Source organism: Mobula birostris, chromosome 29 (genome assembly GCF_030028105.1).
Source record: "Mobula birostris isolate sMobBir1 chromosome 29, sMobBir1.hap1, whole genome shotgun sequence".
Classification (NCBI taxonomy): Eukaryota; Metazoa; Chordata; class Chondrichthyes; order Myliobatiformes; family Myliobatidae; genus Mobula; species Mobula birostris.
The window spans coordinates 36,961,229-37,105,407 of NC_092398.1; the positions used below are offsets into that span (position 1 = coordinate 36,961,229).

The window sequence follows — 144,179 nt, forward strand, 5'->3', positions numbered from 1 at the left end:
TCTGTTCCAGGCCCAGTTCCCGTCCGGCTGGTGAATGGAAACAACATGTGCTCTGGGAGAGTCGAGGTCTATCATAACTCTGCCTGGGGCACCGTCTGTGGCAGGAGCTGGAATACGATTGCGGCGGACGTGGTCTGCAGGGTGTTGAACTGTGGAAGGTCCCAGTTAATAACTAGAAATGCCGCCTACGGAGAGGGCAGTGGGAAGATCTGGCTGGATGGGGTGAAGTGTAACAGGACAGAACCTGCTCTCGACCAGTGCGCTGCCAGCCCATGGGGGGTGAATGACTGCTCCCACGCAGAGGACGCTGGAGTCTCCTGCACAGGTGAGTGTGGGCGGAAAGTGAGGGTGTGCTTGACACTGAACCCTCTGGTGTACAATTTAGTGAACTCTAGTCTTGAGCAGATTGTGCCCCTGACTGCATCCCTGTCCTCAAGTTCCTCATCCACTGTGGTTCCTGGTTGTCAGGTCCCGCTGCAGGTGGTGGGTGATAGTCGGATTGTAGTGCAGGCTGTCCAAATCACTGCACAGTCTGAAATTTTTGATTGACCTTGACCAGGATTGAGGTAGATTGTGAAAACGTGGTGGAATAGAGGGGTCAGACTGGGTGGTGAAGGGAATTACCAAACAGGGCACAACTTCAGAATAGAAGGATGTCTTTTTAGTGATGAGGAAGAATATTTTTTAGGAAGTACGTGGTGAATCTGTGGAATTCATTACCACAGGTGGATGTAGAGGCCAAGTCATTGAGTATATTTGAAGCAGAGTTCCATAGGTTCCTGATTAATCAGGGTATCAAAGATTATGGAGAGAAGGCAGAATGGGTTTGAGAATGATAATTAATCAGCCATGGTAATGGCAGATCCGACTCGATGTGCCAGATGGTCTAATTTAGCCCCGTTGTCCTCTGATGCAGTCCGGGAACAACTCAAGCATTTTCAACCTTTTCAACTATGTTCAACCTTCTCGGCGCTATTGCAGTCAGCAGATCCGTTGGCCTGTGGATGTTAGCGGCAGTTTTGAGAAAGGCAGTGGGGCCAGTCATTTGACAGGCTTCAAGTAATTAGGAACGTGGTAAGGGCCATAAAAAGATTTTAGGATTAAGCAAAGTGGCCATTGTAAGACAGCGATATTGCTTGGGGGAGATCTGAAATAAATTGATACACTGCTTCAAGGCATGGTTAGGGAAATGGTTCAGTGTTTTTCCCCAGGATGGAAACGACCAATACTACTGGACACTGGAGGGGGAATGTGTTAAGGAGATTTATGAGGAAAGTTATTTCATACAGTGGTGGCTGCCAGCAAACCACTGCCAGAGGAGGTCATTTCAGTAATCACAGCATCAGTGTTTAAAAAACATTTTAACATGTATCAAACATTGTAACATTTTACAATCAGGTATCGAGGAAAATGGACAGTGTATGGGCAGCTGGCATTTGTCCCTCTGACCTCCTGGTCAGCAGAATCAGACTGGTCCAAAGAGTCTGTTCCTGTGCTACCCTCTGAGCTCGATGTTCCTTCCCTCAATCATTCATACCCCACCCAGTCGAACCCCATTCTCCCCTCAGTCCAAGCCCCATTTCACATTGCAGAGTCGAACCCTTCTCTCACGTCGCTCTCGACAGCTTACAATATGGGAATCCTCATTTTAAACTTATTCCCTTCTCTGTTCCAGGGCCGGTCCCTGTCCGGCTGGTGAACGGGAACAACATGTGCTCTGGGAGAGTCGAGGTCTATCATAACTCTGCCTGGGGCACCGTCTGTGGCGGGAGCTGGAATACGATTGCGGCGGACGTGGTCTGCAGGGTGTTGAACTGTGGAAGGTCCCAGTTAATAACTAGAAATGCCTCCTACGGAGAGGGTACTGGGAAGATCTGGCTGGATGGGGTGAAGTGTAACGGGACAGAACCTGCTCTCGACCAGTGCCCTGCCAGCCCATGGGGGGTGAATGACTGCTCCCACGCAGAGGACGCTGGAGTCTCCTGCACAGGTGAGTGTGGGCGGAAGGTGAGGGTGTGCTTTACACTGAAACCTCTGGTGTGAAATTTAGTGAACTCCAGTCTTGAGCAGTTTGTTCCCCTGACTGCATCACTGTCCCTCTCAAGTTCCTGATCATCTGTGGTTCCTGGCTGTCAGGTCCAGCTGCAGGTGGTGGGAGATAGTCGGATTGTAGTGCAGGCTGTCCAAATCACTGCAGAGTCAGAAAGTTTCAAGGCAAGTTCCCTCGCTTCTAGCAATTAGAGGCCCTGTCCCATTGCCGGGTTGGGATTTTTTTGGATTGGACCTTGTCCAGGATTGAGGGAGACTCTGAAAACGTGGTGGGATATTGTGGTCAGACTGGGTTGTCAAGGAAATTGCCACCATGAGCACCAGCTGAGAAGAGAATGACGTCTCTTTAGAGATGAGGAGGAATATTTTTTAGCGAGTAAGTAGTGGATCTATTGAAATCATTTCCACAGGTGAATGTTGAGGAAAAGGCATTGGGTATATTTTAAGCACAGTTTGATAGGTTCTTGATTAATCAGGGCGTCGAAGATTATGGGGAGAAGGCAGAATGGGTTTGATAAAGATAATTATATCAGCCTTGGGAATGGCAGATCCGACTTGATGTGCCAAATGGCCTAATTCTGCACATATGTCTTCTGGTGTAAGTCTCCCCTCAGCCTCTGATGCTGTCTGGGAACAACTCAAGCACATGTAACCTTCTCAGCCCTATTACAGTCAGCAGATCCGTTGGCCTGTAGATGGTAGAGCAGTTTTGAGAAAGCCAGTGGGGCCAGTCATTTGACAGGCTTCAGGTAATTAGGAACTTGGTAAGGGCCAATAAAAAGAAGTTCAGCTTAAGCAAAATGGCCATTGTAGGAGTGGGACATTGCTAGAGTGGGCCATGAGGCTCAGTAAGCAGAGGTGGAGGCTGAGGTAAATTTCCTTTCTCTTGGTCTATTTCTGTCGAGTATTACAATGAGAATGGTTCCAGGGTCAGTGGTGTGTTCTTCATGGGAGATGTGGGAACTGTGGGAGACCTGTGGTCTCTCTGATAACTATATGGGCAGTGAGCCTCAGCTCCTCAGAGACATGCGTTAAAGAACTGGAGCTGAAGCTGGAGGAACTTTGGTGCATACGGGAGAATGAGGAGATGATGGACACAACCCCCTGTGTTGCAGGAGACAGGTACCTGAGTGACTGTGGGGAGAGGGAAAGGGAATAGGCAGACATTGAGGTTCCCCTGTGACTGTCCCCTTCATTAATAATCATACCTCTTTGCATACTGGTGTGGGCTGGGATGGGAGGAACGACCCTCCAGGGGCCACAGTCCCAGAGCAGAAATGGCTCGCATGAGGGAATAATTTTAAAGTGATTGGAGGAAAGTATAGGGTGGGTGTCAGGGAGGTGTGGGGTGTAGTCAGAGGTCAGGTTTTACACAGAGAGTGGAGGATGTATAGAATGTGCTGCCAGAGGTGGTGGTAGAGACGAACACATTAGGGATATTAACGATTCACAAGTATGACAGAAAAATGGAGGGTTATGTGGGACCGATCTTGGAAGAGGTTAACATTGGGGGCCGAGTGTCTGTACTGTGCTGTAATATTCTATGTTCTAGGTAACCGGCTGGCCACTCTGAGGAAAAATAGATACATTACCAGGAGTGAACTAACTGTATCTCCCACGTCACCCTCCCTCTCCCTGATCTGTTGCAGGTCCAGTCCCCATCCGGCTGGTGAATGGGAACAACATGTGCTCTGGGAGAGTTGAGGTCTATCATAACTCTGCCTGGGGCACCGTCTGTGGCAGGAGCTGGAATACCATTGCGGCAGACGTGGTCTGCAGGGTGTTGAACTGTGGGACGTCTGAGTCGGTAACAACAGATGCCTCCTACAGAGAGGGCACTGGTAACATCTGGCTGGATGGGGTGAAGTGTAACGGGACAGAGCCTGCTCTCGACCAGTGCCCTGCCAGCCCATGGGGGGTGAATAACTGCTCCCACGCAGAGGACGCTGGAGTCTCCTGCACAGGTGAGTGTGGGTGAGCAGTGAGGGTGTGCTTTACACTGAAACCTCTGGTGTGTAATTATCTGAACCCAAGTGTTGAGCTGATGCTGCCCCTGACTGCTTCACTGTCCTGAAGTTCCTCATCCACCGTGGTTCCTGGTTGTCAGGACCAGCTGCAGGTGCTGGGAAATAGTCGGATTGTGGTGCAGGCTGTCCAAATCACTACAGAGGCAGCAACTTTGAATTGCTGTTGACGAGGATTGAGGTAGACTGTGAAAACGTGGTGGGATAGTGGGGTCAGACTGGGTGGTGAGGGAATTGCCAATGATGGCACAACTTCAGAATAGAAGGACGTCTTTTTAGTGATGAGGAAGAATATTTTTTAGGAAGTACGTGGTGAATCTGTGGAATTCATTACCACACATGGATGTGGAGGCCAAGTCCTTGGGTATATTTGAAGCAGAGTTTAACAGGTTCTTGATTAATCAGGGCGTCAAAGATTACGGGTAGAAGGCAGATTGGGTTTGAGAAGGATAATTAATCAGTCATGGGACTGGCACATCCAACTCGATGTGCCAACTGGTCTAATTTTGCCCCGTTGTCTTCTGGTGAAAGTCTCCCCTCAGCCTCTGATGCTGTTGGGTAACAACTCTAGCAGTTTCAACCTTCTCGGCTCTATTGCAGTCAGCAGCTCCGTTGGCTTGTGGATGTTAGCGGCTGTTTTGAGAAAGTCAGTGGGGCCAGTCATTTGTCAGGCTTCAGGTAATTAGGAACGTGGTAAGGGCCATAAAAAGAAGTTAGGCTTAAGTAAAGTGGCCATTGTAGGAGAGGGATATTGCTTGGGGGAGATGTGAAATAAATTGATACACTGATTGGAGGTATGGTTAGGGTAAATGGTTCAGAGTGTTTTTCCCCAGGATGGAAATGTCCAGTACTATTGGGCATTCTTCCCAGAATCCTGTGGCTCGTCCTCGTCTATGCAGTTCCGATTTCGACAGTCGAAACCTTAGAGAGGAGGGGTAGCAACCACCTCAGGAGATGGCTGGGGCTGCCAAAGAGCCTGAGCAGCATCGCACTCTATGGACACCACAACAAACTGCAACTGCCCTTCAAATCCTTGGAGGAAGAATTCAGGGGAACAAGAGCCAGAGAAGTGCTACAGTATAGGGACCCAAGCGACCCGAAGGTGGCTAGAGCAGGGATCCAAGTAAGTACTGGCAGGAAAGGGAGAGCAGAGGAAGATGTTCAGGAGGCAGGGGCGAGGCTGCGTCACAGGAGGCTGGTGGGAGTGGTCACGAGGCCGAGCTGGGCTAGGATCCTTTCCAACTCCCCAAATGGACACCAGAGGGAAGGAAAGGCATCGTCTAGTTCAGGAGGAGGTGAGAGCAATAGTGGAAGAGACGAGAGCCTGCAAGGCGGTGGGAACGAAGCAACAGGGAGCTTGGACAAGATGGGAGAATGCGGTTGAGAGGAAAGTGACCTGGGCTGATCTTTGGAAAGCCGAACCACACCGCATCCAATTTCTCATCCAGGCAGTGTACGATGTGCTTCCAAGCCCATCAAACCTGCACACATGAGGCAAGGCAGAGTCATCTGCGTGCCCACCGTGCTCCAAGCGAGGAACCCTGGAGCACATCCTCTGCGGCTGTGCAAGGGCACTGGGTGAGGGACGGTACAGGTGGAGGAATGATCAGGTCCTGAAGACCATCGCTGAAGCCGTCAGAGCAGGAATTGTGGGCGAAGCGGTCCCAACCCTCCAGACCATTGCCTTTGTCAGAGCTGGGGAGCTGCCAATACCTGCCAAAAGAACATCTGCAGGCATTCTGACCTCTGCAAGGGACTGGCAGCTGTTGGTGGACCTCGAAGGGCAGCTGAAGTTCCCCAACCATATCGCAGCCACCACCCTGCGACCAGACATTGTCCTAGTATCTGAGTCTACGAAGCAAGTGGTGCTGCTGGACCTGACAGTCCCATGGGAAGATAGCTTGGAGGAGGCCTTTGAAAAGAAGCTCTCCAAGTACGCAGGACTGGTCAGCAACTGTCAGCAGGCTGGATGGAGAGCGAGGTGTCTCCCAGTGGAGGTTGGTTGTTGGGGATTCATAGCCCGTTGTTTAGTTAGAGCCTTCAGCATTTTGGACATCAAGGGAGAGAGGAAGAGGAGAGCCATCTGCAGTACCACCGGTGCAGCAGAGAGGGCCTCAAGATGGCTGTGGCTAAAAGAGGGGAGCCATGGAGTCATAAGTAGCTAGCCATCTGGACACAAGCTGGGGTCTGATCAGCCCCGGCTGGGTCACCTGGAGGAGGATGTATGATGTTGAAAGACCCGAAAACACCCGATGATTCCAGGAACATCACTGAAGATATGTCCAGAAGCATCAATAGATGTATGTACACAGCAGGGCACTGGAGGGGGAATGTGTAAAGGAGATTTATGGGGAAAGTTATTTCATACAGTGGTGGCTGCCAGGAAACCACTGCCAGAGGAGGTTGTTTCAGTAATCGCAGAATCAGTTTTTAAAAAACATTTTAACAGGTATCACACATTGTAACATTTTACAATCAGGTATTGAGGAAAATGGACAGCGTGTGGGCAGCTGGCATTCGTCCCTCTGGCCTCCTGGTCAGCAGAATCAGGCTGGTCCAAAGAGCCTGTTCCTGTGCTATTCTCTGAGCTCGATGTTCCTTCCCTCAATCATTCATATCCCACCCAGTTGAACCCCATTCTCCCCTCAGTCCAAGCTCCATTTCACATTGCAGAGTCGAACCCTTCTCTCCGGTCACTCTCGACAGCTTACAATATGGGAATCCTCATTTTAAACTCATTCCCTTCTTCGTTCCAGGCCCCGTCCCCGTGCGGCTGGTGAACGGGAACAACATGTGCTCTGGGAGAGTCGAGGTCTATCATAACTCTGCCTGGGGCACCGTCTGTGGCAGGAGCTGGAATAGGAGTGAGGCGGACGTGGTCTGCAGGGTGTTGAACTGTGGGACGTCTGAGTCGGTAACAACAGATGCCTCCTACGGAGAGGGCACTGGGAAGATCTGGCTGGATGGGGTGAAGTGTAACGGGACAGAGCCTGCTCTCGACCAGTGCGCTGCCAGCCCATGGGGGGTGAATAACTGCTCCCACGCAGAGGATGCTGGAGTTTCCTGCACAGGTGAGTGTGGGTGAGCAGTGAGGGTGTGCTTTGCACTGAAACCTCTGGTGTGCAATTTAGTGAACTCCAGTCTTGAGCAGTTTGTTCCCCTGACTGCATCACTGTCTCTCTCAAGTTCCTGATCATCTATGGTTCCTGGTTTTCAGGTCCAGCTGCAGGTGGTGGGAGATAGTCGGATTGTAGTGCAGGCTGTCCTAATCACTGCAGAGTCAGAAAGTTTCAAGGCAAGTTCCCTCACTTCTAGCAATTAGAGGCCCTGTCCCATTGCTGGGTTGGGATTTTTTTGGATTGAGGTAGACTCTGAAAACTTGGTGGGATATTGGGGTCAGACTGGGCGGTCAAGGAAATTGCCACCATGAGCACCACCTGAGAAGAGAAGGACGTCTCTTTAGAGATGAGGAGGAATATTTTTTAGCGAGTAAGTAGTGGATCTATTGAAATCATTTCCACGGGTGAATGTTGAGGAAAAGACATTGGGTATATTTTAAGCACAGTTTGATAGGTTCTTGATTAATCAGGGCGTCGAAGATTATGGGGAGAAGGCAGAATGGGTTTGATAAAGATAATTATATCAGCCTTGGGAATGGCAGATCCGACTTGATGTGCCAAATGGCCTAATTCTGCACATATGTCTTCTGGTGTAAGTCTCCCCTCAGCCTCTGATGCTGTCTGGGAACAACTCAAGCACATGTAACCTTCTCAGCCCTATTACAGTCAGCAGATCCGTTGGCCTGTAGATGGTAGAGTCAGTTTTGAGAAAGCCAGTGGGGCCAGTCATTTGACAGGCTTCAGGTAATTAGGAACTTGGTAAGGGCCAATAAAAAGAAGTTCAGCTTAAGCAAAATGGCCATTGTAGGAGTGGGACATTGCTAGAGTGGCCCATGAGGCTCAGTAAGCAAAGGTGGAGGCTGAGGTAAATTTCCTTTCTCTTGGTCTATTTCTGTCGAGTATTACAATGAGAATGGTCCAGGGTCAGTGGTGTGTTCTTCATGGGAGATGTGGGAACTGTGGGAGACCTGTGGTCTCTCTGATAACTATATGGACAGTGAGCCTCAGCTCCTCAGAGACATGCGTTAAAGAACTGGAGCTGAAGCTGATACTTTTGGGGAACAACTCAAGTATCTTCAACCTTCTTATCCCTATTGCAGTCAGCAGATCCGTTGGCCTGTGGATTTTAGCAACTGTTTTGAAAAAACCAGTGGGGCCTGTCATTCAACAGGGTTCAGGTAATTAGGAACGTGGTAAGGGCCAATAAAAGGAAGTTTGACTTAAGCTAAGTGGCCATTGTAGGAGTGGGACATTGCTAGAGTGGCTCATGAGGCTCAGTAAGTCGAGGTGGAGGCTGAGGTAAATTTCCTTTTCTCTTGGTCTATTTCTGTCGAGTATTACAGTGAGAATGGGTCCAGGGTCAGTGGTGTGTTCTTCATGGGAGATGTGGGAACTGTGGGAGACCTGAGGTCTCTCTGATAACTATATGGGCAGTGAGCCTCGGCTCCTCAGAGACATGCGTAAAGAACTGGAGCTGAAGCTGGGTGACCTTTGGTGCATACGGGAGAATGAGGAGATGATGGACACAACCCCCTGCGTTGCAGGAGGCAGGTACCTGAGTGACTGTGGGGAGAGGGGAAGGGAATAGGCAGACATTGGGGGTACCCCTGTGACTGTCCCCTTCAATAATAATCATACCACTTTGGCAGTGGTGCGGGCTGGGATGGGAGGAATGACCATCCGGGTGGGGGGGCCACAGTCCCAGAACAGAAATGGCTCGCATGAGGGAATAATTTTAAGGTGATTGGAGGAAAGTATAGGGTGGGTGTTGGGGTGGTGTGGGGTGTAGTCAGAGGTCAGGTTTTACACAGAGAGTGGAGGATGTATAAAATCTGCTGCCAGAGGTGATCACAGAGACGGACACATAAGGGACATTAAAGAGTCACAAGTATGACAGAAAAATGGAGGGTTATGTGGGACCGATCTTGGAAGAGGTTAACATTGTGGGCCGAGTGTCTGTAGTGTGCTGTAATACTCTACGTTCTAGAAAACCGGCTGGCCACTCTGAAGAAAAATAGGTACATTACCAGGAGTGAACTAACTGGATCCCCCACATCACCCTCCCTCTCTCTGATCGGTTCCAGGTCCGGTCCCCGTCCGGCTGGTGAACGGGAACAACATGTGCTCTGGGAGAGTCGAGGTCTATCATAACTCTGCCTGGGGCACCGTCTGTGGCAGGAGCTGGAATACGATTGCGGCGGACGTGGTCTGCAGGGTGTTGAACTGTGGAACATCCCAGTTAATAACTAGAAATGCCTCCTATGGAAAAGGCACTGGGAAGATCTGGCTGGATGGGGTGAAGTGTAACGGGACAGAGCCTGCTCTCGACCAGTGCGCTGCCAGCCCATGGGGGGTGAATAACTGCTCCCACGCAGAGGACGCTGGAGTCTCCTGTACAGGTGAGTGTGGGTGAGCAGTGATGGTGTGATTTACACTGAAACCTCTGGTGTGCTATTAAGTGAACTCCAGTGTTGATCAGTTTCTGCCCCTGACTGCATCCCTGTCCTCAAGTTCCTCATCCACCGTGGTTCCTGGTTGTCAGGTCCAGCTGCAGGTGGTGGGACATAGTCAGATTGTAGTGCAGGCTGTGGAAATCACTGCAGAGTCTGAAAGTTTCAAGGCTGGAGGAGTAGTTCCCTCACTCCTAGCAATTAGAGGCCCTGTCCCATTGCTGGGTTGGGAATATTGGATTGTCCTTGACCAGGACTGAGGTCAACTGTGAAAATGTGTTGAGATCTGGGGTCAGACTGGGTGGTGAGGGAATTACCACCGAGGGCAGAACTTCAGAATAGAAGGATTTCTTTTTAGTGATGAGGAAGAATATTTTTTGGAAGTACGTGTTGTATCTCTGGAATTCAATTCCACAGGCGGATGTGGAGGCCAAGTCATTGAGTATATTTGAAGCAGAGTTTGATAGCTTCCTGATTAATCAGGGTATCAAAGATTACGGAGAGAAGGCAGAATGGGTTTGAGAATGATAATTAATCAGCCATGGGAATGGCAGATCCAAGTCGATGTGCCAAATGGCCTAATTCTGCTCCTTTACCTGACGGTGTAAGTCTCCCCTCAGCCTCTGATGCTGTCGGGGAACAACTCAAGCATTTTCAACCTTCTCAGCCCTATTGCAGTCAGCAGATCCGTTGGCCTGTGGATGTTAGCGGCAGTTTTGAGAAAGCCAGTGGGGCCAGTCATTCAACAGGCTTCAGGTAATTAACAGCTTGGTAAGGGCTAATAAGAGGAAGTTTGACTTAAGCAAAGTGGCCATTGTAGGAGAGGGATATTGCTTGGGGGAGATCTGAAATAAATTGATACACTGATTCGAGGCATGGTTAGGGCAGATGGTTCCGAGTGTTTTTCCCCAGGATGGAAACGACCAATACTACTGGGCACTGGAGAGGGAATGTGTAAAGGAGATTTATGGGGAAAGTTATTTCATACAGTGGTGGCTGCCAGCAAACCACTGCCAGAGGAGATCGTTTCAGTAATCACAGCATCAGTTTTTAAAAAACATTTTAACAGGTATCATACATTGTAACATTTTACAAGCACGTATTGAGGAAAATGGACAGCGTGTGGGCAGCTGGCATTCGTCCCTCTGGCCTCCTGGTCAGCAGAATCAGGCTGGTCCAAAGAGCCTGTTCCTGTGCTATTCTCTGAGCTCGATGTTCCTCCCCTCAATCATTCATATCCCACCCAGTCGAACCCCATTGTCCCCACAGTCCAAGCCCCATTTCACATTGCAGAGTCGAACCCCTCTCTCACGTCGCTCTCGACTGCTTACAATATGGGAATCCTCATTTTAAACTTATTCCCTTCTCCGTTCCAGGCCCAGTCCCTGTCCAGCTGGTGAATGGGAACAACATGTGCTCTGGGAGAGTCGAGGTCTATCATAACTCTGCCTGGGGTACCGTCTGTGGCGGGAGCTGGAATACGATTGCGGCGGACGTGGTCTGCAGGATGTTGAACTGTGGGACGTCTGAGTCGGTAACTAGAAATGCCTCCTACGGAGAGGGCACTGGGAAGATCTGGCTGGATGGGGTGAAGTGTAACGGGACAGAACCTGCTCTGGACCAGTGCGCTGCCAGCCCATGGGGGGTGAATGACTGCTCCCACGCAGAGGACGCTGGAGTCTCCTGCACAGGTGAGTGTGGGCGGAAGGTGAGGGTGTGCTTTACATTGAAACGTCTGGTGTGCAATTTAGTGAACTCCAGTTTTGAGCAGTTTGTTCCCCTGACTGCATCACTGTCCCTGTCAAGTTCCTGATCATCTATGGTTCCTGGTTGTCAGGTCCAGCTGCAGGTGGTGGGAGATAGTCGGATTGTAGTGCAGGCTGTCCAAATCACTGCAGAGTCTGAAAGTTTCAAGGCAAGTTCCCTCACTTCTAGCAATTAGAGGCCCTGTCCCATTGCCGGGTTGGGATTTTTTTGCATTGGACCTTGTGCAGGATTGAGGTAGACTCTGAAAACTTGGTGGGATATTGGGGTCCGACTGGGTGGTCAAGGAAATTGCCACCATGAGCACCACCTGAGAAGAGAAGGACGTCTCTTTAGAGATGAGGAGGAATATTTTTTAGCGAGTAAGTAGTGGATCTATTGAAATCATTTCCACGGGTGAATGTTGAGGAAAAGGCATTGGGTATATTTTAAGCACAGTTTGATAGGTTCTTGATTAATCAGGGCGTCGAAGATTTTGGGGAGAAGGCAGAATGGGTTTGATAAAGATAATTATATCAGCCTTGGGAATGGCAGATCCGACTTGATGTGCCAAATGGCCTAATTCTGCACATATGTCTTCTGGTGTAAGTCTCCCCTCAGCCTCTGATGCTGTCTGGGAACAACTCAAGCACATGTAACCTTCTCAGCCCTATTACAGTCAGCAGATCCGTTGGCCTGTAGATGGTAGAGCCAGTTTTGAGAAAGCCAGTGGGGCCAGTCATTTGACAGGCTTCAGGTAATTAGGAACTTGGTAAGGGCCAATAAAAAGAAGTTCAGCTTAAGCAAAATGGCCATTGTAGGAGTGGGACATTGCTGGAGTGGCCCATGAGGCTCAGTAAGCAGAGGTGGAGGCTGAGGTAAATTTCCTTTCTCTTGGTCTATTTCTGTCGAGTATTACAATGAGAATGGTCCAGGGTCAGTGGTGTGTTCTTCATGGGAGATGTGGGAACTGTGGGAGACCTGTGGTCTCTCTGATAACTATATGGGCAGTGAGCCTCAGCTCCTCAGAGACATGTGTTAAAGAACTGGAGCTGAAGCTGGAGGAACTTTGGTGCATACGGGAGAATGAAGAGATGATGGACACAACCCCCTGTGTTGCAGGAGGCAGGTTCCTGAGTGACTGTGGGGAGAGGGAAAGGGAATAGGCAGACATTGAGGGTACCCCTGTGACTGTCCCCTTCATTAATAATCATACCTCTTTGCATACTGGTGCGGGCTGGGATGGGAGCAATGACCCTCCGGGGGCCACAGTCCCAGAACAGAAATGGCTCGCATGAGGGAAAAAATTTTAAAGTAATTGGAGGAAAGTATATGGTGGGTGTCAGGGAGGTGTGGGGTGTAGTCAGAGGTCAGGTTTTACACAGAGAGTGGAGGATGTATAGAATGTGCTGCCAGAGGTGGTGGTAGAGACGGACACATTAGGGATATTAACGATTCACAAGTATGACAGAAAAATGGAGGGTTATCTGGGACCGATCTTGGAAGAGGTTAACATCGTGGGCCGAGTGTCTGTACTGTGCTGTAATATTCTATGTTCTAGGTAACCGGCTGGCCACTCTAAGGAAAAATAGATACATTACCAGGAGTGAACTAACTGGATCTCCCACGTCACCCTCCCTCTCCCTGATCTGTTGCAGGTCCAGTCCCGGTCCGGCTGGTGAACGGGAACAACATGTGCTCTGGGAGAGTCGAGGTCTATCATAACTCTGCCTGGGGCACCGTCTGTGGCAGGAGCTGGAATACGATTGCGGCAGACCTGGTCTGCAGGGTGTTGAACTGTGGGACGTCTGACTCGGTAACAGCAGATGCCTCCTACAGAGAGGGCACTGGTAACATCTGGCTGGATGGGGTGAAGTGTAACGGGACAGAGCCTGCTCTCGACCAGTGCCCTGCCAGCCCATGGGGGGTGAATGACTGCTCCCACGCAGAGGACGCTGGAGTCTCCTGCACAGGTGAGTGTGGGTGAGCAGTGAGGGTGTGCTTTACACTGAAACCTCTGGTGTGTAATTATTTGAACCCAAGTGTTGAGCTGATGCTGCCCCTGACTGCTTCACTGTCCTGAAGTTCCTCATCCACCGTGGTTCCTGGTTGTCAGGACCAGCTGCAGGTGCTGGGAAATAGTCGGATTGTGGTGCAGGCTGTCCAAATCACTACAGAGGCAGCAACTTTGGATTGCTGTTGACGAGGATTGAGGTAGACTGTGAAAACGTGGTGGGATTGTGGGGTTAGACTGGGTGGTGAGGGAATTGCCAATGATGGCACAACTTCAGAATAGAAGGACGTCTTTTTAGTGATGAGGAAGAATATTTTTTAGGAAGTACGTGGTGAATCTGTGGAATTCATTACCACACATGGATGTGGAGGCCAAGTCATTGGGTATATTTGAAGCAGAGTTTAACAGGTTCTTGATTAATCAGGGCATCAAAGATTACGGGTAGAAGGCAGATTGGGTTTGAGAAGGATAATTAATCAGCCATGGGACTGGCACATCCAACTCGATGTGCCAAATGGTCTAATTTTGCCCCGTTGTCTTCTGGTGAAAGTCTCCCCTCAGCCTCTGATGCTGTTGGGTAACAACTCTAGCAGTTTCAACCTTCTCGGCTCTATTGCAGTCAGCAGATCCGTTGGCTTGTGGATGTTAGCGGCTGTTTTGAGAAAGTCAGTGGGGCCAGTCATTTGTCAGGCTTCAGGTAATTAGGAACGTGGTAAGGGCCATAAAAAGAAGTTAGGCTTAAGTAAAGTGGCCATTGTAGGAGAGGGATATTGCTTGGGGGAGATCTGAAATAAATTGATACACTGATTGGAGGTATGGTTAGGGTAAATGGTTCAGAGTATTTTTCCCCAGGATGGAAATGTCCAGTATTATTGGGCATTCTTCCCAGAATCCTGTGGCTCCTCCTCGTCTATGCAGTTCTGATTTCGACAGTCGAAACCTTAGAGAGAAGGATTAGCAACCACCTCAGGAGATGGCTGGGGCTGCCAAAGAGCCTGAGCAGCATCGCACTCTATGGACACCACAACAAACTGCAACTGCCCTTCAAGTCCTTGGAGGAAGAATTCTAGGGAACAAGAGCCAGAGAAGTGCTACAGTATAGGGACCCAAGTGACCCGAAGGTGGCTAGAGCAGGGATCCAAGTAAGTACTGGCAGGAAGTGGAGGGCAGAGGAAGCTGTTCAGGAGGCAGGGGCAAAGCTGCATCACAGGAGGCTGGAGGGAGTGGTCACACGAGGCCGAGCTGGGCTAGGATCCTTTCCAACTCCCCAAATGGACACCAGAGGGAAGGAAAGGTGTTGTCTAGTTCAGGAGGAGGTGAGAGCAGTAGTGGAGGAGACGAGAGCCTGCAAGGTGGTGGGAATGAAGCAACAGGGAGCTTGGACAAGATGGGAGAATGCGGTTGGGAGGAAAGTGACCTGGGCTGATCTCTGGAAAGCCGAACCACACCGCATCCAATTTCTCATCCAGGCAGTGTACGATGTGCTTCCAAGCCCATCAAACCTGCACACATGGGGCAAGGCAGAGTCATCTGCATGCCCACCGTGCTCCAAGCGAGGAACCCTGGAGCACATCCTCAGCGGCTGCGCAAGGGCACTTGGTGAGGGACGGTACAGGTGGAGGCATGATCAGGTCCTGAAGACCATCGCTGAAGCCGTCAGCGCAGGAGTTGAGTGGGCGAAGCGGTTCCGACCCTCCAAGCAGACTATTGCCTTTGTCAGAGCTGGGGAGCAGCCAATACCTGCCAAAAGAACATCTGCAGGCATTCTGACCTCTGCAAGGGACTGGCAGCTGTTGGTGGACCTTGAAGGGCAGCTGAAGTTCCCCAACCATATCGCAGCCACCACCCTGCGACCAGACATTGTCCTAGTGTCTGAGTCTACTAAGCAAGTGGTGCTGCTGGTGCTGACAGTCCCATTGGAAGACAGCCTGAAAGAGGCCTTTGAAAGGAAGCTCTCCAAGTACGCAGGACTGGTCAGCAACTGTCAGCAGGCTGGATGGAGAGCGAGGTGTCTCCCAGTGGAAGTTGGTTGTAGGGGATTCATAGCCCGTTGTTTAGTTAGAGTCTTCAGCATTTTGGGCATCGAGGGAGAGAGGAAGAGGAGAGCCATCCGCAGTACCACCGGTGCAGCAGAGAGGGCCTCAAGATGGCTGTGGCTAAAAGAGGGGAGCCATGGAGTCATAAGTAGCTAGCCATCTGGACACAAGCTGGGGTCTGATCAGCCCCGGCTGGGTCACCTGGAGGAGGTTGTATGATGTTGAAAGACCCGAAAACACCCGATGATTCCAGGAACATCACTGAAGATATGTCCAGAAGCATCAATAGATGTATGTACACAGCAGGGCACTGGAGGGGGAATGTGTAAAGGAGATTTATGGGGAAAGTTATTTCATACAGTGGTGGCTGCCAGGAAACCACTGCCAGAGGAGGTCATTTCAGTAATCACAGAATCAGTGTTTAAAAAACATTTTAACAGGTATCACACATTGTAACATTTTACAATCAGGTATTGAGGAAAATGGACAGCGTGTGGGCAGCTGGCATTCGTCCCTCTGGCCTCCTGGTCAGCAGAATCAGGCTGGTCCAAAGAGCCTGTTCCTGTGCTATTCTCTGAGCTCGATGTTCCTTCCCTCAATCATTCATATCCCACCCAGTCGAACCCCATTCTCCCCACAGTCCAAGCCCCATTTCACATTGCAGAGTCGAACAATTCTCTCACATCACTCTCGACTGCTTACAATATGGGAATCCTCATTTTAAACTCATTCCCTTCTCCGTTCCAGGCCCGGTCCCCGTCCGGCTGGTGAACGGGAACAACATGTGCTCTGGGAGAGTCGAGGTCTATCATAACTCTGCCTGGGGCACCATCTGCGGCAGAAGCTGGAATAGGAGTGAGGCGGACGTGGTCTGCAGGGTGTTGAACTGTGGGACGTCTGAGTCGGTAACAACAGATGCCTCCTACGGAGAGGGCACTGGGAAAATCTGGCTGGATGGGGTGAAGTGTAACGGGACAGAACCTGCTCTCGACCAGTGCGCTGCCAGCCCATGGGGGGTGAATGACTGCTCCCACGCAGAGGACGCTGGAGTCTCCTGCACAGGTGAGTGTGGGTGAGCAGTGAGGGAGTGCTTTACACTGAAACCTCTAGTGTGCAATTTAGTGAACCCAAGTGTTGAGCAGATTGTTCCCCTCACTGCATCACTGTCTTCAAGTTCCTCATCCACCGTGGTTCCTGGTTGTCAAGTCCAGCTGCAGGTGGTGGGAGATATTCGGATTGTAGTGCAGACTGTCCAAATCACTGCAGAGTCAGAAAGTTTCAAGGCTGGAGGATTAGTTCCCTCGCTCCTAGCAATTAGAGGCCCTGTCCCATTGCTGGGTTGGATCTTCTGGATTGGATGTTGACCTGGATCGAGGTGGACTATGAAAACGTGGTGGGATAATGGCATCAGATTGGGTGAACAAGGGAATTACCACCCAGGGCACAACTTCAGAATGGAAGGATGTCTTTTTAGTGATGAGGAAGAATATTTTTTAGGATGTACGTGGTAAATCTGTTGGTTTCATTTCCACAGGTGGATGTGGAGGCCCAGTCATTGGGTATATTTGAAGCAGAGTTTAACAGGTTCTTGATTAATCAGGGCGTCGAAGATTACGGGGAGTAGGCAGAATGGATTAGAGAAAGATAATTAATCAGCCATGGGAATGGCAGATCTGACTCAATGTGCCGAATGGCCTAATTCTGCTCGTATGATTTCTGGTGTAAGTCTCCCCTCAGCCTCTGATGCTGTTGGGGAACAACTCAAGCACGTTCAACCTCGGCCCTATTGCAGTCAGCAGATCCGTTGGCCTGTGGATGTTAGCGCCAGTTTTGAAAAAGCAAGTGGGGCCAGTCATTCGACAGGCTTCAGGTAATTAGGAACTTGGTGAGGGCCAATAAAAAGAAGTTCAGCTTAAGCAATGTGGCCACTGTAGGAGTGGGACATTGCTAGAGTGGCTCATGAGGCTCAGTAAGTAGAGGTGGAGGCTACAGTAAATTTCCTTTTCTCTTGGTCTATTTCTGTCGAGTATTACAGTGAGAATGGGTCCAGGGTCGTCATCGTCATCGTTAGGTCACAGCAGGAATTTCCAGTTGGCGGACGGTTTCCTTCCATGCCGCTCTGTCCCGACATTTGTCCACAACATGCCTAGTCTTGTCCAGCTTGGTCCAAGCCTTGATGTTATCCAGCCACGTTGTTCTTTGCCTTCCTCTTCCTTTCTTTCCCTCCACCTTTCCATATAGCAAGTCCAACAAGATGTTATCGCTCCGTGTAAGCTGTCCACAGTAAGCAACTTTTAGCTTCATAATCTTCTCCAGCAATATCTGTGGTCTATCAACTTCGGACAAAGCACTCTCATTTGAAACTTTCTCTACCCAACTGCTCTTCAACATTCGTCAATAGCACCACATTTCAAAAGCATTAATTTGTTTCCTGTCACCCTTCTTCAGGGTCCATGTTTCTGATCCATACCTCAGCACTGACCACACGTAACACTCGAGGAAGCGGATTCTACTTTGGATGTCTACCTCCCGATTGCATGGTAGATCTTTTTGCTTCATGAACTGGGTCTTAGCTATACCTATTCTCTTCTGACCTCAACTTCACATCTCCCGTCATCTGTCAGACAACTGCCAAGATATTCAAACTTTCACACCTGTTCGATGTCTTGTCCATTCACTTGTAACGATACCATCATGAATGAGTCTTTAGTGGTTGTTCTGCTTACCTCCATCAATTTTGTTTGCTTTGGGTTGATTTTTAGTCTGTAGTCGAGGCTTTTCTCATTCACTTTATTCAGCATAATTTGCAGTTTGCATTCGCTGTCAGCTAACAACACGGTGTCGTTCGCTTACCTGATGTTATCCACCTTCCGGCCTCCGATTGGAATACCTGTCTCCTGATGGTCGCATTCCTGAAAAACCTATTCTCCGTAGAGGTTAAACAAATCCGGCAAGCCAACACAGCCTTGCCTTATGCCTCGTTTAATACATGCCCATGCTGATAGCTCATTTTCTACCCTGACCACCGGTTTCTGTTTCCAATACAAGGTCATTATTATCCGCACGTTCGCCCATCCCAGATCGTACTTGTTCAGCACCTCTGTTACTTCCTCGTAGCTTACTCTATCAAAAGCATTTTCATATCAATAAAGCATAAGTAGATGGTCTATTGTGGCTCAATGCATCTCTCTATGATGTTTCTCATCGCAAATATTCCTTCCTTTGTTCCTGAGCCTTTATGAAAATCAAACTGTGTTTCTGCAATTTCATTGCTGATTGGACCTTTCATTCTGCCGAACACTATTTTCAACAGTAGCTTGACGCAGTGAGACATTATGCTTATCGTCCTATGCTCATTACATTTTATTGTCCATGGCTTTTTTGGTAAGGCAATAAATACCGATGTCAGAAAGTCCTCCGGTAGATTTCTTGTCATATAACTGTTGTTTAGTATCGCTAAAAGGTTTGTTTTTCCCTTTGGACCAAGTGATTTCAGAATTTCAGTGGAAATCTTATCTTCACCAGCCGCCTTTCTGACTTTCAGACTCCAAATCACACTTTCCATCTCTGACATCAATAATTTAGGTTGATTAGTCATTTGATTTAATTCCTCAATCCTGCTATCTTCAAATAATTCCGAGATGTACTCAACCCATCTGTCCATGATGGTCTGTTGGTCCCTTGGTCTATTTCTGTCGAGTATTACAGTGAGAATGTATCCTGGGTCATCATCGTCGTCGTTAGGTCACATCAGGAATTTCCAGTTGGCGGACGATTTCCCTCCACGCCGCTCTGTCCCGACGCTTGTCCACATGTTCATAGCATGAATTCCCACTACCGTCTTCAATACACCCAGTTGACGGTCCTCTTTAAGTTCATCATATCCTTTACCTTTTGGTGAAGGCCTTTATAATCCAGACTTCGTTCATACTGCACAATTTCTTCGCACTGTTCATTCATCCAATTCTCTTTTGCTTCCTTACATTTTCTTTGAATCAAGCGGTGTTGGGCTTTGTAGCGTTCATTATCACAATGTTTTCTCTTTCTTCTTTCTTCACCTAACTTTCTCAACTCATCGGTGAACCAAGAGTTATGTCTTTTGCTCTTTTTCCAACAACCCAAAGTCTTTTCCACAACTTCTGTCACTGTTGTTTTAAACTCTTCCCAGATGTTCTCCACTGCCATGTTGCTATCCTCGTCATCTAAGACTGAAAAGCTATTTTCCCTTTCAAACAAATATTCTATCTGTTTTGCTTCACCCGTAATGAATACATCAAAGTCTATCTTATTTGATGGTTTGGACTCTCTCATCTTCTTCAAATGCATACTCTTGTCCAATACCACAGAGTTGTGATCTGTATAACAGTCAGCACCAGGGTACGTTTTCACCTGCTTCACTCCATTCCTGAACCGATTGGGTACTAAAACATAGTCAGTTTGGTTTTTTACTGAACCATCAGGACTGGTCCACATGTACAGTCACCATTTTGGCAGACACTACCAGGTGTTTGCAACCATTACCCTTCCCTTGTAATTCACCCCAGGTCCAGCGGACCGGCTGGTGGCACCTGGTAAGGTTCCCTTTCTCGGGGTTTCGAGCGATGGCCGACGACGGACCCAGCAGGAGACTGGTGGGGAAGGCGGAAGAGCTACGACCTTGGAAGATAATAATCCAGGGTCAGTGGTGTGTTCTTCATGGGAGATGTGGGAACTGTGGGAGACCTGAGGTCTCTCTGATAACGATATGGGCAGTGAGCCTCAGCTCCTCAGAGACATGCGTTAAAGCACTGGAACTGAAACTGGAGGATCTTTGGTGCATACGGGAGAATGAGGAGATGATGGACGCAACCCCCTTTGTTGCAGTAGACAGGTACCTGAGTGACTGTGGGGAGAGGGGAAGGGAATAGGCAGACATTGAGGGTACCCCTGTGACTGTCCCCTTCAATAATAATCATACCTCTTTGGATACTGGTGCGGGCTGGGATGGGTGGAACGACCCTCCGGGGGCCACCGTCCCAGAACAGAAATGGCTCACATGAGGGAATAATTTTAAGGTGATTGGAGGAAAGTATAGGGTGGGTGTTGGGGTGGTGTGGGGTGTAGTCAGAGGTCAGGTTTTACACAGAGAGTGGAGGATGTATAGAATGTGCTGCCAAAGGTGATGGTAGAGACGGACACATTAGGGACATTAAAGTGTCACAAGTATGACAGAAAAATGGAGGTTTATGTGGGACCGATCTTGGAAGAGGTTAACATTGTGGGCCAAGTGGCTGTAGTGTGCTGTAGTATTCTACGTTCTAGAAAACCGGCTGGCCACTCTGAAGAAAAATAGGTACATTACCAGGAGTGAACTAACTGGATCCCCCACATCACCCTCCCTCTCTCTGATCGGTTCCAGGTCCGGTCCCTGTCCGGCTGGTGAATGGGAACAACATGTGCTCTGGGAGAGTCGAGGTCTATCATAATTCTGCCTGGGGCACCGTCTGTGGCAGGAGCTGGAATAGGAGTGAGGCGGACGTGGTCTGCAGGGTGTTGAACTGTGGGACGTCTGAGTCGGTAACAACAGATGCCTCCTACAGAGAGGGCACTGGGAAGATCTGGCTGGATGGGGTGAAGTGTAACGGGACAGAACCTGCTCTCGACCAGTGCGCTGCCAGCCCATGGGGGGTGAATAGCTGCTCCCACGCAGAGGACGCTGGAGTCTCCTGCACAGGTGAGTGTGGGTGAGCAGTGAGGGTGTGCTTTACACTGAAACCTCTGGTGTGCAATTAAGTGAACTCCAGTATCGATCAGTTTCTGCACCTGACTGCATTACTGTCTTCAAGTTCCTCATCCACCGTGGTTCCTGGTTGTCAGGCCCAGCTTCAGGTGGTGGGAGATAGTCGGATTGTAGTGCAGGCTGTCCTAATCACTGCAGAGTCAGAAAGTTTCAAGGCTGGAGGAGTAGTTCCCTCACTCCGAGCAATTAGAGGCCCTGTCCCATTGCCAGGTTGGGACTTTTGCATTCACCTTGACCAGGATTGAGGGAGACTGTGAAAACATGGTGGGATATTGTGGTCAGACTGGGTTGTCAAGGGAATTGCCACCATGAGCACCACCTGAGAAGAGAATGATGTCTCTTTAGAGATTAGGAGCAATATTTTTTAACAAGTAAGTAGTGGATCTGTGGAATTCATTTCCACAGGTGGATGTTGAGGAAAAGTCATTAAGAATATTTGAAGCAGAGTTTGATAGGTTCTTGATTAATCAGGGCGTCGAAGATTACGCAAAGAAGGCAGCATAGTTTTGAGAAAGAAAATTAATCAGCTTTGGGAATGGCAGATCCGACTTGATGTGCCAAATGCTCTAATTCTGCTCCGTTATCTGATGGTGTAAGTCTCCCCTCAGCATCTGATACTTTTGGGGAACAACTCAAGTATCTTCAACCTTCTTATCGCTATTGCAGTCAGCAGATCCGTTGGCCTGTGGATTTTAGCGACTGTTTTGAAAAAACCAGTGGGGCCTGTCATTCAACAAGGTTCAGGTAATTAGGAACGTGGTATGGGCCAATAAAAGGAAGTTTGATTGACTTAAGCTAAGTGGCCATTGTAGGAGTGGGACATTCCTAGAGTGGCCCATGAGGCTCAGCAAGTCGAGGTGGAGGCTGAGGTAAATTTCCTTTTCTCTTGGTCTATTTCTGTCGAGTATTACAGTGAGAATGGGTCCAGGGTCAGTGGTGTGTTCTTCATGGGAGATGTGGGAACTGTGGGAGACCTGAGGTCTCTCTGATAACTATATGGGCAGTGAGCCTCGGCTCCTCAGAGACATGCGTAAAGAACTGGAGCTGAAGCTGGGTGACCTTTGGTGCATACGGGAGAATGAGGAGATGATGGACACAACCCCCTGTGTTGCAGGAGGCAAGTACCTGAGTGACTGTGGGGAGAGGGGAAGGGAATAGGCAGACATTGAGGGTACCCCTGTGACTGTCCCCTTCAATAATAATCATACCACTTTGGCAGTGGTGTGGGCTGGGATGGGAGGAACGACCGTCCGGGTGGGGGGGCCACAGTCCCAGAACAGAAATGGCTCGCATGAGGGAATAATTTTAAGGTGATTGGAGGAAAGTACAGGGTGGGTGTCGGGGTGATGTGGGGTGTAGTCAGAGGTCAGGTTTTACACAGAGAGTGGGGGATGTATAGAATCTGCTGCCAGAGGTGATCATAGAGACGGACACATAAGGGACATTAAAGATTCACAAGTATGACAGAAAAATGGAGATTTATGTGGGACCGATCTTGGAAGAGGTTAACATCGTGGGCCAAGTGTCTGTAGTGTGCTGTAATATTCTATGTTCTAGAAAACCGGCTGGCCACTCTGAAGAAAAATAGGTACATTACCAGGAGTGAACTAACTGGATCCCCCACATCACCCTCCCTCTCTCTGATTGGTTCCAGGCCCGGTCCCCATCCGGCTGGTGAACGGGAACAACATGTGCTCTGGGAGAGTCGAGGTCTATCATAACTCTGCCTGGGGCACCGTCTGTGGCAGAAGCTGGAATACCATTGCGGCAGACGTGGTCTGCAGGGTGTTGAACTGTGGAACATCCCAGTTAATAACTAGAAATGCCTCCTATGGAAAAGGCACTGGAATGATCTGGCTGGATGGGGTGAAGTGTAACGGGACAGAGCCTGCTCTCGACCAGTGTGCTGCCAGCCCATGGGGGGTGAATAACTGCTCCCACGCAGAGGACGCTGGAGTCTCCTGCACAGGTGAGTGTGGGTGAGCAGTGAGGGTGTGATTTACACTGAAACCTCTGGTGTGCTATTAAGTGAACTCCAGTGTTGATCAGTTTCTGCCCCTGACTGCATCCCTGTCCTCAAGTTCCTCATCCACCGTGGTTCCTGGTTGTCAGGTCCAGCTGCAGGTGGTGGGACATAGTCGGATTGTAGTGCAGGCTGTGGAAATCACTGCAGAGTCTGAAAGTTTCAAGGCTGGAGGATTAGTTCCCTCACTCCTAGCAATTAGAGGCCCTGTCCCATTGCTGGGTTGGGAATATTGGATTGTCCTTGACCAGGACTGAGGTCAACTGTGAAAATGTGTTGGGGATATCGAGTCAGACCGGGTGGTCAAGGGAATTACCACCGAGGGCACAACTTCAGAATAGAAGGATTTCTTTTTAGTGATGAGGAAGAATATTTTTTAGGAAGTACGTGTTGTATCTCTGGAATTCAATTCCACAGGCGGATGTGGAGGCCAAGTCATTGAGTATATTTGAAGCAGAGTTTAACAGGTTCCTGATTAATCAGGGTGTCGAAGATTACGGAGAGAAGGCAGAATGGGTTTGGGAAAGATAACTGATCAGCCATGGGAATGGCAGATCCGACTTGATGTGCCAAATGGCCTAATTCTGCTCCTTTACCTGACGGTGTAAGTGTCCTCTCAGCCTCTGATGCTGTGGGGGAACAACTCAAGCATGTTCACCCTTCTCGGCCATATTGCAGTCAGCAGATCTGTTGGCCTGTGGATGTTAGCAGCAGTTTTGAGAAAGCCAGTGGGGCCAGTCAGTCGACAGGCTTCAGATAGTTAGTAACTTGGTAAAGGCATAAAAAGAAGTTCAGCTTAAGCAAAGTGACCATTGTAGGAGAGGGATATTGCTTGGGGGAGATCTGAAATAAATTGATACTCTGATTCGAGGCATGGCTAGGGCAGATGGTTCCGAGTGTTTTTCCCCAGGATGGAAACGACCAATACTACTGGGCACTGGAGAGGGAATGTGTAAAGGAGATTTATGGGGAAAGTCATTTCATACAGTGGTGGCTGCCAGGAAACCACTGCCAGAGGAGGTCGTTTCAGTAATCACAGCATAAGTTTTTAAAAAACATTTTAACAGGTATCACACATTGTAACATTTTACAAGCAGGTATTGAGGAAAATGGACAGCGTGTGGGCAGCTGGCATTCGTCCCTCTGGCCTCCTGGTCAGCAGAATCAGGCTGGTCCAAAGAGCCCGTTCCTGTGCTATTCTCTGAGCTCGATGTTCCTTCCCTCAATCATTCATATCCCACCCAGTCGAACCCCATTCTCCCCACAGTCCAAGCCCCATTTCACATTACAGAGTTGAACCCTTCTCTCACGTCACTCTCGACAGGTTATAATATGGGAATCTTCATTTTAAACTTATTACCTCCTCTGTTCCAGGCCCAGTTCCCGTCCGGCTGGTGAATGGGAACAACATGTGCTCTGGGAGAGTCGAGGTCTATCATAACTCTGCCTGGGGCACCGTCTGTGGCGGGAGCTGGAATACGATTGCGGCGGACCTGGTCTGCAGGGTGTTGAACTGTGGAAGGTCCCAGTTAATAACTAGAAATGCCTCCTACGGAGAGGGCACTGGGAAGATCTGGCTAGATGGGGTGTTGTGTAACGGGACAGAACCTGCTCTCGACCAGTGCGCTGCCAGCCCATGGGGGGTGAATAACTGCTCCCACGCAGAGGACGCTGGAGTCTCCTGCACAGGTGAGTGTGGGCGGAAGGTGAGGGTGTGCTTTACATTGAAACGTCTGGTGTGCAATTTCGTGAACTCCAGTGTTGAGCAGTTTGTTCCCCTGACTGCATCACTGTCCCTCTCAAGTTCCTGATCATCTGTGGTTCCTGGCTGTCAGGTCCAGCTGCAGGTGGTGGGAGATAGTCGGATTGTAGTGCAGGCTGTCCAAATCACTGCAGAGTCAGAATGTTTCAAGGCAAGTTCCCTCATTTCTAGCAATTAGAGGCCCGGTCCCATTGCCGGGTTGGGATTTTTTTGGAATGGACCTTGTCCAGGATTGAGGTAGACTCTGAAAACTTGGTGGGATATTGGGGTCAGACTGGGTGGTCAAGGAAATTGCCACCATGAGCACCACCTGAGAAGAGAAGGAGGAATATTTAGAGATATTCCTCCTCCTCTTTAGAGATGAGGAGGAATATTTTTTAGCGAGTAAGTAGTGGATCTATTGAAATCATTTCCACGGGTGAATGTTGAGGAAAAGACATTGGGTATATTTTAAGCACAGTTTGATAGGTTCTTGATTAATCAGGGCGTCGAAGATTATGGGGAGAAGGCAGAATGGGTTTGATAAAGATAATTATATCAGCCTTGGGAATGGCAGATCCGACTTGATGTGCCAAATGGCCTAATTCTGCACATATGTCTTCTGGTGTAAGTCTCCCCTCAGCCTCTGATGCTGTCTGGGAACAACTCAAGCACACTTAACCTTCTCAGCCCTATTACAGTCAGCAGATCCGTTGGCCTGTAGATGGTAGAGCAGTTTTGAGAAAGCCAGTGGGGCCAGTCATTTGACAGGCTTCAGGTAATTAGGAACTTGGTAAGGGCCAATAAAAAGAAGTTCAGCTTAAGCAAAATGGCCATTGTAGGAGTGGGACATTGCTAGAGTGGGCCATGAGGCTCAGTAAGCAGAGGTGGAGGCTGAGGTAAATTTCCTTTCTCTTGGTCTATTTCTGTTGAGTATTACAATGAGAATGGTCCAGGGTCAGTGGTGTGTTCTTCATGGGAGATGTGGGAACTGTGGGAGACCTGTGGTCTCTCTGATAACTATATGGGCAGTGAGCCTCAGCTCCTCAGAGACATGTGTTAAAGAACTGGAGCTGAAGCTGGAGGAACTTTGGTGCATACGGGAGAATGAAGAGATGATGGACACAACCCCCTGTGTTGCAGGAGGCAGGTTCCTGAGTGACTGTGGGGAGAGGGAAAGGGAATAGGCAGACATTGAGGGTACCCCTGTGACTGTCCCCTTCAATAATAATCATACCTCTTTGGATACTGGTGCGGGCTGGGATGGGTGGAACGACCCTCCGGGGGCCACCGTCCCAGAACAGAAATGGCTCACATGAGGGAATAATTTTAAGGTGATTGGAGGAAAGTATAGGGTGGGTGTTGGGGTGGTGTGGGGTGTAGTCAGAGGTCAGGTTTTACACAGAGAGTGGAGGATGTATAGAATGTGCTGCCAAAGGTGATGGTAGAGACGGACACATTAGGGACATTAAAGTGTCACAAGTATGACAGAAAAATGGAGGTTTATGTGGGACCGATCTTGGAAGAGGTTAACATTGTGGGCCAAGTGGCTGTAGTGTGCTGTAATATTCTACGTTCTAGAAAACCGGCTGGCCACTCTGAAGAAAAATAGGTACATTACCAGGAGTGAACTAACTGGATCCCCCACATCACCCTCCCTCTCTCTGATCGGTTCCAGGTCCGGTCCCTGTCCGGCTGGTGAATGGGAACAACATGTGCTCTGGGAGAGTCGAGGTCTATCATAATTCTGCCTGGGGCACCGTCTGTGGCAGGAGCTGGAATAGGAGTGAGGCGGACGTGGTCTGCAGGGTGTTGAACTGTGGGACGTCTGAGTCGGTAACAACAGATGCCTCCTACAGAGAGGGCACTGGGAAGATCTGGCTGGATGGGGTGAAGTGTAACGGGACAGAACCTGCTCTCGACCAGTGCGCTGCCAGCCCATGGGGGGCGAATGACTGCTCCCACGCAGAGGACGCTGGAGTCTCCTGCACAGGTGAGTGTGGGTGAGCAGTGAGGGTGTGCTTTACACTGAAACCTCTGGTGTGCAATTAAGTGAACTCCAGTATCGATCAGTTTCTGCACCTGACTGCATTACTGTCTTCAAGTTCCTCATCCACCGTGGTTCCTGGTTGTCAGGCCCAGCTTCAGGTGGTGGGAGATAGTCGGATTGTAGTGCAGGCTGTCCTAATCACTGCAGAGTCAGAAAGTTTCAAGGCTGGAGGAGTAGTTCCCTCACTCCGAGCAATTAGAGGCCCTGTCCCATTGCCAGGTTGGGACTTTTGCATTCACCTTGACCAGGATTGAGGGAGACTGTGAAAACATGGTGGGATATTGTGGTCAGACTGGGTTGTCAAGGGAATTGCCACCATGAGCACCACCTGAGAAGAGAATGATGTCTCTTTAGAGATTAGGAGCAATATTTTTTAACAAGTAAGTAGTGGATCTGTGGAATTCATTTCCACAGGTGGATGTTGAGGAAAAGTCATTAAGAATATTTGAAGCAGAGTTTGATAGGTTCTTGATTAATCAGGGCGTCGAAGATTACGCAAAGAAGGCAGCATAGTTTTGAGAAAGAAAATTAATCAGCCTTGGGAATGGCAGATCCGACTTGATGTGCCAAATGCTCTAATTCTGCTCCGTTATCTGATGGTGTAAGTCTCCCCTCAGCCTCTGATACTTTTGGGGAACAACTCAAGTATCTTCAACCTTCTTATCGCTATTGCAGTCAGCAGATCCGTTGGCCTGTGGATTTTAGCGACTGTTTTGAAAAAACCAGTGGGGCCTGTCATTCAACAAGGTTCAGGTAATTAGGAACGTGGTATGGGCCAATAAAAGGAAGTTTGATTGACTTAAGCTAAGTGGCCATTGTAGGAGTGGGACATTCCTAGAGTGGCCCATGAGGCTCAGCAAGTCGAGGTGGAGGCTGAGGTAAATTTCCTTTTCTCTTGGTCTATTTCTGTCGAGTATTACAGTGAGAATGGGTCCAGGGTCAGTGGTGTGTTCTTCATGGGAGATGTGGGAACTGTGGGAGACCTGAGGTCTCTCTGATAACTATATGGGCAGTGAGCCTCGGCTCCTCAGAGACATGCGTAAAGAACTGGAGCTGAAGCTGGGTGACCTTTGGTGCATACGGGAGAATGAGGAGATGATGGACACAACCCCCTGTGTTGCAGGAGGCAAGTACCTGAGTGACTGTGGGGAGAGGGGAAGGGAATAGGCAGACATTGAGGGTACCCCTGTGACTGTCCCCTTCAATAATAATCATACCACTTTGGCAGTGGTGTGGGCTGGGATGGGAGGAACGACCGTCCGGGTGGGGGGGCCACAGTCCCAGAACAGAAATGGCTCGCATGAGGGAATAATTTTAAGGTGATTGGAGGAAAGTACAGGGTGGGTGTCGGGGTGATGTGGGGTGTAGTCAGAGGTCAGGTTTTACACAGAGAGTGGGGGATGTATAGAATCTGCTGCCAGAGGTGATCATAGAGACAGACACATAAGGGACATTAAAGATTCACAAGTATGACAGAAAAATGGAGATTTATGTGGGACCGATCTTGGAAGAGGTTAACATCGTGGGCCAAGTGTCTGTAGTGTGCTGTAATATTCTATGTTCTAGAAAACCGGCTGGCCACTCTGAAGAAAAATAGGTACATTACCAGGAGTGAACTAACTGGATCCCCCACATCACCCTCCCTCTCTCTGATTGGTTCCAGGCCCGGTCCCCATCCGGCTGGTGAACGGGAACAACATGTGCTCTGGGAGAGTCGAGGTCTATCATAACTCTGCCTGGGGCACCGTCTGTGGCAGGAGCTGGAATATGATTGCGGCGGACGTGGTCTGCAGGGTGTTGAACTGTGGAACATCCCAGTTAATAACTAGAAATGCCTCCTACGGAGAGGGCAGTGGGAAGATCTGGCTTGATGGGGTGAAGTGTAACGGGACAGAACCTGCTCTCGACCAGTGCGCTGCCAGCCCATGGGGGGTGAATGACTGCTCCCACGCAGAGGACGCTGGAGTCTCCTGCACAGGTGAGTGTGGGTGAGCAGTGAGGGTGTGCTTTACACTGAAACCTCTGGTGTGTAATTATTTGAACCCAAGTGTTGAGCTGATGCTGCCCCTGACTGCTTCACTGTCCTGAAGTTCCTCATCCACCGTGGTTCCTGGTTGTCAGGACCAGCTGCAGGTGCTGGGAAATAGTCGGATTGTGGTGCAGGCTGTCCAAATCACTACAGAGGCAGCAACTTTGGATTGCTGTTGACGAGGATTGAGGTAGACTGTGAAAACGTGGTGGGATTGTGGGGTTAGACTGGGTGGTGAGGGAATTGCCAATGATGGCACAACTTCAGAATAGAAGGACGTCTTTTTAGTGATGAGGAAGAATATTTTTTAGGAAGTACGTGGTGAATCTGTGGAATTCATTACCACACATGGATGTGGAGGCCAAGTCATTGGGTATATTTGAAGCAGAGTTTAACAGGTTCTTGATTAATCAGGGCATCAAAGATTACGGGTAGAAGGCAGATTGGGTTTGAGAAGGATAATTAATCAGCCATGGGACTGGCACATCCAACTCGATGTGCCAAATGGTCTAATTTTGCCCCGTTGTCTTCTGGTGAAAGTCTCCCCTCAGCCTCTGATGCTGTTGGGTAACAACTCTAGCAGTTTCAACCTTCTCGGCTCTATTGCAGTCAGCAGATCCGTTGGCTTGTGGATGTTAGCGGCTGTTTTGAGAAAGTCAGTGGGGCCAGTCATTTGTCAGGCTTCAGGTAATTAGGAACGTGGTAAGGGCCATAAAAAGAAGTTAGGCTTAAGTAAAGTGGCCATTGTAGGAGAGGGATATTGCTTGGGGGAGATCTGAAATAAATTGATACACTGATTGGAGGTATGGTTAGGGTAAATGGTTCAGAATGTTTTTCCCCAGGATGGAAATGTCCAGTACTATTGGGCATTCTTCCCAGAATCCTGTGGCTCGTCCTCGTCTATGCAGTTCCGATTTCGACAGTCGAAACCTTAGAGAGGAGGGGTAGCAACCACCTCAGGAGATGGCTGGGGCTGCCAAAGAGCCTGAGCAGCATCGCACTCTATGGACACCACAACAAACTGCAACTGCCCTTCAAGTCCTTGGAGGAAGAATTCTAGGGAACAAGAGCCAGAGAAGTGCTACAGTATAGGGACCCAAGCGACCCGAAGGTGGCTAGAGCAGGGATCCAAGTAAGTACTGGCAGGCAGTGGAGGGCAGAGGAAGCTGTTCAGGAGGCAGGGGCAAGGCTGCATCACAGGAGGCTGGAGGGAGTGGTCACACGAGTCCGAGCTGGGCTAGGATCCTTTCCAACTCCCCAAATGGACACCAGAGGGAAGGAAAGATGTCGTCTAGTTCAGGAGGAGGTGAGAGCAGTAGTGGAGGAGATGCGAGCCTGCAAGGTGGTGGGAATGAAGCAACAGGGAGCTTGGACAAGATGGGAGAATGCGGTTGGGAGGAAAGTGACCTGGGCTGATCTTTGGAAAGCCGAACCACACCGCATCCAATTTCTCATCCAGTCAGTGTACGATGTGCTTCCAAGCCCATCAAACCTGCACACATGGGGCAAGGCAGAGTCATCTGCATGCCCACCGTGCTCCAAGCGAGGAACCCTGGAGCACATCCTCAGTGGCTGCGCAAGGACATTTGGTGAGGGACGGTACAGGTGGAGGCATGATCAGGTCCTGAAGACCATCGCTGAAGCCGTCAGCGCAGGAGTTGAGTGGGCGAAGCGGTCCTGACCCTCCAAGCAGACCATTGCCTTTGTCAGAGCTGGGGAGCTGCCAATACCTGCCAAAAGAACATCTGCAGGCATCCTGACCTCTGCAAGGGACTGGCAGCTGTTGGTGGACCTCGAAGGGCAGCTGAAGTTCCCCAACCATATCGCACCCACCACCCTGCAACCAGACATTGTCCTAGTGTCTGAGTCTACTAAGCAAGTGGTGCTGCTGGAGCTGACAGTCCCATTGGAAGACAGCTTGAAAGAGGCCTTTGAAAAGAAGCTCTCCAAGTATGCAGGACTGGTCAGCAACTGTCAGCAGGCTGGATGGAGAGCGAGGTTTCTCCCAGTGGAAGTTGGTTGTAGAGGATTCATAGCCCGTTGTTTAGTTAGAGCCTTCAGCATTTTGGGCATCGAGGGAGAGAGGAAGAGGAGAGCCATCCGCAGTACCACCGGTGCAGCAGAGAGGGCCTCAAGATGGCTGTGGCTAAAAGAGGGGAGCCATGGAGTCATAAGTAGCTAGCCATCTGGACACAAGCTGGGGTCTGATCAGCCCCGGCTGGGTCACCCGGAGGAGGATGTATGATGTTGAAAGACCCGAAAACACCCGATGATTCCAGGAACATCACTGAAGATATGTCCAGAAGCATCAATAGATGTATGTACACAGCAGGGCACTGGAGGGGGAATGTGTAAAGGAGATTTATGGGGAAAGTTATTTCATACAGTGGTGGCTGCCAGGAAACCACTGCCAGAGGAGGTCATTTCAGTAATCACAGAATCAGTGTTTAAAAAACATTTTAACAGGTATCACACATCGTAACATTTTACAAGCAGGTATTGAGGAAAATGGACAGTGTATGGGCAGCTGGCATTCGTCCCTCTGGCCTCCTGGTCAGCAGAATCAGGCTGGTCCAAAGAGCCTGTTCCTGTGCTATTCTCTGAGCTCGATGTTCCTTCCCTCAATCATCATATCCCACCCAGTCGAACCCCATTCTCCCCACAGTCCAAGCCCCATTTCACATTGCAGAGTCGAACCCTCCTCACGTCACTCTCGACTGCTTACAATATGGGAATCCTCATTTTAAACTCATTCCCTTCTCCGTTCCAGGCCCGGTCCCCGTCCGGCTGGTGAACGGGAACAACATGTGCTCTGGGAGAGTCGAGGTCTATCATAACTCTGCCTGGGGCACCATCTGCGGCAGAAGCTGGAATAGGAGTGAGGCGGACGTGGTCTGCAGGGTGTTGAACTGTGGGACGTCTGAGTCGGTAACAACAGATGCCTCCTACGGAGAGGGCACTGGGAAAATCTGGCTGGATGGGGTGAAGTGTAACGGGACAGAACCTGCTCTCGACCAGTGCGCTGCCAGCCCATGGGGGTTGAATGACTGCTCCCACGCAGAGGACGCTGGAGTTTCCTGCACAGGTGAGTGTGGGTGAGCAGTGAGGGAGTGCTTTACACTGAAACCTCTAGTGTGCAATTTAGTGAACCCAAGTGTTGAGCAGATTGTTCCCCTCACTGCATCACTGTCTTCAAGTTCCTCATCCACCGTGGTTCCTGGTTGTCAGGTCCAGCTGCAGGTGGTGGGAGATATTCGGATTGTAGTGCAGGCTGTCCAAATCACTGCAGAGTCAGAAAGTTTCAAGGCTGGAGGATTAGTTCCCTCGCTCCTAGCAATTAGAGGCCCTGTCCCATTGCTGGGTTGGATCTTCTGGATTGGACGTTGACCTGGATCGAGGTAGACTGTGAAAAGGTGGTGGGATAATGGCATCAGATTGGGTGAACAAGGGAATTACCACCGAGGGCACAACTTCAGAATGGAAGGATGTCTTTTTAGTGATGAGGAAGAATATTTTTTAGGAAGTACGTGGTAAATCTGTTGGTTTCATTTCCACAGGTGGATGTGGAGGCCAAGTCATTGGGTATATTTGAAGCAGAGTTTAACAGATTCTTGATTAATCAGGGCGTCGAAGATTACGGGGAGTAGGCAGAATGGATTAGAGAAAGATAATTAATCAGCCATGGGAATGGCAGATCTGACTCAATGTGCCGAATGGCCTAATGCTGCTCGTATGATTTCTGGTGTAAGTCTCCCCTCAGCCTCTGATGCTGTTGGGGAACAACTCAAGCACGTTCAACTTCGGCCCGATTGCAGTCAGCAGATCCGTTGGCCTGTGGATGTTAGCGCCAGTTTTGAGAAAGCAAGTGGGGCCAGTCATTCGACAGGCTTCAGGTAATTAGGAACTTGGTGAGGGCCAATAAAAAGAAGTTCAGCTTAAGCAATGTGGCCACTGTAGGAGTGGGACATTGCTAGAGTGGCTCATGAGGCTCAGTAAGTAGAGGTGGAGGCTACAGTAAATTTCCTTTTCTCTTGGTCTATTTCTGTCGAGTATTACAGTGAGAATGGGTCCAGGGTCGTCGTCGTCATCGTTAGGTCACAGCAGGAATTTCCAGTTGGCGGACAATTTCCTTCCATGCCGCTCTGTCCCGACATTTGTCCACAACATGCCTAGTCTTGTCCAGCTTGGTCCAAGCCTTGATGTTATCCAGCCACGTTGTTCTTTGCCTTCCTCTTCCTTTCTTTCCCTCCACCTTTCCATATAGCAAGTCCAACAAGATGTTATCTCTCCGTGTAAGCTGTCCACAGTAAGCAACTTTTAGCTTCATAATCTTCTCCAGCAATATCTGTGGTCTATCAACTTCGGACAAAGCCCTGTCATTTGAAACTTTCTCTACCCAGCTGCTCTTCAACACTCGTCAATAGCACCATACTTCAAAAGCATTAATTCGTTTCCTGTCACCCTTCTTCAGGGTCCATGTTTCTGATCCATACCTCAGCACTGACCACACGTAACACTCGAGGAAGCGGATTCTACTTTGGATGTCTACCTCCCGATGGCATGGTAGATCTTTTTGCTTCATGAACTGGGTCTTAGCTATACCTATTCTCTTCTGAACTCAACTCCACATCTCCCGTCATCTGTCAGACAACTGCCAAGATATTCAAACTTTCACACCTGTTCGATGTCTTGTCCATTCACTTGTAACGATACCATCATGAATGAGTCTTTAGTGGTTGTTCTGCTTACCTCCATCAATTTTGTTTGCTTAGGGTTGATTTTTAGTCTGTAGTCGAGGCTTTTCTCATTCACTTTATTCAGCATAATTTGCAGTTTGCATTCGCTGTCAGCTAACAACACGGTGTCGTTCGCTTACCTGATGTTATCCACCTTCCGACCTCCGATTGGAATACCTGTCTCCTGATGGTCGCATTCCCGAAAAACCCATTCTCCGTAGAGGTTAAACAAATCCGGCAAGCCAACACAGCCTTGCCTTATGCCTCGTTTAATACATGCCCATGCTGATAGCTCATTTTCTACCCTGACCACCGGTTTCTGTTTCCAATACAAGGTCATTATTATCCGCACGTTCGCCCATCCCAGATCGTACTTGTTCAGCACCTCTGTTACTTCCTCGTAGCTTACTCTATCAAAAGCATTTTCATATCAATAAAGCATAAGCAGATGGTCTATTGTGGCTCAATGCATCTCTCTATGATGTTTCTCATCGCAAACATTCCTTCCTTTGTTCCTGAGCCTTTATGAAAATCAAACTGTGTTTCTCCAATTTCATTGCTGATTGGACCTTTCATTCTGCCGAACACTATTTTCAACAGTAGCTTGACGCAGTGAGACATTATGCTTATCGTCCTATGCTCATTACATTTTATTGTCCATGGCTTTTTTGGTAAGGCAATAAATACCGATTTCAGAAAGTCCTCCGGTAGATTTCTTGTCATATAACTGTTGTTTAGTATCGCTAAAAGGTTTGTTTTTCCCTTTGGACCAAGTGATTTCAGAATTTCAGTGGAAATCTTATCTTCACCGGCGGCCTTTCTGACTTTCAGACTCCAAATCACACTTTCCATCTCTGACATCAATAATTTAGGTTGATTAGTCATTTGATTTAATTCCTCAATCCTGCTATCTTCAAATAATTCCGAGATGTACTCAACCCATCTGTCCATGATGGTCTGTTGGTCTCTTGGTCTATTTCTGTCGAGTATTACAGTGAGAATGTATCCTGGGTCGTCATCGTCGTCGTTAGGTCACATCAGGAATTTCCAGTTGGCGAACGATTTCCCTCCACGCCGCTCTGTCCCGACGCTTGTCCACATGTTCATAGCATGAATTCCCACTACCGTCTTCAATACACCCAGTTGACGGTCCTCTTTAAGTTCATCATATCCTTTACCTTTTGGTGAAGGCCTTTATAATCCAGACTTCGTTCATCCTGCACAATTTCTTCGCACTGTTCATTCATCCAATTCACTTTTGCTTCCTCACATTTTCTTTGAATCAAGCGGTGTTGGGCTTTGTAGCGTTCATTATCACTATGTTTTCTCTTTCTTCTTTCTTCACCTAACTTTCTCAACTTATCGGTGAACCAAGAGTTATGTCTTTTGCTCTTTTTCCAACAACCCAAAGTCTTTTCTGCAACTTCTGTCACTGTTGTTTTAAACTCTTCCCAGATGTTCTCCACTGCCATGTTGCTATCCTCGTCATCTAAGACTGAAAAGCTATTTTCCCTTTCAAACAAATATTCTATCTGTTTTGCTTCACCCGTAATGAGTACATCAAAGTCTATCTTATTTGATGGTTTGGACTCTCTCATCTTCAAACGCATACTCATGTCCAATACCACAGGGTTGTGATCTGTATAACAGTCAGCACCAGGGTACGTTTTCACCTGCTTCACTCCATTCCTGAACCGATTGGGTACTAAAACATAGTCAGTTTGGTTTTTTACTGAACCATCAGGACTGGTCCACGTGTACAGTCACCATTTTGGCAGACACTACCAGGTGTTTGCAACCATTACCCTTTCCTTGCAATTCGCCCCAGGTCCAGCTGGTGGCACCTGGTAAGGGTCTCTTTCTCGGGGTTTCGAGCGGTGGCCGACGACGGACCCAGCAGGAGACTGGTGGGGAAGGCGGAAGAGCTACGACCTTGGAAGATAATGGTCCAGGGTCAGTGGTGTGTTCTTCATGGGAGATGTGGGAACTGTGGGAGACCTGAGGTCTCTCTGAAAACTATATAGGCAGTGAGCCTCAGCTCCTCAGAGACATGTGTTAAAGAACTGGAGCTGAAGCTGGGTGACCTTTGGTGCATACGGGAGAATGAGGAGATGATGGACACAACCCCCTGTGTTGCAGGAGACAGGTACCTGAGTGACTGTGGGGAGAGGGGAAGGGAATAGGCAGACATTGAGGGTACCCCTGTGACTGTCCCCTTCAATAATAATCATACCTCTTTGGATACTGGTGCGGGCTGGGATGGGAGGAACGACCCTCCGGTGGCCACCATCCCAGAACAGAAATGGCTCGCATGAGGGAATAATTTTAAGGTGATTGGAGGAAAGTATAGGGTGGGTGTTGGGGTGGTGTGGGGTGTAGTCAGAGGTCAGGTTTTACACAGAGAGTGGAGGATGTATAGAATGTGCTGCCAAAGGTGATGATAGAGACGGACACATTAGGGACATTAAAGTGTCACAAGTATGACAGAAAAATGGAGGGTTATGTGGGACTGATCTTGGAAGAGGTTAACATCGGGGACCAAGTGTCTGTAGTGTGCTGTAATACTCTATGTTCTAGAAAACCGGCTGGCCACTCTGAAGAAAAATAGGTACATTACCAGGAGTGAACTAACTGGATCCCCCACATCACCCTCCCTCTCCCTGATCTGTTGCAGGTCCAGTCCCCGTCCGGCTGGTGAATGGGAACAACATGTGCTCTGGGAGAGTCGAGGTCTATCATAACTCTGCCTGGGGCACCGTCTGTGGCAGGAGCTGGAATACGATTGCGGCGGACGTGGTCTGCAGGGTGTTGAACTGTGGAACATCCCAGTTAATAACTAGAAATGCCTCCTACGGAGAGGGCAGTGGGAAGATCTGGCTGGATGGGGTGAAGTGTAACGGGACAGAGCCTGCTCTCGACCAGTGCGCTGCCAGCCCATGGGGGGTGAATAACTGCTCCCACGCAGAGGACGCTGGAGTCTCCTGCACAGGTGAGTGTGGGTGAGCAGTGAGGGTGTGCTTTACACTGAAACCTCTGGTGTGCAATTAAGTGAACTCCAGTATCGATCAGTTTCTGCACCTGACTGCATTACTGTCTTCAAGTTCCTCATCCACCATGGTTCCTGGTTGTCAGGCCCAGCTTCAGGTGGTGGGAGATAGTCGGATTGTAGTGCAGGCTGTCCTAATCACTGCAGAGTCAGAAAGTTTCAAGGCTGGAGGAGTAGTTCCCTCACTCCGAGCAGTTAGAGGCCCTGTCCCATTGCTGGGTTGGGACTTTTGCATTCACCTTGACCAGGATTGAGGGAGACTGTGAAAACATGGTGGGATATTGTGGTCAGACTGGGTTGTCAAGGGAATTGCCACCATGAGCACCACCTGAGAAGAGAATGATGTCTCTTTAGAGATTAGGAGCAATATTTTTTAACAAGTAAGTAGTGGATCTGTGGAATTCATTTCCACAGGTGGATGTTGAGGAAAAGTCATTAAGAATATTTGAAGCAGAGTTTGATAGGTTCTTGATTAATCAGGGCGTCGAAGATTACGCAAAGAAGGCAGCATAGTTTTGAGAAAGAAAATTAATCAGCCTTGGGAATGGCAGATCCAACTTGATGTGCCAAATGCTCTAATTCTGCTCCGTTATCTGATGGTGTAAGTCTCCCCTCAGCCTCTGATACTTTTGGGGAACAACTCAAGTATCTTCAACCTTCTTATCCCTATTGCAGTCAGCAGATCCGTTGGCCTGTGGATTTTAGCGACTGTTTTGAAAAAACCAGTGGGGCCTGTCATTCAACAGGGTTCAGGTAATTAGGAACGTGGTAAGGGCCAATAAAAGGAAGTTTGACTTAAGCTAAGTGGCCATTGTAGGAGTGGGACATTGCTAGAGTGGCCCATGAGGCTCAGTAAGCAGAGGTGGAGGCTGAGGTAAATTTCCTTTCTCTTGGTCTATTTCTGTCGAGTATTACAATGAGAATGGTCCAGGGTCAGTGGTGTGTTCTTCATGGGAGATGTGGGAACTGTGGGAGACCTGTGGTCTCTCTGATAACTATATGGGCAGTGAGCCTCAGCTCCTCAGAGACATGTGTTAAAGAACTGGAGCTGAAGCTGGAGGAACTTTGGTGCATAAGGGAGAATGAAGAGATGATGGACACAACCCCCTGTGTTGCAGGAGGCAGGTTCCTGAGTGACTGTGGGGAGAGGGAAAGGGAATAGGCAGACATTGAGGGTACCCCTGTGACTGTCCCCTTCAATAATAATCATACCTCTTTGCATACTGGTGCGGGCTCGGATGGGAGCAATGACCCTCCGGGGGCCACAGTCCCAGAACAGAAATGGCTCGCATGAGGGAAAAAATTTTAAAGTAATTGGAGGAAAGTATATGGTGGGTGTCAGGGAGGTGTGGGGTGTAGTCAGAGGTCAGGTTTTACACAGAGAGTGGAGGATGTATAGAATGTGCTGCCAGAGGTGGTGGTAGAGACGGACACATTAGGGATATTAACGATTCACAAGTATGACAGAAAAATGGAGGGTTATGTGGGACCGATCTTGGAAGAGGTTAACATCGTGGGCCGAGTGTCTGTAGTGTGCTGCAATATTCTATGTTCTAGGTAACCGGCTGGGCACTCTGAGGAAAAATAGATACATTACCAGGAGTGAACTAACTGGATCTCCCACGTCACCCTCCCTCTCCCTGATCTGTTGCAGGTCCAGTCCCGGTCCGGCTGGTGAACGGGAACAACATGTGCTCTGGGAGAGTCGAGGTCTATCATAACTCTACCTGGGGCACCGTCTGTGGCAGGAGCTGGAATACCATTGCGGCAGACCTGGTCTGCAGGGTGTTGAACTGTGGGACGTCTGACTCGGTAACAACAGATGCCTCCTACAGAGAGGGCACTGGTAACATCTGGCTGGATGGGGTGAAGTGTAACGGGACAGAGCCTGCTCTCGACCAGTGCCCTGCCAGCCCATGGGGGGTGAATGACTGCTCCCACGCAGAGGACGCTGGAGTCTCCTGCACAGGTGAGTGTGGGTGAGCAGTGAGGGTGTGCTTTACACTGAAACCTCTGGTGTGTAATTATCTGAACCCAAGTGTTGAGCTGATGCTGCCCCTGACTGCTTCACTGTCCTGAAGTTCCTCATCCACCGTGGTTCCTGGTTGTCAGGACCAGCTGCAGGTGCTGGGAAATAGTCGGATTGTGGTGCAGGCTGTCCAAATCACTACAGAGGCAGCAACTTTGGATTGCTGTTGACGAGGATTGAGGTAGACTGTGAAAACGTGGTGGGATTGTGGGGTTAGACTGGGTGGTGAGGGAATTGCCAATGATGGCACAACTTCAGAATAGAAGGACGTCTTTTTAGTGATGAGGAAGAATATTTTTTAGGAAGTACATGGTGAATCTGTGGAATTCATTACCACACATGGATGTGGAGGCCAAGTCATTGGGTATATTTGAAGCAGAGTTTAACAGGTTCTTGATTAATCATGGCGTCAAAGATTACGGGTAGAAGGCAGATTGGGTTTGAGAAGGATAATTAATCAGCCATGGGACTGGCACATCCAACTCGATGTGCCAAATGGTCTAATTTTGCCCCGTTGTCTTCTGGTGAAAGTCTCCCCTCAGCCTCTGATGCTGTTGGGTAACAACTCTAGCATTTTCAACCTTCTCGGCTCTATTGCAGTCAGCAGATCCGTTGGCTTGTGGATGTTAGTGGCTGTTTTGAGAAAGTCAGTGGGGCCAGTCATTTGTCAGGCTTCAGGCCATTGTAGGAGAGGGATATTGCTTGGGGGAGATCTGAAATAAATTGATACACTGATTGGAGGTATGGTTAGGGTAAATGGTTCAGAGTGTTTTTCCCCAGGATGGAAATGTCCAGTATTATTGGGCATTCTTCCCAGAATCCTGTGGCTCGTCCTCGTCTATGCAGTTCTGATTTCGACAGTCGAAACCTTAGAGAGGAGGATTAGCAACCATCTCAGGAGATGGCTGGGGCTGCCAAAGAGCCTGAGCAGCATCGCACTCTATGGACACCACAACAAACTGCAACTGCCCTTCAAGTCCTTGGAGGAAGAATTCTAGGGAACAAGAGCCAGAGAAGTGCTACAGTATAGGGACTCAAGTGACCCGAAGGTGGCTAGAGCAGGGATCCAAGTAAGTACTGGCAGGAAGTGGAGGGCAGAGGAAGCTGTTCAGGAGGCAGGGGCAAGGCTGCATCACAGGAGGCTGGAGGGAGTGGTCACATGAGGCCGAGCTGGGCTAGGATCCTTCCCAACTTCCCAAATGGACACCAGAGGGAAGGAAAGATGTCGTCTAGTTCAGGAGGAGGTGAGAGCAGTAGTGGAGGAGATGAGAGCCTGCAAGGCGGTGGGAATGAAGCAACAGGGAGCTTGGACAAGATGGGAGAATGCGGTTGGGAGGAAAGTGACCTGGGCTGATCTTTGGAAAGCTGAACCACACCACATCCAATTTCTCATCCAGTCAGTGTACGATGTGCTTCCAAGCCCATCAAACCTGCACACATGGGGCAAGGCAGAGTCATCTGCGTGTCCACCGTGCTCCAAGCGAGGAACCCTGGAGCACATCCTCAGCGGCTGTGCAAGGGCACTTGGTGAGGGACGGTACAGGTGGAGGCATGATCAGGTCCTGAAGACCATCGCTGAAGCCGTCAGAGCAGGAATTGAGTGGGCGAAGCGGTCCCGACCCTCCAGACTATTGCCTTTGTCAGAGCTGGGGAGCAGCCAATACCTGCCAAAAGAACATCTGCAGGCACCCTGACCTCTGCAAGGAACTGGCAGCTGTTGGTGGACCTCGAAGGGCAGCTGAAGTTCCCCAACCATATCGCAGCCACCACCCTGCGACCAGACATTGTCCTCGTGTCTGAGTCTACTAAGCAAGTGGTGCTGCTGGAGCTGACAGTCCCATGGGGAGATAGCTTGGAAGAGGCCTTTGAAAGGAAGCTCTCCAAGTACGCAGGACTGGTCAGCAACTGTCAGCAGGCTGGATGGAGAGCGAGGTGTCTCCCAGTGGAAGTTGGTTGTAGGGGATTCATAGCCTGTTGTTTAGTTAGAGCCTTCAGCATTTTGGGCATCGAGGGAGAGAGGAAGAGGAGAGCCATCCGCAGTACCACCGGTGCAGCAGAGAGGGCCTCAAGATGGCTGTGGCTAAAAGAGGGGAGCCATAGAGTCATAAGTAGCTAGCCATCTGGACACAAGCTGGGGTCTGATCAGCCCCGGCTGGGTCACCTGGAGGAGGTTGTATGATGTTGAAAGACCCGAAAACACCCGATGATTCCAGGAACATCACTGAAGATATGTCCAGAAGCATCAATAGATGTATGTACACAGCAGGGCACTGGAGGGGGAATGTGTAAAGGAGATTTATGGGGAAAGTTATTTCATACAGTGGTGGCTGCCAGGAAACCACTGCCAGAGGAGGTCATTTCAGTAATCACAGAATCAGTGTTTAAAAAACATTTTAACAGGTATCACACATTGTAACATTTTACAATCAGGTATTGAGGAAAATGGACAGCGTGTGGGCAGCTGGCATTCGTCCCTCTGGCCTCCTGGTCAGCAGAATCAGGCTGGTCCAAAGAGCCTGTTCCTGTGCTATTCTCTGAGCTCGATGTTCCTTCCCTCAATCATTCATATCCCACCCAGTCGAACCCCATTCTCCCCACAGTCCAAGCCCCATTTCACATTGCAGAGTCGAACCCTTCTCTCATGTCACTCTCGACTGCTTACAATATGGGAATCCTCATTTTAAACTCATTCCCTTCTCCGTTCCAGGTCCGGTCCCCGTCCGGCTGGTGAACGGGAACAACATGTGCTCTGGGAGAGTCGAGGTCTATCATAACTCTGCCTGGGGCACCGTCTGTGGCAGGAGCTGGAATAGGAGTGAGGCGGACGTGGTCTGCAGGGTGTTGAACTGTGGGACGTCTGAGTCAGTAACAACAGATGCCTCCTACGGAGAGGGCACTGGGAAAATCTGGCTGGATGGGGTGAAGTGTAACGGGACAGAACCTGCTCTCGACCAGTGCGCTGCCAGCCCATGGGAGGTGAATGACTGCTCCCACGCAGAGGACGCTGGAGTCTCCTGCACAGGTGAGTGTGGGTGAGCAGTGAGGGAGTGCTTTACACTGAAACCTCTAGTGTGCAATTTAGTGAACCCAGGTGTTGAGCAGATTGTTCCCCTCACTGCATCACTGTCTTCAAGTTCCTCATCCACCGTGGTTCCTGGTTGTCAAGTCCAGCTGCAGGTGGTGGGAGATATTCGGATTGTAGTGCAGGCTGTCCAAATCACTGCAGAGTCAGAAAGTTTCAAGGCTGGAGGATTAGTTCCCTCGCTCCTAGCAATTAGAGGCCCTGTCCCATTGCTGGGTTGGATCTTCTGGATTGGATGTTGACCTGGATCGAGGTAGACTGTGAAAACGTGGTGGGATAATGGCATCAGATTGGGTGAACAAGGGAATTACCACCGAGGGCACAACTTCAGAATGGAAGGATGTCTTTTTAGTGATGAGGAAGAATATTTTTTAGGATGTACGTGGTAAATCTGTTGGTTTCATTTCCACAGGTGGATGTGGAGGCCCAGTCATTGGGTATATTTGAAGCAGAGTTTAACAGGTTCTTGAATAATCAGGGCGTCGAAGATTACGGGGAGTAGGCAGAATGGATTAGAGAAAGATAATTAATCAGCCATGGGAATGGCAGATCTGACTCAATGTGCCGAATGGCCTAATTCTGCTCGTATGATTTCTGGTGTAAGTCTCCCCTCAGCCTCTGATGCTGTTGCGGAACAACTCAAGCACGTTCAACCTCGGTCCTATTGCAGTCAGCAGATCCGTTGGCCTGTGGATGTTAGCGCCAGTTTTGAGAAAGCCAGTGGGGCCAGTCATTTGACAGGCTTCAGGTAATTAGGAACTTGGTGAGGGCCAATAAAAAGAAGTTCAGCTTAAGCAATGTGGCCACTGTAGGAGTGGGACATTGCTAGAGTGGCTCATGAGGCTCAGTAAGTAGAGGTGGAGGCTACAGTAAATTTCCTTTTCTCTTGGTCTATTTCTGTCGAGTATTACAGTGAGAATGGGTCCAGGGTCGTCGTCGTCATCGTTAGGTCACAGCAGGAATTTCCAGTTGGCGGACGATTTCCTTCCATGCCGCTCTGTCCCGACATTTGTCCACAACATGCCTAGTCTTGTCCAGCTTGGTCCAAGCCTTGATGTTATCCAGCCACGTTGTTCTTTGCCTTCCTCTTCCTTTCTTTCCCTCCACCTTTCCATATAGCAAGTCCAACAAGATGTTATCTCTCCGTGTAAGCTGTCCACAGTAAGCAACTTTTAGCTTCATAATCTTCTCCAGCAATATCTGTGGTCTATCAACTTCGGACAAAGCCCTCTCATTTGAAACTTTCTCTACCCAGCTGCTCTTCAACATTCGTCAATAGCACCACATTTCAAAAGCATTAATTCATTTCCTGTCACCCTTCTTCAGGGTCCATGTTTCTGATCCATACCTCAGCACTGACCACACGTAACACTCGAGGAAGCGGATTCTACTTTGGATGTCTACCTTCCGATTGCATGGTAGATCTTTTTGCTTCATGAACTGGGTCTTAGCTATACCTATTCTTTTCTGACCTCAACCTCACATCTCCCGTCATCTGTCAGACAACTGCCAAGATATTCAAACTTTCACACCTGTTCGATGTCTTGTCCATTCACTTGTAACGATACCATCATGAATGAGTCTTTAGTGGTTGTTCTGCTTACCTCCATCAATTTTGTTTGCTTAGGGTTGGTTTTAAGTCTGTAGTCGAGGCTTTTCTCATTCACTTTATTCAGCATAATTTGCAGTTTGCATTCGCTGTCAGCTAACAACACGGTGTCGTTCACTTACCTGATGTTATCCACCTTCCGGCCTCCGATTGGAATACCTGTCTCCTGATGGTCGCATTCCCGAAAAACCCATTCTCCGTAAAGGTTAAACAAATCCGGCGATCCAACACAGCCTTGCCTTATGCCTCGTTTAATACATGCCCATGCTGATAGCTCATTTTCTACCCTGACCACCGGTTTCTGTTTCCAATACAAGGTCATTATTATCCGCACGTTCGCCCATCCCAGATCGTACTTGTTCAGCACCTCTGTTGCTTCCTCGTAGCTTACTCTATCAAAAGCATTTTCATATCAATAAAGCATAAGTAGATGGTCTATTGTGGCTCAATGCATCTCTCTATGATGTTTCTCATCGCAAATATTCCTTCCTTTGTTCCTGAGCCTTTATGAAAATCAAACTGTGTTTCTGCAATTTCATTGCTGATTGGACCTTTCATTCTGCCGAACACTATTTTCAACAGTAGCTTGACGCAGTGAGACATTATGCTTATCGTCCTATGCTCATTACATTTTATTGTCCATGGCTTTTTTGGTAAGGCAATAAATACCGATTTCAGAAAGTCCTCCGGTAGATTTCTTGTCATATAACTGTTGTTTATTATCGCTAAAAGGTTTGTTTTTCCCTTTGGACCAAGTGATTTCAGAATTTCAGTGGAAATCTTATCTTCACCGGCCGCCTTTCTGACTTTCAGACTCCAAATCACACTTTCCATCTCTGACATCAATAATTTAGGTTGATTAGTCATTTGATTTAATTCCTCAATCCTGCTATCTTCAAATAATTCCGAGATGTACTCAACCCATCTGTCCATGATGGTCTGTTGGTCTCTTGGTCTATTTCTGTCGAGTATTACAGTGAGAATGTATCCTGGGTCATCGTCGTCGTTAGGTCACATCAGGAATTTCCAGTTGGCGGACGATTTCCCTCCACGCCGCTCTGTCCCGACGCTTGTCCACATGTTCATAGCATGAATTCCCACTACCGTCTTCAATACACCCAGTTGACGGTCCTCTTTAAGTTCATCATATCCTTTACCTTTTGGTGAAGGCCTTTATAATCCAGACTTCGTTCATACTGCACAATTTCTTCGCACTGTTCATTCATCCAATTCTCTTTTGCTTCCTCACATTTTCTTTGAATCAAGCGGTGTAGGGCTTTGTAGCGTTCATTATCACAATGTTTTCCCTTTCTTCTTTCTTCACTTAACTATCTCAACTCATCGGTGAACCAAGGGTTATGTCTTTTGCTCTTTTTCCAACAACCCAAAGTCTTTTCCGCAACTTCTGTCACTGTTGTTTTAAACTCTTCCCAGATGTTCTCCACTGCCATGTTGCTATCCTCGTCATCTAAGACTGAAAAGCTATTTTCCCTTTCAAACAAATATTCTATCTGTTTTGCTTCACCCGTAATGAGTACATCAAAGTCTATCTTATTTGATGGTTTGGACTCTCTCATCTTCTTCAAACGCATACTCATGTCCAATACCACAGGGTTGTGATCTGTATAACAGTCAGCACCAGGGTACGTTTTCACCTGCTTCACTCCATTCCTGAACCGATTGGGTACTAAAACATAGTCAGTTTGGTTTTTTACTGAACCATCAGTACTGGTCCACGTGTACAGTCACCATTTTGGCAGACACTACCAAGTGTTTGCAACCATTACCCTTTCCTTGCAATTCGCCCCAGGTCCAGCTGGTGGCACCTGGTAAGGGTCCCTTTCTCGGGGTTTCGAGCGATGGCCGACGACGGACCCAGCAGGAGACTGGTGGGGAAGGCGGAAGAGCTACGACCTTGGAAGATAATGGTCCAGGGTCAGTGGTGTGTTCTTCATGGGAGATGTGGGAACTGTGGGAGACCTGAGGTCTCTCTGATAACTATATGGGCAGTGAGCCTCAGCTCCTCAGAGACATGCGTTAAAGAACTGGTGCTGAAGCTGGGTGACCTTTGGTGCATACGGGAGAATGAGGAGATGATGGACACAACCCCCTGTGTTGCAGGAGACAGGTACCTGAGTGACTGTGGGGAGAGGGGAAGGGAATAGGCAGACATTGAGGGTACCCCTGTGACTGTCCCCTTCAATAATAATCATACCTCTTTGGATACTGGTGCGGGCTGGGATGGGAGGAACGACCCTCCGGTGGCCACCATCCCAGAACAGAAATGGCTCGCATGAGGGAATAATTTTGAGGTGATTGGAGGAAAGTATAGGGTGGGTGTTGGGGTGGTGTGGGGTGTAGTCAGAGGTCAGGTTTTACACAGAGAGTGGAGGATGTATAGAATGTGCTGCCAAAGGTGATGATAGAGACGGACACATTAGGGACATTAAAGTGTCACAAGTATGACAGAAAAATGGAGGGTTATGTGGGACTGATCTTGGAAGAGGTTAACATCGGGGGCCAAGTGTCTGTAGTGTGCTGTAATACTCTATGTTCTAGAAAACCGGCTGGCCACTCTGAAGAAAAATAGGTACATTACCAGGAGTGAACTAACTGGATCCCCCACATCACCCTCCCTCTCCCTGATCTGTTCCAGGTCCGGTCCCCGTCCGGCTGGTGAACGGGAACAACATGTGCTCTGGGAGAGTCGAGGTCTATCATAACTCTGCCTGGGGCACCGTCTGTGGCAGGAGCTGGAATACGATTGCGGCGGACGTGGTCTGCAGGGTGTTGAACTGTGGAACATCCCAGTTAATAACTAGAAATGCCTCCTACGGAGAGGGCACTGGGAAGATCTGGCTGGATGGGGTGAAGTGTAACGGGACAGAACCTGCTCTCGACCAGTGCGCTGCCAGCCCATGGGGGGTGAATAACTGCTCCCACGCAGAGGACGCTGGAGTCTCCTGCACAGGTGAGTGTGGGTGAGCAGTGAGGGTGTGCTTTACACTGAAACCACTGGTGTGCAATTAAGTGAACTCCAGTATCGATCAGTTTCTACCCCTGACTGCATTACTGTCTTCAAGTTCCTCATCCACCGTGGTTCCTGGTTGTCAGGCCCAGCTTCAGGTGGTGGGAGATAGTCGGATTGTAGTGCAGGCTGTCCAAATCACTGCAGAGTCAGAAAGTTTCAAGGCTGGAGGAGTAGTTCCCTCACTCCGAGCAATTAGAGGCCCTGTCCCATTGCCAGGTTGGGACTTTTGCATTCACCTTGCCCAGGATTGAGGGAGACTGTGAAAACATGGTGGGATATTGTGGTCAGACTGGGTTGTCAAGGGAATTGCCACCATGAGCACCACCTGAGAAGAGAAGAACTTCTCTTCAGAGATGAGGAGGAATATTTTTTAACAAGTAAGTAGTGGATCTGTGGAATTCATTTCCACAGGTGGATGTTGAGGAAAAGTCATTAAGAATATTTGAAGCAGAGTTTGATAGGTACTTGATTAATCAGGGCGTCGAAGATTACGCAAAGAAGGCAGCATAGTTTTGAGAAAGAAAATTAATCAGCCTTGGGAAAGGCAGATCCGACTTGATGTGCCAAATGCTCTAATTCTGCTCCGTTATCTGATGGTGTAAGTCTCCGCTCAGCCTCTGATACTTTTGGGGAACAACTCAAGTATCTTCAACCTTCTTATCCCTATTGCAGTCAGCAGATCCGTTGGCCTGTGGATTTTAGCGACTGTTTTGAAAAAACCAGTGGGGCCTGTCATTCAACAGGGTTCAGGTAATTAGGAACGTGGTAAGGGCCAATAAAAGGAAGTTTGACTTAAGCTAAGTGGCCATTGTAGGAGTGGGACATTGCTAGAGTGGCTCATGAGGCTCAGTAAGTCGAGGTGGAGGCTGAGGTAAATTTCCTTTTCTCTTGGTCTATTTCTGTCGAGTATTACAGTGAGAATGGGTCCAGGGTCAGTGGTGTGTTCTTCATGGGAGATGTGGGAACTGTGGGAGACCTGAGGTCTCTCTGATAACTATATGGGCAGTGAGCCTCGGCTCGTCAGAGACATGTGTTAAAGAACTGGAGCTGAAGCTGGGTGATCTTTGTACGGTAGAATGAGGAGATGATGGACACAACCCCCTGTGTTGCAGGAGGCAGGTACCTGAGTGACTGTGGGGAGAGGGGAAGGGAATAGGCAGACATTGAGGGTACCCCTGTGACTGTCCCCTTCAATAATAATCATACCGATTTGGCAGTGGTGTGGGCTGGGATGGGAGGAACGACCGTCCGGGTGGGGGGGCCACAGTCCCAGAACAGAAATGGCTCGCATGAGGGAATAATTTTAAGGTGATTGGAGGAAAGTATAGGGTGGGTGTCAGGGTGGTGTGGGGTGTAGTCAGAGGTCAGGTTTTACACAGAGAGTGGAGGATGTATAGAATGTGCTGCCAGAGGTGATGATAGAGACGGACACATTAGGGATATTAAAGAGTCACAAGTATGACAGAAAAATGGAGGGTTATGTGGGACCGATCTTGGAAGAGGTTAACATTGTGGGCCGAGTGTCTGTAGTGTGCTGTAATATTCTATGTTCTAGAAAACCGGCTGGCCACTCTGAAGAAAAATAGGTACATTACCAGGAGTGAACTAACTGGATCCCCCACATCACCCTCCCTCTCTCTGATCGGTTCCAGGTCCGGTCCCCGTCCGGCTGATGAACGGGAACAACATGTGCTCTGGGAGAGTCGAGGTCTATCATAACTCTGCCTGGGGCACCGTCTGTGGCGGGAGCTGGAATACGATTGCGGCGGACGTGGTCTGCAGGGTGTTGAACTGTGGAAGGTCCCAGTTAATAACTAGAAATGCCTCCTACGGAGAGGGCACTGGGAAGATCTGGCTGGATGGGGTGAAGTGTAACGGGACAGAACCTGCTCTCGACCAGTGCCCTGCCAGACCATGGGGGGTGAATAACTGCTCCCACGCAGAGGACGCTGGAGTCTCCTGTACAGGTGAGTGTGGGCGGAAGGTGAGGTTGTGCTTTGCACTGAAACCTCTGGTGTGAAATTTAGTGAACTCCAGTCTTGAGCAGATTGTTCCCCTGACTGCATCACTGTCCCTCTCAAGTTCCTGATCATCCGTGGTTCCTGGCTGTCAGGTCCAGCTGCAGGTGGTGGGAGACAGTCGGATTGTAGTGCAGGCTGTCCAAATCACTGCAGAGTCAGAAAGTTTCAAGGCAAGTTCCCTCACTTCTAGCAATTAGAGGCCTTGTCCCATTGCCGGGTTGGGATTTCTTTTGGATTGGACCTTGTCCAGGATTGAGGTAGACTCTGAAAACTTGGTGGGATAGTGGGGTCAGACTGGGTGATCAAGGAAATTGCCACCATGAGCACCACCTGAGAAGAGAAGGACGTCTCTTTAGAGATGAGGAGGAATATTTTTTAGCGGGTAAGTAGTGGATCTATTGAAATCATTTCCACGGGTGAATGTTGAGGAAAAGACATTGGGTATATTTTAAGCACAGTTTGATAGGTTCTTGATTAATCAGGGCGTCGAAGATTATGGGGAGAAGGCAGAATGGGTTTGATAAAGATAATTATATCAGCCTTGGGAATGGCAGATCCGACTTGATGTGCCAAATGGCCTAATTCTGCACATATGTCTTCTGGTGTAAGTCTCCCCTCAGCCTCTGATGCTGTCTGGGAACAACTCAAGCACATTTAACCTTCTCAGCCCTATTACAGTCAGCAGATCCGTTGGCCTGTAGATGGTAGAGCCAGTTTTGAGAAAGCCAGTGGGGCCAGTCATTTGACAGGCTTCAGGTAATTAGGAACTTGGTAAGGGCCAATAAAAAGAAGTTCAGCTTAAGCAAAGTGGCCATTGTAGGAGTGGGACATTGCTAGAGTGGGCCATGAGGCTCAGTAAGCAGAGGTGGAGGCTGAGGTAAATTTCCTTTTCTCTTGGTCTATTTCTGTCGAGTATTACAATGAGAATGGTTCCAGGGTCAGTGGTGTGTTCTTCATGGGAGATGTGGGAACTGTGGGAGACCTGTGATCTCTCTGATAACTATATGGGCAGGGAGCCTCAGCTCCTCAGAGACATGCGTTAAAGAACTGGAGCTGAAGCTGGGTGACCTTTGGTGCATACGGGAGAATGAGGAGATGATGGACACAGCCCCCTGTGTTGCAGGAGGCAGGTACCTGAGTGACTGTGGGGAGAGGGGAAGGGAATAGGCAGACATTGAGGGTAACCCTGTGACTGTCCCCTTCAATAATAATCATACCTCTTTGCATACTGGTGCGGGCTGGGATGGGAGGAACGACCCTCCGGGGGCCACAGTCGCAGAACAGAAATGGCTCGCATGAGGGAATAATTTTAATGTGATTGGAGGAAAGTATAGGGTGGGTGTCAGGGTGGTGTGGGGTGTAGTCAGAGGTCAGGTTTTACACAGAGAGTGGAGGATGTGTAGAATGTGCTGCCAGAGGTGGTGGTAGAGACGGACACATTAGGGATATTAACGATTCACAAGTATGACAGAAAAATGGAGGGTTATGTGGGACCGATCTTGGAAGAGGTTAACATCGTGGGCCGAGTGTCTGTAGTGTGCTGTAATATTCTATGTTCTAGGTAACCGCTGGCCACTCTGAGGAAAAATAGGTACATTACCAAGAGTGAACTAACTGGATCTCCCACATCACCCTCCCTCTCCCTGATCTGTTGCAGGTCCAGTCCCCGTCCGGCTGGTGAACGGGAACAACATGTGCTCTGGGAGAGTCGAGGTCTATCATAACTCTACCTGGGGCACCGTCTGTGGCAGGAGCTGGAATACGATTGCGGCGGACGTGGTCTGCAGGGTGTTGAACTGTGGAAGGTCCCAGTTAATAACTAGAAATGCCTCCTATAGAGAGGGCACTGGTAACATCTGGCTTGATGGGGTGAAGTGTAACGGGACAGAGCCTGCTCTCGACCAGTGCCCTGCCAGCCCATGGGGGGTGAATAACTGCTCCCATGCAGAGGACGCTGGAGTCTCCTGCACAGGTGAGTGTGGGTGAGCAGTGAGGGTGTGCTTTACACTGAAACTTCTGGTGTGCAACTATCTGAACCCAAGTGTTGAGCTGATGCTGCCCCTGACTGCTTCACTGTCCTGAAGTTCCTCATCCACCGTGGTTCCTGGTTGTCAGGACCAGCTGCAGGTGCTGGGAGATAGTCGGATTGTGGTGCAGGCTGTCCAAATCACTACAGAGGCAGCAACTTTGAATTGCTGTTGACGAGGATTGAGGTAGACTGTGAAAACGTGGTGGGATAGTGGGGTGAGACTGGGTGGTGAGGGAATTGCCAATGATGGCACAACTTCAGAATAGAAGGACGTCTTTTTAGTGATGAGGAAGAATATTTTTTAGGAAGTACGTGGTGAATCTGTGGAATTCATTACCACACATACCACACCTGCCAAAAGAACATCTGCAGGCATTCTGACCTCTGCAAGGAACTGGCAGCTGTTGGTGGACCTCGAAGGGCAGCTGAAGTTCCCCAACCATATCGCAGCCACCACCCTGCGACCAGACATTGTCCTAGTGTCTGAGTCTACTAAGCAAGTGGTGCTGCTGGAGCTGACAGTCCCATGGGAAGATAGCTTGGAAGAGGCCTTTGAAAAGAAGCTCTCCAAGTACGCAGGACTGGTCAGCAACTGTCAGCAGGCTGGATGGAGAGCGAGGTGTCTCCCAGTGGAGGTTGGTTGTAGGGGATTCATAGCCCGTTGTTTAGTTAGAGCCTTCAGCATTTTGGACATCAAGGGAGAGAGGAAGAGGAGAGCCATCCGCAGTACCACTGGCAGAGAGGGCCTCAAGATGGCTGTGGCTAAAAGAGGGGAGCCATGGAGTCAGAAGTAGCTAGCCATCTGGACACAAGCTGGGGTCTGATCAGCCCCGGCTGGGTCACCTGGAGGAGGATGTATGATGTTGAAAGACCCGAAAACACCCGATGATTCCAGGAACATCACTGAAGATATGTCCAGAAGCATCAATAGATGTATGTACACAGCAGGGCACTGGAGGGGAAATGTGTAATGGAGATTTATGGGGAAAGCATAAGTAGATGGTCTATTGTGGCTCAATGCATCTCTCTATGATGTTTCTCATCGCAAATATTCCTTCCTTTGTTCCTGAGCCTTTATGAAAACCAAACTGTGTTTCTGCAATTTCATCGCTGATTGGACCTTTCATTCTGCCGAACACTATTTTCAACAGTAGCTTGACGCAGTGAGACATTATGCTTATCGTCCTATGCTCATTACATTTTATCGTCCATGGCTTTTTTGGTAAGGCAATAAATACCGATTTCAGAAAGTCCTCCGGTAGATTTCCTGTCATATAACTGTTGTTTAATATCGCTAAAAGGTTTGTTTTTCCCTTCGGAGCAAGTGATTTCAGAATTTCAGTGGAAATCTTATCTTCACCGGCCGCCTTTTGAGTTTCAGACTCCAAATCACACTTTCCATCGCTGACATCAATATCTTAGGTTGATTAGTCATTTGATTTAATTCTGGTAATTCCTCAATCCTGCTATCTTCAAACAATTCCGAGATGTACTCAACCCATCTGTCCATGATCTCTTCTTTTTCATATTACTGCTGTCTTCAATACACCCAGTTGATGACACGGTCCTCTTTAAGTTCATCATATCCTTTGCCTTTTGGTGAAGGCCTTTATAATCCAGACTTCGTTCATACTGCACAATTTCTTCGCACTGTTCATTCATCCAATTCACTTTCGCTTCCTTACATTTTCTTTGAATCAAGCGTTGTAGGGCTTTGTAACATTCATTATCCATTCAGAGTCCAGCCCTGTAGCTCAGAAGGCTAGGGAAAGGAAGAGGAGGCCAGTAGTAATAGAGGACTCGATAGTTAGGGGGTCAGATGGGTGATTCTGTGGATGCAGTCAGGAGACCCGGATGGTAGTTTGCCTCCCTGGTGCCAGGGTCCTGGATGTTTCTGATCGTGTCCAAGATATCCTGAAGTGAGAGGGAGAGGAGCCAGAGGTCGTGGTACATATAGGTACCAATGACATAGGTAGCAAAGGAGAAGAGGCCCTGAAAGGAGAATATAGGGAGTTAGGAAGGGAGTTGAGAAGAAGGACTGCAAAGGTAGTAATCTCGGGATTACTGCCTGTGCCACGCGACAGTGAGAGTAGGAATGCGATGAGGTGGAGGATAAATCCGTGGCTGAGGGATTGGAGCAGGGGGCAGGGATTCAAGTTTTTGGATCATTGGGACCTCTTTTGGTGCAGGTGTGACCTGTACAAAAAGGATGGGTTGCACTTGAATCCTAGGGAGACCGATATCCCGGTGGGGAGATTTGCGAAGGCTACTGAGGAGAATGGTTAGGGGGTGGGAATCAAATTGAAGAGACTAGGAGAGAGGAGGTTAGTTCACAAATAGAGAAAGCTAGTAGACAATGTGTGAGGGAGGATAGGCAGTGGACAGAGAACGGGAACGCTCAGACCGAAGATGTAGCAGAGAAGGAAGAAAAAGATAACAAAGTTGTTTGGTCCATTAGGGATAAACAGAGAATGGGAGGTGGAGAGTTTCTTAAATGCTTCTATTTTAATGCTAGGAGCATTGTAAGAAAGGTGGATGAACTTAGAGCAAGGATTGATACCTGGAAATATGATGTTGTAGCTATTAGTGAAACATGGTTGCAGGAGGGGTGTGATTGGCAACTAAATATTCCTGGATTTCGTTGCTTCAGGTATGATAGAATCAGAGGGGCAAGAGGGGGAGGTGTTGCATTGCTTGTCAGAGAAAATGTAACAGCAGTGCTTTGGCAGGATAGATTAGAGGACTCGTCTAGGGAGGTTATTTGGGTGGAATTGAAGAATAGGAAAGGTGTTGTGACGCTTATAGGGGTGTATTATAGACCACCTAATGGGGAGCGAGAATTGGAGGAGCAAATTTGTAAGGAGATAGCAGAGATTTTTAGTAAGCACAAGGTTGTGATTGTGGGAGATTTTAATTTTCCACACATTGACTGGGAAGCCCATTCTCTACAAGGGCTGGATGGTTTGGAGTTTGTAAAATGTGTGCAATATAGTTTTTTGTAGCAATACATACAGGTACCAACTAGAGAAGGGGCAGTGTTGGATCTCCTGTTAGGGAATGAGATATGGCAGGTGACGGAGGTATGTGTTGGGGAACACTTCAGGTCCAGTGATCACAATACCATTTGATTCAATATAATTATGCAGAAGGATAAGACTGGACCCAGGGTTGAGATTTTTGATTGGAGAAAGGCTAACTTTGAGGAGATGCAAAAGGATTTAGAAGGAGTGGATTGGGACAACTTGTTTTATGGGAAGGATGTAATAGAGAAATGGAGGTCATTTAAAGGTGAAATTTTGAGGGTACAGGATCTTTATGTTCCTGTTAGGTTGAAAGGAAAGGTTAAAAGTTTGATAGAACCATGGTTTTCAAAGGATATTGGAAACTTGGTTCGGAAAAGGAGAGGGATCTACAATAAATATAGGCAGCTTGGAGTAAATGAGGTGCTCGAGGAATATAAAGAATGTAAAAAGAATCTTAAGAAGGAAATTAGAAAAGCTAAAAGAAGATATGAGGCTGCTTTGGCAAGTAAGGTGAAAATAAAGGTGAGGGATAAAATTGGTCCCTTAGAGAATCAGACTGGACAGCTATATGTGGAGCCAAAAGAGATGGGGGAGATTTTGAACAATTTCTTTTCTTCGGTATTCACTAAGGAGAAGGATATTGAATTGTGTAAGGTAAAGGAAACAAGAAGGGTAGTTATGGAAAGTATGATGATTAAAGACGAGGAAGTACTAGAGCTTTTAAGGAATATAAAAGTGGGTAAGTCTCTGGGTCCGGACAAGATATTCCCTAGGACCTTGGGGGAAGTTAGTGTGGAAATAGCAGAGGCTCTGACAGAAATATTTCAAATGTCATTAGAAACGGGGATGGTGCCGGAGGATTGGCGTATTGCTCATGTTGTTACATTGTTTAAAAAGGGTTCTAAGGTTAAATCTAGCAATTATCGGCCTGTGAGCTTGACGTCAGTGGTGGGTAAATTGATGGAAAGTATTCTTAGAGATGGTATATATAATTATCTGGATAGACAGGGTCTGACTAGGAACAGTCAACATGGATTTGTGCGTGGAAGGTCATGTTTGACAAATCTTATTGAATTTTTTGATGAGGTTACTAGGAAAGTTGACGAGGATAAAGTGGTGGATGTTGTCTATATGGACTTCAGTAAGGCCTTTGACAAGGTTCCACCGGAAGGTTAGTTAGCAAGGTTCAGTAGTTAGGTATTAATATGGAAGTAGTAAAATGGATTCAGCAGTGGCTGGATGGGAGATGCCAGAGAGTAGTGGTGGATAACTGTTTGTCAGGTTGGAGGCCGGTGACTAGTGGTGTGCCTCAGGGATATGTACTGGGTCCAATGTTGTTTTTCATATACATTAATGATCTGGATGATGGAGTGGTAAATTGGAATAGTAAGTATGCAGATGACACTAAGATAGGTGGAGTTGTGGATAATGAAGTAGGTTTTCAAAGCTTGCAAAGAGATTTAGGCCAGTTAGAAGAGTGGGCTGAAAGATGGCAGATGGAGTTTAATGCTGAAAAATCTGAGGTGCTACATTTTGGTAGGACTAATCAAAATAGGACATACATGGTAAATGGTAGGGCATTGAAGAATGCAGCAGAACAGAGGGATCCAGGAATAATGGTGCATAGTTCCCTGAAGGTGGAATCTCATGTGGATAGGGTGGTGAAGAAAGCTTTTGGTATGCTGGCCTTTATAAATCAGAGCATTGAGTATAGGAGTTGGGATGTAATGTTGAAATTGTATAAGGCATTGGTAAGACCAAATTTGGAGTATTGTGTACAGTTCTGGTCACTGAATTATAGGAAAGATGTCAATAAAATTGAGAGAGTACAGAGGAAATTTACTGGAATGTTGCCTGGGTTTCATCTCCTAAGTTACAGAGAAAGGTTGAACAAGTTGGGTCTTTATTCTTTGGAGTGTAGAAGGTTGACGGGGGACTTGATAGAGGTGTTTAAAATTATGAGGGGGATTGATAGAGTTGATGTGGATAGGCTTTTTCCATTGAGAGTGGGGGAGATTCAAACAAGAGGACATGAGTTGAGAGTTAAAGGGCAAAAGTTTAGGGGTAACATGAGGGGGAACTTCTTTACTCAGAGAGTGGTAGCTGTGTGGAACGAGCTTCCAGCAGAAGTGGTTGAGGCAGGTTCGATGTTGTCATGTAAAGTTAAATTGGATAGATATATGGACAGGAAAGGAATGGAGGGTTGTGGGCTGAGTGCAGGTCGGTGGGACTAGGTGAGAGTAAGAGTTCAGCATGGACTGGAAGGGCCGAGATAGCGTGTTTCCGTGCTGTGATTGTTATATGGTTATTCCAATGTTTTACCTTTCTTCAGTTCACTTTCTCAACTCATTGGTGAACCAAGGGTTATGTCTTTTGCTCTTTCTCCAACAACCCAAAATCTTTTCCGCAACTTCTGTCACTTGTTTTAAACTCTTCCCAGACGTTCTCCACTGCCAAGTTGCTACCCTCATCATCTAAGACTGAAAAGCTATTCTCTGTTTCGACCAAATATTTGATCTTTTTTGCTTCATCCGTAATGAGTAAATCGAAGTCTATCTTATTTGATGGTTTAGCCTTTCTCATCTTGTTCAAACACATGCTCATGTCCAATACCACAGGGTTGTGATCTGTATAACAGTCAGTACCAGAGTACCTTTTCACCTGCTTCACTCCATTCCTGAACCGTTTGGGTACTAAAATATAGGCAATTTGGTTTTTTACTGAACCATCAGGACTGCTCCACGTGTACAGTCACCATTTTGGCAGACACTACCAGGTGTTTGCAACCATTACCCTTCCCTTGCAATTCGCCCCAGGTCCAGCTGACCGGCTGGTAGCACCTGGTAAGGGTCCCTTTCTCGGGGTTACGAGCGATAGCCGACGACGGACCCAGCAGGAGACTGGTGGGGAAGGCGGAAGACTACGACCTTGGAAGACAATGGTCCAGGGTCAGTGGTATGTTCTTCATGGGAGATGTGGGAACTTTGGGAGACCTGAGGTCTCTCTGATAACTATATGGACACTGAGCCTCGGCTGCTCAGAGACATGCGTAAAGAACTGGAGCTGAAACTGGAGGATCTTTGGTGCATACGGGAGAATGAGGAGATGATGGACACAACCCCCTGTGTTGCAGGAGGCAGGTACCTGAGTGACTGTGGGGAGAGGGGAAGGGAATAGGCAGACATTGAGGGTACCCCTGTGACTGTCCCCTTCAATAATAATCATACCACTTTGGCACTGGTGCGGGCTGGGATGGGAGGAACGACTGTCCGGGGGGGGCCACAGTCTCAAAACAGAAATGGCTTGCATGAGGGAATAATTTTAAGGTGATTGGAGGAAAGTATAGTGTGGGTGTTGGGGTGGTGTGGGGTGTAGTCAGAGGTCAGGTTTTACACAGAGAGTGGAGGATGTATAGAATGTGCTGCCAGGGGTGATGATAGAGACGGACACATTAGGGACATTAAAGTGTCACAAGTATGACAGAAAAATGGAGGGTTATGTGGGACTGATCTTGGAAGAGGTTAACATCATGGGCCAAGTGTCTGTAGTGTGCTGTAATATTCTATGTTCTAGAAAACCGGCTGGCCACTCTGAAGAAAAATAGGTACATTACCAGGAGTGAACTAACTGGATACCCCACATCACCCTCCCTCTCCCTGATCTGTTGCAGGTCCAGTCCCCGTCCGGCTGGTGAACGGGAACAACATGTGCTCTGGGAGAGTCGAGGTCTATCATAACTCTGCCTGGGGCACCGTCTGTGGCAGGAGCTGGAATATGATTGCGGCGGACGTGGTCTGCAGGGTGTTGAACTGTGGGACGTCCCAGTTAATAACTAGAAATGCCGCCTACGGAGAGGGCACTGGGAAGATCTGGCTGGATGGGGTGAAGTGTAACGGGACAGAGCCTGCTCTCGACCAGTGCCCTGCCAGCCCATGGGGGGTGAATAACTGCTCCCACGCAGAGGACGCTGGAGTCTCCTGCACAGGTGAGTGTGGGTGAGCAGTGAGGGTGTGCTTTACACTGAAACCTCTGGTGTGCAATTAAGTGAACTCCCGTGTTGAACAGTTTCTGCCCCTGACTGCATCACTGTCTTCAAGTTCCTCATCCACCGTGGTTCCTGGTTGTCAGGTCCAGCTGCAGGTGGTGGGAGATAGTCAGATTGTAGTGCAGGCTGTGGAAATCACTGCAGAGTCTGAAAGTTTTGATTGACCTTGACCAGGATTGAGGTAGACTGTGAAAACATGGTGGGATAGAGGGGTCAGACTGGGTGGTCAAGGGAATTACCAAACAGGGCACAACTTCAGAATAGAAGGACGTCTTTTTAGTGATGAGGAAGAATATTTTTTAGGAAGTACATGGTGAATCTGTAGAATTCATTTCCACAGGCCAATGTGGAGGCCAAGTCATTGAGTATATTTGAAGCAGAGTTTGATAGGTTCTTGATTAATCAGGGCGTCAAAGATTATGGGTAGAAGGCAGAATGTGTTTGAGAATGATAATTAATCAGCCATGGGAATGGCAGATCCAACTCGATGTGCCAAATGGCCTAATTCCGCTCCTTTATCTGACGGTGAAAGCCTCCCCTCAGCCTCTGATGCTGTCGGGGAACAACTCAAGCATGTTCACCCTTCTCGGCCCTATTGCAGTCAGCAGATCCGTTGGCCTGTGGACGGTAGCTGCAGTTTTGAGAAAGCCAGTGGGGCCAGTCATTCAACAGGCTTCAGGTAATTAGGAACGTGGTAAGGGCCATCAGAAGAAGTTAGGCTTTAGCAAAGTGGCCATTGTAGGAGAGGGATATAGCTTGGGGGAGATCTGAAATAAATTGATACACTGATTCGAGGCATGGTTAGGGCAGATGGTTCCGAGGGTTTTTCCCCAGGATGGAAACGACCAATACTACAGGGCACTGGAGGGGGAATGTGTAAAGGAGATTTATGGGGAAAGTTATTTCATGCAGTGGTGGCTGCCAGCAAACCACTGCCAGAGGAGGTTGTTTTAGGAGTCACTGCATCAGTTTTTAAAAGACATTTTGACAGGTATCACACATTGTAACATTTTACAAGCACGTATTGAGGAAAATGGCCAGTGTATGGGCAGCTGGCATTCGTCCCTCTGGCCTCCTGGTCAGCAGAATCAGGCTGGTCCAAAGTGCCTGTTCCTGTGCTATTCTCTGAGCTCGATGTTCCTTCCCTCAATCATGCATATCCCACCCAGTCGAACCCCATTCTCCCCTCAGTCCAGGCCCCATTTCACATTGCAGAGTCGAACCCTTCTCTCACGTCACTCTTGACAGCTTACAATATGGGAATCCTCATTTTAAACTCATTCTCTTCTCTGTTCCAGGCCCGGTCCCTGTCCGGCTGGTGAATGGGAACAACGTGTGCTCTGGGAGAGTCGAGGTCTATCATAACTCTGCCTGGGGCACCGTCTGTGGCAGGAGCTGGAATACGATTGCGGCGGACGTGGTCTGCAGGGTGTTGAACTGTGGAAGGTTCCAGTTAATAAATAGAAATGCCTCCTACGGAGAGGGTACTGGGAAGATCTGGCTGGATGGGGTGAAGTGTAACGGGACAGAGCCTGCTCTCGACCAGTGCCCTGCCAGCCCATGGGGGGTGAATGACTGCTCCCACGCAGAGGACGCTGGAGTCTCCTGCACAGGTGAGTGTGGGTGAGCAGTGAGGGTGTGCTTTACACTGAAACCTCTGGTGTGCAATTAAGTGAACTCCAGTGTTGATCAGTTTCTGCCCCTGACTGCATCCCTGTCCTCAAGTTCCTCATCCACCGTGGCTCCTGGTTGTCAGGTCCAGCTGCAGGTGGTGGGACATAGTTGGATTGTAGTGCAGGCTGTGGAAATCACTGCAGAGTCTGAAAGTTTCAAGGCTGGAGGATTAGTTCCCTCACTCTGAGCAATTAGAGGCCCTGTCCCATTGCTGGGTTGGGATATTTTTGAATTCACCTTGACCAGGATAGAGGTAGACTGTGAAAACATGAGGGGATATGGGGTCAGACTGGGTGGTGAAGGGAATTGCCACCAAGGGCACCACCTCAGAATACAGGGACGTCTCTTTGGTGATGAGGAAGAATATTTTTTTAACAAGTACATGGTGGATCTGAGAAATTCATTTCCACAGGTGGATGTAGAGGCCAAGTCATTGAGTATATTTGAAGCAGAGCTTGATAGGTTCTTGATTAATCAGGGTGTCGAAGATTACGGAGAGAAGGCAGAATGGGTTTGGGAAAAATAACTAATCAGCCTTGGGAAAGGCAGATCCGACTTGATGTGCCAAATGGCCTAATTCTGCTCCTTTATCTGACGGTGTAAGTCTCCTCTCAGCCTCTGATGCTGTCGAGGAACAACTCAAGCATTTTCAACCTTCTTATCCCTATTGCAGTCAGTAGATCCGTTGGCCTGTGGATGTTAGCAGCTGTTTTGAAAAAGCCAGTGGGGCCAGTCAGTCGACAGGCTTCAGGTAATTAGGAACTTGGTAAGGGTCAATAAAAAGAAGTTCAGCTTAAGCTAAGTGGCCATTGTAGGAGTGGGACATTGCTAGAGTGGCTCATGAGGCTCAGTAAGCAGAGGTGGAGGCTGAGGTAAATTTCCTTTTCTCTTGGTCTATTTCTGTCGAGTATTACAGTGAGAATGGGTCCAGGGTCAGTGGTGTGTTCTTCATGGGAGATGTGGGAACTGTGGGAGACCTGAGGTCTCTCTGATAACTATATGGGCAGTGAGCCTCAGCTCCTCAGAGACATGCGTTAAGGAACTGGAACTGAAACTGGATGACCTTTGGTGCATACGGGAGAATGAGGAGATGATGGACACAGCCCCCTGTGTTGCAGGAGGCAGGTACCTGAGTGACTGTGGGGAGAGGGGAAGGGAATAGGCAGACATTGAGGGTACCCCTGTGACTGTCCCCTTCAATAATAATCATACCACTTTGGATACTGGTGCGGGCTGGGATGGGAGGAACGACCCTCCAGGGGCCACAGTCGCAGAACAGAAATGGCTCGCATGAGGGAATAATTTTAAAGTGATTGGAGGAAAGTATAGGGTGGGTGTCGGGGTGGTGTGGGGCGTAGTCAGAGGTCAGGTTTTACACAGAGAGTGGGGGATGTATAGAATGTGCTGCCAGAGGTGATGGTAGAGACAGACACGTTAGGGACATTAAAGAGTCACAAGTATGACAGAAAAATGGAGGGTTATGTGGGATTGATCTTGGAAGAGGTTAACATCGGGGGCCGAGTGTCTGTAGTGTGCTGTAATATTCTATGTTCTAGGTAACTGGCTGCCCAGTCTGAACAAAAATAGGTACATTACCAGCAGTGAACTAACTGGATCCCCCACATCACCCTCCATCTCCCTGATCTGTTGCAGGTCCAGTCCCTGTCCGGCTGGTGAATGGGAACAACATGTGCTCTGGGAGAGTCGAGGTCTATCATAACTCTGCCTGGGGCACCGCCTGTGGCAGGAGCTGGAATACCATTGCGGCGGACGTGGTCTGCAGGGTGTTGAACTGTGGGACGTCTGAGTCGGTAACAACAGATGCCTCCTACGGAGAGGGCACTGGGAAGATCTGGCTGGATGGGGTGAAGTGTAACGGGACAGAGCCTGCTCTCGACCAGTGCGCTGCCAGCCCATGGGGGGTGAATAGCTGCTCCCACGCAGAGGACGCTGGAGTCTCCTGCACAGGTGAGTGTGGGTGGGGTAGGTCCCCTCTCGTGTGTGGGTTCAACTTCTGATTCCCAGGGACCGTCATCCTGAGCTTCCGCTCCAGTGTCTTTCTTTCCCTGGTAAAGGTCTGTCTTCTGCATGATGAGAGGAGACTTCCATGACAAAATTTGCGTTATTGTCTGCAGATGAGGGGAGAACTTCAGAAAATAAATTAGGAAAGCTTTGTAGCCAAGTTTGCAGATGATACTAAGATAGGTGTAGGGGCTGCTTGTTTTGAAAGCAGGGTGTCTGCAGAGGGGTTTGGACAGATTCAGTGAATGGGCAAAGTGGCCGATGGAAACCAGTGCAGGGAAGTGTTTGGTCGTGCACTTTGATTGAAGGAATAAAGGTGTAGACTATTTTCTAAACGGAGAAAATTCAAAAGTCAGAGGTGTAGTAGGAGTTGGGTATCCTTGTGTTGGATTCCCCAAAGGTTAACCTGCAGGTTGAGTTGATAACGAGGAAGGTATATTCAAGCCATGATGGAATGCTGAGGCTTAATAAGGAATTTGTCAGACTTTGTTTGGAGTTTATCGGAGGAGAAATGTGCTGGCATTGCAGAGGGTCCCGAGGAGGTCGACGAGAATGAGTCTGGGTATGAAAGGGTTAATACATGAGGAATATTTGATGGCTCTGTACTTGTATTCCATGGAGTTTTGAAGAATGAGGGTGGAATATCATATTTTTATCAAATACATCTTGACACTACTTGTATCCCCTCTCCCACTGTCCACATTTACCAGGATTTGCCTGGACTTGGGAGCCTGAGTCACATGGAGAGATTGAAAGGTGACCTGATAGAGGTAGATATGATCTTGAGGGGCATAGGCAGGGTGAGCACACACACTCCTTTCCCCAGGGAGGGGTAGCCAAAAACAAGACAGCATCGGTTTTAGGAGGCAAGAGGTTTAAAAGGGACATCAGGGGCTCGTCCTCACACAGAGGGTGGTGTGTGTTTGCAACGACATAGTGGCTGAGATGGGCAGATTAGCAACATTTAAAAGCCATCTAGATAACTACATGGTCGGAGAGGTTTAGAGGTCCATGTTCCAGATTGGACTCGCTCACGGTTGGCAGGGAAGTGATGGGCTGAATGACCTGCTGCCGTGCTGTGTGACCCTGTGACTGTGGGGCATCTGAAACCGAGGAGCTGGTCAGCAGGGTAGGTGCTCCCGGTCAAGCCCGGGACCACTCAGGGAGGCAGGCTCTGGACACTAACGTGTCTCCCCCTTTCTATTTCAGGTCAGATCAGGAACCACTACCAGAAAACCTGCCTGAGCGATCAAGGTAAGCGGGGTGAGGTGAGGTGGATGTCTCTCTAGCCTGCTGAGCAGTGAGCAGCATTGGGAGTTCAGCTGTGTACAAACCAGAGCTTTATCGACCAATTATGCTGATATTGCTGGTTACTTTCACAGTATAACTCCTATGCCGATGTGGAGAGGATGCCTCCTATAGTGAGAGAGTCTGGGACCAGAGTACAGGGATACCAGTATACAAAGCAGAGTTTTATGAGCCAATTACAGTGCCTACAAAGTTTATTCACACCCCCGCACCTTGGGAGTTTTCATGTCTTATTGTTTTAAAACATTGAATCACAATGGATTTAATTTGGCTTTTTTTTGACACTGATCAACAGAAAAAGACTCTTTCATGTCAAAGTGAAAACAGATCTCTACAAAGAGATCTAAATTATACAAATATAAAACATAAAATAATTGATTCCTTGAGTCTGTGTGGATAGGTCTATCAGCTTTGCACATCTGGACACCAATTTTTCCCCATTCCTCTTTAGAAAACTGCTCAAGATCTGTCAGATTGCATGGGGTTTGTGAGTGAACAGCCCTTTTCAAGTCCAACCACAGATTCTCAACTGGATTGAGGTCTGGTCTCCGACTTGGGCATTCCAAGACATTAACTTTGTTGTTTTTAAGCCATTCCTGTGTAGCTTTGGATTTGTGCTTGGGGTCATTGTCTTCCTGGGAAACTAATCTCTCAAGTTGCAGCTCTCTTGCAGACTGCATCAGGTTTTCCTCCAAGATTTCCCTGTATTTTGCTGCATTCATTTTGCCCTCTACCTTCACAAGCCTTCCAGGGCCTGCTACAGTGAAGCATCCCCACAGCGTGATGCAGACACCGCCATGCTTCACGGTAGGGGTTGGTGTTTTTGATGATGTGCGGTGTTTGGCTTACACCAAACATAGTGTTTAGTCTGATCGTCAAAAAGCTTAATTTTGGTTTCACCACAGCATAGAAACTTCTTCCAGCTGACTTGAGTCTCCCACACACCTTCTGGGAAGCTCTAGCTGAGATTTCATGAGAGTTTTTTCAACAGTGGCTTTTTCTTTGTCACTCTGCCATAAAGCTTCCAGGAGAAGCTGCAGAGGGTTGTAAATTTAGTCGGCTCCATCTTGGGTACTAGCCTACAAAGCACCCAGGACATCTTCAAGGAGCAGTGTCTCAGAAAGGCAGCGTCCATCATTAAGGACCTCCAGCACCCAGGGCAGCCCTTTTCTCACTGTTACTATCAGGTAGGAGGTACAGAGCCTGAAGGCACACACTCAGTGATTCAGGAACGGCTTCTTCCCCTCTGCCATCAGATTCCTAAATGGACATTGAAACTCAGTTTTTTTAATATATATTATTTCTGTTTTTGCATGATTTTTAATCTATTCAATATACATATACTGTAATTGAGTTTACTTATCATTATTATTTTTCTTCTATATTATGTACTGCATTGAACTGCAGCTGCTGAGTTAACAAATTTCACAATAGATGCCGGTGATAATAAACCTGATTCTAATTCTGATTCTGATGAAGTTAGATATGGCCCTTGTGGCTAAAGGGATCGGGGGTACGGAGGGAAGGCTGGTACAGGGTTCTGAGTTGGATGATCAGCCATGATCATACTGAATGACGGTGGAGGCTTGAAGGGCCGAATGGCCTACTCCTGCACCTAGTTTCTATGTTTCTATGAAGCACCTGGGCAACAGTTGTTGTCTGTGCAGTCTCTCCCATCTCAGCTACTGAAGCTTGTAACTCCTCCAAAGCTTGGTGGCCTTCCTCACTAGTCCCTTCTTTCACGGTCACTCAGTTTTGGAGGACGGCCGGCTCCAGGTGGATTTACAGCTGAGCCATATTCTTTCCATTTCCTGACGATTGACTTAACTTACTCCAGGGGATATTCAGTGACTTGGAAATTTTCTCGTATCCATCTCCTGACTTGTGCGAGGTTGTTTGGAATATTCTTTTGTCTTTCATGGTGTAGTTTTTGTCAGGACCTTCCAGATACAGGTGTATTTTTACTACAATTAATTGAAACACCTTGACTTCACTTTAACTCCATTGAACTAATTATGTGACTTCCAAAACCAGTTGACTGCACCAGTGATGATTTGGTGTGTCATATTAAGGGGGGGGTGAATACTTATGCAAACAATATTTTGTATTTGTAATTAATTTAGATCATGTTATGGAGATCTGTTTACACTTTGACACAAAAGTGTCTTTTTCTGTTGATCAGCATCAAAAAAAAGCCATGATTCAATGTTGTAAAACAATAAAACAGAAAACTTCTGGGGGAGTTGGGGGAGTTGAATACTTTTTATAGGCACTGTACGCTGACTGACATTACATAAGAAGATAAGAACATAAGGAATAGGAGCAGGAGTCGGCCATCTGGCCCATCGAACCTGCTTCACCATTCAATAAGATCATGGCTGATCTGACCATGGACTCGTCTCCACCTACCTGCCTTTTCCCCATAACCCTTAATTCCCCTACTATGCAGAAATCTATCCAACCCTGTCTTAAATATATTTACTGATGTAGCCTCCACTGCTTTGTTGAACAGAGAATTCCACAGATTCACCACTCTTTAGGAAAAGCAGTTCCTCCACATCTCCGTCCTAAATCTGCTCCTCCAAATCCTGAGGCTATGTCCCCTAGTTCTAGTCTCACCTACAAGTGGAAACAACTTTCCTGCCTCTGTCTTATCTATCCCTTTCATAATTTTATATGTTTCTATAAGAACTCCTCTCATTCTTCTGAATTTCAGTGAGTACAGTCCCAGGCGGCTCAATCTCTCCTCATCGTCTAACCCCGTCATCTCTGGAATCAACCTGGTGAACCTCCTCTGCACCACCTCCAAAGCCAGTATATAGTCATAGTCATACTTTATTAATCCCGGGGGAAATTGGTTTTCGTTACAGTTGCTCCATAAATAATAAATAGTAATAGAACCATAAATACTTAAATAGTAATATGTAAATTACGCCAGGAAATAAGTCCAGGACCAGCCTATTGGCTCAGGATGTCTGACCCTCCAAGGGAGGAGTTGTAAAGTTTGATGGCCACAGGCAGGAATGACTTCCTATGATGCTCAGTGTTGCATCTTGGTGGAATGAGTCTCTGGCTGAATGTACTCCTGTGCCCAACCAATGCATTATGTAGTGGATGGGAGACATTGTCCAAGATGGCATGCAACTTAGACAGCATCCTCTTTTCAGACCCCACTGTGAGAGAGTCCAGTTCCATCCCCACATCACTGGCCTTACGAATGAGTTTGTTGATTCTGTTGTTGTCTGCTACCCTCAGCCTGCTGCCCCAGTACACAACAGCAAACATGATAGCACTGGCCACCACAGACTCGTAGAACATCCTCAGCATCGTCTGGCAGATGTTAAAGAACCTCAGTCTCCTCAGGAAATAGAGACGGCTCTGACCCTTCTTGTAGACAGCTTCAGTGTTCTTTGACCAGTCCAGTTTATTGTCAATTTGTATCCCCAGGTATTTGCAATCCTCCACCATGTCCACACTGACCCCTGGATGGAAACAGGGGTCACCGGTACCTTAGCTCTCCTCAGGTCTACCACCAGTTCCTTAGTCTTTTTCACATTAAGCTGCAGATGATTCTGCTCACACCATGTGACAAAGTTTCCTACCGTAGCACCGTACTCAGCCTCATCTCCCTTGCTGATGCATCCAACTATGGCAGAGTCATCAGAAAACTTCTGAAGATGACAAGACTCTGTGCAGTAGTTGAAGTCCGCAGTGTAAATGGTGAAGAGAAAGGGAGACAAGACAGTCCCCTGTGGAGCCCCAGTGCTGTTGATCACTCTGTCGGACACACAGTGTTGCAAGCACACGTACTGTGGTCTGCCGGTATCCTTCCTCAAGTATGGAGACCAGAACTGCATGCAGTACTCCAGGTGCGGCCTCACCAGTACCCTGTACAGTTGCTGCATAACCTCCCTGCTCTTAAATTCAATCCCTCTAGCAATGAAGGCCAACATCCCATTTGCCTTCTCGATAGCCTGCTGCACCTGCAAACCAGCCCTTTGTGATTCATGAACAAGCACTCCCAGGTCCCTCTGCACAATAGCATGCTGCTATCTTTTACCATTTAAATAATAATCTGCTCTTTCATTTTTCCTTTCAAAGTGGATGACCTCACATTTACCAACGTTGTACTCCATCTACCAGACCTTTGCCACTCTCTTAACCTATCTCTTTACAAACACTCCGTATCTTCTGCACAATTTGCTTTTCCACTCAATTTAGTATCATTAATAAACTTAGATACACTACACTCTGCCCCCCCCTTCCAGATCGTTAATGTATATCGTGAACAGTTGTGGGCCCAGCACCGACCCCTGCAGCACACCGCTCACTACTGATTGCCAACCAGAGAAACAACCATGTATCCAAACTCTCTGCTCTCTATTATCATCCCCAAATCTGTGCATCCTTTTCTTATGAATAAGTCTTTTATGTGGCAACTTATTGAACACCTTCTGGAAATCCAAGTAAGTAACGTCCATCTGTTCCCCTCTATCCACTGCGCTCATTATATCTCAAGAACTCCAGTAAGTTTGTCAAACAGGACCTGCCTTTGCTGAATCCATGCTGCATCTGCCTGATGGATCCATTTCTTTCCAGATGCCTCGCTATTTCTCCTTTAATGATAGCTGCAAGCAGTTTCCCAACTACAGATGTTAAACTGCCTTCTGCCTACATACTTTTTTGAACAGTGGCATGACATTCACCATCTTCCAATCTGCCGACACCTGCCCAGAGTCCAGAGAAATCTCTCCCATCACATCCATAACATCTCTCTTTGGCATGTTAGACGTGATCTCCACTGTGAAAACTGACACAAAATAGTTATTCAAAGCTTTGATCATTTCCTCATTAAACAAAGGTTCTGAACTTAAAGAGGGGTAACTTTGAAGGTATGAGACGTGAATTAGCTAAGATAGACTGGCAAACGATACTTAAAGGATTGACGGTGGATATGCAATGGCAAGCATTTAAAGGTCGCATGGATGAACTACAACAATTGTTCATCCCAGTTTGGCAAAAGAATAAATCAGGGAGGGTAGTGCACCCGTGGCTGACAAGGGAAATTAGGGATAGTATCAATTCCAAAGAAGAAGCATACGAATTAGCCAGAAAAAGTGGCTCACCTGAGGACTGGGAGAAATTCAGAGTCCAGCGGAGGAGGACAAAGGGCTTAATTAGGAAAGGGAAAAAAGATTATGAGAGAAAACTGGCAGGGAACATAAAAACTGACTGTAAAAGCTTTTATATATATGTGAAAAGAAAAAGACTGGTTAAGACAAATGTAGGTCCCCTACAGACAGAAACAGGTGAATTGATTATGGGGAACAAGGACATGGCAGACCGATTGAATAACTACTTTGGTTCTGTCTTCACTAAGGAGGACATAAATAATCTTCCGGAAGTAGTAGGGGACAGAAGGTCCAGTGAGATGGAGGAAGTGAAGGAAATACATGTTAGTAGGGAAGTGGTGTTAGGAAAATTGAAGGGATTAAAGGCAGATAAATCCCCAGGGCCAGATGGTCTACATCCCAGAGTGCTTAAGGAAGTAGCCCAAGAAATAGTGGATGCATTAGTGATAATTTTTCAAAACTCTTTAGATTCTAGACTAGTTCCAGAGGATTGGAGGGTGGCTAATGTAACCCCGCTTTTTAAAAAAGGAGGGAGAGAGAAACCGGGGAATTATAGACCGGTTAGCCTAACGTCCGTGGTGGGGAAGATGCTAGAGTCAGTTATCAAAGATGTGATAACAGCGCATTTGGAAAGCGGTGAAATCATTGGACAAAGTCAGCATGGATTTGTGAAAGGAAAATCATGTCTGACGAATCTCATGGAATTTTTTGAGGATGTAACTAGTAGAGTGGATAGGGGAGAACCAGTGGATGTGGTATATTTGGATTTTCAAAAGGCTTTTGACAAGGTCCCACACAGGAGATTAGTGTGCAAACTTAAAGCACACGGTATTGGGGGTATGGTATTGATGTGGATAGAGAATTGGTTGGCAGACAGGAAGCAAAGAGTGGGAATAAACGGGACCTTTTCAGAATCGCAGGCAGTGACTAGTGGGGTACCACAAGGCTCAGTGCTGGGACCCCAGTTGTTTACAATATATATTAATGACTTAGACGAGGGAATTAAATGCAGCATCTCCAAGTTTGCGGATGACACGAAGCTGGGTGGCAGTGTTAGCTGTGAGGAGGATGCTAAGAGGATGCAGGGTGACTTGGATAGGTTGGGTGAGTGGGCAAATTCTTGGCAGATGCAATTTAATGTGGATAAATGTGAGGTTATTCACTTTGGTGGCAAAAACAGGAAAACAGATTATTATCTGAATGGTGGCCAATTAGGAAAGGGGGAGTTGCAACGAGACCTGGGTGTCATTATACACCAGTCATTGAAAGTGGGCATGTAGGTACAGCAGGCGGTGAAAAAGGTGAATGATATGCTGGCATTCATAGCAAGAGGATTCGAGTACAGGAGCAGGGAGGTACTACTGCAGTTGTACAAGGCCTTGGTGAGACCACACCTGGAGTACTGTGTGCAGTTTTGGTCCCCTAATTTGAGGAAAGACATTCTTGCCATAGAGGGAGTACAAAGAAGGTTCACCAGATTGATTCCTGGGATGGCAGGACTTTCATATGAAGAAAGACTGGATGAACTAGGCTTATATTCGTTGGAATTTAGAAGATTGAGGGCGTATCTTATTGAAACTTATAAAATCCTAAAGGGATTGGACAGGCTAGATGCAGGAAGATTGTTCCTGATGTTGGGGAAGTCCAGAACGAGGGGTCACAGTTTAAGGATAAAGGGAAAGCCTTTTAGGACCGAGATTAGGAAAAACTTCTTCACACAGAGAGTGGTGAATCTGTGGAATTCTCTGCCACGGGAAACAGTTGAGGCCAGTTCATTAGCTATATTTAAGAGGGAGTTAGATATGGCCCTTGTGGCTACGGGGATCAGGGGGTATGTGGAGAAGGCAGGTACAGGGTTCTGAGTTGGATGATCAGCCATGATCATACTGAATGGCGGTGCAGGCTCGAAGGGCCGAATGGCCTACTCCTGCACCTATTTTCTATGTTTCTATGTTTTAATATCAATTCCCCTTTGTTGTCCTTCATTTTAGCCACCCTTTTCCGCTTCATGTAATTACAAAAACTTTTACTATCAGTTTTTATATTTTGTGCTAGTTTATTTTCATAATCTATCTTCCCTTTCTTTATTGTTCACTTAGTGGTTCTTTGCTGCTTTTTAAAGTTTTCCCAATCTTCAAGTTTCCCACTACTCTTGGTAACTTTGTACGCATGAGCTTTTAGTTTGATGCCTTCCTTTATTTCCTTGGTTATTGATGGCTGGCTCTCCCCACCCTTACTGTCTTTGCTTTTAACCGGAATATACTTTCGTTGAGCACTGTGAAAAATCTCTTCTACTGTTCCTCAACCGTCCCAACATATAGCCTGTGTTCCCAGTCTACATTAGCCAAATCCTCCCTCATCCCATTGTAGTCTCCATTGTTTAGGCATAATACACTGGTTTTAGATCGAACTACTGCACCCTCCCATTGTATGAGAAACTGTGATCACTCTTTCCAAGAGGATCCCTAACTACAAGATCACTAATTTTACCTGTCTCATTGCACAGGACCAGATCTAAGATAGCACGTTCCCTTGTAGGTTCAGTAACATGCTGTTCAGGAAACTGCCTCGACCAACTTGATTCCTCCCATCTATGGGCAAGTTTAAGCTCCCCACAGTAGCTGCTGTTCCAGTTTTACATGCCTCAGATATTTCTCAGTTCATTGCCTGTGCCACTGTAATGTTATTTTTCGGTGGCCAACAGACAACTCCCACCAGTCATTTTTTTCTCTTTACTATTCCTAATCCCTACCCAGGTGGGTTGAACATTCTGCTCCTTAGAGCTTATTAGCAGGAGTCAGCAAGGTTTTGACGTCCATCCAAAGCTGGTAGATCCTGTCCTGCAGAACTCCCTCTGTAACTTCCTCAGCACTGCGCTCCGTCTGACTGATCTGCAGTTCCCTGCTTTGTTTTTGCTGCCCTTGCTAAACACAGAACAACACCAGCCACCTTCCAGTCTTCGGGGACTGGCAATGAAGCAAAGATCTACACAAGGGGTTCCACAATTCCTTCCTCAACCTCCCACAACATCCAAGGGTGCACTCAGTCAGGCCCTGGCCACTTTAATGTGCTGTAAGGCTGCACACACCTCCTCTAGGGTAATATGAATCATCTCCTCATTGTTCCCCTCATCGACTGGGCAACCGAGATCTTCTCCTTACTAAACTCAGAGGCAAATCGTTCACCTGTGGCTCCAAACATCTTCCGTAGCTGAAAACGTAGGTAGCTCTGCTGATCTCTTTACAGGACCCTGCTCTCTCCATGACCTCCCTTCTACTCATAATTAGTATCTTGCGGTCCACGTCCACAGACCCCTCAAAGCTATATCGCAAGTTGATAGGGCTGTTGAGGAGTATGATGTGTTGGCCTTCATTCGTCAGGGGCATTGAGGTCAAGAGTCGTGAGGTAATGTTGCAGCTCTATAAAACCCTGGTTAGATCACACGGAGTATTGTGTTCAGCTCTGGTCGTCTCTTTATCAGAAGGCCGTGGAGGCTTCAGAGAGGGAGCAGAGGAGATTCAGCAGCGTCTGCCTGGATTGGAGAGCTTGTCTCATGAGGAAACGATGAGGGAGCTGGGCTTTTCTCTTTGGAGCGAAGGAGACGAGAAGTGACTTGATAGAGGTGCAGAGGATAATCAGAGGCATAGATCAAGTGGACAGGCAGAGACATTTTCCCAGGGTGGAAATGAATTTGAGGGCGATTGGAGGAAGATGTAGGCAGATGTCTTGGAGAGATGGGTGCATGGAACGTGCTGCCAGGACTGGAGTTGAAGCAGGTACATCAGGGACATTTAACAGGCTCTTAGATGGACACATAGATGATAGAAAAATGGAGGCAAAGGTTAAATTGATTTTGGAGCAGGTTGAAGGGTTGGCACATGTACTGGACAGTAGTATTCTATGTACTCTGACTATTGTGAAACCTCTCATTAGAGACTCTCCCCTGCTTGTGTGTAAGCTCTGCCCATGTGGCTTCGCTGAACGATTTTCCTGGGAACGTCAACCCTAAGCACCACTGTTATGTCCTCTCTGATCTGAAAGGGCAACCCCCTCTTCATCTGTACAGTCGAACACTGAGCTGCCAGTCCTGACCTTCCCTCAGTGCCCAGATCCAAAACACATCGTGTTCACCCTCCCTAACAGTTAAGCCTTGAGTGCTGAAATGAATGAAGTTTCACTGGGTGTTCCTGTTCCAATCCTAGCAACCAGACCTACTCTCACTGGCCGCTGCCTTGCACTGGGACCTGAAATCAGTACGGGAAGTTGTTCCTCAGTGAACCAGCATGGGGCTTTAAAGGAGCTCTGGAGTTTTCAGCTTTATGGGGAGCTGTCATCAGCGAGAGAGCTTGGTCTTTGGTGAAACAGCATAAGGTTTTAAAAGAGCTTGGGAGCTTTCAATTTCTTTTTCGCTGGCCGAAATCAGTGCAAGAAATTGTCTGTTAGTGACACAGCACAAGGTTTAAAAAGAGCTCAGGAGCTTTCAGCTTCTTTTTAGCAGGCTGCAATCGCAGGGGGCCAATTAAAAGAAGGAAGGTGTGAGCAGAGTGGCCATTGTTAGAGTGGGCCACTGTTAGAGTAGGCATTGTTAGAGCGGCCATTGTTAGAGTGGCCATTGTTAGAGCGGGCATTGTTAGAGTGGCCATTGTTAGAGTGGGCGTTGTTAGACTGGGCGTTGTTAGACTGGGCGTTGTTAGACTGGGCGTTGTTAGACTGGGCGTTGTTAGACTGGGCGTTGTTAGGGTAGGCATTGTTAGAGTGGGCCATTGTTAGAGTGGGCCATTGTTAGACTGGGCATTGTTAGACTGGGCATTGTTAGAGTGGGCATTGTTAGAGTGGGCATTGTTAGACTGGGCATTGTTAGAGTGGGCATTGTTAGAGTGGGCATTGTTAGACTGGGCATTGTTAGAGTGGCCATTGTTAGAGTGGGCATTGTTAGAGTGGCCATTGTTAGACTGGGCATTGTTAGAGTAGGCATTGTTAGAGTGGGCCATTGTTAGAGTGGCCGTTGTTAGAGCGGGCAAGCCGAGGTGGGGGTAAGTAAGTAAGTAAGTTTTCTGTTCTGTTAGTATGTAGCCAGTCTGTTAATCATACATCCAGAGGTAGTGGTATATTTCTTGTGAGATATGGTACCTCCTGTCCCCCAATACCTACATTTGCACAAAGTTTATCGAGAGACTGTGTTAAGGAACGGGAGCTGCAGCTTGATGATCTTTGGCTCATACAGGAGAATGAGGAGGTGATAGATACAAGCCAGAGAGAGGTAGTCACTGCTAAGTTGTCGGAGACAGGTACCTGGATGGCAGCCAGTGAGCCATACCCCTGTGGCAGTGCCCCTACATCGCTTTGGATACTGTTGTGGGGGTGAAGGGAATATCTAGCAGAGGGAAGCTGCAGCGACCAGGCCTCTGGCTCTGTGGCTCGGGAGGGAAGGGGGGAGAAGTGGAGTGGGTTCCATACTGAGAGGGGCAGACAGCAGATTCTGTGGACATGGAAGAGGCACCCGGATGGTATGTTTACTCCCAAGTGCCAAGGTCATGGATGTTTCGGATTGGATCGGATCCACAGCGTTCTTAAGGGGGAGGGTGATATTGCTGTGGTCCATATTAATACCAGCGATATAGAACATAGAAACCTACAGCACATTACAGGCCCTTCAACCCACAGTGTTGTGCTGACCATAACCTACTCTAGAAGCTGCCTAGAATTTCCCTTCTGCATAGCCCTCCATTTTTCTAAGCTCCATGTACCAATCTAAGAGTCTTTTAAAAGACCCTGTTGTATCCACTCTGGATCCACAAAGCAATGTCTCCTTGAATCCCATCCCTCCTTACTTTCTGAATGAGCCTCGCATGGGGTACCTTATCAAATTCCTTACTGAAATCCGTAGACCCTACATCTACTGCTCTACCTTCATCAATGTGTTTTGTTACTTCCTCAAAGAATTCAATCAGGCTTGTAAGCTTGCTCTTACTAGCTCTTCTTTCAGTTAGTCCTGACGAAGGGTCTCGGCCTGAAACGTCGACTGTACCTCTTCCTAGAGATGCTGCCTGGCCTGCTGTGTTCACCAGCAACCTTTCTGTGCGTTACCTGTTATATGCAGTTATTTTTCAGATATTAGAAAGAGTAAAAGAGAGGTGAGAGTATATTTCGGAACGCTGGAGAGGTAGTAATGGGGAACAAAGAAATGGCAGACGAGTATTTAGTGGCAGTCTTCACCGTGGAAGACACTAGCAAAATGCCAGAAATGTGAGTGTGTCAGGAACAGAAATGAGTGTCGTTGCTGTTACTGAGGAGAAGGTGAAAGGCCTGAAGGGAGGTAAGTCACCTGGACCAGATGAGCTAGACCCTGGGGTTTGAAAAGAGGTGGCTGAAGAGATTGTGGAGGCATTAGTAGTGATCTTGGAATGGTTCCTAGAAGCATAGAAAACCTACTACTCAATACAGGCCCTTCGGCCCACAATGCTGTGCCGAATATGTACTTACTTTAGAAATTACCGAGGGTTACCCATAGCCCTCTATTTTTCTAAGCTCCATGTACACATCCAGGAGTCTCTTAAAAGACCCTATCGTTTCCACCTCCTCCATCATCACTGGCAGCCCATTCCACGCACTCACCACTCTGTGCATAGAAAACTTACCCCTGACGTCTCCTCTGTACCTACTTCCAAGCACCTTAAAACTATGCCCTCTCTTGTTAGCCATTTTAGCCCTGGGAAAAAGCCTCTGACTATCCACACAATCAATGCCTCTCATCATCTTATACACCTCTATCAGGTTAGCTTTCATCCTCCGTTGCTCCAAGGAGAAAAGGCCGAGTTCACTCAACCTATTCTCATAAGGCATGCTCCCCAATCCAGGCAACATCCTTGTAAATCTTCTCTGCACCCTTTCTATGGTTTCCACATCCTTCCTGTAGTGAGGTGACCAGAACTGAGCACAGTACTCCAAGTGGGGTCTGACCAGGGTCCTATATAGCTGCAACATTACCTCTCGGCTCTTAAACTCAATCCCACGATTAATGAAGGCCAATACACCGTACACCTTCTTAACCACAGAGTCAACCTGCGCAGCAGCTTTGAGCGTCCTATGGACTCGGACCCCAAGATCCCTCTGATCCTCCACACTGCCAAGAGTCTTATCATTAATACTATATTCTGCCATCATATTTGACCTACCAAAATGAACCACTTCACACTTATCTGGGTTGAACTCCATCTGCCACTTCTCAGCCCAGTTTTGCATCCTGTCAATGTCCCGCTGTAACCTCTGACAGTCCTCCACACCATCCACAACACCCCAACCTTTGTGTCATCAGCAAATTTACTAACCCATCCCTCCACTTCCTCATCCAGGTCATTTATTAATGTTGGGTTCCTGAGGACTGGAAAATTTCAAATGTCACTCCACTCTTTAAGGTTGATGGAGGCAGAAGAAAGGAAACTATAGGCCAGTTAGCCTGACTTCAGTGGTTGGGAAGATGTTGGAGTCCATTATTAAGGATGAAGTTTCGGGATACTTTGAGGCACATGATAAAATAGTCAGCATGGTTTTCTAAAGGGAAAATCTTGCCTGACAAATCTGGTGGAATTCTTTGAGGAAATATCAAGCAGGAGAGACAAAGGAGACTGAGTCGATGTTGTTTATCTGGATTTTCAGAAGGCCTTTGACAAGGTCCTACACATGAGGCTGCTTAACAAAATAAGAGCTCATGGTATTACGGGAGAGGAACTAGCATGGATAGAAGATTGGCTGACTGGCAGGAGGAAGGGAGCTTTTGCTGGTTGACGACCGGTGACTAGTGGTGTGCCACAGCAGACAGCGTTGGTACAGCTTCTTCTCAGTAATTTGGATGAAGGAGTCGATGGCTTTGTGGCCAAGTTTGCGGACAATACAAAAATAGACAGCGGGACAGGCAGTTAAAGAGAGACTCGGACAGCTTGAGGGAATGGGCACAGGAATAGGTAAATACTTTGTAGTCCTGGTGCAGGTTTGCCTAAAGATTAACTTGCAGGTTGAATCAGGGGTAAGGAAGGCAAATGCAATGTTAGCATTCATTTTGAGAGGACTAGAATACAAAAGCAAGGTTGTAACGCTGAGACTTTATAGGGCCTTGGTCATATCACACATGGAGTTTTATCCAAGAAAAGATGTGCTGGCACTGGAGTGGGTCCAAAGGAGATTCAGGAGAATGACCCCAGTTATGAAAGGGTTAACGTATGAGCAGCTCTGGGCCTGTACTCACTGGAGTTTAGAAGAATGAGGGGTGGCATCTCATTGAAACCTATCAAATGCTGGAAGCCCCAGACAGCGAATGTGGAGAGGATGTTTCCTGCGGTGGGAGAGTCCGGGACCACAGGGCACATAGAGGGATGTCCATTTAGAACAGAGATGGAGAGGAATTTCTTTAGCCAGAGGATGGTGAATCGGTGGAATTCATTGCCACGGACAGCTGTGGAGGCCAAGTCATTTAAAGCGGAGGTTGCTAGGTTCTTGATTGATCAGGGCAAAAGAGGTTACAGAGAGCAAGCAGGAGAATGGGGTTGGGAGGGATCAACCATGCTGGAATGGCAGAGAAGACGCGATGTGCTGAAAGGCCGAAGCCTACTCCTACGTCTTATGGCCTTACTCGCCATCAAGGACATACATACAGAAAGGTGCTGGAAAAGGCCCAGTAACAGAGGGATCTTGGGGTCCGAGTCCATAGGACACTCAAAGTTGCTGCGCAGGTTGACTCTGTGGTTAAGAAGGCATATGGTGCATTGGCCTTCATCAATCATGGTATTGAATTTAAGAGCCGAGAGGTATTGTTGCAGCTATATAGGACCCTGGTCAGACCCCACTTGGAGTACTGTGCTCATTTCTGATCACCTCACTACAGGAAGGATGTGGAAACCATAGAAAGGGTGCAGGGGAGATTTACAAGGACGTTGCCTGGATTGGGCAGCATGCCTTATGAGAATAGGTTGAGTGAACTCAGTCTTTTCTCCTTGGAGCGACGGAGGATGAGAGGTGACCTGATAGAGGTGTATAAGATGATGAGAGGCATTGATCGTGTGGATAGTCAGAGGCTTTTCCCCAGGGCTGAAATGGTTGCCACAAGAGGGCACAGGTTTAAGGTGCTGAGGAGTAGGTACAGAGGAGATATCAGGGGTAAGTTTTTTACGCAGAAAGTGGCGAGTGGTGGACTGGGCTGCCGGCGATGGTGGTGGAGGCGGATACAATAGGGTCTTTTAAGAGACTCTTAGATAAGTACATGGAGTTTGGAATAATAGAGGGCTATAGGTAAGCCTAGCTAGTAATTTCTAAGGTAGGGACATGTTAGGCACAACTTTGTGGGCCGAAGGGCCTGTATTGTGCTGTATGTTTTCTATGTTTCTAACATTATGAAGGAACCCACCCACCCTGTTTGTCCCACTGCCATCAGAGAGAAGGCTTCATAGCATCCACACCAAGATGTTGGATTCAAAAACAGTTACTTTCCCCAAGCAGAGAGGCTGGTCAACACCTCCACCCAGTAACCCACCCCTCCACACCCCCAACCACCACTACTTTATCATTTCCTGTCAGTCACTTTATGTACAGACACTCCAGTGCCTGGACTCACCTTATGGGCATACAGTCTCTGTATATAAACTATCTTATATTCATTGTGTTCTTCATCTTACAGCGTGCTATCAGATCTGGAATAGCAATCATTTTGCTACCTTTACACTTGTGAACTAGAAATGACATTAAACAATCCTGACTCTCAGAGCACCACCCTCTGCACATAACCCTGCAAAGATGCTTGTCCAGGTACAGCCTCCTCCTCTCGTTCTGATACACCAGGTTCTGCAGACGCTGGAGATCCAGAGCAATACGCACATAGTGTTGTCAGGGAGAGGAATAAAACAAGAGCCTTCACTAGGCTTGAAACCACGACTGCTTATTCTCTTCACACAGGTCTCCACTACTCCAGAACAGATCTCAAAGGTTCAGGAACCTGAATCCCTGCCCGTATCCAGAAACAACAATCAAGGCTGCATTGGCGCTGCTTCCTGCACGCATGCTGAGCTCGTTGACTTCATGAACTTTGCCTCCAACTTTCACCCTGCCCTCAAGTTTACCTGGTCCATTTCCGACACCTCCCTCCCCTTTCCAGATCTTTCTGTCTCTATCTCTGGAGACAGCTTATCCACTGATGTCTACTATAAGCCTACTGACTCTCACAGCTATCTGGACTATTTCTCTTCTCACCCTGTCTCTTGCAAAAATGCCACCCCCTTCTCGCAATTCCTCCGTCTCTGCCGCATTTGCCCTCAGGATGAGGCTTTTCATTCCAGGACGAGGGAGATGTCCTCTTTTTTTAAAGAAAGGGGCTTCCCTTCCTCCACTATCAACTCTGCTCTTAAACGCATCTCCCCCATTTCACGCACATCTGCTCTCACTCCATCCTCCCGCCACCCCACTAGGAATAGGGTTCCCCTGGTCCTCACCTACCACCCCACCAGCCTCCGGGTCCAACATATTATTCTCCGTAACTTCTGCCACCTCCAACACTAAGCACATCTTTCCCTCCCCTCCTCTCTCTGCTTTCCGCAGGGATCGCTCCCTACGCAACTCCCTTGTCCATTCGTCCCCCCCATCCCTCCCCACCGATCTCCCTCCCGGCACTTATCCTTGTAAGCGGAACAAGTGCTACACATGCCCTTACACTTCCTCCCTTACCACCATTCAGGGCCCCAGACAGTCCTTCCAGTCCTTCCACTTCACCTGTGAGTCGGCTGGGGTGATATACTGCGTCCGGTGCTCCCGATGTGGCCTTTTATATATTGGCGAGACCCGACGCAGACTGGGAGACCGCTTTGCTGAACATCTACGCTCTGTCCGCCAGAGAAAGCAGGATCTCCCAGTGGCCACACATTTTAATTCCACATCCCATTCCCATTCTGACATGTCTATCCACGGCCTCCTCTACTGTAAAGATGAAGCCACACTCAGGTTGGAGGAACAACACCTTATATTCCATCTGGGTAGCCTCCAACCTGATGGCATGAACATCGACTTCTCTAACTTCCGCTAATGCCCGACCTCTCTCTCGTACCCCATCCGTTATTTATTTTTATACACACATTCTTTCTCTCTCTCCTTTTTCTCCCTCTGTCCCTCTCACTATACCCCTTGCCCATCCTCTGGGTACCCCCCTCCCCCTTTCTTTCTCCCTGGGCCTCCTGTCCCATGATCCTCTTGTATCCCCTTTGCCAATCACCTGTCCAGCTCTTGGCTCCATCCCTCCCCCTCCTGTCTTCTCCTATCATTTTGGATCTCCCCTCCCCCTCCAACTTTCAAATCTCTTACTAGCTCTTCCTTCAGTTAGTCCTGACGAAGAGTCTCGGCCCGAAACATCGACTGTACCTCTTCCTAGAGATGCTGCCTGGCCTGCTGTGTTCACCAGCAACTTTTATGTGTGTTGCTTGTTATAGCAGTTTGTGCTTACAACTGTGATTCCATTCCACAGACCTCCAGAAAATTCGAATTGCCGGAGAGGTTGAATTTACCCTGATTGGCAGCGAACTTTGTCCAGCCGATGAGGCAGTCACAAAAGCTTTGGAAAAGCTGGTTAGTAAACCTCACCTATTCCTGACACCATGACATCCCTCCGTCTCTCCGCCCATCAGATACTGGGGATGGACTGTGTCCCCCTCCCACTCAATCTGTCCCCCTCCCTTCCCGCAGCAACTATGGTGAGTCTGACTGTAAGCTGTAATGTGACAAAATGAATATTAATGTACAAATATTTCTGTTTCACTCCCGCAGATCGAGACGCTGCTCTCCTCCTTCCCAGGAAACAAAGTCCTGGACGTCCGTGTCAGTCCACAGCGGAACAATCAGAAGGGTACGAGCTGAGCTGAGCTGATCTCAGTGGGGCTGTGGGTTCCCTCTGTGTCACTGTTAAAGGCTCGTACACACCGGACAGCGTGTTCCCTACCAGACAGGTTGAACCCTCTCACTCACCGTTCCCCACGAATTAACATTAGCATGCGCACACACACACACACACACACACTCACACAGCACACATGCACACGCGCACACACACTCACACACCACACACACACTCACTTGCACACACACTCTACAGGGAGTTAGGAAGGAAGCTGAGAAGCAGGACCTCGGCAGTAGTAATCTCGGGCTGCCTGTGCCACACGACAGTAATGATAGGAAGAGAATGAGGTGGCAGGTAAATGCTGGGCTGAAGAATTGGAGCAGGAGCAAGGATTCAGATTTCTGAATCATTGGGAACTGTTCTGGGGCAGGTGGGATCTGTACTAAAAAGATGGGTTACACTTGAATCCGAGGGGGACCAGTATCCTTACAGGCAGATTTACTAGAGCTGTTGGGAGTGGTGTAAACTAATACGGCAGGGGGATGGGAACCAGTATGATAGTGCTGAGGATGAGCCAGCAGGTTTACAAATAGACGATGGGTGTAACATGAGTGTAAGGAAGGACAAGCCAATGATTGGGTACAAATGCAGACAAAATAAGGCAAAATTCAGGAGGTCGACAAACTCGTGGCACAGTTACAGATTGGTCGGTATGACGTTGTGGCCATCGTTCTTCCATAGCTCAAAGGACATACTTTGTACCGAAAGGACAGGCAGGAAGGCATAGGCGGTGGTGTGGCTCTGTTGGTAAGAGATGGAATTACATCTTTAGAAAGAGGAGACACGGGGTCAGAGAATGTTCAATCTTTCTGGGTGGAGTTAAGAAACTTGAAGGGTGAAAAAAACATTATGGGAATCATATATAGGCTTCCAAGTAGTGGCCAAGATGTGGGGTTGAGATTGCAAAGGAAGCTGGAAAAGGCATGTAATAAGGTTAATGTCACAATTGTAATGGGGAGTTCAATATGCAAGGGAATTGGGAAATTCAGGATTGCAAAAGGGGGAAATTTGTTGAATGCCTACAAGATGGTTTTTTAGAGCAGCTTGTTCTTGAGCACCCAGTTCTTATTTGGGAGCTTAACGTAAATGATCATAATATGATTGAGTTCATTCTGTAATTCGAGAGGGAAAAGTGTAACTCACATGTATCAGTATCACAATGGAATAAGGGGAATTACAGAGGCATGAGAGAGGAGCTTGCCCAGGTGGATTAGAGGAGGATACTGGCGGGGATGACGGCAGAGCAGAGATGGCTGAAGTTTCTGGGAATAGTTCACAGGACGCAAGATAGATACGGCCCACAGAAGAAGTTCTCAAAAGACGGGCTAGGCAACCGCAGCTGACAAGGGAAGTTAAGGACTGCATAAAGGACATGGAAGGGGCACACAAGGCAGCAAAAGGGACGTTGGATGTTTGTAAGCTTTTAAAATCCAACAAAAGACAACTAAAAAAGCTGTAAAAAGTGAAAAAAATGAAATATATGAGGGCAAAGTAGCCAATAATATAAAGCAGAATACTAAAAGTATTTTTTCAGTGATATAAAGAGGGAAAAGGGGGTGAGAGTTGATACTGGACCACTGGAAAATGATGCTGGTGAGGTAGTAATGGAGACAAAGAAATGGCAGATGAACTTAATAGGTACTTTGCATCTGTCTTCACTGTGGAAGATACTAGCAAGTGTTCCAGAGGTCCATGAGTGTCAGGGGCTTTCTCCCTCTAAACACACACACACACACACACACACACACACACACGCACGCACGTTCCCTGTTGGAGAGGTTTAACCCACTCCCGCCGGTACCATAAACTGGTGTTATACAGTGACAGATCTGTGCTGAGCTGCAGATGAAGATCAACATGAGATTAACCGCACAACAAACAGTAGCTGAGAAATAAAACTGTAAACAAATAAAGTTTAAAATATCTCAGATTTATGGGCAGACTCAGTTTATTGAAACGTCTTTGTTCAGAGTGCAGCTGTACAAATCAGACTCCCCAGTGAGCCCCTGTAAATATTAACACTCTCCCTGGGAACCCTCTGTAACTATTAATACACTCCCCAAAATATTAACACATACCCCAGGGACCCCCACCCCCTGTAAATATTAACACACTCCCCGGGGCCCCTCTGTAAATATTAACACTCTCTCCCCAGGGACTCCCTGTAAATATTAACACACTCCCCGGGAGACCCTCTGTAAATATTACCACACACCCCGGGAGACCCTCTGTAAATATTAACACACTCCCCGGGAGACCCCCTGTAAATATTAACACACTCCCCAGTATCCCCTGTCAATATTAACAATCTCCCCGGGGACTCCCTGTAAATATTAACACACTCCCCAGGAGACCCTCTGTAAATATTAACACACACCCCGGGAGACCCTCTGTAAATATTAACACACACCCCGGGAGACCCTCTGTAAATATTAACACACACCCCGGGACCTCTCTGTAAATATTAACACACTCCCCGGGAGACCCTCTCTAAATATTAACACACTCCCTGGAGACCCTCGGTAAATATTAACACACACCCCGGGACCCCCTGTAAATATTAACACACAACCCGGGAGACCCCCTGTAAATATTAACACACACCCCGGGAGACCCTCTGTAAATATTAACACACACCCCGGGAGACCCTCTGTAAATATTAACACACACCCCGGGAGACCCTCTGTAAATATTAACACACACCCCGGGAGACCCTCTGTAAATATTAACACACACCCCGGGAGACCCTCTGTAAATATTAACACACTATCCCTGTAAACATAACAGAATCCCACACTGTTTATGTGTTTTGCAGCATTCATCGGCATCAACATTACAACGTCTCTCGCTATCAATTCCCACCACTATTAATAAAAATCTCGTGGTGTCCCAGGAACATTCTCTATTTCCCTGGGAGGGGTTAGTCTATGAGCACAGCATCCGCCTCATCACCCTCCAAATGGCTGCAGAGATCAGTGTCGAAACATCTGCACAATTCTGCCAGTCACAGTCTCCGAAAGGCCACAGAGTTGCACCAGACACATTCTCCATACGGCCGCAAAATAGCAGAGGGTCCCAGGGCCCCGGCGTTGCAGTCTGCAGTCTGCACAGGTCCCCAGCGTGCCGGCAACACTCAGAGGCCATCTGAGGGGCTGGAGTGGAGCCGCTGGTGGGCGCGCAACGAGACTGCGCGGGTGAAGCACTTGCCGCAGGCGCCACACTGGAATGGCTTCTCGCCGGTATGGATCCGCAAGTGCCGCGACAGCTTGCCCGACTCCACAAAACCGCGGTCACAGAGGGGGCAGCGGAAGGGCCGCTCGCCGGTGTGGGTGCGCTGGTGGGCGGCCAGATTGCTGGAGGTGACGAAGCCCTTGCCGCAGAGAGAGCAGCGGAAGGGCCGCTCGCCGGTGTGGGTGCGCTGGTGGGCGGCCAGGTTTCCGGCAGCAATGAAGCCCTTGCCGCAGGCGCTGCAGCGGAAGGGCCGCTCGCCGGTGTGCGTACGCCGGTGCTGCGCTAGCTTGCCTGACTCGAGAAAGCCGCGGCCGCACTCGGGACAGCGGTGGGGACGCTCGCCACCACCATGGATCAGCTGGTGCCTTGAGAGCTTGCCTGCCTCGGCAAAGGCACGGCCGCACAGCCGACAGCCGTAGGGCCGCTCGCCAGTGTGTGTACGCTGGTGCACGGCCAGGTTGGGCGAGGCAGCAAAACCTTTGCCACATATGGTGCATTTGTAGGGCCGCTCTCCAGTGTGGGTGCGCCGATGGGCAATGAGGTTGCTGGACGAGACGAAGCTCTTGCCGCAGACAGGGCAGCCAAAGGGCTTGGCGCCGCTGTGGACCCGCCGGTGGTCGGTCAGGTTGCTGGAGGTGACAAAGGCCTTTCCGCAGATGTCGCACTCGAAGGGTCGCTCGCCCCGATGATAGCGCTGGTGCGACTCCAACACACAGGCCCACCGGAAGAGCTTACCACAGAGTGAACACCGGTAGCTGCCGCTCCTGTCACTGCTGCCATTGCCCACAGGTCCCTCCGCCGGCTCCATCCCTGTGTAAGTGCAAGGGAAAAGGGTAGTGCAGTGGATGTCGTGTGTAGGGACTAAACACTACAAGGGAGTCTGCACTTGCACAGATTGGGAGAATGGGCAAGAGCTGTCAAATAGAATATAATGTAGTGAAGCAGATAGCCATGCACTTTGGTAGATGGGATAAAGATGTAGCTTACTTTCTAAACGGGAAGCACATTCAGAAATCAGAGGTGCAAAGGGACTTGGGAGTCCTTGTGTAGGATTCCCTAAGGGTTAACTTGCAGGTTGAGTCGGTGGTGAGGAAGGCAAATGCAATGTTAGCATTCACTTCGAGAGGACTACAATATAAAAGCAAGGACATAATGCTGAGACTTTCTAAGGCACTGGTCAGACTGCACTTGGAGTATTGTGAGCAGTTTCTGGCCCCTTATCTAAGAAAAAAGACATGCTGACATTGGAAAGGGTCCAGAGGAGGTTCACGAGATTGATCCTGGGAATAAAAGGGTTAATTTATGAGGAACATTTGAAAGGTTGCTGGAGTTTAGAAGAATTAGGGGAACCTATCAATGAAAGGCCTTGACAGACTGGATGTGGAGACGTTTCCTGAGGTGGGAGAGTCTAGATCCAGAGAACACAACCTCATAATAGAGAGGCGTACATTTAGAACAGAGATGAGAAGGAATTTCTTTAGCCAGAAGGTGGTGAATCTGTGGAGAGGGCAAGACATGGGTGTATAGGTTTAGTGGAAGTTCATAGGTTTATGATTAGTAAAGGCATCAAAGGTTACGGGTAGAAGGCAGAAAAATGGGGTTGAGAGGGGTAATATATCAGCCATGATGATATGACCGAGCCAATTCTGTTCCTTCATCTTATGGTCTTATTATGTGCAGAATTTAATCCTGAGGGAAACGTTTAACATCCTCTGGGAAGAGGAGCAATGGTGGTAGCGCCTCCCACAATCCCACGCGAGCGGGAACCCGCCCTATAACTGGAAACAGAACGGCGACAGCGTTCGCTGCCGAGGCCGAGAGAAGCAGTGGAGAGGAGGGCTCGCTCACAGGCCTGAGCTCCGCTTACCACGATCTCGCCGCTACCGCCCGCTCCTCTTCCCCCACCTCTTCGGCTGCCACGGAAGATGGCTGCAGGCTCCCGCCGCAATGCGCATGCGTCGACAGCGCCCCCCACCCCAGGTCAGCCTGCAATCCTCCAGATACACGTCAATGCGCATGTGCTCTTCGAGACCCCGCCTACTCAGCCGTCACTCAAATAGGAGCGGCGTGAACTGTGGCCGGATCTGGCGGGCCTGGACCAACTGCGCACGCGTCGTTTGCCGGCCGCTCCACTCCGCTGCCTCTTTGTTTTCTGTCTTCATCACCGGGGTGTTTACATGTCGATCATCCCGCGGCTCGGCCCGGGATCACACACCGCTAATAAAACCACCTCCTTGGCCGCAGGACCAGAATTAGGCCATTTGGCCCATCGAGTCTGCTTCGCCATTCAGTCATCGCTGATCCGTTTCTCCCTTCCTCAGTCCACTCCCCGTAGCCTTTGATGCCATGTCCAATCACGAACCTATCAATCTCTGCCTTAAATACACCCAACGACCTGGCACCCAGCGCTGCCTGTGATCACAAATTTACCACCCTTTGGCTAAAGAAATTTCTTCGCATCTCTGATTTAAATGGACACCCCTCTATCCTGAGGCTGTGCCCTCTTGTCCTAGACTCCCCCACCATGGGAAACATCCTTTCCACATCTACTCTCTCTAGGCCTTTCAACATTAGAAAGGTTTCTATGAGATTCCTCCTCATTCTTTTAAATTCCAGCAAGTACAGACACAGGGCCATCAAACGTTCTGGTATGATAACACTTTCATTCCTGGAATCATCCTCATGAACCTCCTCTGGACCCTCTCCAACGCCAGAACATCTTTTCTTAGATGAGGATCCCAAAACTGTTCACAAAACTCAAGGATAGGCCTCACCAGTTTGTTATAACGCCTCAGCAACACATCCCTGCTCTTGTATTCTAGACCTCTTGAAATGAATGCTAACATTACATTTGCCTTCCTCACCAACGACTCAAGTTAACCTTTGGGGTGCTCTGCACAAGGACCCCCAAGTGCCTTTGCATCTGAGATTTTCAGATTTTCTCCAGTTTAGCAGAGTCTGAACATTTATTTCTTCTACCAAAGTGCATGACCATCCATTTTCCAACATTGTATTTCATTTGCCACTTTCTTAATCATTCTCCTAATCCAAGTCCTTCTGAAGCCTACCTGTTTCCTCAACGTTACCTGCCTTGCCACCAGTCTTCCTATCATCTGCAAACCTGAACATATAAACATAAGAAATAGGAGCAGGAGTCGGCCATCTGGCCCATTGAGCCTGCTCCACCATTCAATAAGATCATGGTTGACTTGACCATGGACCCGTCTCCACCTTCCTGCCTTTTCCTCATAACCCTTAGTTCCCCAACAATGCAAAAATCAACTTTCCTGCCCCTATCTTATCTATCCCTTTCATAATGTTATATGCTTCTATAAGAACTAATTTGTTTAAACTAATTTGGCAGGGGAGTGGGAACCGGAATGATAGAGCAGAGGAGGGGGAAAATAGAAATAAATCTAAGATAGTGAGCAGTAAAGATGTCAGGAGGGACAGGCAGGTGATGGGGCAAATTTGCAGCCATTGGGATGAGTTGCAGTGCAATCAAAGCAAAAAGTACCAAATACTGGTCTTAAGGTGTTATACTTAAATGCACGCAGCATAAGGAATAAGGTGGATGGTCGATTGATGTCCTTTGAGAAATTAGTAACTAAATACTCTCTCTCATACTCACATCTTTTGCAATATCTTCAGGTCAGACGTTTCTTACAAGAATATTTAAGTAATTTTCCATATATACAAGACTCTGACCTGTTAGACATTATTTTAAAAATGAACTCTTTAGTGAAAGGCTTTATTGGGAAAATTTATAATTTATTATTACAACAGGATAATTATCCTTTACTTAAGATTAAGCAAGATTGGGAAAGAGAGCTTAATATGACCTTGATAACAGAGGATTGGCTGTGAATATTGAAGCTGGTTAACTCCTCTTCGATTTGTGCCAGTCATTCTCTAATTCAATTTAAAATTGTACATCGTTATTATTTGACAAAGGAGAGATTGTCTAAAATATTTCCTAAAGTAAATAGTCAGTGTGATAGATGCAAAACTGAGAGAGCTACATTGACACATATGATTTGGTCGTGTTCTGTATTGAAACAATTTTGGAAATCTATTTTTTCTACAAACTCTAGAGCTTTAAAAATCAATTTACAATCTAATAAATTGACAGTTTTGTTTGGTATAATTCCTCAACATACTCACGGTATTTCTATATCTGACTAATACGTAATTGCATTTGTTGCACCGGCTAGAAGGGCTATTTTATTAAAATAGAAAGATGTCTCTGCTCCCACTTTGATACAATGGTTCTTTCAGGTGATGTTATGTCTTAGTTTGGAAAAAATTAGAAGTCGAATTTTTGATCCCAAATTTGACTTCGAGAAAAGGTGGGGTTCTTTTGCCCGTTATTACCATTTGACTTGAGTTAATACAGATGGCCCTTCTCTGATGCTTGGGTATGTGGGTTTGGTTGGCAGTTTGATGTCTTTTTTTTAATGGAAGCTTGTATGGCGCATCGCTCCGGGTTTGTGCTCCAAATGGGTTTATTTTTCTTTTTTTTAGTTATTAGGGGTTTTCTCTGTTTTAGTTAGTAAGGGTTTTTTTTTCTTTCCTTCCTTTTTTCCATAAAAAAAACCTTAATACTTTGTTTTTTGATTATTATTGATATATTGCTCAGCCTGGCTGATAGTTTAACTTTTACTCTACATATGGGTATGTTATCTTGATTATTTTGATGTAATTTTTTCTGTTGTTGATTTTCAATAATAATTAATAAAAAGATTTAAAAGGAATAAGGTGGATGATCTTGTCGTACAGCTACAGATAGGCAGGTATTGTGGCCATCAGTGAGACATGGCTAAAGGATGCATGTCTCTGGGAGTTGAACATACAAGGATACATGGTGTATCGGAAGGATAGACAGGTAGACAGAGGGGGAGGCGTGGCTTTATTGGTAAGAAATGATATTAAATCATTAGAAAGAGGTGACATAGGATCGGAAGGTGAAGAATCTTTATGGGTTGAGCTAAGAAATAGCAGGGGTAAAAGGACCCTGATGGCAGTTATTTATAGGCCTCCAAACAGCTGCAGTGATGTGGACTACAAATTACAACAGGAAATATAAAAGATTTGTCAGAAAGGAAGTGTTATGATAATTGTGGGGGATTTTAACATGCCAGTGGATTGGGAAAATCAGGTCAGCACTGGATCTCAAGAGAGAGAATTTGTAGAATGTTCTGCGAGATGGCTTTTTAGCTTGTTGTTGAGCCCACTAGGGGATCGGCTGTACTGGACTGGGTACTGTGTAATGAACCAGAGGTAATTAGAGAGATTAAGGTGAAGAAACCCTTAGGAGGCAGTGATCATAACATGATTGAGTTCACTGTGAAATTTGAGAAAGGGAAGCCGAAATCTGATGTGTCGGTATTTCAGTGGAGTAAAGGAAATTACAGTGGCATGAGAGAGGAACTGGCCAAAGTTGACTGGAAAGGGACACTGGTAGGAAAGACAGCAGAGCAGCGGTGGCTGGAGTTTATGCCAGAAGTGAGGAAGGTGCAAGACAGATATATTCCAAAAAAGAAGAAATTTTCAAATGGAAAAAGGATGCAACCATGATGCAAGTCAAAGCCAAAGTTAAAGCAAAGGAAGAGGGCATACAAGTAAGCAAAAATTAGTGGGAAGACAGAGGATTGGGAAGTTTTTAAAAGCTTACAAAAGGAAGCTAAGAAGGTCATTAAAAGGGAAAAGATGAACTATGAGAGGAAGCTAGCAAATAATATCAAAGGGGATACTAAAAGCTTTTTCAAGTATATAAAGAGTAAAAGACAGGTGAGAGTAGATATAGGACCGATAGAAAATGATGCTGGAGAAATTGTAATGGGAGATAAGGAGATGGCAGAGGAACTGAACGAATATTTTGCATCTGTCTTCACTGAGGAAGACATCAGCAGTATACCGGACACTCAAGGGTGTCAGGGTGTCAGTGAGCGCAGTGACAATTACAACAGAGAAAGTTCTCAGGAAGCTGAATAATCTAAGTGTAGATAAATCCCCCGGACCAGATGGAATGCACCCTCGTGTTCTGAAGGAAGTAGCTGTGGAGATTGCAGAGGCATTAGCGATGATCTTTCAAAAGTCAATAGATTCTGGCATGGTTCCGGAGGACTGGAAGATTGCAAATGTCACTCTGTTATTTAAGAAGGGGGCAAGGAAGCAAAAAGGAAATTATAGACCTGTTAGCTTGACATCAGTGGTTGGGAAGTTGTTAGAGTCGATTGTCAAGGATGAGGTTACGGAGTACCTGGAGGCATATGACAAGAAAGGCAGAACTCAGCATGGTTTCCTTGAAGGAAAATCCTGCCTGACAAACCTATTGCAATTTTTTGAGGAAATTACAAGTTGGCTAGACAAGGGAGATGCAGTGGATGTTGTATATTTGGATTTTCAGAAGGCCTTTGACAAGGTGCTGCACATGAGGCTGCTAAACAAGTTAAGAGCCCATGGAATTACGGGAAAGTTACATACATGGATAGAGCATTGGCCGATTGGCAGGAAACAGAGAATGGGAATACCAGTGGTGTTCCACAGGGGTCCGTGTTGGGGCCACTTCTTTTTACATTGTACATCAATGATTTGGATTATGGAATAGATGGCTTTGTGGCTAAGTTTGCTGATGATACAAAGATAGATGGAGAGGCTGGTAGTGCTGAGGAAACAGAGAATCTGCAGAGAGACTTGGATAGATTGGAAGAATGGGCAAAGAAGTGGCAAATGAAATACAATGTTGGAAAGTGTATGGTTATGCACTTTGGTAGAAGAAATAAATGGGCAGCCTATTAATTAAATGGGGAGAGAATTCAAAGTTCTGAGATGCAACGGGACTTGGGAGTCCTCGTGCAGGGTACCCTTAAGGTTAACCTCCAGGTTGAGTCGGTGGTGAAGAAGGCGAATGCAATGTTGGCATTCATTTCTAGAGGAATAGAGTATAGAGCAGGGATGTGATATTAAGGTTCTATAAGGCACTGGTAAGACCTTACTTGGAGTACTGTGTGCAGTTTTGGGCTCCTTATTTAAGAAAGGATGTACTGACGTTGGAGAGGTTCAGAGAAGATTCACTAGAATGATTCTGGGAATGAGAGGGTTAAATTATGAGGAACGTTTGACTGCTCTTGGACTGTATTCCTTGGAGTTTAGAAGAATGAGGGGGGACCTCATAGAAACATTTCGAATGTTGAAAGGAATGGATAGAGTGGATGTGACAAAGTTGTTTCCCATGGTGGGGGAGTCTAGTATGAGAGGGCATGACTTAAGGATTGAAGGGCGCCCATTCAGAATGGAGATGCGAAGAATTTTTTTCAGCCAGAGGGTGGTAAATCTGTGGAATATGTTGCCACGGGCGGCAATGGAGGTGAAGTCATTGGATGTACTTAAGGCAGAGATTGATAGGTATCTGAGTAGCCAGGGTTATGGTGAGAAGGCGGGGAGGTGGGACTAAATGGGAGATTGGATCAGCCCATGATAAAATGGTGGAGTAGACTCGATGGGCCGAATGGCCGACTTCTTCTCCTTTGTCTTATGGTCTAACTCCTCTCATTCTTCTGAATTCCAGCGAGTACAGTCCCAGCTGACTCAATCTCTCCTCATAGTCTCACCCCCTCATCTCTGGAATCAACCGGGTGAACCTCCACTGCACCATCTCCAAAGCCAGTATATCCTTCCTCAAGTATGGAGACCAGAACTGCATGCAGTACTCCAGGTGCGGCCTCACCAGTACCCTGTACAGTTGCAGCATAACCTCCCTGCTCTTAAATTCAATCCCTCTAGCAATGAAGGCCAACATCCCATTTGCCTTCTCGATAGCCTGCTGCACCTGCAAACCAGCCCTTTGTGATTCATCCACAAGCACTCCCAAGACTATCTACGCAACAGCATGCTCTTTCATAATCTGCTCTTTCATTTTTCCTTTCAAAGTGGATGACCTCACATTTACCAACGTTGTACTCCATCTACCAGACCTTTGCCACTCTCTTAACCTATCTCTTTACAAACACTCCGTATCTTCTGCACAATTTGCTTTTCCACTCAATTTAGTATCATCAACAAACTTAGATACACTACACTCTGCCCCCCCCTTCCAGATCGTTAATGTATATCGTGAACAGTTGTGGGCCCAGCACCAACACCTACAGCACACCGCTCACCACTGATTGCCAACCAGAGAAACAACCATGTATCCAAACTCTCTGCTCTCTATTGGTTAACCAATCCTCTATCCATGCTAATGCATCACACCCAACTCAATGCATCCTTATAGATAAGTCCTTTATACATCACCTTATGGAACGCCTTCTGGAAATCCAAGTAAATAATGCCCATCTGCTCCCCTCTATCCACTGTGCTCGTTATATCCTCAAAGATCTCCAGTAAGTTTGTCAAACAGGACCTGCCTTTGCTGAACCCATGCTTCGTCTACCTGATGGATCCATTTCTTTCCAGATGCCTCGCTATTTCTTCTTTAATGATAGCTGCAAGCAGTTTCCCAACTACAGATGTGCGGTACCCTGGGGTCCATCAGGACCAGGGGACTTGTCTATCTTCAGGCCCACAAGTTTCCTCATCAGTACCTCTTTAGTGATAGCTAGTGTATTGAGATCCTCATCTCCCATCACATCCATATAATCTCTCTTTGGCATGTTAGATGTGTTCTTCACCATGAAGACTGACACAAAATAGTCATTCACAACCTCAGCCATTTCCTCATTACCCAATATCAACTCCCCCTTCTCGTCCTCCAAGGGACGCAAATTCACTTCAGCCACCGTTTTCTGCTTTATATGATAAAACCTATTACTATTCATTTTTATGTTTGTGCTAGTTTATTTTCATAATCAATCTTCCCTTTCTTTATTGCTTGCTTAGTGGTTCTTTGTTGCTCTTTAAAGTTTTCCCAATCTTTCAGTTTCTCAATACTCTTGGCGACTTTGTATGCATAATCTTTTAGTTTAATGCCTTGATTTATTTCCTTGGTTATCCAAGGCTGGCTCTCCCCACCCTTCCTGTCCTTGCTTTTAACTGGAATATACTTTTGTTGAGCACCGTGAAAAATCTCTTCTACTGTTCCTCAACCGTCCCAACATATAGCCTGTGTTTGCAGTCTACATTAGCCAAATCCTCCCTCATTCCATTGTAGTCTCCGTTGTTTAGGCATAATACACTGGTTTTAGATCGAACTACTGCATCCTGGAGAAAGAAAACTCTGACTTTAAATCTCAGCTGCCTTGTGGCCATACCCACCCATGGGAAAGGCTTCGGGAGTAAACCCCGAGGAAGAAATCCGGAGCCAGGGTCCCTAAGGCAGTTTGATGTTGTTTACAACTTCACTCTGCAACGACACTGGTGCCAAGCCGTATTGGCACTTGCCCTTCCCTTGGACTACATCACTAGCCCTGATGAAGGGTCTCGGCCTGAAACGTCCACTGTACCTCTTCCTAGAGATGCTGCCTGGCCTGCTGCGTTCACCAGCGACTTTGATGTGTGTTGCTTGAATTTCCAGCATCTGCAGAATTCCTGTTGTTTGCCTAATTCTTCTTCTACTTCTTCATTGCACCTTCAATTTGCATGAGAAACTTAATCATACCATGATCACTTTTTCCAAGAGGGTCCCTATCTACCAGATTGCTAATTTTACCTATCTCATTGCACAGGACCAGACCTAAGATAGCACATTCCCTTGTAGGTTCAGTAACATGCTGTTCAGGAAAGCCATCAGGATGCACTCTATGAAGTCCTCCTCAAGACTGTCTCGACCAACTTCATTCACCCAACCTATGTGCAAGTTCAAGTCTCTCAAGGTAGCTGCTGTTCTATTCTTACATGCCTCAGACATTTCTCCCATTCCTGCCTGTGCCACTGCAATGCTATTATTTGGTGACTGATAGACAACACCCATCAGTGATTTTTTTCCCTTTACTATTCCTAATCTCCACCCAAATGGACTCAACATTCTGCTCCTTAGATCTTATATCGCCTCTGACCTCATCTTTAATTAACAGCGCTACCCCACCTCCCTTATCTTCCTGCCTATCCTTCCCTATTTCTCAGTCCTCTCCACCCTGCAACCACGACTCTGTAATGGCCAGTAAATCATACCCCTTTTTGTACTGATTTGTGCCACAAGTTTACTGGCCTTGTTTCGAATATTACGGGCAGTCAGATAAAGTTGCCTTACACTCATTGTGCCTTTAAAATCTTGTAATCTTTTATTCTTTTGCACTTGACTTTTCCTCACTCCACTCTTACTTTTCCTTTTATCTTTTGCTTTTGCTTTATCTTTATCCACACTTTTCTTTTTTACTTTATCCATACTTCTCCAATCTGTTGAACCCACCCCGCTACTATTTAGTTTAAAGCCCTATCCACAGCCCAGTTATGCAATTTGCCATGATCCAGGTCCCATCACAGTTCAGGTGAAGCCCGTCCCAAAATGGTGCAGCTCCCTCGTTCCCCAGTACTAGTGCCAATTTCCCATGAATTCAAACCCACCTCTCCCACAACAATCTTTGAGCCACGCATTTAACTCTCTAACCTTCCTGACCCTGTGCCAATTTGCACGTAGTTCAGGTAGTAATCCAGAGAGTACTACCTTTTTGGTTCTGCTTTTTAATTTAGTCTCTAGCTGCTCAAATTCCCTCAGTAGAACCCCTTTCCTCAGTCTACTTGTGTCGTTGGTCCCCACATGGACCATGACAACTGGATCTCTCCCCCCCCCCCACTGCAGGTCAGGTAGGATGTCCAGACTCCGGGAACCAGACAGGTAACATAGCCTTCGGAATGCTCTATCCTCACGACACAGAACTCTTGTCTATTCCCCTGACCATACTATCCCCAATTACCACTATATTTCTCTTCTCTCCCCTCTCTTGAATGGCTCCCCTGAACTACAGTGCCACAGTTAGGTTGCCCATCCTTCCTGCAGCCCCGATTCTCATCCACACAGGGTGACCTCAGAACCTCAGACCTGCTGGACAAGCTAAAGGACTGGGGCTCCTCCAGTATTGTCTCATGGATCCCACTACTGCCTCACTCGCAGTCACACCCTCTTGTCCCTGACCACAGACCAAATTTGTGGCAGCTAACCTAATGGCTGTGACTACCTCCATTACAAAGCCATATAAATGATTGATATACAGCTTAAAAAAAGTCCCAACACCAATACTCACTGGCAGCCAACCAGAAAAGGATTCTTTTATTCCCACTCGCTGCCTCCTACCAATCAGCCAATGCTCTAACCATGCCAGTAAACTTCCTGTAATACCATGGGCTCTTAACTTGGTAAGCAGCCTCATGTGTGGCACCTTGTCAAAGGCCTTCTGAAAGTCCAAATATACAACATCCACCGCATCCCCTTTATCTATCCTACTTGTAATCTCCACAAAGAACAGGTTCATCAGGCAATATTTTTCCTTGAGGAAACCTGCTGACTTTGTCCTATCTAGTCCTGTGTCACCAAATACTCCATAACCTCATCCATAATAATTGACTCCAACATCTTACCAACCACTGAGGTCAGGATAATGAGGCTATAATTTCCTTTCTGCTACCTTCCTCCTTTCTTGAAGAGTGGAGTCACATTTGTAATTTTCCAGTCCTCTGGCACCATATCGGAGTGCAATGATTTTTGAAACATCATTACCGCTATCTCTTTCAGAACCCTACAATCCACTTCATCTCGCCCAATACCTTGGATATTTGAGCACCCTTGTAATATTAACTGCACTCACTTCTCTTCCCTGGCACCCTTCAATATCCACCACACTAGTGTCTTCCAGAGTGGAGACTGATGCAAAATACTCATTTTCATCCTGCCAACTCCTTGTCCCTTGTTATTGTTTCTCCAACCTCATTTTCTAGCGGTCCTATATCCACTCTCATCTCTTATTTTTTCACGTACTTGAAAAAGCTCTTACTATCCACTTTGATGTTTGCTAGCTTGCTTTCACTTTTCTTTTCCTTCCTAATGATTCTTTCAGTTGCTCTCTGTAGAGTTTAAAGCTTCCCAATCCTCTGTCTTCCCACTGATTTTTGTTATGTTGTATGCTCTCTCTTTTGCTTTTACATTAGCTTTGACTTTCCTTGTCAGCTACGGGTGTACTATTTTGCCATTTGAGTATTTCTTTGTTTTTGGGATACATCTGTCCTGTACCTTCCTCATTTCCCCCAGAAATTCAGGCCATTGTTGCTCTGCTGTCATTCCTGCCAGCACCTCCTTCCAATTTACTTTGGCCAACTCCTCTCTCATACCACTGCAATTTCCTTCACTCCACTGAAATACTGCTACATCAGACTACTTTCTCACTATCAAATTTCAAGTTGAACACAATCATACTGTCTCCTAGGGGTTATTTTACCTTAAGCTCCCTAATCACCCTATCCTAATATAGCTGATCCCCAAAGACAAACTGCTCTTAAAAGCCATCTCGTAGGCGTTCAACAAATCACTCGAGATCCATTACCAACCCTATTTTCTGAATCGACCTGCATGTTATAATCTCCCATGACTATAACATTGCCCTTTCGACACACCCTTTCTACAGCATTCACCTTATTTCTTATACTCCCGGCATTGAGATACACTTTGCTACTCTTTTTGATTCTGCATCCCTAATGCACTGATACTCACCCTGCTGGCTGCAATTTTGTCCCATCATCTGCCTGTCCTTCCTGACAGTGTGAGTGCACTCTAACTTTGCTTTTGTTTTAAATCATTCGTCCTATTCTGAGTCCCTTCACCCCAGTTCCCACCTGTACTCACCGACTTTCCGCAAGGAAGTTCAGGGACATGTCTCTGCACCACAGGACAATTGGAAAATAACACTAGATCGTGTGCTGTCAGAAATCTGAAAACACAACAAACCGGCAGTCTCTGTGGAGACAGACAGTTAAATGTTCCAGGTCCTAGATCCTTCATCAGGGCAGAGAGTGGTACCGCACAGAAATGGGACATCTGTGCCGATCTAATCCCTTTGACTGGTACAAACACAAGAAATTCTACAGATGCTGGAAGTCCAGAGCAACACACACAAAATGCAGGAAGAACTCAGCAGGTCAGACAGCATCTATGGAAATAAATAGTCAATTTTTCAGGCCGAGACTTCTCATCAGGACTGGAAAAGAAGGGTAGCTAGGTGATAGGTGAAGCCAGCTGGGGATGAAGGAATCTAATGGAAGGTAGGGAAGGTTGGTTACCAGGGGAGGTCATAGGCAGGTGAAGAAGAAGCCAGAGTGGGGAATAGAGTCCAGGTGAGGCAACACTTTACCTGTGAATTTGCTGGGTCCCAAACAGTTCCTCCAGGTGAGGCAAAACTTCACCTTCAAATCTGCTGGAATCGTCTATTGTGCCCAGTGGTCCCGATGTGACCTCCCCTACATTGGTGAGATCCATCGTAAATTGGGGGACCACTTCGTCAAGCATTTCTGCTCTGCTTTTTAAAATGGAACTGCCCAATGGCCCAACATTTTAATTCCCATTCCCATATGTCAGTCCTTGGCTTCTTGTGTCAAGATGAGGCCATGTCAGCGTGGAGGAGCAACACCTTATATTTCACCTGGATAGCCTCCAACCTAATGGCATGAATATTGATTTCTCCTTACGGTAAAAAAAAATTCCTCTGCTTCCCCACTCTTACCTCTTCTCATCTGCCGATCACCTCCCCCTTTCCTTTTGCTTATGGTCCACTCTCCTCTCCTATCAGATTCCTTCTCCGGCCTTTTACCTTCAACTATCACCTTCTAGCTATGCTCCTCCCCCACCTTTATATTTTGGCACCTTCCCAGTCCTGAAGAAGTGTCTCGGCCCAAAATGTTGACTGTTTTTACACAACTGCTGCCTGACCTACTGAGTTCCTCTAGCAACATTTTGTGAATCAGACTTGGTGTCACTCCTCTACTTTTCCTACGCTACACTGCCATCTTCAGTGGGATCCTACCACCAAGCACATCTTTCCCTCCACCCCCGCACCCCCCCCCACTTCTGCTTTCCGCAGGGATTACTCCCTATGCAACTGCCTTGTCCATTTGTTCCTCCCCACTGATCTCCCTCCTGGTTCATAACCTAGCAAGCTACACCCCCTCCCTCACTATTATTCAGGGCCCCAAACAGTTCTTCCGGGTGAGGTGATACTTCACCCATGAGTCTGTTGGGGTTATCAACTGTATCCATTGTTCCCGGTGTGGCCTCTTTTATATTGGTGAGACCTGACGTACAGTGGAAAACTGCTTCGACAAGCACTGTTCTATCCACCAGAAAAAGCATGATCTCCCAGTGGCCACCCATCTTAACTCCACTTCCCATTCCCATTCCAACATATCGGTCCTTGGCCTCCTCTACTGTTGCGATGAGGCCACACTCAGACTGGAGGAGGAACACCTTAAATTCCATCTGGGTAGCCTCCAATCTGATGGCATGAACATCAATTTCTCAAACTTTCGGTAATGGCACACCTCCTCCCCACACACTCCATCATTCCCCATCTCCATTTCCCTCTCTCACCTTATCTCCTTGCCTGCCCATCACCCCCCTCTGGTGCTCTCCCCCCTTTTGTTTCTTTCTGTCCTCTCCTATCAGATTTCCCCTTCTCCAGCCTTGTATCTTTTTCACCAATCAACTTCCCAGCTCTTTACTTCATCCTTCCCAGTTTCACCTATCATCTTGTGTTTCTTCCTCCTCTCCCACCTTCCAACTCTGACTCACCATCCTTTATTCTCCAGTTCTGATGAGGAGTCTCAGCCCAAGATGTCAACTATACTCTTTTCCATAAATGCTGCCTGGCTTGCTAAATTCCTCCAGCATTTTGACTGTTGCTCGGCAACATCCTTGTAAATTTTCTCTGCACTCTTTCAACCTTTGTTACATCTTTCCTCTAGGTAGGTGACCAAAACTGCACACAATACTCCAAATTAGGCCTCAGCATCATCTTTTACAACTTCAACATTACATCCCATCTTCTGTACTCAATACATTGATTACAATGTGCCAAAAGCTTTCTTTACGACCTCATCTACCTGTGACACCACTTTCAACAAATTATGACCTGTATTCCCAGATCCCTTTGTTCTACCACACTCCTCAGTGCCCTACCATTCACTGTGTTCAGCCTACCCTGGTTGGTCCTACTGAAGATCGACACCTCACTCTTGTCTGCATTAAATTCCAGCTGATGCAGATCCCTCTGCAAGCTGATAGCCTTCCTCACTGTCCACTACACTCTCAATCTTGGTGTCATCCGCAAATTTGCTGATCCAGTTAAGCACATTATCATCCAGATCATTGATATTGATGACAAACAAAAAGAACCCAGCAACAATTCCTGTGGCACTCCACTAGTCACAGGCCTCCAGTCAGAGGGCAACCACTCTCTGGTTTCTCCCATAAAGCCAATGTCTAATCCAATTTACTACCTCATCCTTAATACCAAGCAACTGAACCTTGTTGACCAGCCTCTCATGCGGGACCTTGTCAAATGCCTTACCTTCATCCACTTTCCAGGTAACTTCCACAAAAAACTAAGATTGGTTAGACATGACGTACCATGCATGGAGCCATGCTGAATATCCACATATCTTCTTCAAACCTCCCCTCTCACCTTAAACTAGGTTGAAGGACAGCTTCTACCCTGTTGTTATCAGACCTCCAATTTCCATAGTATAAAGTCAAAGTAACTTTATTATCGAAGTATACATATGCCACCAGATACTACCCTGAGATTCATTTTCCTGCAGGCACTCACAGGAAAATAAAGAAAATCAATAGAATTTATGATAAATTATGTATGAAAAAAGACTGACAAATGTGCAAAAGACAAATTGTACAAATAAAAAATAAATTACACTGAGAATATGAGCTATAGAGTCTGTAGGTCATCGAATCAGTTAGTGAAGATATCCATGCTGGTTCAGGAACTTAATGGTTGGTGGTGGGACCTGGGGCTCCAGTACCTCCTGCCTGATGATAGCAACAAGAAAGCATGGCCTGGATGGTGTTGGCGGGGGGTCTTTGATCATGAATGCTGTTTTCTTGTGAGTGCTCAATGGTAGAGAGAACTGAGCCATATCCACCACTTCCTGTAGATTTTTCTGTTCCTGGGCATTAGTGTTTCCATACATGGCCATCAGGATACTCTGCACTGTCAAAGTACTTGTTGGTGGTGTATCAAATATGTGCAAGCTTCTAGTAAGGGTAGAGAAACTGTTGTGCCTTCTTAGAGATGTACTGGTCCCAAGATAGATCCTCTAATATGTTATCGCCAAGGAATTTGAAGTTGCTGACCTCCTCTACTTCTGATCCCCCAATGAGGGCTGGCTTGTCAACCTCTGGTTTCCTCCTCCTTAGCCAATATCAGCTCCTCAGTCTTGCTGACGTCGAGTGTCAGGTTATTGTTCAACCAGATTTTCATCACCCTCCTACGCACTGATTTGTCACTACCTTTGATTTGGCCAAACAGTCAGCAAATTTAAATATGGCATTGAAGCAGTGTTTAGCCAGACACTTATAAGTATAAAGTGAGTAGAGCTGAGGGCCAAGCATACCTTGTGGTGATAGAGATTGTGGAGGTATTGTTGCCAGTCTGTAAGTGAGGATCCAATTGCACAAAGGGGTATTGAGGCCAAAGCCCTAAAACTTATTGATTAGTTTTGAGGGGTTGACAGGTTTGAATCAAGAGCTGCAGTCAATGAAGTTCTGATGTATGTGTCTTCACCGAATGAAGAGCCCATGAAATGGCATCTGCTTTTGACCTGTTGTGACAGTAGGTACATTGGAATGGATGTTTCATGACCAACCACTCAGAATACTTCATCACAGTGGATGCAAGTGCTACTGGGTGATGGTCATTGAGGTGGGTTACCATGTTCCTTTTAGGCACTGACATGATTGAAGCAGACTGTTCTTCTTCTTCTTTAGCCCATAATAGGGCTGCTGACAGCAGCTCATCAGTTCTGTATCTGTGCCCAGTCTTTCAAGCCCATCTATACTTCTAAGCAACGTTTGTTTTATGGAATGGGGTTGCTAGCTCTATGCTCAAACCTCCCTTCACAGCCAGGCTTGGGACCATCCGTGGCAGATTCAGACTGTTATCTTTGTAGCATTTTGTTATGTCAACCACAGCAGTATGGTTTACTTTGGCAAAAATAAGGCCAGTTTTCCAAAGTGTTGCATCTTCACGTGTTATCTGTGGTTCCACGAGTCTCGGGGTACTGAACAGCCTTGCTTTTTGGGCAATCTGCCATTTTATAACTAATTCCAACCTCCCTGACCCCCCAACACATGACAGAAATATATGGTAGAAATCATTGTCCAACTTACATACTTTACTGCTTCTCACACTATCTGGACTTCTCTGACCTACACCTTGGTACTGCCCACATTAAGACAGGACTGTGTTGATTTCTTTATGCCCTGCCCACAGTTATCCTAGAGTTAGAGATGTTATTGTTTTTAAAATCTTTGACTCCAATGCCCTGACAATGCCAGCCCATATTTCCATTTGCCAGGATCACCACATGGATTTGGAAGTTTGAGTCTACTTGAAGGGATTAAAGGCAGATAAATCCCCAGGCCCAGATGGTCTACATCCCAGAGTGCTTAAGGAAGTAGCCCAAGAAATAGTGGATGCATTAGTGATAATTTTTCAAAACTCGTTAGATTCTGGACTAGTTCCTGAGGATTGGAGGGTGGCTAATGTAACCCCACTTTTTAAAAAAGGAGGGAGAGAGAAACCGGGGAATTATAGACCGGTTAGCCTAACGTCCGTGGTGGGGAAACTGCTGGAGTCAGTTATCAAAGATGTGATAACAGCACATTTGGAAAGCGGTGAAATCATCGGACAAAGTCAGCATGGATTTGTGAAAGGAAAATCATGTCTGACGAATCTCATAGAATTTTTTGAGAATGTAACTAGTAGAGTGGATAGGGGAGAACCAGTGGACGTGGTATATTTGGATTTTCAAAAGGCTTTTGACAAGGTCCCACACAGGAGATTAGTGTGCAAACTTAAAGCACACGGTATTGGGGGTAAGGTATTGATGTGGATAGAGAATTGGTTAGCAGACAGGAAGCAAAGAGTGGGAATAAACGGGACCTTTTCAGAATGGCAGGCAGTGACTAGTGGGGTACCGCAAGGCTCAGTGCTGGGTCTCCAGCTGTTTACAATATATATTAATGACTTGGATGAGGGAACTAAATGCAGCATCTCCAAGTTTGCGGATGACACGAAGCTGGGCAGCAGTGTTAGCTGTGAGGAGGATGCTAAGAGGATGCAGGGTGACTTGGATAGGTTAGGCGAGTGGGCAAATTCATGGCAGATGCAATTTAATGTGGATAAATGTGAAGTTATCCACTTTGGTGGCAAAAATAGGAAAACAGATTATTATCTGAATGATGGCCGATTAGGAAAAAGGGAGGTGCAACGAGACCTGGGTGTCATTACACACCAGTCATTGAAAGTGGGCATGCAGGTATAGCAGGCGGTGAAAAAGGCGATTGGTATGCTGGCACTTATAGCGAGAGGATTCGAGTACAGGAGCAGGGAGGTACTACTGCAGTTGTACAAGGCCTTGGTGAGACCACACCTGGAGTATTGTGTGCAGTTTTGGTCCCCTAATCTGAGGAAAGACATCCTTGCCATAGAGGGAGTACAAAGAAGGTTCACCAGATTGATTCCTGGGATGGCAGGACTTTCATATGAAGAAAGACTGGATGAACTAGGCTTGTACTTGTTGGAATTTAGAAGATTGAGGGGGGATCTGATTGAAACGTATAAAATCCTAAAGGGATTGGACAGGCTAGATGCAGGAAGATTGTTCCCGGTGTTGGGGAAGTCCAGAACGAGGGGTCATAGTTTGAGGATAAGGGGGAAGCCTTTTAGGACTGAGATTAGGAAAAACTTCTTCACACAGAGAGTAGTGAATCTGTGGAATTCTCTGCCACAGGACACAGTTGAGGCCAGTTCATTAGCTATATTTAAAAGGGAGTTAAATATGGCCCTTGTGGCTACGGGGATCAGGGGGTATGGAGGGAAGGCTGGTGCAGGGTTCTGAGTTGGATGATCAGCCATGATCATAATAAATGGTGGTGCAGGCTCGAAGGGCCAAATGGCCTACTCCTGCACCTATTTTCTATGTTTTTTCTATGTTTCCCTCCTAGTACCCAAACTCCATCTTGAATTCTTCAAATTGGAGTAGTTCATGGAGTACTTCTCCCATTATTCCGGAACTTCTCGATCTTTTTGAAAATTTCAAGGTTCTTTAATCATTTAATAGTATAGATGTTGCTCTCACCTGCCACTGCTACCAGGCTTTTAATAATCAGTTCTTCTGAAAGCTCCACCTCTTGTCTTTTCCTATGGCTGTGATGGGAATATGTATGGGGCTTTAGAAGGCTTTAATCTCCATCTCCATTGGTAATATACAGGGGAAGGTGAAGAATTTCCTTAAACATCTAATGAAATGGCCCAGCTATCTGGGGTACTTGGTATTATATGTGTCTTCAGAAGTTTGATTTTCTGAACAGTCCCCACTTCCCTCAATGGGGTCTATGCACACAGCATCCGACCTATCACCTTTCCACTATCTACAGGTCAGGAGAGTGAGGGAACACTCCCCACTTCCCTCAATGGGGTTAGTCTATGCACACAGCATCGAGGGAACACTCCCCACTTCCCTGGATGGAATGAGGATCCAACAATCCCTCAAGAAGCCCCAGCAACATCCAGGACAAGGCACCTATCAGCACTCCGAATGTGTTCTCCCTCCACAATCGGTGCACCGTAACCTTAGTGTGCGTTGTCTACAGAACGTCCCATATTTCCTCACGTACCTCCCCAAACCCTCCAACCTCCACTGCCCTGGGAAGATGAGAGCAAGTGGGCAAAGAAGAGGGGGAACACCAAACTGCCTCCTTTCCTGAATCTAAAACTCCCTCTCCACTGACAGCACTGAGGGAGCACCTTTCCTCCCCCATACACACAGTTTGAGGGGGTGACTATTTCTGGGACGCCCACCTCTGCAAACATCATAGAAACAGAACAGTACTCTTCTTTGTGAGAAAGTTTGTTTCGAATGAACAGTGGTACAGTTGTAGTATAACTTCCCAAATACAAATAATTGCATTAACTTAAGTCATGTCACTTAAAGAAACCATGTTTGCAAGAGCACGTAGTCATGTATATATGATAAATTAGGGGAGGTGTATGTAGGAATGCACTCCAATTCCCTGTAGTGAGGGAGTGCCGTACTCAGGAAATCGAGTACTACAACCAGACACACACTCCCTGGTACCAAGCCAGCACCACACTGTCTGGGGAGATGTACATTCTGCAGGAATGGAGTGTTAAACCCCAGGCACACTCTACCCAGTAATGAGGGAGTGTTGCACTGTATGGTGAGATGTACATACTCAGGAATGGAGCAGTAAAGCCCAGACAAACACTCCCCGAGATTGACAGTGTGCCATACTTTGAACCACTGCAGGAACCCGGATGGAATGGAACCAGCTCCCCCCCCCAACCCCCCTCTCTCTTTAGAGTAGGGAGCAGGGGAGATTAAGGAAGGAGACCTCATCCCCGGACTCTGGGAATCAGGAAGAGATCGAAGCACACCCACCAGCCCTCACTGGGGTTCTCTCTGCCTGTGCTCCACACTATGTACCCTTTGCTGGTGAGTCTTGAGGTGAGAGGATTGGGAGAAAGCCCTGCCGCACTCAGGACAGGCATAGGGACGCTCACCGGTATGCACCAGTCGGTGGCGGCCGAGAGCAGAGGACGCAGCAAAACGCTTGCCACATTGGGCACAGGCAAAGGGCCGCTCGCCGGTGTGGGCCCGTAGGTGCTTGGCAGCCTGGGAGGGGTAGCGGAAGGCCCTAGGGCAGAGGGGACAGAGGTGAGGACACCGGCGTGGGGCCCGAGGACGAGAGGAGTAACGGAAGGCCCCGGGGCGGGGGTGGGGGGGCTGCCGGTGTGAGCGGAGGTGGCGGGAAAGCCCACTGGCTGACCGGAAGTGTTTGCCGCAGTGCGGGCAGGGATGGGGGGCGAGGAGGGGTAGAGGGCGAGGCCCAGCGTGGAGGCGCCGGTGGGTCTTAAGGTGGGAGGACTGGGAGAAGGCTCGGCCGCAATCGGGGCAGGGGTGGGGGCGCTCGCCGGAGTGCACCAGCTGATGTCGTAGCAAGGCAGAAGAGACAGCAAAGCGCTTGCCGCATTGCCCACACAGGAAGGGGCGCTCGCCAGTGTGGGCCCTCAGGTGCAAAGAGAGCCGGGAGGGGTAGCGGAAGGCCCGGGGGCAGTGGGGGCACTGATGGTGGAGGGTGGAGGAAGAGGACTGGGGTTGAGGCTGGGGAGGGAGGCAAAGGCAGGGACGGTGACAGGGACCCTGCATTTGCAACTGAGATTCAGGGATGTGGATCTCCTGTGGCTGCGAATCATGAGTGTAGATCTCCTGGGACCAGGATATGGGAGTGTGAATCTCCTGTGACTGTGTTGGGAAGCAGGGAAAGGGCTGCAGCCAGGATTCGGGAGTGTGGATCTCCTGTGTCTGTAGCCGGGAGCAGAGACACGGCTGCAGCTTGAATTTGGGGAAGTTGATCTCCCACTGGGGGTCTGGGGAGGGCCGGCAGCGGTGTGCTGTCACAGTGGAGAAACGGCGGAAGCTCTTGCCACACTGGGCACAGATGAAGGGTCCGGCATGCGTACGCAAGTGGGCCTTGAGATGGGAGGGCTGGCCGAAAGCCCGGCCGCATTGGGGGCAGGGGTGGGGCCGTTGGCGGGTGTGAACGAGTTGATGACGCAGTAGGGCCGAGGAGCGAGAAAAGGCCCGGCCACATTGGCCACAGCGGAAGGGCCGCAGGCCAGTGTGAATGACCTGGTGGGCACGCAGTTTGGAGGGGGCGGCAAAACCCCGGCCACAGACAATGCAGAGGTGGGGCCTTTCGCCGGTGTGAGTGAATCTGTGCAGGGCGAGCTGTGAGGGGTAACGGAATGCCCTGGGGCAGAGTGGGCAGAGGTGACGTCCGTGCGCACTCTCTCTCCTCCTATCCCCCTGCCCTTCTCCACCCGCCTCTGCCTCTGCTTCGGGCTCCTCTTTGATCCGAGTCGGCATGGAGCAACCCTGAGACAGCACCGACATCGACACCTCCAAGCAGTTCTCTGAGGGGAGAGAAAAGAGTCAGGAGATCAGCAACCTCTAAACACCCCATGGTCACACTGCAAATATCAAAGGACCCAATGTAAACATTATTGCTCTCCCCGGGGATCCCCAGTAATTATGAACGCAATCCCCGTAAATATTAACACTCTCCTCAGGATTCCCAGGATACCCTGGGAATATTAACACATTCCCCAGGAACCCCATGTAACTATTAACACTCTTGTCGGGGATCCCCTGTAAATACTAACACACTCCCCAGAGACTCCCAGTAATTAGTAATATCTCCGCGGGAACACCCTGTAAATATTAACAAACTTTCCGGGGACCCCCTATAAATATTAACACTCTCCCCGGGGACTCCCTGTAAATATTAACACTCTCCCCGGGGAACCCCTGTAAATATTAACACTCTCCCTGGGGAACCCCTGTAAATATTAACACTCTCCCCGGGGAACCCCTGCAAATATTACCAGACCCTCCCCGAGGAATACCCATGCAAACTAAAACACACCCCGGACACCCCCTGTAAATATTTGAAGGATATGTCCGGTGTGTGCTAATAATTATTTGAAGTCTGCGGGGAGTGTGTTCATACTTACAGTAGGTCCCTGCAGACATGTTACCAATTACAAGGGGTCTCCGTGTAAACTGTTAATATTTACAGTGGATTCCTGGGGAGTTCAACCCAGATAAGTGTGAAGAAGTTCATTTTGGTAAATCAAATATGATGGCAGGATGTAGTGAAGGATCAGAGGGATCTTGGGGTCCGAGTCCATAGGTCACTCAAAGCTTCTGCACAGGTTGACTCTGTGGTTAAGAAGGCATACGGTGCATTGGCCTTCATCAACCGTGGGTTTGAGTTTAAGAGCCGAGAGGTACTGTTACAGCTATATAGGAGCCCGGTCAGACCTCACTTGGAGTACTGTGCTCTGTTCTGGTCACCTCACTACAGGAAGGATGTGGAAACTATAGAAAGGGTGCAGAGGAGATTTACAGGGATGTTGCCTGGATTGGGGAGCATGCCTTATGAGAATACATAGGTTGAGTGAAATCGGCCTTTTCTCCTTGGAGCGATGGAGGACGAGAGGTGACCTGATAGAGGTGTATAAGATGATGAGCGGCATTGATTGTGTGGATAGTCAGAGGCTTTTTCCCCCAGAGCTGAAATAGCTAACACGAGAGGGCACAGTTTTAAGGTGCTTGGTAGCAGGTACAGAAACGCCGGTTAAGTTCTTTACGCAGAGAGTGGTGAGTGTGTGGAATGGGCTGTCAATGATGGTGGTGGAGGCGGATATGATAGGGCCTTTTAAAAGACTCCTGGATAAGTACATGGAGCTTAGAAAAAGAGAGGCCTATGGGTAACCCGAGGTAATTTCTAACTAAGTACATGTTCAACACAGCATTGTGGGCCGAAGTCCCTGTAGTTTTTCTAGGTTTCTAAGTTTCAACGAGTCTGTTAATGTTTACAGGGCACCCTGGTTAATGTGTTAATGTTTACCATGGGTGTCTGGGGAATGTGTTAATATGTATTGCATGTTCCCGGAGAGTGTGTTAATATTTGCTGGGGGTCCTGGGAAATATGTTAATATTTACAGGGCTCACCAAGGAGTGTGTTGATATTTTCTGAGGGTCGCCAGAGGTTACACTAATATTTAGAAGGAATCCTGGAGACTGTGTTAATATATACTGGGGGAGTGTGTTAATATTTACAGGGGATCCCCGGGGAGTGTGTTAATATTTACAGGGGGTCCCCAGGGAGAGGGTTAATATTTACAGGGGGTCCCCGGGGAGTGTGTTAATATTTACAGGGGGTCCCCGGGGAGTGTGTTAATATTTACAGGGGGTCCCCAGGGAGAGGGTTAATATTTACAGGAGGTCCCCGGGGAGTGTGTTAATATTTACAGGGGGTCCCTGGGGAGAGGGTTAATATTTACAGGGGGTCCCCGGGGAGAGGGTTAATATTTACAGGGGGTCCCCGGGGAGTGTGTTAATATTTAAAGGAGGTCCCCGGGGAGTGTGTTAATATTTACAGGAGGTCCCCGGGGAGTATGTTAATATTTACAGGGGGTCCCCAAGGAGTGTGTTAATATTTACAGGGTGTCATAGTCACAGTCATAGTCATACTTTATTGATCCTGAGGGAAACCGGTGTGTGGGGGGAGTGTGTGTTAATATTTACTGGGGGTCCGGGGACAGTGTGTAAATATTTATAGGGGATCCAAGGGGAGCGTGTTAATATTTACAGGGACACCCTGTAAGTATTAACACACCCTGAGGAATTCAAATATATATTAGCACATCCCCAGTCACCCTCTTCAAATATAAACGCGCTTCCCGGCGATCTCCAGTAAATTTCAACACACCACCTGGAGACCCCTGTAAATATTAACACACTCAAGGACACATTGGAAGTTTTAACATATCCCCAGGCATGCCCTGTAAATATTAACACTCTCCCAGGAGACTGCCTGTAAATGTTTACACTCTCCCCAGGGACCCCCAGTAAGTATTAACACACTCCCCGGGGACCCCCTGTAAATATTAATACTCTCCCTGTGGACCTTCTGTATATAATAACACTCTCCCCAAGGAACATACTGTAAATAATAACACACTCCCTGGGGAAACACCCTGTAAATACTAACACACTCCCTGGGGAAACCCCCTGTAAATATTAACACTCTCCCCGGAGACTCCCTGTCAATATTAACACACTCCCTGGGGATTCCCTGTAAGTGTGTTAATATTCACAGGAGGTCCCAGGGTGAGTGTTAATATTGACAGGGCATGCCTGGGGATATGTTCATATGTCCAATGAATCCTTGAGCAGGGTGTGAATGTTTACAGGGGTGTCCATGCAGTGTGTTAATATTAACAATGGGTGTTCAGAGGGAGAGTGTTAATGTTTACAGCGGGGAGAGTGCTAATGTTTACAGGGGTGTCCATGCAGTGTGTTAATATTAACAATGGGTGTTCAGAGGGAGAGTGTTAATGTTTACAGCAGGGAGAGTGCTAATGTTTACAGGGGTGTCCATGCAGTGTGTTAATATTAACAATGGGTGTTCAGAGGGAGAGTCTTAATGTTTACAGCGGGGAGAGTGCTAAAGTTTACAGGGGTGTCCATGCAGTGTGTTAATATTTACGAGGGGACCCCAGGGATAGTTTGTTAATATTTACAGGGGATCCTCAGGGAGTGTGTTAATACTTACTGGGGGTCCCTGGGGAGTGTGTAAACATTTACAAGAGGTCTCTGGGGAGAGTGTTAATATTTACAGGGCGTGCCTGGGGATATGTTAAAACTTCCAATGTGGCCTTGAATGTGTTAATATTTACAGGGGTCTCCAGGTAGTGTGTTGAAATTTACTGGAGATCGCCGGGAAGCACGTTTATATTTGAAGAGGGTGACCGGGGATATGCTAATATATATTTGAAGTCCCCGGGGTGTGTTAATACTTAAAGGGGGGGTCCCTGTAAATATTAAAACACTCCCCTTGGATCCCCTATTAATATTATCACTCTCTCCCCGGGACCCCTGTAAATATTAACACACACCCCAGGAGACCCTCTGTAAATATTAACACACACCCCGGGAGACCCTCTGTAAATATTAACACACAACCCGGGAGACCCTCGGTAAATATTAACACACACCCCGGAGACCCTCTGTAAATATTAACACACACTCTTGGACACCCTGTGTAAATATTAACACACACCCCGGGAGACCCTCTGTAAATATTAACACACAACCCGGGAGACCCTCGGTAAATATTAACACACACCCCGGAGACCCTCTGTAAGTATTAACACACACCCCGGGAGACCCTCTGTAAATATTAACACACACCCCGGGACCCCTCTGTAAATATTAACACACACCCCGGGACACCCTCTGTAAATATTAACACACACCCCGGGAGACCCTCTGTAAATATTAACACACACCCTGGGAGACCCTCTGTAAATATTAACACACACCCCGGGAGACCCTCTGTAAATATTAACACACACTTCGGGAGACCCTCTGTAAATATTAACACACACCCCAGGACACCCTTGATAAATATTAACACACACCCCGGGAGACCCTCTGTAAATATTAACACACACCCCGGGAGACCCTCTGTAAATATTAACACACACCTCGGGAGACCCTCTGTAAATATTAACACACACCCCGGGAGACCCTCTGTAAATATTAACACACACCCTGGGAGACCCTCTGTAAATATTAACACACACCCCGGGACACCCTCGATAAATATTAACACACACCCCGGGAGACCCGCGGTAAATATTAACACACACCCCGGGAGACCCTCGGTAAATATTAACACACACCCCATGACACCCTATGTAAATATTGAGACACTCTCTAGGGATCATCTATAAATATTAACATATCCCCAGAGACACCCTGTAATTATTAAAACACTCCTCAGGAAACCACTGTACATATTAAGATACACACATAAAAGTTGCTGGTGAACGCAGCAGGCCAGGCAGCATCTCTAGGAAGAGGTGCAGTCGACGTTTCTGGCCTAGACCCTTCGTCAGGACTAACTGAAGGAAGAGTGAGTAAGGGATTTGAAAGTTGGAGGGGGAGGGGGAGATCCAAAATGATAGGAGAAGACAGGAGGGGGAGGGATGGAGCCAAGAGCTGGACAGGTGATTGGTAAAAGGGATACGAGAGGATCATGGGACAGGAGGTCCGGGAAGAAAGACAAGGGGGGGAACCCAGAGGATGGGCAAGGGGTATATTCAGAGGGACAGAGGGAGAAATAGGAGAGAGAGAAAGAATGTGTGTATAAAAGTAAGTAACAGATGGGGTACGAGGGGGAGGTGGGGCATTAGCGGAAGTTAGAGAAGTCGATGTTCATGCCATCAGGTTGGAGGCTACCCAGACGGAATATAAGGTGTTGTTCCTCCAACCTGAGTGTGGCTTCATCTTTACAGTAGAGGAGGCCGTGAATAGACATGTCAGAATGGGAATGGGATGTGGAATTAAAATGTGTGGCCACTGGGAGATCCTGCTTTCTCTGGCGGACAGAGCGTAGATGTTCAGCAAAGCGGTCTCCCAGTCTGCGTCGGGTCTCGCCAATATATAAAAGGCCACATCGGGAGCACCGGACGCAGTATATCACCCCAGCTGACTCACAGGTGAAGTGTTGCCTCACCTGGAAGGACTGTTTGGGGCCCTGAATGGTGGTGAGGGAGGAAGTGTAAGGGCATGTGTAGCACTTGTTCCGCTTACACAGATAAGTGCCGGGAGGGAGATCAGTGGGGAGGGATGGGGGGGACGAATGGACAAGGGAGTTGTGTAGGGAGCGATCCCTGCGGAATGCCGAGAGAGGGGGGGAGGGAAAGATGTGCTTAGTGGTGGGATCCCGTTGGAGGTGGTGGAAGTTACGGAGAATAATATGTTGGACTCGGAGGCTGGTGGGGTGGTAGGTGAGGACCAGGGGAACCCTATTCCTAGTGGGGTGGCGGGAGGATGGAGTGAGAGCAGATGTACGTGAAATGGGGGAGATGCATTTAAGAGCAGAGTTGATAGTGGAGGAAGGGAAGCCCCTTTCTTTAAAAAAGGAGGACATCTCCCTCGTCCTAGAATGAAAAGCCTCATCCTGAGAGCAGATGCGGCGGAGACGAAGGAATTGCGAGAAGAGGATGGTGTTTTTGCAAGAGACAGGTTGAGAAGAGGAATAGTCCAGATAGCTGTGAGAGTCAGTAGGCTTATAGTAGACATCAGTGGATAAGCTGTCTCCAGAGACAGAGACAGAAAGATCTAGAAAGGGGAGGAAGGTGTCGGAAATGGACCAGGTAAACTTGAGGGCAGGGTGAAAGTTGGAGGCAAAGTTAATAAAGTCAACGAGCTCTGCATGCGTGCAGGAAGCAGCACCAATGCAGTTGTCGATGTAGCGAAGGAAAAGTGGGGGACAGATACCAGAATAGGCACGGAACATAGATTGTTCCACAAAGCCAACAAAAAGACAGGCATAGCTAGGACCCATACGGGTGCCCATAGCTACACCTTTAGTTTGGAGGAAGTTTGCCTATCACCTGTCCAGCTGTTGGCTCCATCCCCCCCCCTCCTGTCTTCTCCTATCATTTTGGATCTCCCCCTCCCCTTCCAACTTTCAAATCTCTTACTCACTCTTCCTTCAGTTCGTCCTGACAAAGGGTCTCGGCCTGAAACGTCGACCGTACCTCTTCCTAGAGATGCTGCCTGGCCTGCTGCGTTCACCAGCAACTTTTATGTGTGTTGCTTAAATTTCCAGCATCTGCAGAATTCCTGTTGTTTACATATTAAGATATTCCCCAGACATCCTTTGTGAATGCTAAGACACTCCCCACGAACACTCTGTAAATATTTAGACACTCCAGGAGACTCTCTGTAAATATTAACACATTCCCCTGACACCCACTGTTAATATTCACACTCTCCCCGGCGAACCTCTGTAAATGATAATGCAATCTCTGGTGGCCCCAAGAAAATTGGATGTCAGGGGTAAGTTTTTTATGCAGAAAGTGGTGAGTAAGAGGAATGGGCTGCCGGTGATGGATACAATAGGGTTTTTTAAGAGACTCCTGGATGGGTACGTGGAGCTTACAAGAATAGAGGGTTATGGATAACTCTAGGTAATTTCTAAACTAAGTACGTGTTCGGCACAGCATTGTGGGCCGAAGGGCCTGTATTGTGCTGTAGGTTTTCTATATTTCTATATAAAATTTTAACATGCTAATTGGTGACCCCTGTAAATATGAACACGTTTGCGGGATACCATCTGTAGATATTAACACACTCCCTGGGGGCCCCCTGTAAATGCTAGCATACTCACTGGTGAAATTCTGTAAGTATTAGCTCACTCTCCAGGGACCCCAGAAAGTATTACCACACACCCCAGAGGCCTCCGTGAAATGAACACACTCCCCAGGTAAATATTAACACAGTCTCTGGGATCCCTTGTAAATATTAATGCAACCTCTGATGAACCCAGGAAAATACCAACGCACTCCTTGGAGAGCCCTGTAAATACTGACACAATGTCCGGGACCCGCACTGTAAATATTAACACACTCCCTGGTGATCCCCTGTGAATATTAACACATTGGCATGGACTGCTATAAATATTAACACTTTAACCAGCGATCCCCTGTAAATATTAACACACTCCTCAGGGACCCCCTGTAAATATTAACACACTCCTCAGGGACCCCCTGTAAATATTAACACACTCTCCGGGAACCTCCTGAAAATATTAACACAGTCCCCGGGGACCCCCAGTGAATATTAACACACTCTCCCTGGGAACCCCCTGGAAACATTAACACACTCCTCAGGGACCCCCTGTAAATATTAACACACTCCCCGGGAACCTCCTGAAAATATTAACACACTCCCCAGGGACCCCTGTAAATATTAACACACTCCCCAGGAACCTCCTGAAAATATTAACACACTCCCCAGGGACCCCTGTAAATATTAACACACTCCCCAGGGACCCCTGTAAATATTAACACACTCCCTGGGGACCCCCTGTAAATATTAACACACTCCCCAGACACACCCAGTAAATAATGACACGCCCTTGGGAATGTACTGTAAATATGAATGTACTCCCCAGAGACCCCTGTAAATATCAATACACTCCCAATTTCTGGAAGCAATTCGGAAGGCATGGGATATATACATTGCAAAGAGGAAGAAGTAATCTAAAAGCAAGGTGACACAACCATGGCTAGCAAGGGAAGTCAAAGCCAAATAGAGGGCATATAATAGAGCAAACATTTGTGTGAAGTTGAAGGATTAGAAAGCTTTTAAAATCAACAGAAGGCAATTAAAAATGCCATTAAGAAGGTAATGATGAATATGAAAGTAAGCTAGCCAATAATACTAAAAATTTCTTCAGATACATAAGGAGCAAACGAGAGGCGACAGTGGATATCAGACCACTGGAAAGCGATACCGGAAATGTCAGACAGACTGAATAAATATATTACATCAGTCTTCATGGTGGAAGACATTAGCAGTAAGGTGTCCGGGGTCATGAAGAGCGTGAAGTTGCCAGAACAAGAGAGAAGGTCCTTGGGAAACTAAAAGGTCTGAAGGTAGATACATCACCTGGACCAGATGGTTTACACCCCAGAGTTCCGAAAGAGGTGGTTCAAGAAATTGTGCAGGCATCTGTCAAGAATCACTAGATTCTGGAATGGTTCCGGAAGGCTGGAAAATTGCAATTGTCACTCCAAAAAAGGAAACTATACTCTAGTAGTCTGACCTCAATGTTTGGGAAGATGTTGGAGTCGATTATTAAGGGTGAGGTCTCAGGGTACTTGGATGCACATGATAAAATAGGCCATAGTCAGCATGGTTTCCTCAAAGGAAAATCTTGCCTGGTAAACCTGTTGGAATTCTTTGAAGAAATAACAAGCAGGATAGACAAAAGGAAAATCAGCTGATGTTGTGTACTTGGATTTTTAGAAAGCCTTTGACCATGGTATTACAGGAAAGATTCTAGCATGGATAAAGCAGTGGCTGGTTGGTAGGAATAAAGGGTGACTAGTGGTATTGCACAGGGGTCTGTGTTGGGACCGATTCTTTTTACTTTATATGTCAATGATTTGGATGATGGGATTGAAGGCTTTTTTGCAAAGTTTGCAGATGATATGAAGATAGGTGGAGCACCAGGTAGTTTTGAGGAAGTAGAGAAGCTACTTAGGACCTAGACCGATTAGGAGAATGGGCAAAGACATGGCAGATGGAATACAGTATCAGGAAGTGTATGGTCATACACTTCAGTAAAAGAAATAAAAGGGTTGACTATTTTCTAAATAGAAAGAAAACACAAAAAACTGAAGCACAAAGGGACTTGAGAGATTCCTAAAGATAAATTTGCAGGATGAATCTGTGGTGAGGAAGGCAAATGCAATGTTAGCATTCGTTTCAAGAGGACTAGAATATAAATGCAAGGAAGTAATTTTGAGATGTTATAAAGCACTGGTGAGGCCTCACTTGGAGTCTTGTGAACAGGTTATCTTCGAAAGGATGTGTTGAAACTGTAAAGGATTCAAAGGAGGTTCACGAAAATGATTCCAGGATTGAATGGCTTGTCATATGAAGAACATTTGATGGCTCTGGGCCTGTATTTGCTGGAATTCAGAAGAATGAGGCGTAACCTCATTGAATCACATCGAATGTTGAAAGGCCTCGAATAGAGTGGGTGTGAAGATGTTTCCTGTGGTGGGAGAGTCTAAGACCAGAGGTCACAGCCTCAGAATAGAGGGGTGTCCTTTTAGAACACAGATGAGAAAGAATTTCTTTAGTCAGAGAGTGGTGAATCTGTAGAATTCTTTGCCACAGGCAACTGTGAGCTATGAGGTCTTTATGTATATTTAAGATTTAAGACACAGAGAAGAATAGTTTCTTGATTGTCAGGGCATCAAGGGATACAGGGAGAAGGCAGGAGATTTGGGCTGAGATCAGACTCAATGGCCAAATGGCCTAATTCTGTTCCTATATCTTATGAGCAATCCTCACAGAGGGATCAGAAATGGAGAGAGAGCAAGCAATTTCAAGCTCCTGGGTGTCAATATCTCTGAGGATCTAACCTGGTTCCAAAATACTGATGCAGCTATGAAGGCAAGATAGCAGCTATATTTCATGAGGAGTTTGAGGAGAATTGGTTTGTCACCCAAAACACTTGAAAACCTCTACAGAAGTACAAGCCATGGAAAGCATTCTGACAGGATGCATCATTGTCTGGTATAGGGGGTGGAAGTGAAGCTAATGTGCAGGATCGAAAGAAGCTAAAGAAAGTTGTAATATCAATGATCACTAGTACTAGCCTCCATGGTATCCATGACATGGTGCCTCACAAAGGCAGTTTCCATTATTAAGGACCCCCATCAGCCAGGACATGCCCTCTCCTCACTGTGAGCATCAGGTAGTCCGTTTCTAAATCGACATTGAAGCATGAACACTAACTACCTCACTATTCTTTTATTTGTTTTGCAGAATTTAGAAACATAGAAAACGTACAGCACAATACAGGCCCTACGGCCCACAAAGCTATGCCCAACATGTCCCTACCTTAGAACTACCTAAATTTTACCCATAGCCCTCTATTTTTCTAAGCTCCATGTAGCCATCCAGGAGTCTCTTAAAAGACCCTATTGTATCTGCCTCCACCACCGTTGCCGGCAGCCCATTCCATGCAGTCACCACTCTCTGTGTAAAAAACTTACCCTCCTCTGACATCTCCTCTGTACCTACTTCCAAGCACCTTAAAACTGTGCCCTCTCGTGCTACCCATTTCAGCCCTGGGGAAAAGCCTCTGACTATCCACACGATCAATGCCTCTCCTTATCTTGTACACCTCTATCAGGTCACCTCTCATCCTCTGTCACTCCAAGGAGAAAAGGCCGAGTTCACTCAACCTATTCTCATAAGGCATGCTCTCCAATTCAGGCAACATCCTTGTAAATCTTCTCTGCACTCTTTCTATGGTTTCCACATCCTTCCTGTAGTGAGGTGACCAGAACTGAGCACAGTACTCCAAGTGGGGTCTGACCAGGGTCCTATATAGCTGCAACAATACCTCTCGGCTCCAAAATTCAATTCCATGATTGATGAAAGCCAATATACCATATGCCTTCTTAACCATAGAGTCAACCTGCGCAGCAGCTTTGAGTGTCCTATGGACTCGGACCCCTCTGATCCTCTATACTGCCAAGCGTCTTACCATTAATACTATATTCTGTCATACCTGATCTACCAAAATGAACCACTTCACACTTATCTGGGTTGAACTCCATCTGCCATTTCTCAGCCCAGTTTTTCATCCTATCAATGTCCCGTTGCAACCTCTGACAGCCCTCCACACTATCCACAACACCCCCAATCTTTGTGTCATCAGCAAATTTACTGACCCACCCCTCCATTTCCTCGTCCAGGTCATTTATAAAAATCGTGAAGAGTAGGGACCCCAGAACAGATCCCTGAGGCACACTGCTGGTCACCAGCCTCCATGCAGAATATGACCCGTCTACAACACTCTTTGCCTTCTGTGGGCAAGCCAGTTCTGGATCCACAAAGCAAGGTCCCCTTGGATCCCATGCCTCCTTACTTACTCAATAAGCCTTGCATAGGGTACCTAAATGCCTTGCTGAAAGCCATATACACTACATCTACAGCTCTACCTTCATCAATGTGTTTAGTCACATCCTCAAAATATTCAATCAGTCTCGTAAGGCACGACCTGCCCTTGACAAAGCCATGCTGACTATTCCTAATCATATTATACCTCTCCAAATGTTCACAAATCCTGCCTCTCAGGATCTTCGCCATCAACTTACCAACCACTGAAGTAAGACTCACTGGCCTATAATTTTCTGGGCTATCCCTACTCCCTTTCTTGAATAAGGGAATAACATCCACAACCCGCCAATCCTCTGGAACCTCTCCTATCCTCATTGATGATGTTTTAATTTAACTATTTAATATATATACTTACTGTAATTGATTTTTGCTATATTTATCATGGATTGCATCGTACTGTTGTCGCTGTTAACAAATCTCGTAACATATGCTGATGATATTAAACCTGATTCTGAGTTATATAAGATGTTGGTGAGGCCTAAATTGGACTATTGCATCAAGTTCTGCTCAACTATCTACAGGAAAGAAAAAGTACAGAGAAAACTTATGAAGCTGTTGCTGGGGCTTGAGGATCTAAGTTACAGAGAAATATTGAATAGCTTAGGACTTTATCCCTTGAGCGGTGGAGAACAAGAGAAGATTTGATTGAGGTATGCAAAATTATAAGGGGTAAATGCAACCAGGCTTTCTCCACTGAGCTTGGGTGGGACAACAATGAAAGGTGAAATATTTAAGAGGAACATGAGGGAGAACTTCTTCAGAGAATGGTGAGAGTGTGGTATGAGCTACCAGTGGAAGTGGAGCATGCAATTTCAACATTAAAGAAAAGTTTGGATAGGTGAGATACGAAGGGCTATGGTCCAGACGCAGTTTGACGAGACCAGGCAGCATAGCAGTTCAGAAGGGCTGTTTCCTGCTGTAGTCCTCTGACTCTATATCAAGCTCAGCGCCATATACTTCCCTCACCCGTTTCCTCCCCACAGACACATCTCAATGCCCTTCATGCATGTACCTTTCCCTTCTCCCTCCATATACCTTCCTTGTATCTGCCTCCATATCCACACAACCTCCTTCTTTTCACACTTGTCGTCCCCAATATCTGCAGCTGTCCCTCAGCCCTTTTACCTACCCAGTATTCTCCCTGTATCCTCCACCGTATCGGCTCCAATATCTGCACCCTCCCCTCACCCCATCGTCAGCTGTGGGCCCCTATCACAATCGCCGGTATTGGTGTCTAATTACCCCTATCTGCTCCCTCACTCCATATCCATCCCTTCACCCTCTATCATAAGACTATAAGACATAGGAGCAGAATTAGGCCATTCAGCCCATCGAGTCTGTCCTGCCATTCTATTATGGCTGATCCCAGATCCCACACAACCTCATACACCTGCCTTCTCCCCCATATCTTTCGATGTCCTGACCAATTGGGAAACTATCAACTTCCGCTTGAAATATACCCAAGGACTTGGTCTCCATCGCAGTCAGTGGCAGAGCATTCCACACATTCAACACTCTTTGGTTAAAAAAAATTCCTGCTTACTTGAGTTCGGAAAAGCCGCCTCTCAATTTTGAGGCTGTGCCCTCCAGTTCTGGATAACCCACCAGAGGAAACATCCTCTCCACATCCACCATATCTAGTCCTATCGACATTTGGTAGGTTTCAATGAGATCCCCCCGCTTTCTTCTAAATTCCAGTGAGTACAGGCCCAAAGCTGCCAAACGCTCCCCTTCATTCCTGGAATCATCCTCATGAACCTCCTCTGGTCTCGCTCCAATGACAACACATCTTTTCTGAGATATGGGGCCCAAATCTGGTGACAATAGTCCAAATGCAACGTATGAAACCTCAGCATTATCTCCTTCTTTTATATTCTATTCCCCTTGAAATAAATGCCAACATTGTATTTACCTTCTTTACCAGAGACTTCACCTATAAATTAACCATCTGAGAGTCTTGCACGAGGACTCCAAGGGTGCCCTCTGATGTTTAAATTTTCTCCCCATTTAGGTAATAGTCCACACTACTGTTCCTTATATCAAAATGCATTCTCATACATTTCCCAACACTGTATCCATCTGTCACTTTTTTTCCATTCTTCCAATCTGTCTAAGTCCCGCTGCAATCGCATTGCTTCCTCAGCACCACCTACCCCTCCACCTATCATCTGCAAACTTTGCCACAGAGCCATCAATTCCATTATCCAAATCATTGACAAACAATGTGAAAAGTAGCGGGCCCATTATTGACCCCTGAGGAACACCACTAGTCACCGGCAGCCAACCAGAAAAGCCCCCTTTATTCCCAATCGCTGCCTCCTGCCTCTCAGCTATTCCCCTATCTGTGCTGGTATCTTTCCTGTGACGCCACAGGATCTTATCTTGTTAAACAACCTCATGTGAGGCACCTTATCAAATGCCTTCTGAAAATTCAAGTAAATAACATCCACTGCCTCTCCTTTGTCCACCCTGTGTGTTACTTCCTCGAAGAACTCTTAACAGATTTGTCAGGCAAGATTTCCCTTTATAGAAACCATGCTGACTTTGACTTATTTTATCATTAGTCTCCAAGTACCCCAAAACCTCATCCTTAATAATAGACTCCAACACTTTTCCAACCACTGAGGTTAGGCTCACTGGCCTATAATTTCATTTATTTTTGCCATCATCCCTTCTTAAAGAGTGGATGCCTCTGTAACTCCCTTTATTCCATTGTGATACTGATACATCTGACTTGTGCTTCTCTCTTTCTCAGATTGCAGTACGAATTGAATCATATTATGTTCACTGCCTCCTAAGGACTCCTTTACATTAAACTCCTTAATAAAATCTGGTTATTCCACAACATCCAATCTAAGATAGCCTTTCCTTAAGAAGGCTCAAACACACGCTGCTCTGAAAAGCCATCTCGTAGGCAATCAACAGATTCCCTCTCTTGCGATCCAACACCAACCTGATTTTCCCAATCTCCTTGCATATTGAAGTCCCCCATTACAATGTGACATTACCCTTATTCCATGCAGATTCCAGCTCCCTTTGCAATCTCAACCTCACATCTTGGCTATATACGATTCCCATAATGGGGTTTTGACCCTTGCAGTTTAACTCCACCCACAAAGATTCAACATTCTGACCTTATATCCACCCCATAACCCCATATCCATTCTCTCGTCCCCTTCACCCCGTATCCATCCCCTTCACACTGTAGCCATGACCCTCTCTCCCCGTATCTGCCTGTTCAACCCAGATCCACCCCATGCACATATATGACCCCCTTCGCCCTATACCTGCCCCCACCCCATAACTGCTCTCCACACCTGATACCTGCTCTTTCACCCCGTACCGCCTCCTCTTCACATATCTACTCCCCTCATCCCATACCCACATCCTTCACCCTGTATCTGGCCCCTCATTCCCCATATGTGCTCTCCCCACATCTGCTCCCCTTCAACCCATTTATGTCCCTCGTCCCATATCGGCCCCCCTCATCCCATATCTGCCCCTCTCATCCCATATCTGCCCCTCTCACCCCATATCTGCCCCCTCGCCCCGTATCGGCCCCTTGCCCATATCTGCCCCCTCGCCCCGTATCGGCCCCTTGCCCATATCTGCCCCCTCGCCCCGTATCGGCCCCTTGCCCATATCTGCCCCCTCGCCCCGTATCGGCCCCTTGCCCATATCTGCCCCCTCGCCCCGTATCGGCCCCTTGCCCATATCTGCCCCCTCGCCCCGTATCGGCCCCTTGCCCATATCTGCCCCCTCGCCCCGTATCGGCCCCTTGCCCATATCTGCCCCCTCGCCCCGTATCGGCCCCTTGCCCATATCTGCCCCCTCGCCCCGTATCAGCCCCTTGCCCATATCTGCCCCCCTTGCCCCGTATCTATCCCCCTCACCCCATATCTGCCCCCTCGCCCCGTATCGGTCCCCCTCACCCCATATCTGCCCCCTCGCCCCGTATCGGTCCCCCTCGTCCCATATCTGCCCCCTCGCCCCGTATCGGTCCCCCTCGTCCCATATCTGCCCCCTCGCCCCGTATCGGTCCCCCTCGTCCCATATCTGCCCCCTTCACCCTGTACCGGACCCCCTTGCCCCATCTCGGACCCCCTCACCCATATCCGCCCCCCGCCCCGTGTCGGCCCGCAACACCCCCTATACACATTGCATTAGCCCCCTCACCCGGTACCGGTGTTGTCACGCTCCGGCCTTCCCGGTTGCCGGATTAACGAGCGGCTGCTGGCCGTAAGCGGGAGAAAAAGGCGTCCGCGGGCTTCACCGACGGTTGGTGACCCCTGAACCCGCCGTTCCCCGCGCGCGCGTTGCTCCGACCGCGGCCGCGAGCCGACCGACCCCCAGACGTCACCACGGGTCTGGCGCGCAGGCGCGCCCGCCCGCTCGCCCACATGCAGGTGCTTGCCCAGCGCGCTTGGAATCCTGGGTGGCGGCTGCCGCCATTGCTGGCCGGGAGTTGGTGCAAAGTGACATCGGAGCGCAGCCCGGCTCTGACTTAACTCATATTCTTTTATCGATGCTTTTACTTTTATTATAATCATTAGTGGTTATGGTTGAGTTAACTGATAAAAATGATCCTCACTTTGTATTAACATTACGTTAGTTATGCCTCACGTGCACGAGACTGAACAGCTATTTTTGGTGTGTAAATTATACAAGTAATATTAAGTGTGAATTGCTTATATGAACGTTATTAAGTTCATGGTACATTCATTTACAAAGTATGTATACTTTATAAAACCTTGAGATTCGTCTCCTTACAGGCAGACATAAAACAAAGAAACGCAATAGAATTGGCCCTTGTGGCTAAAGGGATCAGGGGGTATGGACGGAAGGCTGGTGCAGGGTTCTGAGTTGGATGATCAGCCATGATCATACTGAATGGCGGTGCAGGCTCGAAGGGCCGAATGGCCTACTCCTGCGCCTATCTTCTATGTTTCTATTTTCTATGTTAACCCATTAAAACAAGAGCAGACCGTCCAACACCGAACTCGCGCAAGCAATAAAAGTAAGCAAACAACATTCAGAACTGAAGTTCACGCAAGTGAGTTAGTTGCAGGCCACAGCCTCAGTGTTTTTGCAGAGTCGCATAATTAATCATTAATTTAAATAATCATAAGGCTATTTGTATGGGTGTTCCTTTAATCACTAAATCAAGTCCTATAATTTGATACAAATAATGTCAATTAAAGTAATGTGAATCGTTTATAATGGAATTATGATAATCACAGTTCTGAAGTTCAAAGTAAATTTTATTATCAAAGTACATTTATATCACCATATACAACCCTGAGATTCATCTTCCTGCGGACATAAATAAATAGCAATAAATAAGAGAACATGAGATAAAGAGTCTTTAAAGTGAGATCACCAGTTGCAGGGTAAGTGAGTGTAGCTGTCCCCTTTTATTCAAGAGCCTGATGGTTGAGAGGTAGTAACTGTTTTGAACCTGGTGCTGGGAGTCCTAAGGCACTTGTATCTTTCTGAGATATGGGGTCCAAAACTGTTGAAAAAAACTCCAAGTGTGGCCTGACTAGTGTCTTATAAAGGCTCTGCATTATCTCCTTGCTTTTATATTCTATTCCCCTTTAAATAAATGCCAACATTGCATTTGCTGCCTTTACCATAGACTCAACCTGTTAATTCACTTTCTGGGAACCTTGCACAAGGACTCCTAAGTCCCTCTGCACTGCTGATGTTTGAACCTTCTCCCCATTTAGATAATAGTCTGCACTATTGTTCCTTTTACCAAATTGCATTATCATACTTTTCCCAACACTATATTCCATCTGTCACTTTTTTGCCCATTCTTCCAATTTGTCTAAGTCCTGCTGCAATCACATTGCTTCCTCAGCACTACCTACCCCTCCACCTATCTTCGTATCATCTACAAACTTTACCACAAAGACATTAATTCCATTATTTAAATCATTGACAAATAATGTGAAAAGTAGCAGTCCTCATACTGACCCCTGAGTCACTGGCAGCCAACCAGAAAGGGCCTCTTTTATTCCCACTCACTGCCTCCTGCCTGTCAGCCATTCCTCTACCCATGCCAGTATCTTTCCTGTAACACCACAGGATTTTATCTTGTTAAGCAGCCTCATGTAAGACACCGTATCAAATGCCTTCTGAAAATCCAAGTAAATGACATCCACTCTCTCTCCTTTGTCCACCCTGTTTGTGACTTCCTCGAAGAACTCTAATAGATTTGTCAGGCAAGATTTCCCTTCACAGAAACCACGCTGATTTTGACTTATTTTATCATTAGTCTCCAATTACCTCAAAACTTCATCATTAATAATAGACTCCAACACTTTCCTAACCACTGAGGTTAGGCTAACTGGCCTATAATTTCCTTTCTTTTGCTATCATGTCTTTTTAAAGAGTGGAGTGACATTTGTAATCTTCCAGTCCTCCGGGACCATGCCAGAATCAAGTGATTCTTGAAAGATCATAACCAATGCACCCGTTATCCCACAATCCAAAGTCACACCAGTTGGTAGGATAATTGGTCATTGTAAATTGTCCCGTGATTAGGCTAAGGTTAAATTAGGGATTGCTGGGCAGCAAAGCTCAAGTGGCCGAACAGACCTACTTCAGGTTGTATCTCAAGAAATGAATAAATAAATAAATAACAATCGATCCGCAGTCAGACACTTGGATCACATTTCTTCCCCATTCTGATGTTTGGTCTGAAAAACAACTGAACCTTTTGACCATGTCTGCATGCTTTCATCCACTGAGTTGCTGTCACATCATTAGCTGATAGACAATAGACAATAGGTGCAGAAGTAGACCATTTGGCCCTTCGAGCCTGCACCGCCATTCTGAGATCATGGCTGATCATCTACTATCAATACCCGGTTCCTGCCTTGTCCCCATAACCCTTGATTCCCCTATCCATAAGATACCTATCTAGCTCCTTCTTGAAAGTATCCAGAGAATTGGCCTCCACTGTCGTTCTGAGGCAGCGCGTTCCACACCTCCACAGCTCTCTGGGAGAAGAAGTTCCTCCTCAACTCTGTCCTAAATGACCCACCCCTTATTCTTAAACCATGCCCTCTGGTACTGGACTCTCCCAGCATCTGGAACATATTTCCTGCCTCTATCTTGTCCAATCCCTTAATAATCTTATATGTCTCAATCAGATCCCCCCTCAATCTCCTTAATTCCAGCATCTACAAGCCCAGTCTCTCTAACGTCTCTGCGTAAGACAGTCCGGACATCCCAGGAATTAACCTAGTGAACCTACGCTGCACCTCCTCCACAGCCAGGATGTCCTTCCTTAACCCTGGAGACCAAAACTGCACACAATACTCCAGGTGTGGTCTCACCAGGGCCCTGTACAAATGCAAAAGGATTTCCTTGCTCTTGTACTCAATTCCCTTTGTAATAAAGGCCAACATTCCATTAGCCTTCTTCACTGCCTGCTGCACTTGCTCATTCACCTTCAGAGACTGATGAACAAGTACTCCTAGATCTCTTTGTATTTCTCCCTTGCCTAACTCCACACCATTCAGATAATAATCTGCCTTCCTGTTCTTGCTCCCAAAGTGAATAACCTCACACTTATTCACATTAAACGCCATCTGCCAAGTTTCTGCCCACTCACCCAGCCTATCCAAGTCACCTTGAATTCTCCTAACATCCTCATCACATGTCACACTGCCACCCAGCTTAGTATCATCAGCAAACTTGCTGATGTTATTCACAATGCCTTCCTGTAAATCATTGACGTAAATCGTAAACAGCTGTGGTCCCAATACCAAGCCCTGTGGCACCCCACTAGTCACCACCTGCCATTCCGAGAAACACCCATTCACTGCTACCCTTTGCTTTCTATCTGCCAACCAGTTTTCTATCCATGTCAATATTCTCCCCCCAATGCCATGAGCTCTGATTTTACCCACCAATCTCCTATGTGGTACCTTATCGAATGCCTTCTGAAAGTCAAGGTACACCACATCCACTGGATCTCCCGCGTCCATCTTCCTGGTTACATCCTCGAAAATCTCCAATAGGTTAGTCAAGCATGATTTGCCCTTGGTAAATCCATGCTGGCTCGGCCCAATCTTATCACTGCTATCAAGATATGCCGCTATTTCATCTTTAATAATGGACTCTAGCATCTTCCTCACTACTGATGTTAGGCTAATAGATAGTTCTCTATTTTCTCCCTCCCTCCTTTCTTAAAAAGTGGGATAACATTAGCCATTCGCCAATCCTCAGGAACTGATCCTGAATCTAAGGAACATTGGAAAATGATCACCAATGCATCTGCAATTTCCAGAGCCACCTCCTTTAGTACCCTAGGATGCAGACCATCTGGACCTGGGGATTTGTTAGCCTTCAGTCCCATCAGTCTGCTCATCACCGTTTCCTTCCTAATGTCAATCTGTTTCAGTTCCTCTGTTACCCTATGTCCTTGGCCCATCCATACATCTGGGAGATTGCTTGTGTCTTCCCTAGTGAAGACAGATCCAAAGTACTTAGTAAATTCGTCTGCCATTTCTCTGTTTCCCATAACAATTTCTCCCAATTCATTCTTCAAGGGCCCAACATTGTTCCTAAGTATCTTCCTTCTCTTGACATACCTAAAAAAACTTTTGCTATCCTCCTTTATATTCCTAGCTAGCTTGCGTTCATACCTCATTTTTTCTCCCTGTATAGCCTTCTTAGTTAAGTTTCGTTGCTCCTTAAAAATTTCCCAATCATCCGTCTTCCCACTCACCTTAGCTCTGTTATACTTCTTTTTTAATGCTATGCTATCTCTGACTTCCTTTGTCAACCACTGTGGCCACTTTCCCCCCTTTGAATCCTTCCTTCCCCAGGGGGATGAACTGATTTTGCACCTCGTGCATTATTCCCAAGAATACCTGCCATTGCTGTTCCACTGTCTTTTTTGCTAGGATATCCGACCAGTCAACTTTTTCCAGCTCCTCCCTCATGGCTCCATAGTCTCCTTTGTTCAACTGCAATACTGATACTTCTGATCTGCCCTTATCCCTATCAACTTGCAGATAAAAACTTATCATATTATGGTCACTACCTCCTAATGGCTCCTTTACTTCAAGATCACTTATCAAATCCTGTTCATTGCACAACACTAAATCCAGAATAGCCTTATCCCTGGTTGGCTCTTGTACAAGCTGTTCCAAAAATGCATCCCGTAGGCACTCTACAAACTCCCTATCCTGGGGTCCAGTACCAACCTGATTTTTCCAGTTCACCTGCATGTTGAAATCCCCCATAACTACTGCGACATTTCCTTTGCCACATTGCATTGTTAACTCCCTATTCAACTTGCACCCAATATCCATGCTACTATTTGGGGGCCTGTAGGTGACACCTATTAGGGTCTTTTTGCCCTTACTGTTCCTCAGTTCTATCCACACTGACTCTACTTCTCCTGATTCTATGTCCCCCCTTGCAAGGGACTGAATCTCATTCCTCACCAACAGGGCCACCCCACCCCTTCTGCCCACTTTTCTGTCCCTTCGATAGCATGTATACCCTTGTACATTCAATTCCCAGGTCTGATCCCCCTGCAGCCATGTCTCCATTATCCCAACAACATCATAGTTACCCATTCACACCTGAGCTTCAAGCTCATCTGCCTTATTTCTGACACTTCATGCATTCAGATATAGAATTTTTAACCCATTTCTCCTCTCTCTGTTTAAATCGCTGCCTATTGTGCATAACCCAGCTCCCCGAACTCTCACCGGGCTATACGCCCCTTGAATTTTGTTGTTCTCCTTAAATTTACTTACTCTTTCTGCACATTTAACTCCATGCTCCGTCAGACCATCCCTCTGCACATGTATCCTCCTTATCACTCGTTCCGCCTCACCTTTCTCTGCTTCACACTTAATATTCTGGAACCGTGTAGTCCCCACCCGTCCTTTATACTTCATCTCACTATCCTCTCTCACATTCTGGATCCCTGCCCCCTGCAAATTTAGTTTAAACTCCCCCAAGCAGCACTAGCAAACTAGATATTTGCATTAAATAGGTGTATAGGTGTACCTAATCAATTGGCCATGAGAGCGTACAATGTCTGTGTCCCCCATTTCCTGCGTTTCCATGTGGGTCTGTCTGTCTGACAGCTTCTTAAACACCTCTATCACATCTGCCTCTAGCACCACCCTTGGCAGCACCTTCCAGCCACCCACCAGTCTCTGGCTAAAAAAAAATTGCCACTCACACCTCCTTTGAACTTACCCCATCTCACCTTAAAATGAGTGTTAGACATTTCCACCCTGGGGAAAAAGTTCCGCTGTATCTCTGCCACTTGTAATCTTCAGATCTCCCCTCAGCCTCCACCTCTCCAGGGAAAACAGCCCAAGTTTGTCAAACAACAGCTCATGACCCCTAATCCAGACGTGGTGAAGCTCCTCTGCACCCTCTCCAAAGCTCCCCACCCCCAGCCCCACAGCTTTCCTGTTACAGGGAGACCAGAACTTCACACAATATCCACCTGCAGCCTGACCAGAATTTTATACGGCTACAACGTGACTTCCCAACTCTTGTACTCAATGCCCTGACCAATGAAGGCCATCTATTTGCTGAGAATTAATCCACACTTTTATCATTCAGATCTTTCAGAGTCCAGTTTACTGCCTCGTCCCAAATGCCAAGCCACTGAACCCTCTTGACCAGACCCCCATGCAGCCCTTTGCCAAAGGTCTTACTGAAGTCCATGTAGACAACATCCACTGCCTTGCCTTCATCCACTTTCCTGGTAACTTCCTCAAAAAACTGACAGACACGATGTATCACACACAAATCCACGCTGACTATCCCTAATCAGTCCCTGTCTATCCAAATACTTGCACACAGTCCCTTAGAATGCCAGCCAATAACTTACCCACTACTGGTGTCAGGCTCACCGGCCTATAAATTCATGGCTTATTCTTAGAGCCTTTCTTAAATAGATCATTAGCCATCCTCCATCTTCCAAGTCATCACCCGTGGATAAGGATGGTTTAAGTACCTCTGTTAGGGCCCCTGCAATTTTTGCTCTTGTTTCCCGTAGGGTCCAAGGGAACACCTTGTCCGGCCCCAGGGATTTATCCACCCTGATTTGCCTCAGGACAGTGAACACCTCCTCACCTGTAATCTGCATCGGGTCCATGACCTCACCACTGCTTTGCCTCACTTCTATAGACTCTGTCCGTCTCCCGAGTAGATACAGGTGCCAAAAGAAATCCACTTAAGATCTCTCCCACCTCTTTCTGCTCCATGCATAGGTGATCATATTGGTCTTCCAGAGGACTAATTTGGTCTTTCCAATCCTTTTGCTCTTAATATCTCTGTAAAAGTCACCCAGTGACTGGTGGTGTTCCGCAGGGGGCGGTGTAGGGACCCTTCTTTTTATGCTGTACATCAATGATTTGGATGATGGAACAGATGGCTTTATTGCCAAGTTTGCAGATGATATGAAGATTGGTGGGGGAGGGGGCAGGTAGTGTTGAGGAAACAAGTAGAATGCAGAAGAACAGACAGATTAGGGCAGGAAAGTGGCAAATGAAATACAATGTTGGAAAATAAATGGTCATGCACTTTGGTAGCAAAAATAAATGTGTGGACTATTTTCTTAACAGGGAGAAAATCCAGAAATCTGAGATGCAGAAGGACTTGGCAGAGGAACACCCTGAAGGTTAACTTGCAGGTTGAGTTGGTGGTGAGGAAGGCAAATGCCATGTTAGCATTCATTTCAAGAGGTCTAGAATACAAGAGAAGGGATGTGATGCTGAAGATTTATAAGGCACTGGTGAGGCTTCACGTTGAGTATCGTGAACAGTTTTGGGCCCCTCATCTTAGCATTGGAGAGGGTTCAGAGGCAGTTCACAAGGATGATTCCAGGAATGAAAGGGTTATCATATGAGGAACGTTTGTTGGCTCTGGGTTTGTAATCGCTGGAATTCAGAAGGATGAGGGGGATCTTACTGAAACCTTTCGAATGTTGAAAGGCCTAGACAGAGTAGATGTGGAAAGGATATTTCCCATGATAGGCGAGTCTAGGACAAGAGGACACAGCCTCAGGATAGGGGGCGGCCTTTCAAAACAGAGATGTGGAGAAAATTCTTTGGCCAAAAGGTGGTGAATTTGCAGAATTTGTTGCCACATGCAGAGGAGGAGGCCAGGTTGTTGGGTGTATTTAAAGCAGAGATTGACAGATTCTTGACTTGACATTGAATCAAAGGTTACAGGAGAAGGCAGGGAACTGGGGTTGAGGATCAGCCATGATTGAATGGTGGAGCAGACTCCATGGGCCAGATGGCTTAATTCTGCTCCTATGTCTTATGGTAAAAGTCCAAAGGATTCTCCTTCACCTTGTCTTCATGCCTTCTTTCAGCCCTTCTGATTTCCTTAAGTGTTCTCTTCTATTTCTTATTCTCATTAAGTACCTCATTTGTTCCTGCCTGCCTATACCTGCTATGCTCCTCTTTCTGCATCAAGGCCTTATTCTGTGTCAAACCCCAAGGTTCTCTAACCTGCAATTCTGATAGGCACATAGAAACTCTGTATTCTCATTTTTTTGACTTTTGAAGGCCTCCCACTTACGAAGTACACCTTTGCCACAGAACAATCTGTCCCTACTCACACTCGTCAGATCGTTTCTCGAATTTAGAATCTCAACCCAAGGACCAGACCTCCTTTTCCATATTTATTTTGTGATCATGAGATGCAGTGTTTCCCTACACAAATTTCTGACACCTGCCCTGTCTCATTCCCTAATAGGAGATCAAGTATCACACTCTCTCCAGTTGGGACCTCTATATATTGATTTAGGAAACTTTCCTAAACACATTTGATAAATTCTATCCCATCCAGCCCTTTTACAGCCCGTTGAATCTGATCCCGGATCCCACAAACCTGTCTTCTTGTCATATCCTTTGATGCCCTGACCAATCAGGAAACTATCAACTGCCGTCTTAAACATACACATTAACTTGGCCTCCACTGTGGTCTGTGGCAAAGTATTCCAAGTTCACTCCTTGCTGGCTAAAAAAATTCCTCCTTACCTCTGTTCTAAAAGGGTGCCCCTCAATTTTGAGGCTGTGCCCTCTAGTTCTGGATACCCTCACCATAGGAAACATCCTCTCCACATCCACCCTATCTAGTCTTTTCAACATTTGGTAGGTTTACCAAAGATTCAACATGTAACTTAACCTTCTGGGAATCTTGCACAAGGATTCCCAAGTCCCTCTGCACCTCTGATGTTTGAACCTTCTCCCATTTAGTATAGTCCTCAGTATTGTTCCTTTTATTGTCATTCATTACTCAACTTTTGTATTCCATCTGCCACTTTTTTGCCCATTCTTCCAATTTTTCCAAAGACCAGCTGCGACTACCCAATAACTATCAGACTCATAAACCAGTGTGAATAACTTCACTCACCTCCACTCTGAACTTATTCCATAACCTACGGACTCACTTTCAGAGTCCACAATCATGTTCTCAGTGTTATTCTTATATGCACACTGGTTGTTGGTCAGTCTTTGTTTATGAGTAGTTTTTCAAAGGTTCATTTATTATCAAAGCATGTATCCACATACAACTATGAAATTTGTCTTCTCCAGATTGCCATGAAACAAGAACATGAAAGTCGTTCAGAGAAACATCAAACCCACCCACAAAAAAGAATGGCATCCCAATCATCAACTCCCAAAGTCCCCCCTCCATGCACAAAACAGAACATTGACCCCCCCCACCACCACACAAATAACTAATAGAATATCAACCCTCAAGACGCCCACCCCTCGCACAACAAAACAGAACAGGAACGGGCCATTAAAAACACAGAATATAAAAACTGGAAGTCTGAAAAAGTCCACAGTCCATAAACACAATTGTCCAATCCATAAACTCTGAATCACAATACCATCTGTTGTATCTCATTTCCCCATGATGCCTGTAAGAAAATGTGACCACAGAGGTGTACTGATAAGGGTGAATGTGCAGTCTTTTCCCCCGGGGTTGGGCAATCAAGAACTAGAGGGCACAGCTTTAAGGTGACAGGGAGTAGATTTAATAGGGAACCAAGGGGCAACTTTTTCCACTGAGGGTGGTGCATGTACAAAACAAGCTGCCAGAAGTGGTTGAGGCAGGCACATTAACATTTAACTGGTACTTGGACAGGAAAGTTTTAGAAGATAGACCAAACAGAACTAGCTCAGGACAGGGATGAGATGGTCCGTAGGTCCCGTTCCTGTGCTGCGAGAGTTGATGAGACTTTAGACATTTCCACCTCTGCTGGCCGGTGGTTGAGAACGTCCGCCTTCCATCCCGAGACTTCTGAGGGGGCACGCTGATGCTCTGCATTTGCCTGAGCTAGACCGTGCTGACAGCCAACCACTCAATCCCATTTCACTCCTCCAACACACGTGTTGGGGACTGGGGGTGATTAACAACGCTTTCACTGAGATGTGGGAAGCATGGCATGAGAGTGGGGTCACCCACAAGGATACCGGAGCTCTAATACCCCCTTCTGGTTGATCTAATGGCCGTATTTTTGGTGGATTCCAACACCCCCACCCCGGGATAGAAAAATATCCTCCCTCTGAACCTCCCACACATCACCCCAGGCGTGGGAGGAGCTTCTCAGTCATTACCCCACACCCCCTCGTAAACTTGTACTTCACCATCACAACCCTTCCTCCATCCCAACAAAGACAAGAAAGGGTGACAGTGTCAGATGGAATACAGTGTAGGGAAGTGTACGGTCATGCACTTTGGCAGAAGGAATAAAGGTGTAGATTATTTTCTAATCAGGGAGAAAACAGGTTGAGTTGGCGGTAAGGAAGGTAACTGCAATGCCAGAATTCATTTTGGGAGGATGAGAATACAGAACATAGAATAGTACAGCCTTTTTGGCCACAATCAATCTAACCCAGGACATACACTCTTCTCATGACTACCATCAAGGTGGTGCTACAGGAGCCTGAAGACACACTGAACATTTCAGGTACAGCTTCTTCCCCTCCACTATCAGATGTCTGAAAAGACAATGTAGATCACCTAATTTTTTGCACTTCTTAATTTTATATATATCTAATTCTGATACTGGTGCTGAAAAGCAGCATATGCCAGTGACACTGGATCTGTGAGGTTCTGTTCTAAGTTCCTTATTCACAGATTAAGGCTCTGCACGTGCCAAGTTCAAGGGCACGAGGCACAATCTCACTGGGTGCAAGTGGGAGGTTTTTAAAAGGGTTGGAAAACGAGTCCACGTTCCTGTTCAAGTGAAGAATAGACATTATCAACTTCAGGGAACCCCAGCTGACAAGATATATTGAAGCTCTGGTCAAAAATGGACAGATGGATGGGGCTCATCAGCTGTGGTTAGCAACTCATCTAGGACAAGGAAAACTCTGATCTCAATCTTCCACTGCCCATTCATCGGGAAGATTGCGGGAATAAACCCTAAGGAAAAATGCAAAGCAGAAGACTCTAAGGCAGTCCTATGTTAAACTCAATCCTGACGGGCAACTACTGGGCAGTCCCTGGCTTGCACACTACAGGTGCAACGTGTGCAGCAGAGACTGCCTCACTTGCACCAGTGGCAACAGCCACACATGGCACTGCACCAATACAGCAACCATGGCCGACTTCCACCAATGCAGGGGCGTAGGTCAGGAAAAAGCCATTGCATTTAGGTAGCTGGGAACAAATAAACCCCTTGATGAATACAAAAGATTTAAGAGAATATCAAGAGGGCAGAAAGAGGGTGCGAGATGGATTTGGAAGGCAGGGTCAAAAGATAATCCCAAGGGTTTGTTCTGTAAAAGGGTGACTAGGGCGAGACTGGGTCATTAGGACAGCTGGTGCGTGGAGCTGCAGGAGATGGCTAAGATTTTTAGCGTCTCTTTCTCCATATTGTGGACACTAAGCCAAAGGAATGAGGGTATTAAGCAGAGATCTTGGATGATGTTTAAGGAAGGAGGTATTTGTAGTTTTGAGTCTCATTAAGGTGGGCAAGTACCTCCCCACCCTCCAGATTTTATGGGAGGAAATCATAGAGGACCTGTTGCTAGCCAAGTTTCAGAAGACTGGAGTAGACCTGATGTGAGGACAGGGCCAATGAACAACACGGCCAAGGGTGACATCCTCCAGACGGTTCACAGAACTACTTGTTTTCCCCATATTCTCCGGCGTGTTTTTGGGCCAACTGAGCAATCTGGTGCTTTGCTGTCTCCAAGGGGTTTCAGTGAGGTTTCTAGCAAAGTGTGCAGCCTCTAGGCCGAGAACCCTGGAGACAGGTTGTGAGCCCATGGTTGACTCCAATTCTCTGCGATTAAAGTGTCAAGAGGAAGGTCCCTGCACTTGAATAGACCCCCTCTACCCAGCCAGAGTCCTGGGTCTTGGGCAGGGTTTAATCAACGCGATTGGACTCTGTCGTTCATGTTACGGTGTGTTTCTGGCTGCCATTTTACATAGAAAACATACAGCACAATATAGGCACCTCAGCCCACAAAGTTCTTAACCTTAGAAATTACTAGGGTTACCTACAGCTCTCAATTTTCCTAAGCTCCGTGTACCTATCCAAAAGTCTCTTAAAAGACCCTATTTTGATATGGAATTTTGAAGACACAGCAGTGGGTTGGGTTGAACTGAACCGGACCAGACTGAATATGAATATGCTTGGACTCTTCCCGTGACTACGGTGGTTTGGTGTTGTATAGTCTGTGTATTTCACTCGTGTTTTTTTAGTGCTGTTTGCATGATGCTTTTGTTGCATGTTGGGGATTTGATGTTTCCTTTGAATGGGTTCCATGGTGTTTCTTTGATTCATGGCTTGTAGGAAGGCGAATCTCAGGGCTGTATGCTGCATACATACTTTGATAACAAATGTACTTCCAATTGTTGAGAAAAAGCGGCCAGTGAGTCTGACTTCTGTTGTAGGGAAGTTATTTGAGGGGATTTTCAGGGACAAGATCTCTCATCACAAGGCCTGAATTGGAACAGTCCACATGGTTTAGCTCATGGACAGCTCTTATCAGTTGAAACTTTGAGGTTTTCCAAAGAGCTGACTACGGGGAGTGATGAAGGAAGAGTAGTGGATGATGCCTATATGGATTTCAGTAAGGTGAAGAAGAAAGGAGGAGGCATGGGAAAGGAAGAGGGAAATGCAAGGGCAAGGGAGTTGGGGGTAATATAGACACCTTCAGAATGGACTCAGGCACACGCAAGCAAGTAGTTTTGTAGATTTTTTATACAAACAAAATTAAAGCAGAATTATCGAGACATGGGTGGGTTCGAGCTGTGGCCCTGCTCTCCTGACACTGTCCCCCACCCAACCCCCACCACACCCACGGCTAGCAGGAGATGCATTCCCTCGGCGACAGATGTGCCTTTCGGTCCCATGGATCCACTGACGCCTCACACCCCAGTCTCGCAGCGGCCTGCTGTGGAAGAGGAACGGGCATACAGGGAGAGGAAAGGAGGGAGATGCATAGGTAACACAAACACTATGTTAGTTCCCTGAGTACCTCCATAAATATTAACACACTCCCCAGGGACCCCCTGTAAATATTAACACACTCCCCCCGTAAATATTAACGCACTACCCGAAGACCCCCTGTAAATATTAACACACTACCCAAAGACTCCCTGTAAATATTAACACACTACCCAGAGACTCCCTGTAAATATTAACACACTACCGGATACCCCCTGTAAATATTAACACACTCCCTGGAGACCCCCTGTAAATATTAACACACACCCCGGGACCCCCTGTAAATATTAACACACTCCCTGGAGACCCCCTGTAAATATTAACACACTACCCGGAGACCCCCTGTAAATATTAACACACTACCCTGGAGACCCCCTGTAAATATTAACACACTACCCGGAGACCCTCTGTAAATACTAACACACTACCCGGAGACCCCCTGTAAATATTAACACACTACCCTGGAGACCCCCTGTAAATATTAACACACTACCTGGAGACCCCCTGTAAATATTAACACACTACCCTGGAGACCCCCTGTAAATATTAACACACTACCCGGAGACCCCCTGTAAATATTAACACACTACCCTGGAGACCCCCTGTAAATATTAACACACTACCCTGGAGACCCCCTGTAAATATTAACACACTACCCGGAGAACCTCTGTAAATACTAACACACTACCCGGAGACCCCCTGTAAATATTAACACACTCCCTGGAGACCCCCTGTAAATATTAACACACTACCCGGAGACCTCCTGTAAATATTAACACACTACCCAGAGACCCCCTGTAAATATTAACACACTACCCGGAGACCCCCTGTAAATATTAACACACTACCCGGAGACCCCCTGTAAATATTAACACACTACCCGGAGACCCCCTGTAAATATTAACACACTACCCGGAGACCCCCTGTAAATATTAACACACTACCCGGAGACCCCCTGTAAATATTAACACACTACCCGGAGACCCCCTGTAAATATTAACACACTACCCGGAGACCCCCTGTAAATATTAACACACTACCCTGGAGACCCCCTGTAAATATTAACACACTACCCGGAGACCCTCTGTAAATACTAACACACTACCTGGAGACCCCCTGTAAATATTAACACACTACCCTGGAGACCCCCTGTAAATATTAACACACTACCCTGGAGACCCCCTGTAAATATTAACACACTACCCGGAGACCCCCTGTAAATATTAACACACTACCCTGGAGACCCCCTGTAAATATTAACACACTACCCTGGAGACCCCCTGTAAATATTAACACACTACCCGGAGACCCTCTGTAAATACTAACACACTACCCGGAGACCCCCTGTAAATATTAACACACTCCCTGGAGACCCCCTGTAAATATTAACACACTACCCGGAGACCCCCTGTAAATATTAACACACTACCCTGGAGACCCCCTGTAAATATTAACACACTACCCTGGAGACCCCCTGTAAATATTAACACACTACCCGGAGACCCCCTGTAAATATTAACACACTACCCGGAGACCCCCTGTAATTATTAACACACTACCCGGAGACCCCCTGTAAATATTAACACACTACCCTGGAGACCCCCTGTAAATATTAACACACTACCCGGAGACCCCCTGTAAATATTAACACACTACCCTGGAGACCCCCTGTAAATATTAATACACTACCCGGAGACCCCCTGTAAATATTAACACACTACCCTGGAGACCCCCTATAAATATTAACACACTACCCTGGAGACCCCCTGTAAATATTAACACACTACCCGGAGACCCCCTGTAAATATTAACACACTACCCGGAGACCCCCTGTAAATATTAACACACTACCCTGGAGACCCCCTGTAAATATTAACACACTACCCTGGAGACCCCCTGTAAATATTAACACACTACCCGGAGACCCCCTGTAAATATTAACACACCAGCCGGAGACCCCCTGTAAATATTAACACACTCCCTGGAGACCCCCTATAAATATTAACACACTACCCTGGAGACCCCCTATAAATATTAACACACTACCCTGGAGACCCCCTGTAAATATTAACACACTACCCGGAGACCCCCTGTAAATATTAACACACTACCCGGAGACCCCCTGTAAATATTAACACACTACCCTGGAGACCCCCTGTAAATATTAACACACTACCCTGGAGACCCCCTGTAAATATTAACACACTACCCGGAGACCCCCTGTAAATATTAACACACTACCCGGAGACCCCCTGTAAATATTAACACACCAGCCGGAGACCCCCTGTAAATATTAACACACTCCCTGGAGACCCCCTGTAAATATTAACACACTCCCACTCCAACAGTGCTGAAATGCTGGAGTTCTTCCTCCACTCAAACTGATGGTTCCAGTAACCTCTCCTCCGCAGTAGTACTCACGTGGGACTGAGGTGATGGAAGATTGGTCACTCTCCTCACTCAGTCTCCTGTGGCACTGGTTCCGGAGATGTAGATGCCGACCGTGGCTCGTCGTTCCTTTCCGGAGAGGCAGTGGGGATGGGAGATGGAGAGCGCTCCTGACCTGGGGAGGTGGGTGGTACTTCGGCAGGGTCGGACTGGGGAGTCCGCGGCTGCGGCTGGGGGCTGGGTTCCTTGGTGGGCACGGGCGAGCGGGAACGAGAACGGGAGCCGGAGGCAGGGCGGAATGGAGAGCGCGAAGGGGAGCGAGAGCGAGATCGAGAGCGGGAGCCACCCACTGGCCTGGCCTTGGCTGGCGAAGGGGATCGGGACCTGGAGCGTGAGCGGGAACGGGAACCCGAAGGGGAGCGGGAGCGAGAGCGGGAGGCACGGGAGCGTGGCGGGGCTTTGCCCCGGGCACCAGGCTTGGACCGGGAGCGGGAACGGGAACGTGAACGGCTGGATCGGGAACGGGAGCGCGAACGGGAGCGGCGTCTCCTCCTGGGGCTATGGGAAGAGAAGAGAGCAAGGGAGAGAGGCAAAGAGAGAGCAAGAAGGAGTGGTTCAGTATCAGTACAGCTAAAATACACTCCTCCTGTAAATATTAACACACTCCCCGGGGACCCCCTGTAAATATTAACACACTCCCCGGGGACCCCCTGTAAATACTAACACACTCCCCGAGGACCCCCTGTAAATATTAACACACTCCCCGGGGACCTCCTGTAAATATTAACACACACCCCGGGACCCCCTGTAAATATTAACACACTCCCCCGGGACCCCCTGTAAATATTAACACACTCCCCGGGGACCTCTTGTAAATATTAACACACTCCCCGGGACCCCCTATAAATATTAACACACACCCCGGACCCCCTGTAAATATTAACACACACCCCGGGACCCCCTGTAAATATTAACACACACCCCAGGGACCCCCTGTAAATATTAACACTCTCCCTGGGGAGACCCTCTGTAAATATTAACACACTCCCCGGGACCCCCTTTAGATATTAACACACACCCCGGGACACCCTCTGTAAATATTAACACACACCCCGGGACACCCTCTGTAAATATTAACCCACACCCCCCGAGACCCTCGGTAAATATTAACACACACCCCGGGAGACCCTCTGTAAATATTAACACACACCCCGGGACCCCTCTGTAAATATTAACACACTCCCTGGAGACCCTCTGTAAATATTAACACACACCCCGGGACCCCCTGTGGATATTAACACACACCCCGGGACACCCTCTGTAAATATTAACACACACCCCGGGACCCCTCTGTAAATATTAACACACTCCCGGGACACCCTCTGTAAATATTAACACACACCCCGGGACCCCCTGTAGATATTAACACACACCCCGGGACACCCTCTGTAAATATTAACACACACCCCGGAGACCCCCTGTAAATATTAACACACACCCCGGGACACCCTCTGTAAATATTAACACACACCCCGGGAGACCCTCTCTAAATATTAACACACTCCCTGGAGACCCCCGTAAATATTAACACACTCCCGGGACACCCTCTGTAAATATTAACACACACCTCGGGACCCCCTGTAAATATTAACACACACCCCGGGACCCCCTGTAAATATTAACACACACCCCGGGACCCCCTGTAAATATTAACACACAACCTGGGACCCCTCTGTAAATATTAACACACACCCCGGGACCCCCTGTAAATATTAACACACACCCCGGGACCCCCTGTAAATATTAACACACACCCCAGGGACCCCCTGTAAATATTAACACTCTCCCCGGGGAGACCCTCTGTAAATATTAACACACACCCCGGAGACCCTCTGTAAATATTAACACACACCCCGGGACACCCTCTGTCAATATTAACACACTCTCCGGGACCCCTCTGTAAATATTAACACACTCCCCGGGACCCCTCTGTAAATATTAACACACACCCCGGGAGACCCTCTGTAAATATTAACACACTCCCTGGAGACCCCCGTAAATATTAACACACTCCCGGGACACCTCTGTAAATATTAACACACACCCCGAGACCCCCTGTAGATATTAACACACACCCCGGGAGCCCTCTGTAAATATTAACACACTCCCTGGAGATCCCCGTAAATATTAACACACTCCCGGGACACCCTCTGTAAATATTAACACACACCCCGGGACCCCTCTGTAAATATTAACACACTCCCTGGAGACCCCCGTAAATATTAACACACTCCCGGGGACCCCTTGTAAATATTAACACACACCCCGAGACACCCTCTGTAAATATTAACACACACCCCCGGAGACCCTCTGTAAATATTAACACACTCCCTGGAGACCCCCGTAAATATTAACACACTCCCGGGACACCCTCTGTAAATATTAACACACACCCCGAGACCCCCTGTAGATATTAACACACACCCCGGGACACCCTCTGTAAATATTAACACACACCTCCGGAGACCCTCTGTAAATATTAACACACACCCCGGGAGACCCTCTGTAAATATTAACACACTCCCCGGGAGACCCTCTGTAAATATTAACACACACCCCGGGACCCCCTGTAAATATTAACACACAACCCGGGACCCCTCTGTAAATATTAACACACACCCCGGGACCCCCTGTTAATATTAACACACACCTCAGGACCCCCTGTAAATATTAACACACACCCCGGGACCCCCTGTAAATATTAACACACACCCCAGGGACCCCCTGTAAATATTAACACTCTCCCAGGGGAGACCCTCTGTAAATATTAACACACACCCCGGAGATCCTCTGTAAATATTAACACACACCCCGGGACACCCTCTGTAAATATTAACACACACCCCGGGACACCCTGTAAATATTAACACACAACCTGGGACCCCCTGTAAATATTAACACACACCCCGGAGACCCTCTGTAAATATTAACACACACCCCGGGACACCCTCTGTAAATATTAACACACTCCCCGGGACCCCTCTGTAAATATTAACACACTCTCCGGGACCCCTCTATAAATATTAACACACACCCCGGGAGACCCTCTGTAAATATTAACACACTCCCTGGAGACCCCCGTAAATATTAACACACTCCCGGGACACCCTCTGTAAATATTAACACACTCCCCGGGACCCCTCTGTAAATATTAACACACACCCCGGGAGATCCTCTGTAAATATTAACACACTCCCTGGAGACCCCCGTAAATATTAACACACTCCCGGGACACCCTCTGTAAATATTAACACACACCCCGGGACCCCCTGTAGATATTAACACACACCCCGGGACACCCTCTGTAAATATTAACACACACCCCGGGACACCCTCTGTAAATATTAACACACACCCCCCGAGACCCTCGGTAAATATTAACACACACCCCGGGAGACCCTCTGTAAATATTAACACACACCCCGGGACCCCTCTGTAAATATTAACACACTCCCTGGAGACCCTCTGTAAATATTAACACACACCCCGGGACACCCTCTGTAAATATTAACACACTCCCCGGGACCCCTCTGTAAATATTAACACACTCTCCGGGACCCCTCTGTAAATATTAACACACACCCCGGGAGACCCTCTGTAAATATTAACACACTCCCTGGAGACCCCCGTAAATATTAACACACTCCCGGGACACCCTCTGTAAATATTAACACACTCCCCGGGACCCCTCTGTAAATATTAACACACACCCCGGGAGATCCTCTGTAAATATTAACACACTCCCTGGAGACCCCCGTAAATATTAACACACTCCCGGGACACCCTCTGTAAATATTAACACACACCCCGGGACCCCCTGTAGATATTAACACACACCCCGGGACACCCTCTGTAAATATTAACACACACCCCGGGACACCCTCTGTAAATATTAACACACACCCCCCGAGACCCTCGGTAAATATTAACACACACCCCGGGAGACCCTCTGTAAATATTAAAACACACCCCGGGACCCCTCTGTAAATATTAACACACTCCCTGGAGACCCCCGTAAATATTAACACACTCCCGGGACACCCTCTGTAAATATTAACACACACCCCGGGACCCCCTGTAAATATTAACACGCAACCCGGGACCCCTCTGTAAATATTAACACACACCCCGGGACCCCCTGTAAATATTAACACACACCTCGGGACCCCCTGTAAATATTAACACACACCCCGGGACCCCCTGTAAATATTAACACACACCCCAGGGACCCCCTGTAAATATTAACACTCTCCCCGGGGAGACCCTCTGTAAATATTAACACACACCCCGGAGATCCTCTGTAAATATTAACACACACCCCGGGACACCCTCTGTAAATATTAACACACTCCCCGGGAGATCCTCTGTAAATATTAACACACACCCCGGGACACCCTCTGTAAATATTAACACACACCCCGGGACCCCCTGTAGATATTAACACACACCCCGGGACACCCTCTGTAAATATTAACACACAACCCTGGACACCCTCTGTAAATATTAACACACACCCCCCGAGACCCTCGGTAAATATTAACACACACCCCGGGAGACCCTCTGTAAATATTAACACACACCCCGGGACCCCTCTGTAAATATTAACACACTCCCTGGAGACCCCCGTAAATATTAACACACTCCCGGGACACCCTCTGTAAATATTAACACACTCCCGGGACACCCTCTGTAAATATTAACACACACCCCGGGACCCCCTGTAGATATTAACACACACCCCGGGACACCCTCTGTAAATACTAACACACACCCTGGGAGACCCTCGGTAAATATTAACACACACCCCGGGACCCCCTGTAGATATTAACACACACCCCGGGACACCCTCTGTAAATATTAACACACACCCCGGAGATCCTCTGTAAATATTAACACACACCCCGGGACACCCTCTGTAAATATTAACACACACCCCGGGAGACCCTCTGTAAATATTAACACACTCCCTGGAGACCCCCGTAAATATTAACACACTCCCGGGACACCCTCTGTAAATATTAACACACACCCCGGGACCCCTCTGTAAATATTAACACACTCCCTGGAGACCCCCGTAAATATTAACACACTCCCGGGGACCCCTTGTAAATATTAACACACACCCCGAGACACCCTCTGTAAATATTAACACACACCCCCGGAGACCCTCTGTAAATATTAACACACACCCCGGGAGACCCTCTGTAAATATTAACACACACCCCGTGACCCCTCTGTAAATATTAACACACACCCCGGAGACACCCTGTAAATATTAACACACACCCCAGGACCCCTCTGTAAATATTAACACACTCCCTGGAGACCCCCGTAAATATTAACACACACCCCGGGACACCCTCTGTAAATATTAACACACACCCCAGGGACCCCCTGTAAATATTAACACACAACCCGGGACCCCTCTGTAAATATTAACACCCCCCCCCCGGAGACCCCCTGTAAATATTAACACACAACCCGGGACACCCTCTGTAAATATTAACACACACCCCGGGAGACCCTCTGTAAATATTAACACACACCCCGGGGACCCCCTGTAGATACTAACACACACCACGGGACACCCTCTGTAAATATTAACACATACCCCGGGAGACCCTCTGTAAATATTAACACACACCCCGGGAGACCCTCTGTAAATATTAACACACACCCCAGGAGACCCTCTGTAAATATTAACACACACCCTTGGACACCCTCTGTAAAGATTAACACACACCCCGGAGACCCCCTGTAAATATTAACACACACCCCGAGACACCCTCTGTAAATATTAAAACACACCCCAGGAGACCCTCTGTAAATATTAACACACACCCCAGGAGACCCTCTGTAAATATTAACACACTCCCCGGGAGACCCTCTGTAAATATTAACACCCTCTACCTGGGGACTCCCTGTCAACCCAGATAAGTGTGAAGTGGTTCATTTTGGTATGATGGCAGAATATAGTGTTAATGGTTAAGACTCTTGGCAGTGTGGAGGATCAGAGGGATCTTGGGATCCGAGTCCATAGGTCACTCAAAGCTGCTGCGCAGGTTGACTCTGTGGTTAAGAAGGCATACGGTGCATTGGACTTCATCAACCGTGGAACTGAATTTAGGAGCCGAGAGGTAACGTTGCAGCTCTATAGGACCCTGGTCAGACCCCACTTGGAGTACTGTGCTCATTTCTGGTCGCCTCACTACAGGAAGGATATGGAAGCTGTAGAAAGGGTGCAGAGGAGATTTACAAGGATGTTGCCTGGATTGGGGAGCATGCCTTATGAGAATAGGTTGAGTGAACTTGGCCTTTTCTCGTTGGAGCGACAGAGGATGACAGGTGACCTGATAGAGGTGTATAAGATGATGAGAGACATTGATCGTGTGGATAGCCAGAGGCTTTTTCCCCAGGGCTGAAATGGATAACAGGTTTAAGGTGCCGCGGTGTAGGTACAGAGGAGATGTCAGGGCTAAGTTTTTTTTTACTCAGAGAATGGTGAGTGCGTGGAATGGGCAACGGTGGTGGAGGCGGATACGATAGGAACTTTTAAGAGACATTTAGATAGGTACATGCAGCTTAGTAAAATAGAGGGCTATAGGTAAGCATAGTAATTTCTATGGTAGAGACATGTTCGGCACAACTCTGTGGGCCGAAGGGCCTGTATTGTGCTGTAGGTTTTCTATGTTCTAAATATTAACACACTGTACCTGGAGACCCCCTGTAAATATTAACACACACTCCCCAGGGACCCCCTGTAAATATTAACACACACTCCCCAGGGACACTCTGTAAATATTAACTCCCCCCCCCCCCCCTCAGGGATCACCTGTAGAGAGTAACACTCTACACGGGGATCTCCTGCACTCTTCCCCCAAAGACACTAACACGGATCCCTCTGACACCTACCTCCTGCTACGTCTGTAGCGGCTGGCTCGGCGGTTACTGGTGCCACCACCTCTTCTGAAAGAGTCTGGTGGCCGGGAGTATCTGGCCATCTGGACACGCAATTCCCGGCCATCCAGGATGGCCCCGTCCATGGCGTCAATAGCGTCCTCTGCATCCCTCTTGTCATAGAAGCGGACAAAAGCAAATCCCCGGCTCTCCCGTGTGAAGCGGTCCCGGGGGATGTAGACGTCGCCCACCTGTATTTTTGGGGGGGAGGGGGTGAAAGAGGGCGAGATGGAGGGCCAGGGTGAGAAATTGGGAGACAGTGTGAGTGTGTGGGGAGAGTGAAGGAGGGAGAATGAGGGTCAGGTAGATAGACAGAGAGATGAGACATAGGAAGTAAGGGAAAAAAGGGAAGAGAGGAATGGCAAGGCATAAGAGGGAGACTATGTCACAAACAGCCATTTGACTTGAAAGCATTGATTTTTTTCCCCCAGACCTGCCACCTCCCAGCATCCTGACTGAACAGGCAAGTCCCCTCCTCTTCACAACCAAGGCGGCATCCATCACAGGGACCCTTGTCACTCTGCTCTCTTCCTGAATACTCAACTCACCCCCTCACATTACCCGCTCATTTAGGAGGTACAGGAAACTGTAGTCAACGTCTTTGGAACGAACCGCCTGTTCCTCTTTATCACCAAAGTACACGTCACCATATACTACCACAGGATTCCTTTTCTTGCAGGATTTATAGGGAAAATATACAACAGTACTTGTGAATAGCTCCACATACAAAGGAAAAGACTGGGGTGGGTGCGGGCGGTGGTTTTAGCAGCTTGGAGAAGTATGGATTGAGTAAAAGGGAAATTGAGTTCAGGAGAGGTTACAGAAATCTCCACAATAAAGAATAAACGAGAGAGTTTAGAATTTAAATTCAGACAACATGGAGACAAAATTGAAAAGGGTGATAAATACAGGACTGAAGGTGTTATATAAGAATGCACGCAGTGTACAGAATAAGGGAGGCGACCTTGTAGCGCAGTTAGAAATC

At 47.5% G+C, this 144,179-nt stretch overlaps 4 protein-coding genes and 1 long non-coding RNA gene across 5 annotated transcripts in view; 2 read left to right on the plus strand and 3 right to left on the minus strand.

Annotated features, from left to right (window-relative positions):
* Positions 1 to 20,036: 20,036 nt before the first annotated feature.
* LOC140190188 (scavenger receptor cysteine-rich domain-containing protein DMBT1-like) lies at positions 20,037 to 61,474 on the plus strand. The gene is made up of 19 exons (XM_072246703.1): positions 20,037 to 20,305; positions 20,928 to 21,148; positions 22,869 to 23,183; positions 24,612 to 24,926; positions 26,657 to 26,971; positions 28,692 to 29,006; positions 31,828 to 32,142; positions 36,468 to 36,782; positions 38,494 to 38,808; positions 41,576 to 41,890; positions 42,566 to 42,698; positions 45,370 to 45,494; positions 46,216 to 46,530; positions 48,243 to 48,557; positions 50,269 to 50,583; positions 57,334 to 57,648; positions 59,007 to 59,321; positions 61,036 to 61,350; positions 61,458 to 61,474. Exons 1-19 carry the CDS (start codon positions 20,037 to 20,039, stop codon positions 61,472 to 61,474), a joined length of 5,175 nt encoding a protein of 1,724 aa, XP_072102804.1.
* A 1,136-nt stretch (positions 61,475 to 62,610) lies between these two features.
* LOC140189964 (uncharacterized) lies at positions 62,611 to 81,656 on the plus strand. The gene is made up of 3 exons (XR_011883518.1): positions 62,611 to 62,658; positions 79,342 to 79,442; positions 79,641 to 81,656. It is a non-coding gene; the product is annotated as an uncharacterized lncRNA (long non-coding RNA).
* A 66-nt stretch (positions 81,657 to 81,722) lies between these two features.
* On the minus strand, positions 81,723 to 84,936 carry LOC140189952 (uncharacterized). Its single transcript, XM_072246327.1, has 2 exons — positions 84,869 to 84,936; positions 81,723 to 83,811 (listed from the first exon to the last, which is right to left on the minus strand). The coding sequence occupies exon 2, from the start codon at positions 83,807 to 83,809 to the stop codon at positions 82,904 to 82,906; it is 906 nt and encodes a 301-aa protein (XP_072102428.1). The 5' UTR covers positions 83,810 to 83,811; positions 84,869 to 84,936; the 3' UTR covers positions 81,723 to 82,903.
* A 16,766-nt stretch (positions 84,937 to 101,702) lies between these two features.
* Positions 101,703 to 120,666, minus strand: LOC140189945 (uncharacterized). The gene is made up of 2 exons (XM_072246317.1): positions 120,487 to 120,666; positions 101,703 to 105,152 (listed from the first exon to the last, which is right to left on the minus strand). The coding sequence occupies exon 2, from the start codon at positions 105,130 to 105,132 to the stop codon at positions 103,624 to 103,626; it is 1,509 nt and encodes a 502-aa protein (XP_072102418.1). The 5' UTR covers positions 105,133 to 105,152; positions 120,487 to 120,666; the 3' UTR covers positions 101,703 to 103,623.
* Positions 120,667 to 133,525: 12,859 nt separating this feature from the next.
* Positions 133,526 to 144,179, minus strand: part of LOC140190189 (uncharacterized) — a 20,152-nt gene continuing 9,498 nt past the window's right edge. Inside the window, exons 2-5 of the mRNA XM_072246704.1 lie at positions 143,756 to 143,817; positions 143,150 to 143,385; positions 136,211 to 136,735; positions 133,526 to 133,736 (exon numbers count right to left, since the gene is read on the minus strand). Of these exons, the coding sequence (XP_072102805.1) occupies positions 136,246 to 136,735; positions 143,150 to 143,385; positions 143,756 to 143,817 (788 nt within the window). The 3' untranslated portion in view covers positions 133,526 to 133,736; positions 136,211 to 136,245. The remainder of the gene's footprint in view (positions 133,737 to 136,210; positions 136,736 to 143,149; positions 143,386 to 143,755; positions 143,818 to 144,179) is intronic.

Bases quoted from the DNA above. Each gene is read 5' to 3' on its own strand.
- LOC140189945 (XM_072246317.1), bottom strand. From the start codon at position 105,132: ATGTCGGTGCTGTCTCAGGGTTGCTCCATGCCGACTCGGATCAAAGAG.
- LOC140190188 (XM_072246703.1), top strand. From the start codon at position 20,037: ATGGCCGACGACGGACCCAGCAGGAGACTGGTGGGGAAGGCGGAAGAG. The intron at 45,495-46,215 runs GTCAGTGGTGTG...GATCTGTTCCAG, and splicing joins TTGGAAGATAATGGTCCAGG to GTCCGGTCCCCGTCCGGCTG. The intron at 57,649-59,006 runs GTGAGTGTGGGT...TCTCTGTTCCAG, and splicing joins CGCTGGAGTCTCCTGCACAG to GCCCGGTCCCTGTCCGGCTG.
- LOC140189952 (XM_072246327.1), bottom strand. From the start codon at position 83,809: ATGGAGCCGGCGGAGGGACCTGTGGGCAATGGCAGCAGTGACAGGAGC.